The sequence below is a fragment of the Lampris incognitus genome, chromosome 8 (genome assembly GCF_029633865.1).
Source record: "Lampris incognitus isolate fLamInc1 chromosome 8, fLamInc1.hap2, whole genome shotgun sequence".
In the NCBI taxonomy this organism is placed as follows: Eukaryota; Metazoa; Chordata; class Actinopteri; order Lampriformes; family Lampridae; genus Lampris; species Lampris incognitus.
The window spans coordinates 10,174,207-10,285,521 of record NC_079218.1 but is presented as its reverse complement, the minus strand read 5'-3'; the positions used below and the strand labels follow the sequence as shown (position 1 = coordinate 10,285,521).

Sequence of the window (111,315 nt, the reverse complement as noted above, 5' to 3'; positions counted from 1 at the left end):
CAGTCAACTGAAGGGTCCAACTCCGACCCGTTAGCTAAGGGCTAGCGAGTCCCATCATCCGTGGTCGTAACACCACCACCCCCCCCCACTTCAGGAGGCGCGTCCCCGCGCTTCAGCATATCAGCTCCCTCACGCGCTTCCGATGGTCTTCCGTCCCACTTCTGACACCAATGTTGTGAATTCAGGGGGCAGCCGGGAAGCGGACCCGGGTTCCCCGCACCACGGGCGACTACGGTAACCAGTCAGCTAAAGGGTCCGACCCGTTTGCCAAGGGCTAGCGAGCCTAGTCATCCGTGGTCGTTGCACTAGCGCGAGGTCATAGCTGAGACCGTGCGCATGATGACGCGATATTATTCTGCTTGGTAAAAATGTACCGCGCCCAGATCACGTGCAGAGTAGACCCAGAATATCCATGTGCGTGTGACCGTGATTCCTGCGCACGCAGGTCAATGAGCAGGGGCTCGCCCCCCCCCCCCCCACGACGGTCCTGCTCACGAGTATAGAAAAACAAGAGTGTGTGTGTGTGTATTTTCAGTTGAGATTTGACACTGAAGTCCTCCTCAAGGTATTTTGCCACCTCCTCCTGGACCATAACCAGACACTTAACAGCTTTCGCCCACTGAGATTGTCTGGTTGCTGGGTGTTGCACTGTCAAGTCTGCAGAGCCGGTATAACAGGCCCTTAATGTCAGAGAGCAAAGGGAAATATACATTTATCCAGGAGCTAGACGGGGCCTTCCCTCTGTGAAGGACGTGCAGGAACTCATTAGAACATTAGAGCTGCATCGGCGAAGCTCATACCAAAGCTCAGAGGAGTTTCTTCCTTTCTCTTTTTTGGATCCCACCCCACCCCCTTTTCTCCCCCGTTGTACGTGGCCAATTACCCCACTCTTCCGCGTCGTCCCAGTCGCTGCTCCACCCCCTCTGCTGATCCGGGGAGGCCTGCAGACTACCACATGCCTCCTCCCATACATGTGGAGTCGCCAGCCGCTTCTTTTCACCTGACGCGTGTGGGGGGGATCACGCTATTCCCCCCCCCCCACGAACAGGTGCCCCGACCGACCAGAGGAGGCGCTAGTGCAGCGACCAGAATACATACCCACATCCGGCTTCCCACCCGCAGATGCAGCCAATTGTGTCTGCAGGGGTGCCCGACCAAGCCGGAGGCAACACGGGGATTCGAACCGGCGGTCCCCGTGTTGGTAGGCAACGGAATAGACCGCTACGCCACCCAGACGCCCTCAGAGGGGATTGTTATGTTCAGGAATATGTTGGTTATGTTTTATCCCCACCCGTCAATATTACACCCCGACTTCGTTTTGAACTATCGAGCTGGTTTGCATTTCATCGAAACAGAAAGCTGTTAGTAAAAACTAGACATTATTTCGCACAATTATTCCGGGCAAAATGGATAAATTGGCTTCTTTTTACAGACCTGAGAAACTTGATAAAGGACAAACAGGCCACTTCCCTGCCCTTCAGGAATGGTGGGCAGGGTGACTGTCACCATCCAATATTTCTTAGAGTGTTTTGAACTCCTTTTCACGTCCTGTTCCCTTAAAATCCTGTCGTTTCACGAGTGGTGTGGTCAGAACTGAAGATCCTACCTGGTAGTCTCTCATGTAGTCCTGGACTATTCAGCCTTTCCAGGGCCTATCTCATGCTGCCTTTGTCTCTTTTGTCCCGTTGTTTTCAGGTCTACGTTCCCTGCCGGACGGCGCTGGTCTTGGCCAACGAGGATTACGCCAACTAATGAAGAAGTAGTGCTGCTGCTTGAAGAGGCCCTTCCCAACCCGGCGACCCGATTTTTTTAACAGGGCGGAGGATCTGCAACCCAAGCTCCCAAATCCTCTGCACTATTTGTGAACGTGTGACAACACACAACCTGTGTATTCAGAGACAAACAGGCGGGAAGGTTTCAAAAAGCTCCTTCTCCACCTCTGCTGTGTGTAGAAGTGCTACACTGAAGATGAGGACGGTAGACGTTAGACCTAGTCTACTACTGTCATTAAAAAGGAGATAGTTATCGCCCATTATCATTTTCCTGGCAAGGTGTCATCCCCAATACTAATTAATCACAACATATCACACAAACGTCACTCGCCGTGACACTTTAATTTCGGTAAGAGTTATTATCACCGCCGCCGCATAGACTTGGCCGTGTCAAGTAATGGCCCTGCAATTAGCAGCCCACATCTCTGTCATTAATTAAAGTAACTGGGGTGTTATTAAAGTACGGAATACATTTTATCTGTTTCTGTCGGGAGAGAGTATATTAGTTTCACAAGTCGTTCATGGTTCGGTGAGTAATTCACGCTCACCTACACTCGGCGGCCTGCTGATGCCACATCAGCAGGCGTGTGTTTGGACGCTTCGTCTTCTGGATGTCCTCCATAGAGCTCAGATCACATAGGCCGCTGACCTGGGTGTGAGGAAGTAGGAGCACCGGGGCAAACGATGGAGGACTGAAATGAAAGGAGACATTTTTTTGGGGGGGGGGGGGCAAGATTGTGAGAGAAAGATTCGAAATGAGGAGCAAAATATGAAAAGCTGTAGCCGTTTATACAGGGCCATAATGTGCAGAGGAGAGGTTCTCTAATAGACCATGAACATTGTTTGCTTGCCTCAATTTGTTTGTCATCGTGGACTGAGAGGTTGGCCTCTCTCTCTCTCTCTCTCTCTCTCTCTCTCTCTCTCTCTCTCTCTCTCTCTCTCTCTCTCTCACTCTCTCTCTCTGCATAAAGCTGACAAAGGAAACCCAACATAAAGGGTGTTAGTAAGGTGTTGGGCCACCACGAGCCTCCAGAACATCTTCAATGGTCCTTGTCTCTGAGCTCTACTAGAGGGATGGACCACCATTCTTCCAGAAGATATTCCCTCACTTCCTGTTTTGATGATGGTGGTGGAGAGCGCTGTCTAACACGTCGGTTCAAAATCTCCCATAGGTGTTCAGTTGAGACGAGATCTGGTGACTGTGAAGGCCATGGCATGTGACTTACATCATTTTCATCCTCATCAAACCATCCAGTGACCCCTCGTGTCCTGTAGATGGGGGCATTGTCATCCTGGAAGAGACCACTCCCATCAGGACAGAAATGTCTCATCATAGGATGAAGCTGATCACTCAGAATAACTTTGTATTGACTTGCAGTGACCCTTCCCTCTAAGGGGACAAGTGGACCCAAACCATGCCAGGAAAATGCCCCCCACAGCATAACAGAGACCCCAGACCCCCTCACTGTAAGGGTCAAGCATTCAGATTTTCCCCTTTATTTTGTGTCCTTAAAGGAATATCCAGTTCTTTTGTTTTCCAGGCAGGGTGTGAATTGGGCAGCAGTGTCGGTGGGCGGTTTGATTTTCTTTGCTGTATAACTGGACTTGACCAAGGACGTCTCAGTCTCTTTCGAGTGTTTCACTCTCTACCAAGTCGTGCAGTGCATTAGTGTGTGTGGTGGACTGCTAGCGTGCTCCAGTGCTACTGGGACACACCGGATGTTCAGTGACAACGCACTTACATATTGTGCAGCAGTGCTCAGCAATTACACCAGAACATTGTGAAATTTGTAATACTATGAGACGTTATTTGCTCCTCAACCATTTTATAAACCAATTAAGCAACAAAAAAAAGTTTGTGGCTCTGAACAGCCAAGTTACAACTGTATTAAGCTTTTTTCAAAAGGGTTTTGTCACCACCACCCCCCCATACTGTATGAGTTGCAAATGGGAACAATCAAAAATTTGTGGGAAAATTGAGTCCAATGTGGGGGGGATGTCCGCTATTCCGTTACCTACCAACACAGGGATCACCGGTTCGAATCCCCGTCGTGTTACCTCCGGCTTGGTCGGGCGTCCCTGCAGACACAATTGGCCGTGTCTGCGGGACAGGTGGGAAGCCTGGTGTGGGTATGTGTCCTGGTCGCTGCACTAGCGCCTCCTCTGATCAGTTGGGGGCGCCTGTTCGGGGGGGAATAGCGTGATCCTCCCACGCGCTACCTCCCCCTGGTGAAACTCCTCACTGTCAGGTGAAAAGAAGCGGCTGGCGACTCCACATGTATGGGAGGAGGCATGTGGTAGTCTGCAGGCCTCCCCGGATCGGTAGAGGGGGTGGAGCAGCGACCGGGACGGCTCAGAAGAGTGGGGGGGGGGGGTAATTGACCTTTCGCAAAGTACCGAGCCAGAACGGTGCTGGTCCAATCCTACCTTAGCAACGGTCCGTCAAGCTGGCAAACACACAGCAAAATGCTGAAACGGTCGTGGGCCCATGGGATCTGCAGACCGGACACTAGATATGTGAAAGGTTTGGAGGGGGGGTCATTCTCTTCCCCTTCCCGAAACCCAGAAGCGCAATGTGGGCAATAGATGTGGCAGTATAGCAGACCCCATGGCCAGCTTAATCCATCCAGAATCAACACAAATACCTGTCTGCTCCAAGCTAAGCTAGCTACTAGCTATTACTGATAGCTAATACAGCTAACGTATTATTACTGTTACTTTTACCCACACAATGCGCTGATTTCTTCCTTGGTGTTTTGGTGTTTTCCGGCTACTTCCTGGCTAGTTCTGGAACGCTTGACGGGCATAGCAACAGTAACTAAGGGGGGCGGGACTCTGCGAAAGGTCAATTGGCCGGATACAATCGGGGAGGAAAAGTTTAAAAATAAACAAAAGCTTGTTTTTTGTGAGTCCAATGTGTGTTGAATGTGAGACTAAAACATTTGATGACACAAGGCTGTGTAGGCCCCAACATGGGCCCATGTTCTGGAATGTACCGTGGCACGTGAACGACTCTGATGTCGTTTTCGGAACTTGGTGTTCACACGTGTCTGAGCTTCGTAGCCTGACCGTAGCCAGCGGGTGTGAGTCCGGTCAGTTATGCAGCGCAAGCAATTCAGTGCATGTTGTTTGAGACTCGATTCATATTAAAACAGAAAATGATTTGTTCAAACGTGATTCATTTGTTCATCTAGCTGGCCGCCAGTGGCTGCAGGCAGCCGGAGGGGGGCGCAGTTTGCCTTGTTTGGATTTTCTCTTTTCCTATTTCCAGTTAAGCCCTAAAAATCCTACTTTGTCTCACGCAGATGCAATCCCCTGGTTTAACGTCCGTTACAACAATTCACTTGTTAGCAGTGGTGGATCTAGAGATTTTTTCCTGGGGTGGCAAAGGGGTGGCAAGACTGTGTCCCAGAGGTGGCAGCTGCCACCCCTGTTGCCACCCTGTAGATCCGCGCCTGTGAGGGGGAGGGGGGATTCTAAATCGGCGACTTCTGTTTGAGATGAGTTTGGCGCGGGTCTCATTGACCTTCACCATGCATGTACATAAAATATACTTTAAAAACATATTATCTGATTTATAAATGGGGTGGCAAGACTGTGTCCCAGAGGTGGCAGCTGCCACCCCTTGCCACCCTGTAGATCCGCCCCTGCTTGTTAGGGACTCGTAATTAAAATGGGAGCTCTTGGGTAGACATGGGGGGAGAGGATGTATGTAATTATACACGCGGGTGCTTCTGGAATCTTCGTCCAGACCTTTGACACAAATCAAAGATCGTTTCCACGTATATTTGGCCAGCTTTAACTAATCCCAGTGTAACCAGGTATCACTGCTGAAATTATTCTGCGGGGTCTGGGATCATAATAGTCAGGAAATATACTGTAACATGCACGGATAAGTCGACACGCTGGCCGCTGGTTGGTGGGTCTGAGCCTTTAGTCCAGCGGTTAGCGATGTCTCCCGTGGTGCGGGCGACACGGGTTCGCCTCCCGGCCGCGGCGGTTCCAGTGGTTGCGTTGTCCCCCGAATTCGCTACAATGCATAAAGCTTATTTGTAGGCTGTGGGGTATTTGGTTCAAGTCAGACACAGACACAAGGTTTTATAACACAGTTATTATTAATAGAGATGAGATTTTTTTGTTTGTCAATCAATTTGCATAAATCATAGGGCGAACAGTTACATTCAGTGCAGGCCTAGTTCTAAATGAGATGGCCACTCGTAAATACCTAGCTGCAGCAAAAGTCCCCAAACAAATTTGTTGGTTGTGCACAACACTCAAAATAATAACGCTGTGTGTCCCAAGGAGGTCCCAGGCGCTAAGGGAGACCTTGCTCTGGGATGTCCCATCCGAGAAGGTGCAAGACGAATATGGACGTCCTCACGTGACAGCAGTCCCGCGCACATTTCACGTCCCGTTCTCCAGCGCAGGTCACGTGATCCACACATGCTATTTCACAAAATAATATTTCGGACAGGTGTGGGCTTGGCAAATCCCAACACCGAAGTGCAGCAGACAGTATATTTCTCCCCCAACAATCGCACTCTGCAAACCGTCACCCGTCAAAGGTTTTCTGAACAAGTGCGCACATGCACCGTCAATGAGCTCTAGGGGGCGCCAACGTCAAGGAGATTTCCTTATATAGAACATGCATGAGCGCTGTCTAGTAATTGTCTGCAATGTTTGTGTGTATCTTTGTATAGTGGTGACGCATTTGAAACTAAACCACTATTTTATGGGTGGGTTGCACCAGCAGAGCTAATCCCAGAACAGAAGTCATGTCCTCATTTTAAATAAAATGAAACAAAATAGTCCACGGTACGTACGTTTATGATTCTGACGTAGAGAATATCCCGGAGGACAGGGGTTGTGATAAAGCGAGTAGAAAGCCTCTGCATATAGAAATTTTAAGGCAAATTTTAAGAAGTGCTGATCTGCGAATGATGTGAACAACGTGTGGTGCAATGGATCTGCATGAAGAGCCTGTGATGAGGGTCTGTGAATACTGTACCGGAAGTACACGAATACAGGAATTACAATTTAAGATGAATACTTCATATAACCATACCCAACAATGCGTCATCAAGAGCCATGTGCAAGCAAGTGTACTAATGTAACTTGTGGTGTTTACACAGTGCCAAGTTAGGCTTCCATAATGTAGCATTATTATTCAAGGGAACTATTTAACCACAAGGGGGGAGGGGGGGTGAACTGTGTTGAAATAAAAGTAGCTGGGTTACTGACATAGTTCAGGGACCTATTCATAAAGTGAACCGGTTTAATAAATGAGAGTACTCATGAGGTCAGGGAAGTACTGACACGTGCTGCTGAAAGCATACCTGCAGACACAGAGCAAGTCAGCCAGAGTGTGCTGCAGGGGTTTAATGGCGGAGGTACATGAGAAGCAGGAAAGTAAAGGGAAAATCTCCCGTGAGCAGGAGTCAGACGAGTCTAAACTAAAACAAAGTCATATTAGGCTAATATGGCAACGGTATTAGTGTTATAGTCATGAAGTCTATATGTGGACAGTTTTGGACAATTAGCTTTCACAGCACTTTGATGGCTGTGGGGACAGAAGAAGAAGAAGGCAGAGAATATTTTCTACATTTTGGAAGAACTTTATTTGATGGAATGAAAATCCCTGGCTATGTGCAATGGTCATGTTAAGTTAGCTCCGAGGTCTGTCTGTCTCCCCAGATGACAAGCGCTATACAAACTCTATTATCATTATTATTATTATTGTAACCGGTTATTTTCTTGCCCGGTGCGGGATTCGATACGAGGTGTACTGCACCACAAGGCGACATCACTAACCGCTCGGCTAAAGGGTCAGACCCGTTAGCAAGGGACTAACGTGTCTTATTAGTAGTTTACATTATTATTATTAGTAATAGTAGTAGTAGTAGTAGTATTCGTGTTACGTGACCCTGTGACGTCTGTAAATATGGAAAAACAAGGCGAAGTGGCGTGAGTCCTCCGTACCAGCAGAGGGCAGTAGTACTTACGGCCGACCGGTCTGTCGCGAACTCGCGTGAAAAAGAGGGCAGTCCTCTGCGTCGGCGCTTGACAGAAAATGGCTGACGGCGAGAGTGTGGACTGTTTTGCGCGAGTCCGAAAATAGTTTCAGCCAGTTCTACGTCGATGAATACGGTGGGTTTCGCGTGTAAGTAAGAGGCAGGATGTTTAAAAAGGCCAAACGAGCTAACCTAAGACGGCGGAATGAGTCCGACGAGGACGAACAGGAGGAGGGCCAGCAGCAGCAGCAGCAGCGGGCGCCGCAAGCAGGAGGGGCCGCGGCGGAGGAGATCCCGTTTATGGAGACTACCGGCGGCGGCGGTTTCCCCCCCGGAGTCCGCATTACAGACGTCCATCATGGCAACGGCTTTCTTTCCAGTGCTGTAAAGGCGGCGAAGAGAGAAACCAAAAATAAAAACAAGGACAAAGAGAAGGATGCGGCGCCAACGGCTCCGAAAGCCAGCCTGCTCAGTTTCGTCGACGACGAAGGTAAACTGAGTCCGGCGCCTGTCAGGGGCTCATGCCGGCGTCTGCCGTTATTTAAGCCCAACTGGCCTTTTGAAGGGTTTACCGCAAATCGCCTGGACTCCGCATTACTCTCGACTGGTTCCCCACAGCACACCGCAGTGCCCTGGGGTTTGCTGTTGTGTTTAGCGCGTTTCTCCCACCGACCTGTTTCCAATAGTTGCTAGTTCAGTTCGGTATATATACCCAACTGAACTAGCAACCTCCACTTATTATATCTATCTATCTATCTATCTATCTATCTATAGATATATAGATATATATAGATATATAATACCACTTATATATATATATACATATATAAAATACTTACCACTTATATATATATTATACTTACCACTTATTATATATATATATATATATATATATATAAATAAAATATTATAAGTGGAGGTTGCTAGTTCAGTTCTGAGCCACCCCCTCTGTTGATCCAGGGAGGGCTGCGGACTACCACGTCTCCTCCGATACATGTGGAGTAGCCATATATATATATAGATAGATAGATATTATAAGTGGAGGTTGCTAGTTCAGTTCGATACCGAACTGAACTAGCAACCTCCACTTATATATATATTATAAGCGAAAGTACTGGAATTCTTCTCAAATCAACCCGCGTTCTCAACTGCTCAATTCCGACACGATAACCACATTTAAATAAACGTGTCCCCTTTAATGGATTACCCATCTCGGGCAAGTCACAATCTGTTGATGTTTAGACCAGTGTTTCTCAACCCAGTCCTCAAGGAGCCCCTATCCTGCATATTTTCTTTGCAACCCTGAATAGGTACCTGTTTGTAGTTATTCAACCAGTCAGCAATGAATTATTTCAGACGTTGCACACCTTGCATAATTAAGTGCTGCGAGATGATTGGTCGAGTAAGTACAAGCAGGACTACCTATGCAGGGTTACAATGAACATCTGCAGGATAGGGGGTCCTTGAGGACTGGGTTAAGAAACACTGGTTTAGACCATACTGAAATGAATGGGAACCCATTATTTCGCATTCCAAAAAAAAATCTGTAACACTATTGTACTTTAGAATAGTCGAGGATAAGGTAAGATACATGCAATTTGCAGTAAATGAGCAAAACATCGGTATGTCATTTAATTTATGTATTTAGCACTTATGTAAACAAGGTTACCAAATACTTGTCATGACAAAATAAAGTGATAGGTGGCCTACCTAACAAAACATTACTGTATAGTGTAAAGTATAAGGATTAAAGAACGTTGAATCGGTCCGCGGTGGCGTAGCGGTCTAAGCATCGGCTTGGTGTCGATGCAGTTGCCCACTGGGGACTGGGGTTCGCGCCCCGGTCTCGTCAGATCCGACTATGGCCGGACTCGATGAAGCAGCAATCATTGGCAACGCTGTCTTCGGGAGGGGGGCGGAGTCGGCTTGTGTTCGTCATGTGAATGCGTCTCTGTGTGTGTCGGAAAAACAGTGGTTCGGCTTGGATTCGCCTTGTCACGAAAGTGGGGAGGCGCTTTCCTTCGAGACTGCCGGCCGGAGAGATGCAGTTGGCGAACGCATGCAATACGAGGGTGGGTGTTTGAATTCAAATAGGGATCAATTGGCCACTAAATTGGGAGAAAAAAGGGAAAAATCAGAAATAAATTTATAAAAAAAAGAACGTTGAATCAGTTCATCTGGATACGGCGTTTATTGTGAGAGAAACGTTTCATTACTCATCGAAGTGAAGTGACCTCTTCAGTCTAAACTCACTGCAGGTATCCCCACCCTTATAAACAATACAGTTGCATAATGACCGAAGGCGTGACCATTAACTAGAATTTCAGTGGCCATGTGTACTGTTCACAGAGGATTTGGGACTGTTTGCGATCACAGCATTGTAAAATGGTGGCAGATGTACTCTTAGCCCCCCTCGGCTTAGGGATGGTCGTTCCCTCTTCACATAGATGGCCTCTTTTTGTCTCCCTGTTCAAACCAGCTTTCCTCTCTATCAAGGATGCACACATCCTCATCTTTGAAAGAGTGGCCGCTGCCCTGTAGATGGGTGTAGTCTGCGGAGTCCTGGCCAGACACGTTAGCTCTTCTGTATTATGCTGTCCTCTTGGCCAGCATCTGTTTAGTTTCCTCTATGTACAAGTCACGACAATCCTCCCGGCACTTAACAGCATACACTGCTCTGTTTGTGCCGGAGGACCCGATCCTTGGGGTGGACCAATTTCTGGCACGGTGTGTTTTGGGGTTTGAAGTTGAGACGCGATGTTTTGAAATGCGCCTCAACTTTTCTGACTCACCCACCACATACGGAATCACCATTGGTTTATGTTTAGGCAGCTGTTGTCCTCCTCTCTTTGATCAGCTGGTGCACTGTATGGGCATCTTCCTGGCTTTGACAAACACCCAGTTAGGATAACCACACTTGACCAGGGCCTGTTTAATGTGGGATTTCTCCCCTTCCCCGGCCGCTGTGTCGGTGAGGATGTTGTCAGCTCGGTGGTACAGCGTCCTGGTGACTCCTAGTTTGTGCTCCAGTGGATGATGAGAGTCAAACCTTAAGTACTGATCAGTATGTGTAGGTTTGCAGTTAACGTCAACAATCAAGTGTCCCCTATCACCAATTGCAAGTTCACAGTCTAAGAAGACTAACCTGTCATTTTCCACATCCTCCCTTGTCAACTTGATGTGGTTGTCCACAGAGTTAATGTGGTCGGTGAAACTTGGTACATCCTGAGATTTAATTTTAAGTCGGGTGTCGTTCATAGATCTGAACCAATGGCTTGGTGGTGTCCCTGGATAGGACATCAGAGCCCTCTTTTCCACTTCCTCCATATACAAGTTGGCCACTATAGGTGAGACTGGGGAACTCATCACAAACCCATGCTTCTGCCTATAGTACTGCTCCCTGTATGTGAAGTACATGGACTGAAGACAACGTCATGAGCAAACACACTTGGTCAGTGTTAAGGGGGTCCTATTGCTAAGGGCGGGGTTGTGGACTACCTGCACTGCTTCATCAACAGGAACACACGTGAAGGGACACTTGACATCACAAGAGACCATTGTTTCATCCCCCTCCATAATGATGTCCCTCAGCTTATCCACAAAATCCATAGTGTTCTGAATGTGATGTTCATTACTACCTGCCAACGGGTTAAGAATCGATGCAAGAAACAGAGATGTTAAAGGTCACTGAGTTAATCATTCAAACAAAAGGCTGTAATGGCACATCCTGTTTATGTATCTTAGGTCAACCATACAGACTAGGTGTAGCTTCCCCTGGGTATAAGCTGTGGTACAAAATTCTGTCAGTAGCGTTGCCTTGTTCCAACAGTTTAAGACAATTTATCACCTTTTTCTTGTAACCGCTGCCTGGATCTCGTTTCAGGGGCTCATAAGTATTCATGCCGCTAAGTAACGTCATCATTTTCTCATGATAGTTTGTCTGCTTTAATACAAGAGCGCATCTTGCTTTGTCTGCCGGAAGGATGATGATGTTATTGCCCTTATGAGAGTCATGAGAGCATTCCTCTCATCTCTACTGATGTTCGATGGCGGCGCCTTTCTATTGATGAGGCAGGCTGAAACTTTCGTCCGCAGTTGCTCCGCTTCCAGTTCTGCGGTGCTGTTGTTACGGATCGCTGATTCCGTGGCTGTGGTCAGGAATCAGGAACAATTTATTTGTCATTTCATATTATGTACTACGTACACAAAAGTGAAGAAATTCCGTTTCCCCCAGCCCACAGAAGTGCAACACAAAAACACATGTCCAAAAACCTCCATAAACAACACTACCAAAAACATATAAAACGGAAAGAACAAAGCAAAAAAAAAAAACGCAGCCAACAACACAGTCCAAAAACTCCGCTGTCCAGGAGAACGAACGCCAGCCAGGACAACTGTCGGGACTGCCGGTGTGCATGGGCTAGCAGTTAGCCTAGCCTGCCCCGCCTCCGCGTCCCGTCAGACTGCCCTCGGTGTTTCACCCTCAGGTGCAGCTCCAGGCAGCGCCGTGGTCCCTGGGCCTATCAGATGCAGCAGGCAAGGCTCCCCCAGCCGATCCAATGCCAACTCTCCAGCCAGACACCTTTGACACACCTCCCCGCACCCCACACAGCGACAAAAACGCAGACAAAAACACCACACAGTCGACGCTAGGCGAGGCCGCCGCCAGACCACCTCGGTGTTTTCTCTCGGGCAGGGCCGTGGGCTAGCAGGTAGCTTAGCCTGCCCCGCAGCAGACCAGCTCTCAGCCGATCCAGCGCTAGCTCTCCCGGCCAAACGAAATCGACGATCAAAATAAAAACAACACGATGACAAAAATTTAGAAGCTGATGTAGACGTGGACAAAGACACTGCATAATCGGCACTGGGTGAGGCTGCCGCAAATGCGAGTCTGCGCCGCCATCTTCCCACACCAGTGTGGGATGATCAACTCATCCGATCAAGGTTACAGCAAAATTCCACCCCTTAGCAAGGATGTCTTTCTCCATCTGGGTGAGTTCTCTGTCGGATAGATTCTCCACCCAGTATATAAGGTATATATCATAATATAAAGTATAAGGAATTTTTTAAAGTTATAAATAGGAAAATCAGTCACCCAACCAAATCAGTAAAAGCAAGCTTAGTGAAATTAATTCTTAAAATGAATTTAAAGGAAGATAAAGAGTCTGATCAGCCTGATCTCTTCTGGGAGGTTGTGGGGGCCCTGACAGAAAAAAAGGTCTTTCACTCTTGGTCTTTAAGGGTCTTCTAGTGTAGCCCACAGAATTGTCAAAAGGATCATTCGGAGCATTCAGACTCATATGGGGTCAAAAGATCTGCAGCCTTAACTAGGTACAAGTCCAAAGCGTGCTTTTAAAAGTATAGCCCTTAAGCATCTCAAAGACTCGTCCCTGTTATAGGTTCAACATCCATGTTCAACTTCTTTGGTTTCTCTTTGTTTTGTTTACGAATGTTTGAAAACGACATGTGATAACTTCCAGTGACTGTGATTGTTTGCCGGTGTCCAAACGTGTTGTGTATTATGGACCAAGACTGATTGTTTTATCCCCCCTCTTGCTTTGCTGGTGAAGCAGATGGATCGGAGGTGTTCCGAGTGAAGAAATCCAACCACAGCAAGAAGATTGTCAAACAGCTCAAAAAAGAATACAAAGAAGATCTGGAGAGGACTGGAACTGTCAAACAGGAGTCAAATTCAGGTGGGATAGCCTCCCCACACAAGCTTTAAGAGTTTACCTCTGGTTGATCAACACTGCAGTTGTTTCCCTTTTTAATTGTAAACAGCACAGCTGGGGTGTTCATACATAACAATGTCGCATTGCATTTTGTACTAATCAACCAAAGTTGGTCAACAAAGTACTTTTCCCTTTTGTTGTAAAAATGAACTTGGCTGTGCCTGTTCACTTTTCCTTCCCCTGGAATAATTCTTGTGGGGTTGTGGTGCAGTGTTATATTTGTGCACCAGAGGGAAATATTCTCAGTCATTTGCCATGGAGGTCTGTGTTTATGCACGTTTTCTTTTCAGACCAACACTAATACATCAGCCGATTTCACTTAATTCAGACGTTTTTAACCAGACGGGGACAGTGATAAGTGAAACCAGCTGACATGGAAAGTAAACCTGCGTACACGTATCCCCCCCATGGCATATAATTGAGGAACACTAAATGCCTAAAAATGTAAGACATTGTAAAAATAAAAAGGCTTACAGTGTGGATAGGTGGTTAGGTTCTTGTGTTGGAAGGGTCACAACCAATAACCCCTGCAATGGGGCATCCATTCAAATGGCTAAAATCATAAATTTATTTCAGTGTAGACCGAGGTGATTGCCTATACTTACTATGCTCTAACACTAGTGGTTATGGGATAGATTCAGGTTTTGGTATCGTTGGTCCATCTTACCATCATTGTGTGCACTTACATGCACAACCCAATAAAAAACAAACAATGGGATTAATCCAACTTTAGAAAATTCATGTGCATGGCTTTATTATCGCGGTAAGCCTAATTTTAGCTCATGGTTTCAGTTTACAAACCCATAAATTGCATAGTTGGCTTATGATCCATCCATTCATTATCCAATCCGCTTATCCCAATTGGGGTCACGGGATGCTGGAGCCTATCCCAGCAGTCATTGGGCAGCAGGCGGGGAGACACCCTGGACAGGCTGCCAGTCAATCACAGTTGAATTTCAGTTGAATTTCTGCTTTAATTTACTCAGCTAAATAAACATAATTAACTACATTTGCACTTGGCTTATGATTGGCTTTTTAAAATTGCATATATGTTGATTACACAAACGTGGCAAAAAGCTGTTTTTTTTTCTTCAAACAAGGTTTATTTTCAAACACAAATCAATCAAACAATGAACACAACTACAACACCCCCCCCCCCCCCCACTGTCCACCCACCCTCCACACAGACCCATACAAAATCCCCCACCACCTTCTCACCCCACCTGGCATGCCACCTGAAATGACATGAATTAAATTAAAGCATAACAAAAACTTAAAGTAAATGAGTAACAATCATAAATTGACGAAAAAGAAAAGAAAAGGGGAAAATGAACTAAAAAAAATAAGTACGCAACGTGGCAAAGGAGAATAGAAGAAAGAAGGTTCAGATTTAGACTGTAAACTCATCAACCCCAGCCACCAACTGAGCATCTAACTCCTCCACAAAGTCTGAAAAGGGCTTCCATGTTAAGTGGAATTTGGATATAGATCCTCTCAATGTCTCCTCGCCTGCCGCCCAGTGACTGCTGGGATAGGCTCCAGCGTCCCGCGACCCCGATTGGGATAAGCGGCTCGGATAGCGGATGGATGGATGGATCCTCTCATGGTATATCTGATCTTTTCTCATTTCAATGACTGCATAACCTCTGCAATCCAATGTGCGAAGTAGGTGGGCAAGCCTCCTTCCATTTGAACAGTATCAGCTAACAGAGTGGTGTAGGCCATCAGGTTTGATAGTCTCTCCCTGACTATGGAGATTTTTAAATCAGGCCTCAAAACCCTTCTTTATCAGCAGGCCTTCTTTTAAGCCTTTTCTAGTGGCCCACCCTTGTTTTAATGCTCTTATCTTTTTACTTTTTATTTTATTATTTTTATATATGTATGTATTTTTTTTCCTATGGACTTTTGTTGAAGTGCTTTGAGATCTGTGTCCGTAGATGAGAAGCACTATACAAACTCAATTTATTATTATTATTATGTTACTTTGGATTTGATTAGATTAAACACCAAAGGAAATATCAGGTGTCACAGCAGCACAGGCATACTTAAGAGTTGGGCTAACTCTAGGCTTGGGCAATTGGATGAATATATCAGCGATTGGCTGAATCCAAAAAGCTGCTATTTTTTTTCTTCCCCTGCGATTTTTGTCCTTTTGCTAATTTAACAGTCTGCATCCTTGAGAATTCAACTCAGTAAAAATTAACCTGTAAAGCACTATTCAAAGTGTGTGCGAATAAGAACTGGCAGTTGGAGATGGGCCATGCACGTTCTTGTTGCACTGATTTCTGAAAAGTCTTTCGCAAAACAATGCAGTGCTGAAAGTCAATGCCAATTCCTAAATCATATTTGAGAACGAGACCAAAAAATGAATGTGCACTTGTGCACCCTGAACATCCTTTGTCTGACGCCATTAGACCCCCCCCCCCACCACCACAAATTGTGTCGGACAGCTGTGCAGCCTGTCTTTACAGCTTTTTGCTTAGCAAAGAGCCCAAGGAGATTTATTTTGTTTAATTGGAGAAGCGTAACGTATAGGCTTTGATGTTTCAATAAAATGAGATTTTCACAATAATGCTCGTGCAAATCGGTAGCGTTAGAATCTTTTGTCTTTTGCCAGCACTACTCGTTTGCAAAGATGGCAAATTACTTCATTTAGGTCCTTCTGCTTGCTGGTTGTGTCCCGTTAACAACCAAAATAATCCCAAATGGGAGATTTTATATTCTTTTTCGCAACAAGCTCTTCCCTGATTCCATTCGCTTAAAATGGCTGGGGAGGGTATCGGCAATCGCCGATTGTTGGGCTGAAGGCGGCCAGTAGGAAAATGTTGACATATCGCCGAACGCTAGCTAACACTATCTCAGAAGGTTCAACGCATCAGTTAGATATTTCAGTATACCTCTTTATTTGTCTTAATTGTTCCTTTTTTCATTTATACAGATGCTCCAACCCAGCTTGCAGTGGTCATCAAAGAGGAAGCCAGTAGCAGGGCAGGCAGTGAACAGGGGGAGGAGGAGATGGAGGTGGACAGTGCTGATGACCAAGAGGAGGAGCAGAGGGGTCATGGTGTGCAGGCACACGGTCAAGCCTGCAAGGGCAACAACACTGCTGGAACCTTCAACTCCGTGTCCTCCCTCAGCAGCCTCAGACCTGGTATCGCACCTTCACAAGCTAGCCACTTTGTTAAATGATTCCTCATGTAAAACTGAGCCAATTGTCTTTCACGCTGTCAGTCAAACCTCACATGAACTGCACTTCATAGAACAATTTTCTCCTCAAGGTTATTTTCATTGTACTTTGATGCACCGCTTTTCTCATTTGAGTTTTGCCTGAGATTAATATTTTCCATTGTAAGTGGTTTAACTGAATTGGTAGGAATGTGACATATTAGTCTTATCATTGTTGGAGGAACAGCTTTTATCCTTTCAGTCAAAGTTTACTTTTTGAAAATTTAAGCCCCATGCAGGAAGATAACTTTTATTAAGAAAGGAAAAAATATCTGTCAAATGGTGACTGCTGTATTGTGAGGGTTTATAAACTTTTGGCACATGTACCTAAAGTGTGTGTGTGTGCACGCGCAATTTGTCAAAGTATGGTGTGCATGCAGTGCTTAAATGATTTTCCATTTCCTTCCTGGCCTAGGGGAGATCCCTGACGCTGCATTCATCCATGCTGCCAGAAAGCGGCGGCAATTGGCAAGGGAACTCGGGGGTGATGCCCCCCTGGTGGAGACGGAGACCCCCAAGAAAAGATTAATTCGAGAGGAAGAGCAGGATGCTAGTGATGATGAAGACGAAGAAGAGAAGAGGATCAGCTTCAGTGGCGTCAAGAACAAGAGCCAGAGGCAGAAAATCGCTGAGGAGATAGGTAGGGCTCATATTGACAGCAAATACAAATCTAAGCTTTTTCCTCTGCTCTCTGTCGATTTTGGAGTTCAGAGTTATAGCTTTTGCAGTGCAGTTTAGTCTTTTCAGTTTCTTATTCTTTATGAGGGGATGAGAATGTCAAGCCTGTTTTGAATCATCTGTGCCCAAGGTATTGAGGGCAGCGATGATGAGGGATTGGATGCCGGTCATGATGAGGAGGTGAGCCGCTGGGAGCAGGAGCAGATAAGAAAGGGAATCAGCATACCCCAGGTGAGCCAGCTGAACATTTGGTGTTTCACTTGCAACTATGAAATTACCTTTTCTTTAACACCTTTGCTGCACTGTATACTGTTGTGACTGTTAACCCACTGGCAGAGGCTGGTATTCTGTACCGTAAAAGTTGAATATTTGGGCTTGTTGTTTTCATCCAGGTCCAGAGCAGCCAGCCAGAAGAGAGCACTGTATACTACCAGAATAGCTACGAGACTCAGCCCTACGGCTCGTCTTACAACATGCCCTTCACTTACAGCTCTGTGGCCTCACAGGGTGGCAAGCCACCCGGCCAAACAGACGAAGGCTCAGTCCCCTATAGGGCCCCCAGTGGTGACCTGACCCCAGTCTCCTCTGATCTGGTAAAGAAACGTCTACGGGACAGGTAGGTACAGTGGCACCCTGCGCCAACCCTGCTCTCTGTCCTCAGCCCCACTGATCTGTATGTGCTGCGGTCCTGGCGATCCAAGCCAAGCCACCTGCAGATCCAGACCACAGTCACTATGGGTTAGAGAAGGGAATTGGACCAGTATATCTCCTAAGTGTTACTGTGCTGGTTGTACCATCTCCAATTGTGTACAACACAGTTCTTTTGTCCTTTCATTTCCCGTCTGTGTCAGTATATCACTTTACCCATCTCTATAAGAAGACACAGCCCTCTCAGTCTATACGTCAGTCATTTAGACATGACTTTCTCTATTAGTCTGTCCACAACCCTCCTCGATACCTTACTCATTCCCAGTGTCCTCTCCTGTATGCCGTGTGTCCGTAGGCTCAGCCAAATGCGCACGAGCCATGAAGCGAACACCAAACGCTACGAACAGATCTTGGAAGAGCTAGCCACCTCTGAGAGCACCATACATCGGCTAGAGGGCTCTTCCGATGATAATGCAGATCAATATAAATTCTTGCAAGAGATGCGAGGGTATGTTGGAGACTTGCTTGAGTGTTTCGGGGAAAAGGTAAGGGAGAAATTATCTGCTGTTTTTGTTTCTTGTTTTGTCTGTTGTGTTACTTCTGGCCACAAATTTTCAGTTTCAAAGAGATAGTTCAGGATTTTAGAATGCCCGTCTAACTGGTCATGAACTAAAAGTCTTTAGTTGTCAGCAATTGTACTGGAAGCCACTAAGCATAAAGAAACCAGAAGAGTATATTCCGCACGTTCTAGTTTTCCTTCTTTTTCCTGTATTGTTGTACAGAATTAAATGAATTTCACTTTAATGCAGTTAAATGTTACTAGAAATTTCAACTACCTCTGCTTATAATATCTCACAAACGAGAAACACTGTCAGATATATTTGTGACAGGACTGAAAAGGCTTGGTTCTTTGTACATAAATACATCAGGCTTTACAGAGGCATATCCCTCAAGCTGTTTTTTCCACAGTTATACATAAATGTGGCTTTTCTACTAAAAAAAAAAAAAAAAAAAAAAAGTCAAAATGACCATGTTTGGCTCAAGTGGAGCTACCAAAGAAACTAATGCAGTGGCACCACCAAGTGCATTTAAAAGGGTGCTCTCCTACAGAATGGAATTTGTCTAGTTTTCACAAGGAAGGAGCTGTAAACTATTAAATGTAATTTATCTGCCGGTGTAACATGTACCTATACTAATGGTATTAGTACTACTTGAAGTTTTATCGGTATGGTGTGTGACATTAAAAAAATCATTGCCATAAACAAGCCCGTCAGAATTGGCCCCATTGATGACATCATTCATGGACTCCGGACTCCAGTGAAACAACCAATCGTTTTTGATCTGTCATTTTCATAAGCCCATCCCTGGACAGTTCTTACTTTTGTGAGTCAGGTACAGGTCCCCTCTCAGGCAGGCAGCTCACCAGGGTAGCGAATAGTTTTTATGTTAAGAAAATGTGCTTTACCTGCTGAAAGCGGCTGGTTTCTTTCAGGTGGAGAAAGAGGTGCAAAAATATGTTTATGTGTAATGTATATAACCTATATACCTTTGTGTATAACTACTTATATGAAATTATTAGGGGGGATGTAGCACATTTTAGGTTTGAATTATGGGATAGAACAGAGTATTGGTCAAATGAGAGTCTAAGACCACAATTTATGAGTAAAATTTCAAATTATGTCTTAAACTATCTTAACAGTATTTTTGTCCACCCTCAATAAATGCTGAATGCATGTATTCATAAACACAACCAACTACAACAATACTCCTGCTATTTGTCAGTACTTCAGAGACTCTAATCCTGATAGGGTCATTTTATTCTTGGTCCTCAAGCAGTTGAGTCACGATAAACGAGAGTGAAGCGCCTGCCAGCAGCCAACTCATGTGGCCTTCACCTCACTAATAACTATTTTTACCCTTTCAGGAGACCAGAAATGAAACATGCATGGTTGTCAACAAGAGTTTGTTGGTGTTCAGGTCACACAGCAACCATGTAATCATTTGTTATCGCCGTGTGTTTGTGTGGAGGCCAGTTATGATACAAAGACAAAATGACCAAGCCATCCATGCCCCTTCAACCAATAAGAACCTCCTCTGTGACTTCGGTTTCCTGGCCGTGTTGTGCTCAGAGGTCACAGAAGTCATCGTATCTTTCAGGTGCCAGCTGTCCTGGAGCTGGAGGCTGCCATGCACCAGTTACTAAGGCAACGGGCCTCGCGACTCGTCCAAAGAAGACAGGATGATATTAAAGATGAATCGGCGGAGTTTGCAAGCCTTTCAAGTCAGTCCATCTTGAAGGTTTTTATAATTTATTTGAACGGCCTTGTCAGTTCTGTGTGCGTGTGTTTGCGTGCGTGCGAGGCGAAACCATTCGAGTACCTGTTTACCTATCGCGTATGCTTCCCCCATAAGTGTGACGTAAACGTGCCAGAGGGATGGTTTCTGAGTCCGGATGTTTGTGTGAGAGTGTGTTTGGGTGGTCGTATACATGCGAGATGTGTTTTTGAAGGATCTGTCTCTGCTGCTCCCTTCCTCGTGGCTGAGTCACACACTCAGTTGGGTGGCTGTAGCTCAGAGCAGTCTAGTGGCACACAGCCACAATGTAAAGATGACAAAAGAATTATGTGTTGGTGACATGACATCACTATCACAATCACGCTAATGTGTAGAATGCCCCAAGCAGGTAAGTGACCTGGAACTGGACAGTACCTCATATACAACAATTTTCTTGTGTAACGCAGATTGTATAGTATCACTTTACTGCACACGGGCACTTTCAAAATTACCAATTGGTGTTCTGTTGACTGTACATTAATGTGTTTCATAGGTTGAGAGTGATTCATTAGTCCAGCCCTGGCAAAGACAGTTTGATGGAAATCCTTTTGATTTATCCTTAAGAACTAAGTGCTCATGAATCTGTTCACCAGTTTTGTGAGATGTTGTGCTCCCAGAGTGGGCATGTGGATGTGCGCTGTCTACATCTTTTCTCACCGATTGTAACATAGCTCCTGTCTCTTCCAGACAAGGCTGTCATGGCTCCCAGTCTGGATTCATTTGGTCGAGACCGCACAGCCTACCAGGAGCATGCTCGCCAGCGGAGGATAGCCGAGAGAGAGGCACGACGGTAGGGAGCTCACTGAGATTCACATGTGGTTATACTTCCATCAGAATATTTGTCAACCTTTTCTAACTGACTCCGTTATTTTGGGGGCCTGGGAGTAGAACTCGCCGGCGTCAGGCCAGAGAGCAGAATGGAAAGAGGGCAGAGCACAGAGAAGGCCTGTCATCTGATGATGAGGAGACCTCCACTGACATCACCAGCTTCAACATGGAAAAAGGTACACAGCATCTTTACAAATAGCAGTGGCAATCTTGATGCTTTGGAGGCCAATTTGATTGAGCAGCAGATGCTACTGTTGTGTTTGTTTTGATGTGCACCAGTCACAGTGAAAACTCTTGTTCCTCAAAGCTTTTCCTCAAACCAACACGCGCTATGTTGATTGAACAGTAATTGCGTCAGTCATGTGGAATTATGTCTCCTCTTCTTTGCAGATCGGATCATTAGGGAGTGTAAGAAGGTATTTGAGGACGTGGTAGAGGATTTCCATTCTCTAGACTGCATCAAATCTCGCTTTGAGCTGTGGAGGAGATACTACAATGACTGCTACAAAGACGCTTACATTGGCCTTTGTCTGCCCAAGCTCTTCAACCCGCTCGTTCGTTTGCAGCTCATCCCGTGGAACCCACTGGAGGTGGGGATGTGTTTTTTTGCTTACAAACATGTTTCCTGTGTTTCGGTTATTCTGGTTTTAAGAACGATTCTTCAGATCTCTCATGCTCTATGTCCCTGACCAGGCGGAGTGTGCTAACTTTGAGTACATGCTCTGGTTTGAATCGCTACTGTTCTACGGCTGTGAAGAGCACAGCACATTGCAGAAAGGAGACGTGGATGTCAACCTGCTGCCCGCCATCGTAGAGAAGGTCATCCTCTCGAAACTGGCAGGTAAAAGACTTAAACATATGCACTGCACAGAATAAGTTGAAGAGACTCCCAATGAAAGATGAGCTTGCCATAAGAATAAAAGTCATCAATAAAGCCCCTCAATTGTCATATGTTTACAGTCTTGACAGAGCAAGTCTGGGACCCACTGTCCAGCAGCCAGACAGCCAGGCTGGTGAGCTTCATCTGTAAATTAATGAAGGGTTACCCCACAGTGCTGCATGGGGACAACAGCTACACACAGGTATTAAATGCTTTCCTTTCACATCATGCACTGCACCATTACAAAAACTGCTGACTGGTGTGCAAATTAGATTTGCTTTTCATGACTTGGTGTCGAAATAAAGTTGTCTTTAGAGCTGCTATGAGCAGTTTTGGATTTTTATTTATTTATTTATTTATTTATTTTATGGCTATGCGTGCCCCATGGACAAGTATTTTACAGAGGGACGACTTATTTAGTATAACATCTATCTAAAAATATCTCTGTTCAGCCTCTGCTATTTTGAAGAGTGAGAGATGTAGTGGTGTTTTGGAAAAAACTAAGATATACAGTCATGGGATGTTCTCTCATTGTCTATGTATCCCCCCTTCTGTGTGTCATAAATCATCTTGTCAGATTTCACTGGGAATCTGACCCGGAGAGACGCATTTGATATCATTAAATAGTAATACGAACCCCAATTCCAATGAAGTTGGAACGTTGTGTTAAACATGAATAAAAACAGAATACAATGATTTGCAAACCCTTTTCGACCTCTATTCAATTGAATACACTACAAAGACAAGATATTCAATGTTCAGACTGATAAACTTTGTTGTTTTTTGCAAATATTCACTCATTTTGAATTTGATGCCTGCAACACATTCCAAAGAAGCTGGGACAGGGGCAACAAAAGACTGGGAAAGTTGAGGAATGCTCAAAAAACACTTGGTTGGAACATTCCACAGGTGAACAGGTTAATTGGAAACAGGTGAGTGTCATGTTTGGTTATAAAAGGAGCATCCCCGAAAGGTTCAGTCGTTCACAAGCAAGGATAGGCGAGGTGAACAACTGCGTGAGCAAATAGTCCAACAGTTTAAGAACAACGTTTCTCAGTGTAAAATTACAAGGAATTTAGGGATTTCATCATCTACAGCCCATAATATCATCAAAAGATTTAGAGAATCCGGAGAAATCTCTGCACATAAGCGGCAAGGCCGCAAACCAACATTGAATGCCCATGACCTTCGATCCCTCAGGCGGCACTGCATTAAAAACCGACATCATTCTATAAAGGATATTACCACGTGGGCTCAGAACACTTCAAAAAACCATTCTCAGTTAACACAGTTCGTCGCTACATCTACAAGTGCAAGTTAAAACTCTACCAGGCAAAGCGAAAGCCAGATATCAACAACACCCAGAAACACTGCCGGCTTCTCTTGGCCCGAGCTCATCTGAGATGGACTGATGCAAAGTGGAAAAGTGTGCTGTGGTCTGACGAGTCCACATTTCAAATTGTTTTTGGAAGTCATGGACGTGGTGTCCTCCGGGCTAAAGAGGAAAAGGACCATCCAGATTGTTATCAGCGCAAAGTTCAAAAGCCAGCATCTGTGATGGTATGGGGGGTGTTAGTGCCCATGGCATCATAGGTAACTTGCACATCTGTGAAGGCACCATTAATGCTGAAAGGTACATACAGGTTTTGGAGCAACATATGCTGCCATCCAAGCGATGACTTTTTCAGGGACGTCCCTGCTTATTTCAGCAAGACAATGCCAAGCCACATTCTGCACGTGTTACAACGGCTTGGCTTCGTAGTAAAAGAGTGCGGGTACTAGACTGGCCTGCCTGCTGTCCAGACTTGTCTCCCATTGAAAATGTGTGGCGCATTATGAAGCGCAAAATACGACAAAAGAGACCCCGGACTGTTGAGCAACTGAAGTCGTACATCAAGCAAAAATGGGAAAGAATTCCACCTACAAAGCTTCAACAAGTAGTGTCCTCAGTTCCCAAACATTTATTGAGTGTTGTTTAAAGGAAAGGTGATGTCACACAGTGGTGAACATGCCCCTGTCCCAGCTTTTTTGGAACGTGTTGCAGGCATCAAATTCCAAATAAGTGAATATTTGCAAAAAAACAAAGTTTATCAGTTTGAACATTAAATATCTTGTCTTTGTAGTGTATTCAATTGAATATAGGTCGAAAAGGATTTGCAAATCATTGTATTCTGTTTTTATTTATGTTTTACACAACGTCTCAACTTCATTGGAATTGGGGTTTGTAGCTAATCTTCTTGCTACTACTACTTTCGGCTGGTCCCGTTAGGGGTCGCCACAGCAGATCATCCATTTCCAACTCTTCCTGTCCCCTGCATCTTCCTCTGTTACACCAGTCACCTGCATGTCCTCCCTCACCACATCCATAAACTTCCTCTTTGGCCTTCCTCTTTTCCTCTTCCCTGGCAGCTCCATATTCAGCATCCTGCTCCCAGTATACCCAGCATCTCTCCTCCACACATGTCCAAGCCATCTCTATCTTGCCTCTCTTGCTTTGTCTCCAAACCGTCCAATGAGCTGTCCCTCTAGTATACTCATTCTTAATACTGTCCGTCTTTGTCACTCCCAACAAAATATCTAATCTTCTCGCTAATGGTCTCATTTGATGTCGGTCATATAGAGGCATCATAATTAAATTGAGATGGTTAAATAATCTGTGAAAACTCCTCTTAGCAGTTTTGACAAGAGATGACAAGAATACTATTTAATTGGTGGATTGATTGTTCTAACCAGGAACTGTTGAAGACTATCGTATTGCGGACCAGGCGGACCCTTGATGAAGATGTCTTCCTGCCACTCTATCCCAAAAAGTAAGCAGTACATTTGAGAAGTGATTGGATGAAAATGTCATCCCTCTCTTGAAAGAAAGGTGTTTTTTTAACACTAGAATGGCCAGGATTTCACTCCTACCTAAAACGACCATGGGCAGTCAAAATGACCGCCGGTTGTTAAACTCTCTATATTCTTTCAAGCTAAATACCCAGTTGAGATATTAATGCATTACATATGTTAGTATGTTAAGAAACAACTGACACCAAAATTAAAATTTTAACAACTTTAATACTATTTTTCAAACAATTTAAAATGGCCGCTGTCCAACGCCTGTAAATACTGCAACGGCTCGGTGGTAGTCACAGTGCGTGTGAAACGGCGTCTGTAACCAGACATGTTGGAAATAATCAAAAATCAAGTTTAGACTATTTCTCTGCACTGGAGGGCGCTAGTGTGTTTCTAGGACAGAGCAATGAACTTCACGAAGGAAATGACGCGACCAACACGTGTCATAAATAGTGACATGACGCGCAAATTACATGCGGTCATTTTGACTGCTCATGGCCGTTATAGGTAGATCTCGTCATCACTTTTTTTTTCAGTGCAATTGATCTGAAACTCATTTTAATGCAAATTATGCAATTTTAGGCCCATTCAGTGAGCGGCAGGTCTGTACCCCCCCCCCCCCCCCAAAATGTATTAAACTTTGAAAATCCAAAACGGTCAAAATGACCGGCTTGCTCGTTCCAGTGTTAAAAATCTGTCAGAGCTCCTTTCTTTATGACTTACTGTGACCAGTCAAGTTGATCCAGTGTCTCTTGTGTCTAATCTTTACAACTGTGGCAAATCTGTCACTGGCAGATTGTCTTAACAAATGCAGGTTACTGCCTTTCTAAGGTAGTTTGCTGTGAATTAGCAGTCTAAATGAATGGCAGTAGATCAGGAGGTATTTTTCACTGTGGTGTAACTGCATCAGCAGCTACCAACACCATGTCATAGAGAGCCATGAAAAAAGAGGGATGGAAATGGTATGATTCAGTTGATAGTCTAGACCAGGGGTTCCCAGATTTTTTCATGCCATGACCTACCTGAGAAGATAATTTGTGGCCGGTACCCATCAAATATTTTGTGCAGTAAAATAAGTAATGAGAATCCATAGTTTGTCAAAAAGCAGCATACTTAACAATCCTCTGTATAATTGTTCATCAGGCCAGTACTCCCCTGTTCAGTCTTCTCTTATGGCCTACTCTGTTCAAATGAAACGGACAAGGCGTGTCAACATTGAACATTATTTTAGTGATATTTTGGAATACAGTTAAATCATTGCATTGTTTGCGTTGACTCAAAAAGTCAATCCTTTTCGCAACGTGCTAATCAGGAGCTCCCTCAGCAAATGTAGTCCAGTTAAAAAGCCTCTGTAATGGCTGATTGTAAGCTGTATCTATGCCTGTGTTCCCAGTGTGCTCGAGAACAAGAACAGCAGTGCGTACTTATTCTACCAGAGACAGTTCTGGTCCTGTGTCAAGGTAAAGATCAATCCTTATAGTCTATACACCAACATTTCTCTTTAGATGTGGTCTTCACAGTGTTTCTACATCTGCTTTCCCCTGAACCTGCATTGTAGGCTACTGACTCTTGTTCCCTGTGTGTGTATGTCTGTGTGTAGCTCTTGGGCAACATCCTGCAGTGGGAGGGTATCCTTTCTGGCTCCTGTCTGAGGGAACTGGCCCTGGACAGCACGCTGAATAGATACATCCTGTCTGCGTTGCAGACCACAGAGATGAGCGTTGACAGCATTCAGAAGTGCCAGCAGGTAGGAGATGCAAGCAATGCCACATTGGACATATATGTATTTTAAATGTTTAGCTTTTTTTTTTTTTGCATTAGCAACTGAAGTAATGTCCATAATTTTAACATGTGATCATATACCTGTAACTTTTTAGTAAAATCTGCTTGAGTGTTCTTTTAAACATGACTTCACAAGACATCATATTATTTATAGTGCATGTCTCTGATGCTATGAAGGGACAACTACCTGATGTTGAATGTTATCAGTTTTGGTACTGATTTTTTTTTTTCTTTCTGTGCAGTACTATTTAGCAGGGCACCGTGGACTTGTAGCTGCTGTTGAGTGCATTTCCTGCTTGTGTGTTAACATTTAGCTGTGTCTTTTTGTAGGTGGTGGAGTGCTTCCCAATGACATGGTTCTCTGGACTGAAGGGTCAGCAGACTTTGCCGCAGTTAGAGCCATTCTGCCGCTACCTCACCCACCTGGCCAACTCGCTGCACCGCTGCAGCCTCGGCGGGAACGATGTCGAACGGCGTACTGCCAAGTCAGTGGTTTTACTGCACTCTGAACAGACAGCTTCAGAAAAGTGTGAATGTAAAAGTAGTGGGTTTTTAGACCATGAGAGAAGGGTGTTTTTCTCTGTGCACCTTCACGTTGGTTTAGGTGCTGGAAAAATACAGGAGAAATTCGAATTGTATCGTATGAAGTCATATGTTTGCTCCACACCAAGATTTTGCTTTTGGACTAACTTTGCAGAAATTGTGTTTAAAAAAGAAAAAAAACTTGATGCTAAACTTCTCCTTACATACATGCTTCTTTATGGGTTCTCAATTTTGAGATCATATCTCTCACCCTCTGGTGGGAAATTGCAGGAAGTGGTGTGAGAAGAGTGCCTAACCACATACAGAGCTTTCCGTTATGAGTTGGGATGTTCACAATTAACCGTTAACCGATAATAAGAATTTTGACCGATTAATACTATCACTTAAACTAAAAAAAAATAAAAAAAAATATATATATACACTACCGTTCAAAAGTTTGGGATCACCCAAACAATTTTGTGTTTTCCATGAAAAGTCACACTTATTCACCACCATATGTTGTGAAATGAATAGAAAATAGAGTCAAGACATTGACAAGGTTAGAAATAATGATTTGTATTTGAAATAAGATTTTTTTTACATCAAACTTTGCTTTCGTCAAAGAATCCTCCATTTGCAGCAATTACAGCATTGCAGACCTTTGGCATTCTAGCTGTTAATTTGTTGAGGTAATCTGGAGAAATTGCACCCCACGCTTCCAGAAGCAGCTCCCACAAGTTGGATTGGTTGGATGGGCACTTCTTTGAGCAGATTGAGTTTCTGGAGCATCACATTTGTGGGGTCAATTAAACGCTCAAAATGGCCAGAAAAAGAGAACTTTCATCTGAAACTCGACAGTCTATTCTTGTTCTTAGAAATGAAGGCTATTCCATGCGAGAAATTGCTAAGAAATTGAAGATTTCCTACACCGGTGTGTACTACTCCCTTCAGAGGACAGCACAAACAGGCTCTAACAGGTACTATTTAATGAAGATGCCAGTTGGGGACCTGTGAGGCGTCTGTTTCTCAAACTAGAGACTCTAATGTACTTATCTTCTTGCTCAGTTGTGCAACGCGGCCTCCCACTTCTTTTTCTACTCTGGTTAGAGCCTGTTTGTGCTGTCCTCTGAAGGGAGTAGTACACACCGGTGTAGGAAATCTTCAATTTCTTAGCAATTTCTCCCATGGAATAGCCTTCATTTCTAAGAACAAGAATAGACTGTCGAGTTTCAGATGAAAGTTCTCTTTTTCTGGCCATTTTGAGCGTTTAATTGACCCCACAAATGTGATGCTCCAGAAACTCAATCTGCTCAAAGAAGTGCCCATCCAACCAATCCAACTTGTGGGAGCTGCTTCTGGAAGCGTGGGGTGCAATTTCTCCAGATTACCTCAACAAATTAACAGCTAGAATGCCAAAGGTCTGCAATGCTGTAATTGCTGCAAATGGAGGATTCTTTGACGAAAGCAAAGTTTGATGTAAAAAAAATCTTATTTCAAATACAAATCATTATTTCTAACCTTGTCAATGTCTTGACTCTATTTTCTATTCATTTCACAACATATGGTGGTGAATAAGTGTGACTTTTCATGGAAAACACAAAATTGTTTGGGTGATCCCAAACTTTTGAACGGTAGTGTATATATATATATTTTTTTACGTAATTAAGAAAAGTTTGCTGCATAGTAAAAGAAAGATGGGCTATACATATCAATCAACTCATGGGGGCATGTCGATACATGCAACCAACTACACATGCCTACAATCGTATTTCGCTGTGCCTGAGCAAAATGAAGCAAGCAAAAATTATGTGGGACCATTTCGAACAAGAGGACGACGAGGTTATTTGTAAAATATGCAATGCAGTACTGAAATAAAGCAGTACTACAAGCACAATGCAATACCACTTGCATCGGGTGATGGAGGACAACAAGCTTTGGCCTCCATGTTAGCAGGGAGAAGGTGTGAGGAGATAACTCAGAGAATCTGTTCAATGGTGGAGAAAGACATTTTGCCCATCAGTGTGGTCTGTAGCGAGGGTTTTCAAGAGCTACTGGGCTATATCAAGCCTAAATGCCAAATCCCATCAAGACTATTACCCGTCGAATTGAAGCCTGTTTTGCAGAGAAAAAATAAGAGCTTAAAACACAGCACCAAGTTTGTGGCTCTTAGGATCGACTGCTGGATGGCATTCACAGCAGAGAGCTATGTGATGGTTACATGCCATTATATGGATGAGGATTGGCAGGTTAAACCCGCCATCCTGTTAACACAGAGTATGGCAGGCAGATACACAGCTAACAACCTCACAGCTAAACTAATTGATTCGGTGAATACTTGTGGACTTACTGGAAAGTGTCTGCATGTGTCCATGACAATGCACGTAACATCGTTGCTTCTAACGCTCCCGGACGGGTGAACTGGGACTCAGTTGCCTGTTTTGCACATACACTGCAACTGGTAGTAAATGATGGATTTAACATGTGTATGCATTGGATTATCATTGGAGCCAGGCGGCTTGTCGGGCACTTCAACCACAGCCCCCCAGGATGCAAGGCACTGGAGGCCGAACATGAAACTTCCGAAACACCAGCTCATCCAGTCATCCAAAACTAGATGGAGTTCAGTGTGTGACATGTTTGCAAGACTTCTTGAACAACGGTGGGCAGTTACAGCTGTTCTGTCCGACCAAACAGTAACAAAGCTACAAGAAGCCAGAAGCCTCGAGGTCCTGGACAAATACTGGCAGATAATGGAGGAGATTGGGCCTGCGTTGGAGACTTTAAAATGTGCGACCACAGAAAAGGTGTCAATTTCCAACATTTACCCCATCACCTTCAGCCTCCTAAACACACACCTGATGAGAGCTGAGGATGACGGACAAAGAGTGACAGTTCAAGACGGTTCGCACCCCTTGAGTGACTGCATGAAGGTAACCTATTTCATTTACCTATAGGGTTAATATATGCCTGTGTATTTTTAAAATAGCCTCGGCACTATTCAAATATTATTATTATTATTAGACCAAACATATTACTATCCCTAGCGTGTATTGTTACTGTTAGCCTATTAATATCATTATCATTGACATAATAGTCTGTTATGAATTAAGAGGGCGTTAATTGGTCTATATTGTTCACCACAGGTTGACACAGATGAGTTGGTGGCCAAACCAATGCCGATCGCCTCTGTCCTGGACCCTCACCATAAACATCTCCCTTTTTTTGCACCAGGGGAGAGAAAAGCCGCAAAAGCAAAACTTGTGGAAATCTGTGCTACTGTGGAAGTGGCCACTGAAGATGATGAAAATGAGCCTGGCGCTGGCGCTGTGGGGTGAAATGATGAGGCAGCTGGCGCTATGGGGGGAGATGACGAGACAGCGGTGCCTGCTGCTCAGGCTGGAGTCGTACAACCACCGCCAGGGCAATGCCATGATGTTGCTCCTGGGAGACGACTGCAGCACCTCTCAACAAGCTAATGACCCAGTGACAGGTGGACACCTATGGGAAACAATCCCCCCTCATTGGATATGAATCCTCTTGACTGGTGGAAAGTTGATCAGATGCGCTTCCTAAGGCTGGCCACTCTAGCGAGGCGCTGTGTGCATCCCTGGGACATCTGTACCATCTGAGCGGGTATTCTCCACTGCAGGTCTCGCAGTCAACAGACTGCGCTCCAGAATAGCCCCACAGCATGTCGACATGTTGCTATTTCTGAATAAAAACAAGCTGTCCACTATGCTGAGGACTGGGTTAGGCTTGGCCTGATTATTTTATTTTCATTCATTCATCTTCAGCTGGTTCTCCGGGGTCGGGTTGCGGTGGCAGCAAGCTATGTAGGGCACTCCAGACGTTCCTCTCCCCAGCAACGCCCTCCAGCGCCTCCTGAGGGATCCCAAGATGTTCCCAGGCCAGATTGGACATGTAGTCCCTCCAGCGAGTTCTGGGTCTACCCTGGGGTCTCCTCCCAGTTGGCCGTGCCCGGTAAACCTCCAAAGGAAGGCGCCCAGGAGGCATCCTAATCAGATGCCCGAACCACCTCAACTGGCTCCTTTCAATGCGAAGGAGCAGCGGCTCTACTCCAAGCTCCCTCCGGATGTCTGAGCTCCTCACCCTATTTTGTTTTGAGGTCTGAAAAATGTGACTACAAGTTTGCGTTTTGTTAATCTGTTGGCTTTTTTTGATAATTAATAAGCCAGAGGACTCAATGTGTGTTTTCGTTTTGTTAATCATTTTTTGTTCTTTAGAAAGTCTGGCTACTGTTTGGAATTTACTTAAAACTTTTATTTAAGTTAGATATTTTTCACGTAAGCCTGTTGGTCTGTTTTGTTCAGTCTGCTTTATTTTGTTCACAGCAGCACTGCAGATGTGTGACAATGTGACGACTTTCTCATTTTCTGTTGTTGTTGTTGTTTATGCTGCTATTTGCACAAGTAAAAATAAAACCCTTTTGTATGAAAAAAACATTTGTTGTGTTGGTATTTTTTTATTTCACAGACACTCGTCCATTGTAAATAGTACATTTTAATCTTGTCGGTTAACGGTTAATGATCGGTTAATGAACGTTAGTTATCGGTCAAGAAAATTTTTCAAAATGAGCATCCCTAATGATGAGTGTTCTTTTCTGTTTGTGTTTTGGGGAATTTATAGCAAATACAATTTAACAGCCTTATTCAGGTCGATAATTTTCTGAATCGGTAGCTTGAACCAGATTGGGAGACCTTTGAGGAGCCTGAGTCCGAGCTGCTTGTAATTCTGTTGTTACCCGTTTCTACAGGGAGCAGATCAAAGAGCTGGTGAGGCTGCTGGGCAACATGAACGCCCTGGACCACATCATCGCGGTGGCGGCGGAGCACGGCATTAAGGAAGTCACGCCGCTCCTCGAAGCCCAGTGATTGGAGACCGCCCAACATCGATGTCTTAACTCTGCCAACGGGCAAATCGCTTTGGACGGCATGGGAATGTGTTGTGTGTGTTCATGAACGGGGGGGGGGCAGTTCTTATGCTTAGTAAAGCAGGAGGGCAAACGAGCCTTTGTGTAAATATTGTGAATAATGTATATTTTCTGAAATGGGACTGTGGAGGCATGTTCACTCACCTGATACTAGTAGGTGTTGTATCCGGTCTGTTCTTCAGCGGCTGTTCTTCGAAGGGATCGGTATTAAATTGGCACTAACCGAACTCTGCACGGCAAACTCTTCCATCGTATGAAGCGGAAGATTCGCCATGTTTACTTTTTACTTGGAAGTTGATATTTGTTTGCATTTTGATTATCAGCACCTGTCTTTGAACAAGTTACACCTGTACACCAGACTCAAATGACCAGGCTTAATGGCTAAAAGCAGCCAAAATGATAATAATCATCATTACAATGATATCGCGCCTTTCTAGACACCCGAAGCACGTCATTGAAGGGGGCAACTCGCCTCAATAACCCGTTTCTCACCCACTTACCCGTTTCTGTATGTGCCAAAAGACTTCCGTTTTGCTCAAAGGTAGATATTGCCCTTACAGCCTATGCAGGAGAACATTTGTACCCGTACTTGATCCTACTTCTTCCCCCGTCAGCGGTTCTGTTAACGATGCAGGCGAGCCCACAGGGTTTTACCGCTGTGTTCTAATTTGTCACCCCTGTTTCAGCATTTGGTTGTTAATAAAATCTGGATCTGGAAGATCACGGAACGCTCTGGATGTCAGGTTTACTGTAGCTGCGGCTAACGAGGTGCCCCTGGTTTGGGTTCGTCTTCTGCACTGGGACGGGGATCTTCTCACACCTCGACAGCAGGAATCTGTTTTACATTTGAGTTTTTTGATTTTGATTGGCCGTGTCTGCGGGTGGGAAGCCGGATGTGGGTGTGTGTCCTGGTCGCTGCACTAGCGCCTCCTCTGGTCGGTCGGGGCACCTGCTCAGGGAGGAGGGGGAATGGCGAATAGCGTGATCCTCTCACGCGCTACGTCCCCCTGGCGAAACTCCTCACTGTCAGGTGAAAAGAAGCGGCTGGCGACTCCACATGTATGGGAGGAGGCATGTGGTCTGCAACCCTCCCCGGATCGGCAGAGGGGGTGGAGCAGCGACCGGGACGGCTCGGAAGAGTGGGGTGATTGGCCAAGTACAGTTGGGGAGAAAAGGGGAGGGGGCCCAAAAAAAGTATATCTATAGAGCAGTGTCAAGCCTGTGATAAGACATCTTCATACAGACGAAAGGAAATCGTTTATTTTCAATGCAAGCAATGCCATGGTTCAACTTGGCTGCAAAAGATAACCGCAATGCTTCGTGTTCATGTGCTTGTGTGTTTCTGATTTGCTCAGTGGGCCATGGCTGAAGTGGGCCATGATTGCTTCGGTAAACCGGATTAGGACGGGCCAAGAGTTTCATGTTGCTTGTCCCTTGGTGGTAGTGAATGGGGTGACGTTTGGGTATTGTGACGCCGCGTTTTGTTGAAATGATGAATCCGTTACCTAAAAAGTTGTGTATCGTTGCCTGCTGGTGGATGCTGGGCCGTTACGGTGCGTACCGTGTCGACTCATCCGTCATCACAGCCTCGTTACATCATGAGGCTGCAATGTAATGTAAGGAAATGTAACCATGACGTCACCGTGACGTCATGAGGCTGCAATGTAACGAATGTAACGTAACCGTGACGTCATGAGGCTGTAATGTAACGAATGTAGCGTAGCCGTGACGTCACCGTGACGTCATGAGGATGTGATGTGCCTTAGTCGTCACTAGGCTGCAATCATGACGTCACCGTGACGTCACGAGGCTGAAATGTGGCGTCACCATTTCGTGGACGTCATGGTTTGTAAAGCACCCGTGGTGTGAAAGGCAGCGGACCGAGGCACCGTGGGAGCGGAAGTGGACCCCGAAGGAAACCCGAGACCTCTTCTAAGCGAGCTCCCGAGGAAACTCCTGTTGCGGTCGGTACACGATTTCGTCCGCTCGAGGACTTCATTCATTCAAACGGAGCGGAGGTGAACGCGCCCCGAGAGGACATTTGCCCAACTGCAGCCGCGATGGGCCGACCAGGTGACGAGACTCCCGCGCCGCGCTTTGACCCCCCACGTCCCCCAGCGCCGAGGCGACGTCCCGTATGTTGAAGCCAAATGAAGGCGCGTCTCTCCACATTTCAACCGTGCCCTCCGATCGGCATATCCGGTCGTCTCTTGGGATTCGCCACCTCCGCTTCTCCGCTTTCTCCAAACACAAGATCGAGTCAGGACGCAAAAGAAGTGTGCTTTTAATTTTGATTTGTGTTTTTGTGTTTTGCTGACTGTTACTGTTGTTTCGTATTGCGTGTTGGATCTAAATTGTGTATAAATAAAGACCGCTCGTTGCCGCCCGTCTCTCCAGTAGTACAGATTCGTTAGTTATTCAAGCATGTTGGGCGCCGGCTAGTGGACAAGAGTGGAAGTGCAGGCAGGATATCAACGTCTAATTATTCCCCATGTGCATTTTACATGGTATTACTTTTTTTCACGTTGGCAACCTTCAACCTGTCCTTATAGATTTGTCCCGCAAAAGCTTATTTTTCACGACAACCTACGGCTAAGTTCTTGTGTGTGTGTGTGTGTGTGTGTTTTGTTTTTGTTTTGTATATTTTCACATTTGTATATTGTGCTCCAATTCCTGTAGACATGATGTGCATATTTACTTCCTACATTTGTACTTTTAAGACTTTGGACTTTATTGTCATTTTACGTAAAGCACATTGTGTATGAAATGTGCTGTATAAATAAAGTGTGTTGCTTGTTCTGCATGTGGACTGTTTGTTGTATTTGGTCACTTATAACGGAGATGGATTGGGGCATGGACCAGTGGCGGGTGGCCAGTAGAGGACGCTGTGGCGCCGCCCCCTTCAAACATCAAGAGTCGAAAATCTACTTAAACGTGTTAAATATAATTTAGTTGTGTAATGCAAATAATTATAAAATGAAAGTGTTTTTCAGTCCGTGAGCGCCTGTCAGCCGCCATTAAATATTGGTTCCAAACGGTATTTGGTTGATTTCTGTCTGAATACATATGTGACACCTGTCAAACGATCCCTTATGTAAGCCCTCAAACTTCTGAGGAGCAGGTGACCTGAGGCTGCTGTCTGATCGGTTTCTTCAGATGTTCCACACTCCCACTTTAATTGGCAGCGAATTGGTATCGCTTTCATGTTTTGGTATTGCTTTCATGTTTTTTGATCTAATGTGATTGGACAATTCACGTGGCCGTCGATCATGTTCGCACCCACTGCGACGCCTCCTCTTGACTGTCAATCATCCACCGTCTACGAACCCTGATGTAGCTGTGGCCGGAAAAGTGCTCCTTTCTTAATATCTTTTTAAAGAAAAAAACTTTCCAGAGGAAGTAGTTTGTTTGGTATTATAAGTGTTGTTGCGTAATCATATTGTAAATAATATTTGTAAATACAACTTTTGCTTTCACAGTGTTTTGGGTAATAATGACACCTACTGGTCAGATAAGCGAGCTACACTGACTAGGCACGGTATTGGTCATGTGATCAGGTTGCCTAATCTAAGCGGAAATGCGCACATTGCCGGAACCATCTGATGAAGCTACACGCGGAGTAAAGCGTCTTTGCAAAAGAAGAGCATCGCTACGACATTAAAGACTCCTACATTTCTGGCCAGAAGGCGCACACGGTATGTGATTGTTTGTTAATCATTCCACCCGAGTTTGATTAATTTATTGTTTCACAAGTTAATGTGAATGCAAGGGCATTGAAGCTAGTTTTAGTTGGTAAGCTACATCGCTAATTAAATCCTCGTGGACACAAAAAGGTACTGTAAACTACTAATAAGACACGTTAGCCCCTAGCTAACGGGTCTGACCCTTTAGCCGAGCGGTTAGTGATGTCGCCTTGTGGTGTAATACACGCCGTATCGAATCCCGCACCGGGCAAGAAAATAACCAGTTCCAGTACTTTGCTAAGAAATTGTAACGTGAACGCATAAAGAGACTCGCTGTCCGTTGGCTGACGGGTCGGACCCTTTAGACTCGACTGGTTAACGTTGTCGCCCGCGGTGCGAGAGATCCGGGTTCGCGTCCCGGCTGTGGTGGTTCCCGGACTGCCCCCCGAATTCGCTACAATACCGTAACGATCACGGATGAATAGGCTCGGTAGCCTCGGCAAACGGGTCGGAGCCGGTAGTCGACTGGTTAACGTTGTCGCACGCGGTGCGGGAAATCCGAGTTCGCATCCTGGCTCTGTAAAGCTTGTTTTATGGTCGTCCGCGGTGATCACGTGATGGCCACGTAAGAACCACGCCGTTAATTGGACCCCGTCATGAGACCGTGATGGTTCTGCGTGGGGTTTACGTGTCGAGATGTAATTCAATACCACACCGGTAGAGGGCGCTGTGGTTTTTGGAAAGACTGACCGACCGACCGAGATTCTTGTTATGTATGTCGTCGTCAGCCTCGTAGCCTATTTGTTGATCTCCCGACTATTGTCCTAGTCACAGTGAACGATGGCGACCGAGGCCGGACGCTCTTCCAAGTTGTTCATTCTACACTCTGGATTCTGTCGACTTGATAGCCGAATGAAAGAATGTGCTACAAATGCAGAAGATACCTCTACACTGAATACAACTCAAACAATGTGCTACAAAACCAACCAGCTGACTCGAAGAGGTTTAAAATGGCGGCGTTTCTCGAGCAGAAACCGGAAATAGCGGCCTCCAGCGGATGTGCTTAGTGGACCAATCACAACCAATGCTGCTGCGCTCGGGCTACGTCGCCTCGACGTGCGTCTAGGATTTCGGGGAGGCACACGTCCGGCCCTTGCGGTGGACGTAAGGGGGGGCCGCAAGGACGTAATGGGTGAACGCTCGGGTATAAATGCTCTACAAACCGTTAGCCAAGGGCTACCGACCGAGCCTATTGATCCGTGATCGTTACGTTGCCCTCTTCCTTCGGGATTCGCCACAGCCGGGACGCGAACCTGGGGCTCCCGCACCGCAGGCGACTACGTTAACCAGTCGACTAAAGGGTCCGACCGGGTCGGGGGTCCAAGCGCGGATCTTTACAATATTGTAACGTGCATGGATAAGGAGACACGCCGGCCGCTGGCTGGCGGGTCTGATCCTTTAGTCTAGCGGTTAGCGATGCCTCCTGCGGTGCGGGCGATACGGGTTCGCTTCCCGGCCGCGGCACTTCCTGTGGTTGCGTTGTCCCCCGAATTCGCTACAATATGACAAGGTGTAATTATTGCATTTCAGTTTTTCACGGTGTTTAAAGCTGTGAAAGAAGACATTAGGTGGGCTTCCACAGGGTTTTAATGCGCATTCAGGACGCATCGCATTACAAAAGGTTAATGGAAAGGGGAGATGTCGAATTAAAGTTGGTACGCTCGCTTGCGGTGGTTTTAGCCTGATTGGGTTTTAGTCTGATTTGGGATCAGAGTTAATGCGCAACATGGAGACGCCTTTGTCGAATTAATTCTCACGTAGCGAATCTTTACCTCACGTGACCAGCTGATTCCGCTGCATCGCCCTTGCCGCGTGCATTCAAATCCATGCATTTCCCCGTCTTCGTCTAGGGGTAGCACGATGCATGGCCAATACCAGCTGACACGAAAGAGGAATAACAATTTTCCCAATCGAAACCGATTCCTGACGATGTCTCTCCATTTTTCTCACGACCAAGGCCTGTTTACGCGACGTGATTTTTCCGTACCCGTTTTCCGGGAACTCTGCCTCTGATTGGCTAGTACTCGTTGCCTCCGTTGATTAGGTTGGTTAAGGTTAGGGTTAGGGTGGGGTTAATCAGAGATAGAGTAGGGGCGGGTCTTCCCGGGATCCAGGTGAACGCTCTCTCAACGAGTGCTAGCCAATCAGAGGCAGAGTTCCCGGAAAACGGGTACGGAAAAATCACGCGTTTAGCGCGCGTTATTATGAAACCCACTGCTTTTCTGGGCACTGTCTCTGATTGGTCAGTACTCGTACCCGTTTTCCGCGAACTCTGCCTCTGATTGGCTAGTACTCGTTGGTTAGGGTTAGGGTGGGGTTATGGATAGGGTTAGCCGATCAGAGATAGAGTAGGGGCGGGTCTTCCTAGTCTTGCCCAGAAAAGCAGTGGGATCCATAATAACGCGCGAGGTAGTCTTCTTCCTGTCCATGCGTGACGTAACGCGTCATCCTCTGACGAAACTACGCCGTGCGTAGTAGCCTCGTTGATTTGCCACCAACCAGTTCATGGAAACGCGCATAATTTATTTTCTTTTTGCGAATTTTCGACAGTTCGCTTAAAATTCGCTTGACGTTTCACGGGAGCCCCACTAATAAAACACCTGTACGTCGTTTTGTGTGTACCAGAGGAAAAGGAGAGCTTGGCTTTGCTCTCCGGCTGCCTCCAAATGATGAAGATGAGGAGCAGGCACACCGTGAAGATGGCGCAAAGAGCCGCTACGCGCCACGCCGCCAAGCCTCCCTTTACGGCCAGTATACTGAACACCAGGATCAGCAGTCCTGAACAGGAGATAGGAGGAGAGAGGGGTTTAGGAGGATGCAGACTTCACTTCTCTACTCAGCAGGTCAGTGAAAAGCAGTGACATCTGGACACCAGGGGAAGAGAGGGATGCTGCTAAGCTGACCAGACTTGTGGGCTGAACATCTCATAGGAAAACATCCAGATGGGTTATGTGATCGTCCCGAGAAAGTCCAACATGTCCTAATCCACTGTGTGAAGTATGATGCAGTGTTTCTCAACCGGGGGTCCGCGGACCCCTAGTGGTCCGTGGTGTAATTGCAAGGGGTCGGTGAAAATAAAATATCTTTAAAAAAAGGTCCTATGACATTTATAGAAATAGGATTATTTTACTCAAATGTGACTGAGACCTTTATCTACCTAAACTATAAAGGGTAACAGGACTTTTTTTGTCTAATTACATCTGTTTCACAAGTGTAATTTATTGTATTTTAATAAGAGATCTCGCTCCCGTTTGCATTGTTAAAAGTTACTGCATAAAAGTTCTGTTGTTACATATATCTGAAAGTTACTGAATACATATTCTGTTCTGTTACATATATCTGAAAGTTACTGCATAAGACTTCTGTTTTGTTACATATATCTGAAAGTTACTGAATACATATTCTGTTTTGTTACATATATCTGAAAGTTACTGAATACATATTCTGTTTTGTTACATATATCTGAAAGTTACTGAATACATATTCTGTTTTGTTACATATATCTGAAAGTTACTGAATACATATTCTGTTTTGTTACATATATCTGAAAGTTACTGAATACATATTCTGTTTTGTTACATATATCTGAAAGTTACTGAATACATATTCTGTTTTGTTACACATATCTGAAAGTTACTGCATAAGAATTCTGTTTTGTTAACTATATCTAAGTTACAACTGAAAGCTCTTATTTTTGCCCCAAAGAGTGAATAAATGCTATAATGCAATTTAAAATGCAGTTTCTACTGTTTCTATCAAATTGCAACCCCCCTCCCCCAAGATCAGGTGGAGGGGTCCTCAGGGTAGATCAAAAATACGCAGGGGGTCCAGGACCCCAAAAAGGTTGAGAACCACTGTGATAGAGGAAAGGGGCACATTAGTTAAAGAAGTGTTTAAGCTAGGAATCTCTTCCTTTCCTTCCCCAACTCTACTCGGCTCGAGCATGGCTCATCGAAGGACTGCACGGTACAGGACTGTACTCTTTTGAATATGCTGGTGTTTTTGTTTGATTCTTTATTTGCTTTTCTAATGATCATTTGGCAGCAGTAATGTGCCTAGATGTGCCTAAAATACTTTACATTTTACAAGAAGAAGAAGAGGAGGAAAGACAGACACAGAATTGGTTTCTCAGAGTCACGTGTAAAGGAAACATCAGCTGTCGCCCAAACTAGCTAGATTACATAACTACAGCTCATTTCTTTCTTCTTATTATTATTATTTTTTTTCTTTTGGACCCACCCCCCCTTTTTTCCTCCCCAATTGTATCCGGCCAATTACCCCACTCTTCCGAGCTGTCGCGATCTCTGCTCCACCCCCTCTGTCGATCCGGGGAGGGCTGCAGACTACCACATGTCTCCTCCCATACATGTGGAGTCGCCAGCCGCTTCTTTTCACCTGACAGTGAGGAGTTTCGACAGGGGGGAGTAGCGCGTGGGAGGATCATGCTATTCCCCCCCACCCCGAACCGGCGCCCCGACCGACCAGAGGAGGCATTAGTGCAGGACCAGGTCACACACCCGCATCCAGCTTCTCACCCGCAGACACGGCCAGTTGTGTCTATAGGGACGCCCGACCAAGCCAGAGGTAACGTGGGGATTCAAACCGGCGATCCCCATGTAGGTAGGCAACGGAATAGACCGTCACGCCTCCCGGACGCCAAACTACAGCTCATTTCTATGCTATTCTCCACACAAATGAAATCAAATAGGAGACAGAGGGCTACATTTGCAGAAAGGGGACAAAAGTGAATTATAAAATATATTTGTAAATAAATTTAAAGAATTAGATACCACATTGAATTCCATTTGCGTATTTTCAGAAAAACAGTACCGTATCACCTGACATTACCTGCACAGTTACGGTCATGCCCCAAGTACTGAACATTTGTTTCAACCTGTCAGACTGATGTGATTTGCATATATACCTACTAACTGAGCCGGGTCTTTCACAAGCACACGACTGCCTACCCAGGACACTAGCACAGATGTTGACGGTGAACCCTGACAGTGTGGATGGCTCGGGGTTATCCGGGAAAAGGACTGTTTTGAGGCTGAAGCTCTCCTCCATGCCAGGCAGGATGCCCATACTGGGAATGCTGATGCCGTCGCCCAGCTCCACCTCCTCCTGTGTACTGGCCATCTGGTAGGCCACGCTGGGCTGCTCAGGCTGGTACCTGGCATGTACACACACACACACACACACACACACACACACACACAAAATTCTGTATTTCTGAGGATTCCACAGTGTCTACACTCATTCCCTAGCCCTTAAAGGGAACAGTCACAGATTTTCAAACTTATCTCTGTATCTGCAACAGAGACTACATGTATAACGACCATGAATGACTAGACTCGCTAGCTGGTTAGTTAACAGGTCGGACCCTTGAGTCGACTGGTTAAGGTAGTCGCCCGTGGTGCGGGAGACGCGGGTTCACATCCCGGCTGTGGCCGTTCCAAGCTGCTCCCCAAATTCGCTGCATTTTTTAAACTGTCCATCCATTATCTGAACCCCTTATCCTGCTCTCAGGGTCACGGGGATGCTGGAGCCTATCCCAGCAGTCATTGGGCGGCAGGCGGGGAGACACCCTGGACAGACCGCCAGGCCAATTTAATCACTTCTAACACCAAATGTAGCAAATTCAGGGGGCAGCTAGGAATCCGCCACAGCCGCATCCCGGCTGTGGCGCGGGTTTCCCACACCACGGGCGACTACGTTAACCAGTCGACTATAGGGTCCGACCTGTCAGCGAGTCTACTCATTCATGGTCATTACACTACCCCGCTCCTTCGGAGAGGGCGTCCCAGCGCTTCAGCATATCAGCTCCCTCACGTCTCTGGGTGCACGTGCTTCCGATGGCCTCACGGTCTTACTGTGACAGATGGAATAATGTTCATCACCAGCATTTTCATGTCATATTTTATCTTATGTTTAAACTGTTTGTTGTCAGCTGCAACAGTTTGAGAACAGTAATTTCTGTGTTTCCATATATTTTGTGTTGATAATATCACCCCAACACCAGCAGCACTGAGTCGTTGTAGTTTCCAGAGAGCTCCAGCAGGGGGAGTGTAGAGCTGTTGAGCTACGTTGAGGGTCACCTCGCTTCCTCCCCTCAGTCATTACAGACGTGACCAGAGGGAAGCTGGTGTCCGTGTATCTGTAATACAAATACTCCCTTTTCATGGCTTTTACATTACCACCCCGCTTCTGACACCAAACGTAGCGAATTCAGGGGCAGCCGGGAACCGCCGCAGCCGGGATGCGAACCCGCGTCTCCCACACGACGTTAACCAGTGGACTAAAGGGTCCGACCCGTTAGCCAACGGGCTAGCGAGTCTGGGCATTCGTGGTCGTTACACACATGAAAACAAATGCAGTTGTTCTTGATCGTTTCTGCGTCCCTGGAGCGGCAGGAAAAAGTACAGCCTAGCAGGGTTTCTAATACTCTACTCTACTCTTACACTCTACTCTAATATTATACTCTACTCTAATACTCTACTCTAATACTCTACTCTACTACGCCACCCTGCCGCCGCGGGTATTTATGTTATGTTATATGTTGCAGTTAGCCAAGGGCTAGTGAGCCTATTTATCCGTGATCGTTATAATATGTTATTATGTTCTATATGGGGCGGCACGGTGGTTAGCGCGGTCGCCTCACAGCAAGAAGGTCCTGGGTTCGAGCCCCGGGGTAGTCTGACCTTGCGGGTCGTCCCGGGTCGTCCTCTGTGTGGAGTTTGCATGTTCTCCCCGTGTCTGCGTGAGTTTCCTCCCACAGTCCAAAGACATGTAAGTCAGGTGAATCGTCCGTACTAAATTGTGTGTGTGTGTGTGTGTGTGTGTGTGTGTGTGGGCCCTGTGATGGTCTGACAGCCTGTTCAGGGTGTCTTCCGCCTGCTGCCCAGTGACTGCTGGGACAGGCTCCAGCATCCCTGAGAGCAGGATAAGCGGTTCGGATAATGGATTAATGAATGATATGTTATGTATGTTGCGTTATATATGTTATATATGTTGTGTTACAGTAGCGAACCGTGGGGTCTGGCAGTGGGCCTTCAACAGCACATTGATATTGTAATCAGACAAATTTTGGGGGTATTTTTTTAATATGTGAACAGCTCTGACACAAACACACACACACACACACACACACACACACACACACACACACACACACACACACACACACAAAGTACACCCATCGCAGCACCACAGGTGAAAACCTCCGACACACACAGCTCTCCTACACACACACACACACACACACACACACACACACACACACACACACACACACACACACACACACACACACACAGTGCCAGTAACCCAGAGCCTCAAGATCCACCAAAATCAACTCCACTGGATATCAAACAGCCTTTGTCTCTCTCCATACTTGGAAAACAATGAGAAGTCACATGACATGGCCTCCGCCTCTGGCCTACACCACCGCCCTGGACAGCGCTAGCATGCAGCATCATAAACCTCTTCTGTACAAACTGACCAGACCCAGTCAAAGCAATTCATGAGCAAAGAAGAGAAATAACAATAAAATCATCCTTCACATGCAGAATATGCCATGAGCAAAGCCGCAATACAATCATACGCCAACTATGCCAGACCTTAGGCCGTGATATTGAGTACAGTAGGCCTAACGCTGCATGAGCAAAGTGTGGTATTAACCAGCTGGGAAGCGCCATCATGATATGTATAACGATACACCAGCTTTGATTTGGAGTAAAATAAAATTGGGCAGCTGACCTTATTAGGCTACTTGAATATAAAGTCCATCCGTCGGTCCTTCTTTGTGAAGTGGGCAGTGGCAGCATCGTGCGGTGTGTCCTTGGATTTAAGTTCCATCAGAAGGCCTTTATCTGTGGACACCACTGCCAAAGCTAACCAGTCGATGCTGTCCCATTGTGTTTCTGGTGTGTGTCTTGATGCGCTTCAGGGCCGAGAAAGACCGCTCAACTGAAGGGGTGGGTACGGGGGTGGTCAACACCAGACAGGCGAGCTGATGAAGCATAGGCCAGACAAGAGCGGGAGTTGGCCTTCCACTTCCAATCACTTGTTGCTTTTCCCCGAAAGCACGTCTTGAGAAGGGTGACGCTAACAAGCTAGCTGCAATGGCGCTCTCATCTCCTCCTGTAGCCATGCTTCGTCTTTAACTTCTTTCTCTAGCTAAACTAAACTTGGTTGCACTCGTCTGACACACAAACCAATGTTAGTGGTGTGCGGTTCGATTGGTTTAAGTGAACCAGTAGATTTGGATCGCCTATGTGAAAGAGCCGGTCAATCCCAAGTAACGACTCCTCCGCAACCCCACATCATTCTGAGTCCGCGTCTTGATAGGTCTGGACTTCTAGAAGTCCTAGGGCGATATTTTTTTTTTCCCACCCACTACAACAGCAAAATATGATTGGCTGATTCACCTGTCACTTTCTAAATAAACACACAAGCACAGGACTTCTAGCAGTCCTAACCAATGAGGGAGCCAGCCAGCTAACCCTTTCTCTGCCAAGAGACACCAACAACAAAATCTGATTGGATAACTCGATTTTCATGGTTTCAGGACTGTAACCCTTTCATTACTGAAGCAAACGATAGAAACTAGGGCTGAAATTAGAATTAGAAGAGAGAATTATTATTATTATTAAATGAAAGATTTTAAATATAGGATTTAAAATGCTGATATGTTGGGCTGTCTCTGAAGTCCTAGAAGTCCCTAAGGGTTCCCCTCTGTTGTGTTATATATGTTGTGTTATATCCATCCATCCATTATCCAAACCGCTTATCCTGCTCTCAGGGTCGCGGGGATGCTGGAGCCTATCCCAGCAGTCACTGGGCAGCAGGCGGGGAGACACCCTGGACAGGCCACTTCACCTGACCTACATGTCTTTGGACTTGGGAGGAAACTGGAGCCCCCTGAGGAAGCCCACGCAGACACGGGGAGAACATGCAAACGCCACACAGAGGACGACCCGGGACGACCCCCAAGGTTGGACTACCCCGAGGTTTGAACCCAGGACCTTTTTGGTGTGAGGCAACTGCACTAACCACTGCGCCGCCTTCTGGGAGAACAGACCATACATTAACCAGTACACACACACACACACACACACATACACACACACACACACACACACACACACACACACACACACACACACACACACACACACACACACACACTATTCAGTATTTTGGCATACTGAATGCACATCATGGCTATCTTGTATGAAAATCCATGAAGGACAAAATATCCACACACTGACCAAACGCTCCCCAATGTAATTATTACACAACACATTTGCAATGTGTCGACTGTCACTGATGAAGGCTAGCGACAGTTGAAATGTTGCAAATGTATTATTAATGTACACATTATTTTCTCTATGTTCCTGTCTTGTGTCAAAGGCCAGAAAGGAGGAAGGTGGAGTGCAGATGAAGCGGGTGCTCCATGTGCGTTATGTGTTAAAGCTGTTGCCGATATGATCGAGTGAAATGAGGTTCAGCTAATCTGTAGTGCAAACCCACTGCGATGAACCCTCCGTTTGTCCTGTGATTCATGTTGCGTTATATATGTTCTGTTATATATTTTATGTTATGTATTGTAGCGAATTCGAGGGGGGGGGCAGCCTGGGAACCGCCGCAGCCGGGACGCGAACCCGGATCTCCCGCGCCACGGGCGACAACGTTAACCAGACGACTACTAAAGGGTCCGACCCGTTAGCCAAGGACTAGCGAGTCTAGTTATCCGTGCACGTTACAATATTTTATGTTATATGTGTTGTTTTATGTTATGTCATACATGTGTTATATATGTTTGTATGTTATTTTATATATATTGTGCTATATATTTTGTTATATGTTTTGTGTTATACATGTTGTGTTATATGTTATGTTATATGTGTTGTTATATTATACATGTTGTGTTGTATATGTTGTGTTATACATGTTCTGTTATATATGTTATGGTATATAGTGTTCTGTATATGTTATAAGTTGTTATGTTATATATTTTGTGTTATATATGTTGTTATGTTACATGTTGTGTTATATATTTTGTTATATATGCTGTGTTATATATGTTGTGTTATATATTTTATGTTATATATGTTGTGTTATATATGTTGGTATGTTATATATGCTGTGTTATACGCCCTCAGCCCACAGCCCTGCTGGGTGGGAGGCACAGCCCCCAGTCCGCCACAGTGTTACATATTGTAACGAGCATGGATAAGTAGACACGTTGGAGTCCGGCAGCCTGGCATGCTCAGGGACATTTTTGGAAACAACATTTGAAGAAGAATCAGTTGTTGCAGCTAACGAGCAGAAACCGATACCAATACCTAAAACCCGGTTTCATCTGAGGTTGTTGTTTGTTTCTTTTTTTAAATGTAATATTTTTTATCTCCAATTGGGACGGTGCGGGCACGGTAGCTGCTGGTGACTCATTTCAAATGGCTCTCTGGGACTCGGAGCCCTCCAACACCGGTGCAATCCCCAGTTTCTCCAAAGATGTCTGCAACAAAATAATGACGGTCCTCAGGATGACCCTTCTATGAGGATGATATGAAAAGCACATCTTTCATGCAGCTTAACGGTTATGCAACGTGTTTTTCACAAGTCACACACACCAAGTGTTGCATGGGAATGAGTGTGTAACATGACTAATTCATGATGTGACTAGTTGACTAGATCCAAATCTCAAGATGTTGTTTGATCCGTGACAAGTTGACAGTGCTGCATAATGCATGAAATACATTTCTGGACTCGCAATTCCGCCTGATTTTGAGAATTACATAATAACAAGAAGAGGTGTGGACTTGTTACACCTCTTCGTCCTTACTGTGCAGACTTGGCATGAAAGGCTGAGCCCCCCCTCCCTCCCTCCCTCCCCCCCAGCCCCCCTAAATTTAGCTGGTCTGAAAGTAGGTCACCTGTGTGACGAATTTAAGCCGCTGGCGGCGGGAGTGGAGGGGGACAGATGGAGGTCTGCCACGTCCACTGAGACGTCGCTGCTGGTTTGGCAGGCAGCGTGCTGGGGGCTCTTATTTCCCTGCCCCACTTCCCGGGCCCCAAAGTTGGATGGCTGCGTGCTCGGTGACGCAGGCTCGAACCAGTGTCTCCAAACTGTTGGGAGAGACGGGCTTTTTATCTGGCCCGCTGAAGTCTGGACTGGTGAGGGTCGCGGGGTTTTGGTCGCCGACGCACCTGAAGGTAATGCGCTGTTGTGCAGTACGATGACGTCACATGCAGATTCACGTGTGAAGCGAACTTTAGTCTTGAAACGCGCTTGACACCAGACGGCGGCTGGTCAGTACAGGGCGCTGGGGCGCCGCCCCCTTCAGACATCAAGCGATGGAAATCAACTTAAACATGTTATAATTTAGTTGTGTAGTGTCAATAATCGTGAAATAAAGGTGTTTTTCAGTCTGTGAGCGCCTGTCAGCTGCCGTTAAATATTGGTTCAAATGGTATTTGGGTGGTTTCTGTCTGAATACATACACTTCCGGGGTGAGGGGCGCCGGCCAAACGATCCCTTATGTAAGCCCTCAAACGTGTGGCGAGCAGGTGACCTGAGGCTGCTGTCTGATTGGTTTCTCCAGATTTCCCAGGGGGCCGCGGTTCTGTGCGCCCCAGACACGCCCACTTTTCTTGGCGGTGGATTGGTATTGTTTTAATGTTGTTTTTTGATCTAATGTGATTGGACAATTCTCGCGGCTGTCAGACATGTTCACACCCACCACGACGCCTCGTCTCGACTGTCAATCATCCAACGTCGAACCCTGATAAAATCTGTAGGCTACATTGTGCTTGTTAATATACCTCTGTGATTGTGTGGACATTAAAGCAGCTGTCAGGTGTGCTGCGCCAAGGTGAATTGCGCCCCCCCCCCAACATTTTTTAGCACCAGCCGCCACTGAATGTAAAGGCGTTTTCCACCCAGGCCAGACGTGATGTTGAGCGGTACCCAAAGCTTATGGTAGCAGTACGTTTGGACGATAAATGTAGGAGGTGTCCTCCTCCTCCTTTGCACCCATTGTATTTGGAGGAGCGGGCAGGTAACAACAATCTGTGATGATAATGGAAAAATTAACTTATCACACTCCTTTAACTTCAGTCAACAGTTTCTCACAGGAGAACCCCCCCCCGCTTTTCCCCCCAATTGTATCCAGCCAATTACCCCACTCTTCCGAGCCGTCCGGGTCTCTGCTCCACCCCCGCCGCCAACCCGGGGAGGGCTGCAGACTAGTCAAGTCAAATCAGTTTTATTTGTATAGCCCAATACCACAAATTACAAATTTGCCTCCAGTGGCTTTACAGCAACACAACATCCTGCCTCCTCCGATACACGTGGAGTCGCCAGCCGCTTCTTTTCACCTGACAGTGAGGAGTTTCACCGGGGGGACGTAGCGTGTGGGAGGATCACGCTATTCCCCCCAGTCCCCCCCCCCCGACCAACCAGAGGAGGCGCTAGTTCAGCGACCAGGACACATACCCACATCCGGCTTCCCACCCACAGACACCGTCAACTGGGTCTGTAGGGACGCCCGACCAAGCCGCAGGTAACACGGGGATTCCAACCGGCGATCCCCGTGTTGGCAGCAACGGAGTAGACCACCACGCCACCCAGATGCCCGGAGAACATCTTCTTAATAACGCAGTCGTGTTTCTTTAAAAGCCTGACGTCTGTGGTCTTGGTGGTCTGGCACGGGTGGTAAGCGTGATGATGAGGACGAGGCCCCTGTGGTCCACAAATGATGACGTGACAGACCGGAACTGTGTATGCGGCTGTGGCATCAAAAGGCATTTAGATCCTCCACCACGTATCCATCAAGCACTATAAACACTTGGTCATAATGGCCACCCACCATTACTCCCACAGGTCAGCTGGCCGTAATACAGACTCACTGACCGAAAAGCTCCGCTCACCACCAAAACACTTCTTTGAACTCTGAGGAGTCATAAAAGCCCCCCAGGTTCAAAATAGTGCGTATTTACAAGTACCAAAATCCAGAATTAGTTTTAATATTGTAACGTGCATAGATAGTTGAACCTTCTGTCGGTCGAGCGGTTAGCGATGTCGTCAGCGGTGCGGGGGATACGGGTTCGCGTCCCGACTGTGGCGGTTCCCTCCATCGGATGCCCTTCCCGAAGGAGGGGGTTAGTGTAACGTGCATGGATAAGTAGACACGTTAGCCCTTGGCTAACGGATCGGACCCTTCAGTCGAGCGGTTAGCGACGTCGTCCGCGGTGCGACAGATACGGGTTCGCGTCCCGGCTGCGGCAGTTCCTGTGGTTGCCCCCCCGAATTCGCTACATTGGTGTCAGCAGTGGGATGCGCGCGGACGCGCTTCCCGAAGGAGGAGGAGGGGGGTAGTGTAACGTGCATGGATTAGATAGACATGTTAGCCCTTGGCTAACGGGTCGGACCCTTTAGTCGACTGGTTAACGTTGTCGCTTGCAGTGCGGGAGACACGGGTTCGTGTCACGGCTGTGGCGATTCCCGAGTGCCCCCCCCCCGAGTTCACTACAATATGGATGTCGAAGGATGGGTGGCACGGTGGTGCAGTGGTTAGCGGGGTCGCCTCACAGCAAGAAGGTCCTGGGTTCGAGCCCCAGGGTAGTCCAACCTTTCGCCCTCTGTGTGGAGTTTACATGTTCTCCCCTAGTCTGTGTGCGCTTCCTCCGGGTGCTCCGGTTTCCTCCCACAGCCCATGTAGGTCAGGTGAATCGGCCATACTAAATTGTCCGGGGGGGTGGGGGCCCTGTGATGGTCTGGCAGCCTGTTCAGGATGTCACCCCGCCCGCCGCCCAATGACTGCTGGGATAGGCTCCAGCATCCCCGCGACCCTGAGAGCAGGATAAGCGGTTTGGATGGTGGATGGATGGATGGTGAAGGATAGATAAGTGGCTTAAACGATGTGCGTTTGGTAAGCGGCCTGCATCGCCTCTTGTCGGTGCGTATTCTAACATTTACAGTCTAGAAGACTTGGATTCCATCACACTCCCCAGCTTGTGCAGCTTGTCCGTCATCTTTTGGTGGTTTTTACTGTTGTGACAAGAAGCAGAGACAGAGAACAATCTTCGATGTCGCTCTCCAACCATGTAAATATAGAAAATGAGGAAGTGGAGAAACAGAAACGAGAAGGTTCTTCACCTAACAACGAAACCGTGAGGAGAACAGAAGTCTAGGTGGTCTCCATGAACGGATGAGGGCCCAGACTGCAGGAACGCTGCTTATTCGAGTCCCTCTTAAGGCTTAGTAGTTAACCCGGGCTTTTTGGCTGTGAAAGCTTTTACATCGTCTTGGTCCAAATGCAAATATGGACCAAAAGACTGACAAGAGTGCTGATGTAGTCACCCAGGTCACTGACACAATCTCCTAAAATCTACCTGCGGTTTTCACCCAGATAGCTAAATTGCTGTGGCCCGGACCCGGCCCACACCCGACGCATACCCACATACCGCGTGGAATGATGGACCTTGGGCGGTCCGCTCCTGTTTGCCAGATCTGGCCCAGAACCAAGCCATTTGCCAAAGGTGGCCCATATTTGTTTTGTGATATTTGGGCCATATTCACCATTCACCACACGGGCCACTTCAGGGTCACATCCAGACCACATGTTGCCCTGAGCACCACATCTTTGCCAAAGATGTGATTTGGCATATTTGGGCCATATTTGCTATTATACATGTGGGCCACTTCAGGCTCACATCCATTTTGTAAGGGCCAGAAGAAGGCCATCAGAGCCGGATCACTGCCTGAAGTGGCCCACATCTGGATGCCGTCCGGAGGAAACTGTCAGCAGCACAACACCACAGACTAGAAGGTCCTTGCGATGGCACGAACAGCAGCCGTGTGGAAGGCGGATCGGACTTGACAAAACGTGGGCATGGCTGAGAATGCCAAACCCTGCCATGTAATGGCAGGTGATGGTCCTGATGGCGGGAGGCCCTGTGGCGCACGTCATAAATGGCGTGCTTGCAGAGAAACCCTGCACCGGTCAGCGCCGCGACGTCGGCGTTCAAGGTGACGTGCAAGCGGAAAGTTGCCATCAGTGCAGGCCGACAGACGTTTATTACTTATTTATTTATTTATTTATTTATTTATTTGGTAACTTACATCACGCTTTACTTCACCCGCGGCTCTGCTCCGTTCTGATAGCTGGTTAAGAGTCAGCTGATACATTTCTCCCGCCAATTATGTAAAAATCCAACCAACTTTTAACTTTTTCCCCAGTTTTGCCCCTCAAAAAGGTTTAGACCGCGGGTCTCGCGTCGCTGCAACCCGTCTTACACCCCTGATCCGCTATGATTGGTGTCTGGGTACCGCACCCCCGTCTGACTGACTCCACCCCTCCCCCAACACCACCGCCACCACCACCCCCTTCCACCCCCCGACCCCCTTGGGACATTCTGAGAAGGGTTGCCCCCGCTCGCTATACACTCCATTAAAAGTTGAATTACTGGTTTATTTTATGATGACAACCTGCAAAGTTTATTATTCTGCAAACTGTAATATAATTAAGTGCTTACATGGAAAGCACTTATTTGTGTGTGTGTGTGTGTGTCTGGGGGGGGGGGTTGGGCATGCGGATTGTGTGTGTGTGTGTGTGTGTGTGTGGATCGGGCATGCGGATTGTGTGTGTGTGAATTAAATTTGTAATTCAAACCTCCACAAAAGCCTTTTTGGAATGTGCCCAGCAGCTAAAGTCATGCTTGTTACAGCTTGCTTTAACAGCCTGCGGTGCTCCCGGCTCGGAAAGCTGCAGCGTGTGTGTGTGTGTTGTGTGTGTGTGTCTGTGTGTGTGTGTCTGTGTGTGTGTGCGTGTGCGTGCGAATGGAAATCAAAAGAGCCGGAGGAAGACGGATGATTTCCACTGCCTGTCAAACCAAATTCTGATAGCGCTCGTGCACAACTCTGCGCGCGCGCGTGCGCGCGGGGCAGCATAAGTAGCGCGCGGCGGGGAGAGGGGCTGCTTGGAATAGCTGAGCCATGTGATTCTTCCCGGTTCTATTTCAGAACGGCGGGTCGTCGGACGGGATGCATTTAAACACAGCAGTCGGAAGTGCAGCGGACCAGCGAGGCGTTTAATCCTCCCATGTTCCGATCAAACCTCGCGTCCTCCCCCCGCAGAAGAGACCCGCGAGAGTCCTGCGCCGCTGCCCCGGGCGTCGCTGAGTGAGTAGCGTGTGTTTACTGCCCCCCCCCTCCCCTGCGTGGGGGGTTGTTATTAATGCCGTGCTGGGTTTTGTGCAGCGCAGGTGAACGCAGCGCGTTGTCAGTCGCGCGTTTAGCTTTTCGGGGTGGGGGGGTGGGGGGGGGGGGCGCCTCGAGCTCAGCGCGCAGCGGCGTCTGTGCCGTCCGACCGTGCGGACCGCGTGGCCCGCGCCTGCCTGTTGCGTAACCCGCAGCGCGCGCCTGAAGGCGCTCCTGCGAAGGGAAGGTGTCAGCGAGGGGTCGTGCGGTTCAGAGAGGCTAGCGAGTTAGCCCCCCCGTGCGGGGGGGGGAGGGGAGGGGGAGAGGGGGGGGGGCTGAATAGGAAAGGAAGGAATACCGTCGCTGTCACAGTGGCGAGGTGTGTAACACTGCAAATTCTAAAAGTGAAGTTTATTTTAAGAAAATTAGGAATTACCTCGGGGAAAGTGAGTAGATGAACTGAATTGTGTCAAGTTATGTGAACTCAAGAAGTTCCTTCCACGTAACTTGACCCCACTGAGTTCCTTTACTCACTTTCCCCAGGTAATCGGTTATTTTCTATTTCTGAGTAAACTTCACTTTTAGTGCCCCCACCTCTTCTTCTGTCAGTTTCCGGCATTAAAAGCCATTGAAATGTATAGGAGGGCATGCTCACTTTCTGCTGGGGGGGGGGTCTGTCGTCCCATCTGGGTCGCAGTATGTCCCCCCCCCCCAACGACCCTTCACTTGTCTGAAGGGGACAGTTGAGCTGGGACATTCAAGTGTCTTTGTGGTTCGTGTAGCCCAGCTACACCACGTATTGTGTGACAGGAATTTCTGCTGTTTCCCCCCTGTTGTGTGTGTGTGTGTGTGTGTGTGTGTCTCCTTAAGAGCTGTATAATCACCCATTGATATTCAGGCGGCCTTTTCCCTCTAATGGGTTTTTAATGACCTCGACGGGGTTTCAGAGTAGGCTCGGCGGCCCGGCTACTCCCCGTTCAGCTGGAGGGATTGTTTACCTGTATACTAGTTGTTGTTTTTATGTATTTTCTGGCAAATCTGTGTGACGCAGATGTGCTCGCCTACCTCTTTACTTCGTCCGTTTAACAAAAACCCTCACGCTTGTTGACTTTTTACTCCGTTTTCTGCATTGTCCAGCTTGTCCTTCTCTCGTATCCGTGTCCTAATCCAGAATAATATGTCGGATGGATGCCAACGTGTGGAATCTGCCTGGATTTACCCCCCCCCTCTCTCTGTTGGGAAAACTGGATGTCAAATACCTTGCTCTAGGGCACCGCGGTGGAAAATATTTAGGGGTGGGGGCTTTGTTCCCTCTCTTTCCTCCGGTCTGTTTTTATTTACATCCATCGCATCAGGGAATTCCGACAGGCGACCTTCCGGTGACAAGCCCACGTTTTCCAGCCTTTGTATTGGCCGGAGACGACGTGATCCGATGACCGTCTGCCGTCGCCAAGCTATGCTAGTTTTGTTTAGCTGTGCCATAGGAATTGTGCAACGCGATAGCCTCAACGCCGCCAGGGTCCGAATGAAAGGTCAGCGGCCATGTGCAACTTTCCGTGAGAGGTGTGTGTGTGTGTGTGTGTGTGTGTGTGTGTGTGTGTGTGTTGATTGGCTCTTGTCTTGTTCCACTGGCACCTTTTGAGTCCATGTCCTCGTTGCTGGTAATAGGTTCTTGGAGCTGTGCCATGTCCTGAAGTGGGTCACGGTGACACTCCCTCAGTCAAGGCCCGTAACTCCTGACAAGTCACCAAGCCACCACAACAGTTTATTTCCGTGCACGGCCACGGTTTTTCCACCTGTCTACCTCCGTTCCTTTCTTCCCTCCATCTCTCCAAGAAAGACGTGAGCCTGCACATGAACAAAGATGACCAGTTGCCCTTTCATGCGATGTGCAAGGGGGAGAACAGGCTTCCATTACTCACTGGAAAGCCACCTTTGCCCATGCCCAGGCTCATTTGCTGGCTTCATAATACTCAAAAGACGTGATTCAGTGTTTTAGGGGTTTTTTTGGCTTTTGCATTTGCAAAATGTGGGTTGCATGACGTCAGGGTCAGCTTATTGGTATTGGCCAATAATTGCTGAATAAGGTGTTGTCAGTATCAGCAGGGATAAGAGAATTGCGCCTGATATGCCGCACCAATGTGGTGACATGGTAATTGTGTGCTGACGGCCTTGACCTGCGTCAATGGAAAGAAATGTGGCGCTGCAGCCCACAAAGCGACGTAGACCCTTACACTGGCAAAAGGACTTGGCTCGAGGCGGCAGTGGGGTGGTTGCATTTCACAGGGACGCTTTCAGCGGTCAGGACAAATGTAAGGGCGAATATGTTTGAAAAGGTTCTGCCAAAATAAACATCACGTTGCGTTTTCTGCGTTGAAGTTGGAGTGATTTGTGCTCATCGACCTTGTGGATGCCGACACTTGGGAACAGGGTGGTGTCTGGTCATAAATCAGGACAGGTAGTAATAAAGATGTATATTTTTAGACGTCTGCATCTGCACCAAGCGTCACGGTCAGTTTCATGAAGTCCACTGGTGGAGACTAAGACACGGTGGGATTGCAGTGAAATGGCAAATATCAGATATCGGCGAAGGTTTGGGTGTCACGAGCGGTGTAAATCCTAAAAGTTGTTTACTTAAACAACAATCAGGGAACCGGTTCCACTTGGGAAAAGTAAGTCAGTGAACTTAATGGTGTCGAGTTGCGTGAAATCATTTCACAAAAAAAAATCATTTCACATAACTTGACACAAGTTCATTGACTTACTTGTCCCAAGTGCAACCGGTTTCCTGATTTACACCATATCCTTATGACAAATCTGTTTTCATTTTACGACTTGCAACCGCCTGCCAAAAGACTTAAAAATTAAGTGTCTTATAGCCTGATCCATGAGGCCTGAGCTGTTGTGCTGCAGCAACATGCGTTGGCTCGGACTCCGCTGTCTTTCTGCTCATCTCCTAGTTCTGCTACGTATCTCTACATTATGACTTGTCGTCATGCTTTAACTGTGTTGTTCGTAACACTCTTGTGTGCCGCCGTCTCGGCCGGCTCCCCATTGCAGAAGATGTTCTGAATCTGCAGTGGACTGAAAAAAAAGGTCACATAGAATGAGCATCCCACCTCTCTCGCTCCCTTTCCACCAGTCCTAATCTCATGCGTGGCTGTGTGTGAACTCATCATTGAAGAATGTGTGTTGGATGTTTTTTCAGACGATCCTCTGGACAGCCACTTGTAAAAGAAGACTTACAGTTTGCGTTTGGCCTGCCAGAGGGGTCCGAGCTGTTTTGGCAGCTATTATAACCCCCCCCCCCTCCGCCTCTTTTATTTTGCTCAGTAGTACACTATGTCCTGTTTGGTCTGTGCGGATGGTCAGAGGAGTGTGGCTGAATTGAAAAATAATCTCCTGCCAAAGACAAACCCGTTTGAACTGGATGGGGTAAAACTTTGAGCCACTTCCAAACAGGTTTTATTACCAAACCACCAGGTCTTGTGCGAATGCTTCATGACGTTGGCACAGGGTTTAATTTTAAAGCAATCTTTCTTCTCTTTTTTTTTCCCCCAAACGATGCCTTAAAATTTGGAGAAGGCTGGCCATTTACACACATCTTTTGTCATTCAGCTTTTCGGTAAAACTGCCTTTTTGTCTTCTCTTTTGCACTGCCTTGTACTTGATTGTCTGTTTTTCACAACATGTTATTTTATACAAACGCGAATGCCCCTGACTGACTGAGTGATCGATCATGTTTGACATGATTGGGTCACTGGGTCAGGTGACCAATGACGTCACTGATGTTACACAATTGGTCGGCCGAGAGGCACGAGGGAGGGCGCACGGTTATAGCACCCCAAATAACTGTCACTCTGACAAAACACTCACTGGTGAAGTTACGAAAGGGTTGGGCGGCTTTTGTGGCCTCTAAACCTGCACAAATGAGACAACTGTGCTGCCAAGCAAATTTTGCACTAATTTATGTTAGCCAATATGGATACATTTGGTTCAAAATTGGCCCCTTTCTATGCAAATGAGCCTCATTCCAAAACAACAGTGCTAATGGCTACGTGCAGTTAGGGCGGAAATCAGTGGCGGCTGGTGCTAACAAACTGTGGGTTTGTTATTAAGAAGGGCAATGTAGCCTATAAATTTGATCAGGAAGAGGCTACATTGTCCTTCTTACTAACTGTGACTGTGTGGACATTAAAGCAGCTGTCAGGTGTGCTGCGCCAAGGTAAATTGCGCGTCCCCCCACCCAAAAATTGTTAGCACCAGCCGCCACTGGATCATTAGCATCTTCAGAGAGTTGGTAGGAGCTGACGCCCAGACTTTCCAGTGGTCATGACAGCAGTGATTGTAGATAGGGGGAACTTGGGGGGTGGGGGGGGGAATAGGGTGATCCTCCCATGCGCTACGTCCCCCCTGGTGAAACTCCTCACCATCAGGGGAAAAGAAGCGGCCGATGACTCCGCATGTATGGGAGGAGGCATGTGGTAGTCTGCAGCCCTCCCCGGATCAGCAGAGGGGGGTGGAGCAGCGACCGGGACGGCTCAGAAAATAGGGTAATTGGCCAAGTGCAATTGGGGAGAAAAAGGAGGGGGGGGGGATGGTAACACTTTAGTATGGGGAATGTAGTCACCATTAATTAGGTGCTTATTAGCATGCAAATTAGCAACATATTGGCTCTTAATTGGTCATTATTACGTACTCATTAATGCCTTATTCTGCATGGCCTTATTATACAACCAGTAAGCCATTAACTATGAGTTTTCCCTCTATAACCTCAGAAGTATTGCTTATTAGTAGTACCATCTCAATATGCTTTGCTTAGTATGGCCTTTATAAGGTGGTAGTACCACAAGAAGAGTTATTCTCCCTTACTAACACTTAATGAATATGCTCTGTTCTTACATAACAACACACAAAACTACAAGTGTTCATAGTGTTACATTACTCTAAATTAAGTTTTTGTTACTTAGAATATGTTCCCCATACTAAAGTGACATCCTGATCATTACTAATTCACTAGTAATTAAGTTTTTTCATGTTCCCCATACTAAAGTGTTACCGAAGAAATTGAACCTGCTTTCTTGGTACAAAGCCACCATTTATACTTCGCCACATGGATGATCGCACTCAGCTGCAAAACCTTACGACCGTGTTTGCGCTGTAATATTTACTAGTAGCGCAATATCCTTGGTGAATCAGACCTGAGAGCGCTTGCAAGTGATGCGCAATTCCTGTTGGCCGCAGTCCGTGGCCTGTGAATCCGCCTGTCAGTACCGAGTGAGTCTTACTAAAACGAGACACGCCCACAGCAGATGGCAACGGATGAAAGAGGAGGGGGGAGTTATAGTTAACAGATACTTACAATAACTTATAATCACGGCTAAATTATCTTCTCTGTCAAATCAAACATCTCAAGAGACGACTGGGGAATATTGTTCCTGGAACTGGATTTGCAATTTATTGATTCATTTATTTGTACTTGAACGTAGCCTAAACCAGTGGTTCTCAACCTTTTTGGGGTCCTGGACCCCCTGCGTATTTTTGATCTACCCTGAGGACCCCTCCACCTGATCTTGGGGGAGGGGGGTTGCAATTTGATAGAAACAGTAGAAACTGCATTTTAAATTGCATTATAGCATTTATTCACTCTTTGGGGCAAAAATAAGAGCTTTCAGTTGTAACTTAGATTAGTTAACAAAACAGAATTCTTATGCAGTAACTTTCAGATATATGTAACAAAACAGAATATGTATTCAGTAACTTTCAGATATATGTAACAAAACAGAATATGTATTCAGTAACTTTCAGATATATGTAACAAAACAGAATATGTATTCAGTAACTTTCAGATATATGTAACAAAACAGAATATGTATTCAGTAACTTTCAGATATATGTAACAAAACAGAATATTATTCAGTGACTTTTAACAATGCAAACGGGAGCGAGATCTCTTATTAAAATACATTAAATTACACCTGTGAAACAGATGTAATTAGAGAAAAAAGTCCCGTTACCCTTTATAGTTTAGGTAGATAAAGGTCTCAGTCACATTTGAGTAAAATAATCCTATTTCTATAAATGTCGTAGGATCTTTTTTTTTAAAGATATTTTATTTTCACGGACCCCTCGCAAATACACCACGGACCACTAGGGGTCCGCGGACCCCCGGTTGAGAAACACTGGAAACTATACAAATACGATTGACTTGACTTGACTTAACCGTGTCATGTGATGTGCTTCTTCGGCACACTTTAACACCTAACATGAGTGGAACCACTGCACATGAACCTTCCATATCCAGGAATTCACACCACAGACACCACCACCGACTGTCCCTGTAACAAGCTGGCCACGGACGGCTTCCAACACCGAGCAGACCCGGTCCAGCCACAGACTAGGTTCTGACCCGCTCTTGCTCACCTTCATCTCTCTGTCGTTATGATTTACTTGTACCCTCTTCTACACTCTTCAGTTGTTTTCCTAATATTCTCACCCGTGATTGTAAATCACTTCCAAGCTGACTGTTGTGTATTTTCAGCTTTTTTCCTGTTTCAATGTGCTTATTTCTGATGTAAAGCGCTCTGAGCTGCGTTTCGTGTGTGAAAGACGTCACACACGTAAAGTTTATTATTATTGTTACTCGTATTTCTCTTTAAAATTCAGACTTTCTTGTTTTGCCTATTTGCATAGAGAGATCTTAATGGAAAACAAAATGTCAATGTAGTATTTTGTAATATAATCTCCTACGTTCCCTTCCGTTAAGTCCAAGTATAATGAAAAACAAGCGTAAGCTCCCGAGTTGATTTACGTCCTCCACTGACTGCCTCCGTTGTTACCTAACTTCTGCCCCCAGCCGCCATTCACTCCACTTATTCTCAACACACAAACTAAACCAAGTTGTCTTTCTACTTTTACTCTAACTGGAGGTTTGCTGTTTCATCATGAGCCGTCTAATCAGACTGTTTTTGTGTCTTCTGCCACAGGGGGCGCTATTAAGAGGCCAAGGGAAGTTTAGTTTCCCCAAAATTATCACTGAAATTTGTATCTATCTATCTGTCTGTCTATCTATCTATCTATCTATCTATCTATCTATCTATCTATCTATCTATCTATCTATCTATCTGTCTATCTGTCTGTCTGTCTGTCTGTCTGTCTGTCTGTCTGTCTGTCTGTCTGTCTATCTATCTATCTATCTATCTATCTATCTATCTATCTATCTATCTGTCTATCTGTCTATCTGTCTGTCTGTCTGTCTGTCTGTCTATCTGTCTGTCTGTCTGTCTGTCTGTCTATGTCTGTCTGTCTGTCCGTCTATCTTTCTATCTGTGATTAAAAGAATCATCCAACATGTAAATGGACCGCTGACATCCATATGCGGTCAATTATTTATGGGTGACTTAGGGAGTTTTTCTGTCCCCAGGGTAGATTTTCAAGAAGAAAAAAAAACACTTTTTTTTAAACAATCATTGTATTTGTTAGAGTTGGGTTGTGTTAGCTATGAAAAAAGATTTGTGTCTCAATGGTGCAATTATGACATTTTAATACTTTTTCAGTATGTTGAAAATTCGGACGGGCCGGATTCTCACTGTTTTGGCCTTGTCCCCAACCCAGACTTTTTAACTTCCCCTCTTTATTAAAATGATAAAAATGCTTGAATTCATTAAAGCTTTACTTTGCACTTTCCCTTAATAAGTTAAAACGATATTTCAAATTCATGTGGTTTATGTATGTGCAATTTGCACATTTTCATCGTTAAATGTCGCTGTCCCTCATACGCCTGTCATTACGTCACACCCAGCATTTTAGAGCGATAAAATTTGTTCAAACAGCGACGATGTGGTCGGTTGCCATGGAAACGGAAAGCGCAGAGGCGCATGACCGGCCGTGGCAGAAGCGTGACTTTTTCGTGTCCACAACTGTAAGTAATGTGAAGCTTTATAAGTCCTGATCTGACAGCGTGGTTATTAGGCGTCATTACCAAACAAGTTACTAATCTGGTATTTTAGTTCAGAAATAAGACATTTCACTTTATTCGCGTATATTCGTTGTACATTGTATGCTAATGTAAACTACCAATACGACACGTTAGCCCCTAGCTAACGGGTCTGATCCTTTAGCCGAGCGGTTAGTGGCGTCGCCTTGTGGTGCAATACACTTCGTATCGAATCCCGCACCGGGCAAGAAAATAACCGGTTACACTAGCTAACAAGTTAGGTTAGCAAGTTAAAGACTTGGCCAACGTTTTTCTCCAAAAAGAGAAAATTGTCATGACCATCAGGTGTTATTGCCATCGCATTTTGCTGTTACGACTTTGGGGGGGAGAAAAAGCATCATATCAAACTTATTTTGCGGGACGATCAAAAAGCTACGCGAAGCTATTTGTTCGAGACCACTCAATAGAGCTTTCGAAAAAGAAAACAAAAAACAGATTTCAAAGAAAAAATTTTTTTCAAAATTTCAAGAGCCAAAAGTGCCGCAAATTGAAGAATCGCCCTTTTACTTTTATCTCTTTTTTTTTAGCGATCGCGACAGTAATTTAACTCCCCTGAGATTCCCGTTCAGTTTAGCTAACATTCTTCACTGAGCGACTTGAAAGGATGGAGTATGTTGAAGTAGGAGTGACGTCATGATAACGAAAGAAAAAAAAAACTCTCAAATAATTTGGGGTCAAAGGAGTAAAAAGTCAGTCGAGGTGGCGTTGTAAAATGACCTAAATTGGTCTTAAGCTGCAAGACTGGTGAACAGACTGGTGAACAGAGTGGTGATCAGACTGGTGATCAGACTGGTGATCAGACTGGTGAACAGACTGGTGAACAGACTGGTGATCAGACTGGGGATCAGACTGGTGAACAGACTGGTGAACAGACTGGTGAACAGACTGGTGAACAGACTGGTGAACAGACTGGGGATCAGACTGGTGAACAGACTGGTGATCAGACTGGTGATCAGACTGGTGAACAGACTGGTGAACAGACTGGTGAACAGACTGGTGAACAGACTGGGGAACAGACTGGTGATCAGACTGGGGATCAGACTGGTGAACAGACTGGTGATCAGACTGGTGAACAGAGTGGTGAACGGACTGGTGAACAGACTGGTGAACAGACTGGTGATAAGACTGGTGAACAGAGTGGTGAACAGACTGGTGAACAGACTGGGGATCAGACTGGTGATCAGACTGGGGATCAGACTGGTGAACAGACTGGGGATCAGAATTGTGAACAGACTGGGGATCAGAATTGTGAACAGACTGGTGATCAGAGTGGTGAACAGACTGGTGAACAGACTGGTGATCAGACTGGGGAACAGACTGGTGATCAGACTGGTGATCAGACTGGGGATCAGACTGGTGATCAGACTGGGGAACAGACTGGTGATCAGACTGGTGATCAGACTGGTGAACAGACTGGTGAACAGACTGGGGATCAGAATTGTGAACAGACTGGTGATCAGAGTGGTGAACAGACTGGTGAACAGACTGGTGATCAGACTGGGGAACAGACTGGTGATCAGACTGGTGATCAGACTGGGGAACAGACTGGGGAACAGATTGGTGAACAGACTGGTGAACAGAATGGTGAACAGACTGGTGTTTTGAGGTGCGCACTTTGCAGAGGAAAAAAAATGCAACGACAAAAAAAAGATTTAATTTGCGCTCAGAGACAGCGCCACAACAAACCTATCAAAGACACGTCATTCTGTCATTGCCCAATAAGAGCAGAAAGGGGTACCACTTCTTTCAGAATTGAGTTGCTATCCCAACAGAGTAAATACCCCCCCCCCCCCGTGAAGAGGCGCCTAAATGGGTCACGATTCAGCACCAAAGATTCAAACGGCGATAGGTCGGTTTGCAGAGCATTTCAAACGAGATATAAACAGTTTGTCTTAATTTAGCTTATTTGGTTTAAAACGATGGGGTTATTTTTTTACTTTTACTGTAATATTTCACAAGTTTAGCTGATGCCCTAGCGCCGCCTGTGTCTTCTGCTATGCGTAGGAGTAAACCAGTGTTTTCAGTGTCCTGATTTATTCAGCTCCTTTCCTTTCGTTGTGTGGGGCAGTATGTTGGAGGGACCGTCCCCCGCCCCCCCTCCGTCGTGGGGTTTTTGGTTCTGTTATGTAACACACATCTGTAGTGTATCCACCAATAAGTTGGATTATCCCTATAGGCCTCTAGTTCCTCTGGACGGCACTTAAACACGGTGGACCCCCCCCCCTGTGTTATGCAACAAGTCAAGAAAAGGGGAAGTGCCTTGAAATAGTTTGTTAGGTACAACCACTGAACGCATGCCTGCTGACTAACACTTAAACCTCTGTGTGGCCTGCCTTTACTGATGTGTTTGTCCATCCATGTGCACTCTCTCACATGAACACGCACTTAAAAGTGTCGTTGATTCCAGGCAGGGAATGGGGAAGTGGTGTATATAGTATATATATGGTGCTGAGGAGGATGATTACATTAGATTAGATGAGATTCGCGCTACGTCCCCCTAGCGAAACTCCTGAATGTCAGGTGAAAAGAAGCGGCTGGCAACTCCACATGTATCGGAGGAGGCATGTGTTGGTCTGCAGCCTTCCCCGGATCGGCAGAGGGGGTGGAGCAGTGTTGGAAGAGTGGGGTAATTGCCGGATACAGCTGGGGAGAAAAAGGGGGGAAAAATCCACAAAAAAAATTTTTTTTTTTTTTTTTTAGATGAGATTAGATTGGATAGCGACAGGCATGAGCGCAAGTCCATGAATACCGGGATGGCATCCAGGGCTTTACCTGTGCCCCGTCCATAGGGTTAGTGGTTGTGTCAGGGAGGGCATCCGGCATAACATTTTGCCAAATCATTATGTGGATTGACAAGACCATACCAGATCAATCGAGGCTCCATATGGGATTGTCTGAGGCCCGGGTTAACAACGGCCACCGTTGGTACCGTGCCCTCACAGGGTACTGATGAAAACTGTACAATCCGCTGTGGCGACCCCTGAAAAACAGGGAACAAGTTGAAAGAGAAGAAGAAGATCAAATTAGATTAGATTAGATTAGATTTGATTAGACAGTTTTATTAATTCCCCAGTGGGGAAACTCATTTGCCACCAGAGCAACTCATACAGTAAACAAACAATATAGAAATGAAATTCGCAGTACACAACAAATAAATAACACCATAAAATGCTATTTGAGATATGATTAACAGTTGAAAAGTGCTATGGATTTCCACCACATCTAAAAGTGTTCAGTAAAAAAAATCTGACCACTGCTGGAACAAAAGCCGTTCTGAGTCATTCAGTGGAACACTGAGGCACCACTAGTCGCTCGCTGAATGAGCTTCTGAGTCCATTAAAAGCACTGTATAATGGATGGCCTTCAAAAAACAGAGCTGTTCTTAGTTTGGTCCTTGTTTTCTTCTCTACAGTGACCTCAAGTGTGTCTGGAGTAAGGTGAATCACTGAGCCAGCCTTTCTGATCATCTCATTGATCCTGGTTTTGCCATCTGCATTGATGCTGCCCCCCCCCCAGCAAAGAGGACACTAGCTAAAATTCCCTGATAAGAACACATGAATAAGCTTCTTGCTGATGTCAAAGGATCTAAACTTCCTCTTGGCTGAACCTACTTGAATAAAATATCAGTGTTCTTTTTCCAGTTTAATTTACTGCCCAGGCAGTACTGACCCTTAATTGTCACTGGGAAGACCTCCTCCTTTTTCCTTCTGAAATCAATAATCAATGCTGTGGTCTTCTCAACATTCAAGTTTTTTAAAAATTGCATCACACCGGCTGACAAATGATCCAACCTCTCTTTTATGGGCCAGGTCATTACATTGGTTAAGTAGACCCACTAGGGCAGTGTCATCCGAAAACTTTTGGATTTGACCAGAAACCTGACTGTGGTTATAGTCAGCGGTATAGCGTGTGAATAAAAAGGGGGATAAAACCATGCCTTGTGGGGCTCCAGTTTTAGTTTAAATATTGTCAGGCAGTTTGTTATCGAGCCTGACAAACCAAGGTCGAGACAAGATAATCTAAGACCCTTTGCGATAGTTGTGTTGTGCAAGGTCAACTGTTCGCTCCATTAGTATTATTATGGGCAATCTGTCATTCAGTTAAGTCTTTTCTCAGCATTGTCAGGTTTACAGTTTATCTAATTTCCCCGCGTGAGCATTATTTGTTATTCACTTTATCAAAAATTGCAATGAAAATTGTGCAATTTTGCATTTTGAAAGAAAATCACAAAAAAATCACAAAAATTATGTTTGTTTTTTTTAACATCAAAATTTAATCACCTTAACTTCCCCTACAACAGCCAAGTTTTTGTGGTAGCGTCACCAAGTCCCAGCAGGCGGATGAGCAACAGTCACATCAATAATGTTATCACATGTTTTGCACCGTCCAATCAAATCACATCCCTCCCTATGTTTTGTCCTGCGGTAATATCCCCGTTCACTTGGAATTTGTCACATTACAGAAGCAAGATATCCTCTGAATGCCATTTCTATGTCGTGCTCAATCAATGTCAAATACATGATTGTGAAAATCCCAAATGGATTACTTGGAATGTCTTTAACAAGGAGAAGCTAGAACAGGTAGTGGCCATTATTTAAAATTTAAAAAAAAGTTATAAAAATGTCTTCACTGACACCATGGGCAAGACATTTGACGTGTCACATTCAAGTTATTCATCTACCTAACTGCCTGTTTTTCTTTTCTGTCCCCTTCAAGGTCTGAGTGAGCTCTCCCTCTCTCCCCTGTGACCTCTAACCTCAGATTGCCCCCCCGCCCCCACCCTGCCCCCTCCCCTGCATTGAGGTCTCAGTAACCCATGGCGCTGGAGAAGCTGCTGGGATTTGGGAAGCAGCTACTACGGGTGAAGGTGGTGAACTGTAACTCAGAGGAGTCGCGTCTGTGCAGATGTCTCAACACGTTCGACCTGGTGGCCCTGGGCGTGGGCAGCACGCTGGGCGCTGGCGTCTATGTGCTGGCCGGTGCAGTTGCACGTGAAAATGCAGGTGAGATACACTGCAAAGAAGTTAGACAGTTGGTGCACTCTAACTACCAGATTACCTTAAATGCGCCCTGATTTAAGCCACTTTTAAGCCACTCTGACTTTGTTTCATTTCTCAGGTGATGCACTCCACTGCACTTTCATTTTCCTTTAACTCTTAAGTCAGTGGTTCCCAAACTTTTTCATTTGGGCGCCCCTTTGGGTAAATGGAAATATTTTGCACGCCCCGCTCCCCGGCTAGCTTGGTGACAATACAGTTGTGACAAAATGTCATTCCGTTCTTTACTAAATAATATAATCCACTCCAAGGTGCACGATAACACACACTGCGGAGCCAAAGAACCCCCCAATGCGTCGAAGGGTGGTTACATAAGCTAACATAGATCTCTTATGACTTGATCCCCCACCCCCCAGGTCCTGGCATCGTTCTGTCCTTCCTGATAGCAGCTTTAGCCTCCGTCCTGGCCGGCCTGTGCTATGCTGAGTTTGGCGCCCGTGTTCCCAAGACTGGCTCGGCCTATCTGTACTCCTATGTCACCGTGGGGGAGCTCTGGGCCTTCATTACAGGATGGAATCTCATCCTCTCCTACATCATTGGTAACAACAAACACACACTTCATGTTTTGTCTCTAATCTGTTTTTTTTTCTTTGTTTTCTTAAACTGGTCATCTCAAGCTTTTTTAATACAAACAAATGTCCGTGTCATTACTATCAATCACCGACTATGGTAAAACAACGACTCCGCTCGCTCTTAATACATGAAAACGTTTGCCTCTCTGAAAGCGATTGCATTTTAAAAAACAGTGTCGGTTCAATGCAAAAAATCTCAAGCTGCGCATATGAACTGGCGTGTTTTAATTCAGTCAGTAGTGATTGGTCCACCAGAGAGGAAGAATGGAACTTCCTCTCTCATGGACCAATCAAAAGGAAGCTCTGCTGGGGCGTCCGGGTGGTGTGGCGGTCTATTCCATTACCTACCAACACGGGGATCGCCGGTTTGAAACCCCGTGTTACCTCCAGCTTGGTCGGGCATCCCCACAGACACAGTTGGCCATGTCTGCGGGTGGGAAGCTGGATGTGGATATGTGTCCTAGTCACTGCACTAGCGCCTACTCTGGTTGGACGGAGCGCCTGTTTGGGGGGCAGGGGGGAATAGCGTGATTCTCCCACGTGTTACTTCCCCCTGGTGAAACTCCTCACTGTCAGGTGAGAAGAAGCGGCTGGCGACTCCACATGTATCAGAGGAGGCATGTGGTAGTCTGCAGCCCTCCCTGGATCGACAGGGCATGTGGAGCAGCGACTTGGACTGCTCAAAGAAGTGGGGTGATTGGCCCGGTACAACTGGGGAGAAAAATCCACACACAAAAAAAAGAAAGAAAGAAGTTCTGCTTTTTACAACAAAGATGGTAAATTAACACAAGATAACTGACATTTATTTAGCTTGCAAGCAGTGATTGGTCCATCAGAGAGGATAAGGGAGAAACTTCCTCTCTGCTGGAGATCAGACTCATGTAAAGATTCATATGAATGGGAGTGCAGTGAAAATGAAGAGGGCACAAGAATTCTGGACATGACCAAGAGTGATATTTTGTTTATTTATTTTTCTATTTATTTTTGTTTATTTGCAGCAACAATACAGGTAAGCATTGTTTAAGGTTAAAACGAAATCTCGCAAATTTTATACCTTATTTCCGTGTATTAATTGTAGCTGTGGCATCTCAATTACATACACAATACCTGTCAATGTTGTCTGTGTCACCGTAGCCCGCTATAGCAAACAGACTAGCATGCATTGTGTGAGAGCTCAGCCAGTCTGTCTGGTAGATCTTCCTCCATCCATCGGTGTCTTTTTTTTTCCCTTCCACCATCCACTGATGTCATTGGGTGGTGGAAGGCAAAAAAAACACATCGATGAATGGAGGAAGATCTACCAGACAGATCGGCTGAGCTCTCGCACAATGCATGCTTGTACATGCTTTAGGGCTAGGCTAAGCGCTTAAAAGCACTATATAAATGTAATGATGATGATGATGATGATGATGATGATTATTGTTATTATTATTATTATGTAGGCAATGCAATGTAGAACAGCTCTCTTGTTAGGAGAATGTCAGTTTCTCAGTCAAGCTGAATTACACCGACGGGGCTGTGGTTTTAAAAGACTAGCTAGACCACCAGCACTCACTGGACATTCGGATTATTAGTGGCAAATTGCCCTTCAAGGGCTTCTAGCCAGAGGTAATTCGGCTCATTTAAACCGCTGTCCGTGGTTAGGCTCGGAGTTTTCAAATCAAAAATTACAGAACAAAGAAGGCTATTCAAAGGAAAAGAGTGAAGAAAAACAAAAAACAGTATATACATTTTACAAGTAAATATGAATGAACGCATGTGTTATGTGTTATCTCTCTCACTCTCTCTCTCTCTCTCTCTCTCTCTCTCTCTCTCTCTCTCTCTCTCAGGTACCTCCAGTGTGGCCCGTGCATGGAGTGCTACCTTTGATGAGTTGATAGGAAGGCAAATAGAGCATTTCTGTAGACAGCACATGTCCATTAATGCCCCAGGGGTGTTGGCAGAATACCCCGACATGTTTGCTGTCGTTATCATCATCACCCTTACAGGTATGGGAAAGAACAATCTCTCTCTCTCTCTCTCTCTCTCTCTCTCTCTCTCTCTCTCTCTCTCTCTCTCTCTCTCTCTCTCTCTCTCTCTCTCTCTCTCTCTCTCTCTCTCTCTCTCTCTCTCTCTCTCCCGCCCATATGAAGCTCATGACCCTTTCGTCTTGTCACTGTGACAAAATGCAATTTCCACAAGCTGTAAACGCCATTCCTTTCCACTGCTGTTCCCATTTGAAAACACAATTCTGTTACTGTAAGCACATACATACTGAGCATACTATAACCACTGGCGATGTGTGGGTCGACCCGCAACCCACGGGTCGGGCGGGTTAGGGTAAGCTTGGAAAATATCACGGGATCGGGTGAGCAGGTCAAAAAGAGACAACGCAGTGTTCAGAGTAAGTTATAAATAACTTCCAGAAACACTGTGTGCGATAGGCTTGGCTGTGCGATAGGCTTGGCTGTGCGTTACGAGTCCACCTTCTCTTCCACTCTCTCTGTTTCTCCCCCTCTCTGTCACTTTCTCTCTCTCTCTCTCTCTCTCTCTCTCTCTCTCTCTCTCTCTCTGTCACTCTCTCTTGCTCTCTCTGTCACTCTCTCGCGCTCTCAAGGCGTGTGTGTGTGTGTGTGTGTGTGTGTGTGTGTGTGTGTGTGTGTGTGTGTGTGTGTGTGTGAGCGAGAGGGACAGAGTTTATGTCTTCAATGATAGATTACTTGTTTTGCTGCTATGCAACAATAAAGAACACAGTTTGGAACAATTCGTCTGTTTATTTAGTTGCCTAGACCCAGATGCTATTAGGCTGAGGTACAATAGCCTATGCCTTGTAATCAGTGTGTTATGCTGGGCAAGCGGCCTAAAAATGAACCAGTGCAACACTTTTCATTTTGCTGTGGCCAAAACTAAATTTGGAGGTTTGTGGCTAGGGTCATGTTCGGGTTATGAATTAATGCATGTTTTAGTGGGTCAGGCGATGTGGAAGGGCTCTCATAATGGGTTGGGTGGGTCAGGGGGTTAAAAAAAAACCTGACCCCGGGTATCCGGGTAGCGTAGCAGTCTATTCCGTTGTCTACCAACCTGGGGATCGCCAGTTCGAATCCCTGTGTTACCTCCGGCTTGGTCGGACGTCCCTACAGACACAATTGGCCGTGTCTGCGGGTGGGAAGCCGGATGTGGGTATGTGTCCTGGTCGCTGCACTAGCGCCTCCTCTGGTCGGTTGGGGCGCTTGTTCAGGGGGAAGAGGGAACTGGGGGGAATAGCGTGATCCTCCTAAGCGCTCCGTCCCCCTGGTGAAACTCCTCACTGTCAGGTGAAAAGAAGCGGCTGGTGACTCCACATGTATCGGAGGAGGCATGTGGTAGTCTGCAGCCCTCCCCGGATCAGCAGAGGAGGTGGAGCAGCGACCAGGATGGCTCAGAAGAGTGGAGTAATTGGCCAAGTACAATTGGGGAGAAAAAAATGGGAAAATTAAAAAAAAAAAACCCTGACTTTTGCGTCACCAACCAGTGTTCCACCTTCACCTGGCGGCATGGTGACACAGTGGCTAGCACAGTCGCCTCACAGCAAGAACATCCTGGGTTCGAGTCCTGAGGTTGTCCAACCTTGGCGGCCATCTCGGGTCATCCTCTGTGTGGACTTTGGATGTTCTCCCTGTGTCTGCGTGGGTTTCGTCCCGGTGCTCCGGATTTGCCAAAGACATGTAGGTCAGATGAATCGGCCATACTAAATTGTCCCTAGGTGTGAATGTGTGTGTCTGTGTGTGTGTTGGCCTTGTGATTGTCTGGCGGCCTGTCCAGGGTGTCTCCCCACCTGCCGCCCAATGACTGCTGGGATAGGCTCCAGCATGCCCGCAACCCTGAGAGCAGGATAAGCGGGTTTTATAATGGATGGATGGATGGATGGATGGCTGGATGGCTGGAATGACACCTTCACCCCCAAACACAAACAGACACAACAGTTCACATCACCAAATGACAGAGCAGCCACTGTAGTAACCTACCATGCAAGTTTACGTGTACAGTTCATTCATTCGCTTTCTATCCACGTCTCTCTCCCTCCCCCCCAGGCCTGCTGGCATTCGGAGTGAAAGAGTCAGCGATGGTGAACAAGGTCTTCACATGCATCAACATCCTCGTCCTGTTGTTCGTGTTGGTCTCGGGTTTTGTGAAAGGGACTCTGAAGAACTGGCACATAGACCCTGCAGTCATCCTTAACGCTAACATCACCAACAGCTCCAGCTTCAAGTAAGCACTGACGCTACAGGAGCGGACGTTATATCAGATGTTTTATCGGTTGATGAATCGATTAGTCCACTGATTGAACCATTAAAATAGTTGTTGGTTGCAGCCATCCTTTCTCACTTTCAAAGGTCAAAGTCAAATCTGTATATTTGTATAAACCTAAATCACAGTTATGGGCTTTACATTTGCATTACATTGACTTTCTTACAAGTAAATGGAATATGGCGCACGTTATTTTTACACCTCCACTTTGGATAAGGAGTAAAAACTTGGCGAGAATGTCTTCAGGCGAAAATTAATGGGAGTAACCTCAGGAAGTGCATAAGAGGAGGGATCCCTTTCTCAGACAGATAGGCGTAGGAGTAGTAATGTTTTTTTTCTTGCATATTTTTTTTTTCAGTGCAACAGTTTCGATGCCAACCAAGGACAGTATAGGAGTGGGTGGGTTCATGCCGTTCGGCTTCACAGGAGTCCTGTCGGGCGCCGCCACCTGTTTCTACGCCTTTGTGGGCTTTGATTGCATTGCCACTACAGGTCAGTGTGGGAGGGCCTCAAAAAACGATGCTGTTTAGCCCCTTTTTCTTCTCTTTTCTGCACCCCTCTCTCTCTCCTCTCTCTCTCTCTCTCTCTCTCTCTCTCTCTCTCTCTCTCTCTCTCTCTCTCTCTCTCTCTCTCTCTCTCTCTCTCTCTCTCTCTCTCTCTCTCTCTCTCTCTCTCTCTCTCACACACACACACACACACACACACACACACAGAGTATGTAAAGTAGATTTGTGGGTAGTGTAATTGGATCTTGGTTTGAGGTCATTTCTACCTCAGGGCTGTCTGAATATCTCAGAAGGTTACATAAGAGTGAAATTGTGCAGAGTAAAGCAGCGGTTTGGCTTGTTTGGCCTAAATCTGTGACCCAGGTCAGCGCTGTAAATAATCATGTGGGTGTGAGGTACAAGTTGCTCCATTTGTGTCTATACGGTCCCCCATGTGCGTGTGTGTGTGTGTTTGCATCCATGCATGGATGTTAGTGCGCTGAACAAGAGGTTTGAAGCAGTCTCTGAATTGTTTCGACAGCTCAAGGCCTTTTGTGTTTAGATAGAGAGAACGTTTATAGTTGGGGGGGTTTTTCTGCAGCATTCCTGCTCTCTGCTTCTCTGTCCTGCCACTCTCGCCTTTTCCCACCCCTCCATTTCCTGAATTCTAATTGGCTGAGGGTCGGTCCTCACCCCCAGCAATTGCCAGTGCCTGTGGAGGCATGCTTGATATATCACTCATGTACATGTGTGTGTATGTGTGTGTTATGTTTGCATGCATGCTGGCCCAAATAAAGTATTCATTTAAGTCTCAATTCCCTTCTTGAACCTGTTGTTCACATATTGATGGTTTATAACAAAAACCCCAAACCACAAGCAACAAAGTAGCTGAGGTTTCCCTCTTTCTGTTCTCCTAACCCCCCCCTTCCTTCTTTCACTCTTTTTCCACTCGCACACCCCTTTCTCAATGTTATCCTCATGACCCTTGACCTATCAACGTACATTTTCCTTCAGGCGGTCGGTTATGTATAGTGGAGCAGGACGGGATCCGGACGGACAAGTTTAAATCGACTTCATTATCGCTCTGTGCATTCGGTGCAGAACAAGAGCTCAGTGTTCCTGTAAGGAGCGCCGTTGCGTAATCCCCTGCAGCGGAATAATTGGCTGGTTCAGTTTTCTGGGAGTGCAGGAAAATAAGCTCCTTGTTGAATTGGTTGAAAAAAATTCCACAAAAAAAAAGAAGAAAAAAAGATGTATACTAACGCAACTATGTACACAGTTTCCACATCTTTAGAAATTCCTCCAGCAGCACCAAACAATCAGAACAACGTTCAAGTTCAAGTTTCACGTAACTGTCACATACATATAAAAAGTTCCATGTGCCTCCAGTTGCAATGAAATGCATATACCCTGGCTTTCTCATATCAGGAAACAATAAATAAGAAATTAGGAATCCCAAATCACTGAAGTTATGTAAGGTTCCTGCTGTTCGTTATTCTGACGGCCTGGGGGTAAAAACTGGCTTTGAGGCATCTGGTCTGAGCTCTGATGCTCTGTAAGCATTGCCCTGACAGAAGGAGTGGGAACAGACCGTGTGCTGGGTGGATGGTGTCCTCCATGACACTCCAACAGGGCCGTCCTTCTGCAGTCAGGTTGCCAAACCACACCAGAATACTTCCAGTAAGGATGCTCTCTATGGTAATCTGATAGAAATTGACCAGGGGCTTTTGTGGACAGGGGGTTAGGGTCAGGGTTAGGGTTAGCCAACCCTAGCCCTGACCGACCAGAGGAGGCACTAGTGCAGCGACCAGGACACATGCCCACATCCGGCTTCCCCACCCGTAGACACGGCCAATTGTGTCTGTAGGGACGCCCAACCAAGCCGGAGGTGACACGGGGATTTGAACCGGCGACTTCTGTGTTGGTAGGCAACAGAATAGACAGCTACGCTACCCGGATGCCCCTACACATTTATTTTAAAGTTTTTTTGGGGGGGTTTTTTTGCAGTTACTCCCAGTGCATCAAGGTTAAGCAATTTTTGCTCACAACCAAACTGGTGTCAGCAGTCTGGGGTTCACCTGGACTCCATTTGTCCTGATGAGCTTCACATGTGCATTGATGCAACGCACAGAAAACTGCTGGAACCTCTACCGTGTCTGAAACCCCGAGCCAGAGGCCTGTTTACAGTATCTAAATTACCAACGTGCAGGTCTCAGCCCAAACCCACAAACTCTGCTTTCACTGTGTATTTTTACTTATCCAGATCTGTGGTTTACAAGACCGCTGACGTGTGTTTGTGTGTTTTTGTGCAGCTGCTATATTTGTGTGGACCAATTTGAGTTTCTTAAACTAGAACGAGCGGGATTTCACCCCTTCCTAAAACGAGCGTGGAGGTCAAAATGACCGCTGGCTTTTAAACTCTATTCTGTCAAGATGAATACCCAGTTGAGATATTAATGCATTGCATGTGTTAGTATGTCTGTTAGGAAACAACTGACACCAAAATTAAAATTTTAACAACTTTAATACTATTTTTCAAACAATTTAAAATGGCCGCTGTCCAATGCCTGTAAATACTGCAGCACCTCGGTGGTAGTCATGGTGCGTCTATAACCAGACATGTTGGCAATAATCAAAAATGAAGTTTAGACTGTTTCTCTGCGCTGGAGGGCGCTAGTGTGTTTCTGGGACAGAGCAACGAACTTCGCGAAGGAAATGACACGACCAACGCGCGTCATAAGTAGTGTCATGACGCGCAGGATGACGCGCAAATTATGCGCGGTCATTTTGACCGCTCATGGTCGTTTTAGGTAGAGCTTATCATAACCTTTTTTGTGCAATTGATCTAAAACTCATTTTAATGCAAATGTCTGCAATTTTAGGAGCATTCAGGGAGCGGAGGGTCTGTATCCCCCCCCCCCCCAAAGTTATTGAACTTTGACAATCCAAAACGGTCAAAATGACGACCTTGTTAACAGGAAGAGTGACATGTTGGCTGGTCCTCACTTTAAGGGTCTAGTTCAGGGTTAGGACTTGGGTTTAGGCAATAGGTTAAAGTTTGGGTAAGGGTTAAGGTCAGACATTTAGTTCTAATGGTTAAAAGCTAGGGAATGAATGTAGGCCAATTAGGGACCTTTCAGGTATAGAAAACCCCACATATTGTCAGGATATGTGATAGGAATTTTGCCGCTTTCCATTTGTGTGTGTGTGTGTGTGTTTAGTAACTTAATGACTTCCTTAACACCGCTGTCACGGCACTGCTGATGTCCCAGGTGAGGAGGTGAAGAACCCGCAGAGAGCCATCCCCATTGGCATCGTCTCCTCTCTGCTCATTTGCTTCGTGGCTTACTTTGGAGTGTCGGCTGCCCTCACCCTCATGATGCCCTATTACCTGCTGGACAGCAACAGCCCCCTTCCTGTAGCCTTCAAATATGTTGGCTGGGAGGGAGCCACATATGCTGTGGCAGTAGGGTCGCTTTGCGCCCTGTCCACGAGGTGAGGGCTAACACACATCTCTCTCTCTCTCTCTCTCTCTCTCTCTCTCTCTCTCTCTCTCTCTCTCTCTCTCTCTCTCTCTCTCTCTCTCTCTCTCTCTCTCTCCCTCTCTCACACACACACACACACACTCTCACACACACACAGGTCATCCAGTTACCGTTTTCATTGGTCACATCTTTGTGTGTGTGTATGTGCTTGCGTGCGTGCGTTACTATATTGAGCGTACACACCTAACTCGAGGGCATTTGATCCTCTAGCTAAAAATATAAGTACACATTTGTCCAAATATATTACGCCATCAATCTCTGCCATTGTTATGTAACACCGAGGTCGATATCATCAAGAGGAAACACTCTAGGTTTTCTTTTTATTACTGCTTTGACGACATTTTAAATGTATTTGTGTAGCCCTACATGTAAATTGACTGCATTTATATAGCCCTTTTCTGGTCTACTGAGCGTTGTACAGTGTATGCCTCACAGTCATCCATACACACACACACACACACACACACACACACACACACACACACACACACACACACACACACACACACACACATTCATACACTGATGGAGGAGGCTTCCATGCAAGGTGCCCACCTGCTCATCAGGAGCAGTTAGGGGTTCAGTGTCTTGCTCAAGGACAATATGACATGCTCTCTGGAGGAGCCGGGGTATCGAACCAGGAACCCTCTGATTGCTAGATGACCCGCCCTACCTCCTGAGCCATGCCGGCCCTTGTAAATCCCAATTACACTCTCTTTAGAGGTCTTTAGATGCACACAGTGGAAAAAAGGTCGATACAATTGGTGACAACAGACAACTCTCTGTCCTTAAAACCACAATTCAGTTAATGTGCAGCTGTTTTAATGTGAGATCAGTACATGGAAAACATTGCAAAACAGAATTTTGTGTCACATTTGAATTTATGAACTGTGTAATTTGCATATACAATCCTGAATGATGCCTTTGTTTGATGGAAACTCGCATGTGTATGTCAACCCCTCCTATATAACCCCTTCCACTAAGCGTCATTGTGCAGTTAAAGGGTACATCACGTTGTCTCTGGCTTCAATGTCAGTTTAGTTAAACTATTATATCACAGCAGATGCAAACTCAACTTGCAGTACATTAACCTGGTGGATGGGTGACAGGAAGGGTAACTGATATGTTGAAACCACTCCTGCATGACAGCATTTTACTAACTTGTGTATGCTATATCCCCATGTACTGTATCTTATTTTCATGTGTGTATACGATGTGTGCTGGGTGCATGTTTCCGGCGTGCTATGTGTGTTTACATGTTTTGTGTGTATGCTACATGTCTTTGCTGGTGTCTGTGTTTGTACGTTGGTGGATCCTCTGTCCTGGTCCTCCCCCGCCGGTAGCCTGCTGGGTGCTATGTTCCCAATGCCCCGTGTGATCTGGGCTATGGCCGACGACGGGCTGCTATTCAAGTTCATGGCTACAGTCAGTCCCCGCAACAAAACGCCGCTAACCGCCACCCTCACCTCTGGCGTAGTGGCAGGTGAGACACTAACACGCATGTTTGAAGAAAAAAAAAAGCATCCATATCACAATACAAGGCTTCTTCTCACTGGACCAGGCTTGCAACGGGCTGCACCATTGTGGTCTCTGGGCTGTGTTTTGAAAACACTTCCCAGAAATAGTCTCTCTAAATGTGCAGAGCTGCCAAGCAGTCCCATCACGACAGACTGAAGTAGTAGTACAAAAAAAAACACAAAAAAAACAGGTTTTGATGGTGATTTGCAAAACGTTGTTTTGCAATCTGGTCCTCAATTCCCTCCCTCCTGTTCTAACCCTGCAGATTTTCATTGCAACCCTGCACGGGTGTGGCCTGCTCGGTCAACAAATTATATTGTAATAGTAAATTATGTCAGGTGTGCCAAAGCCAACATAACCTAGTTGAGTAAATCCAATTGGTTGAGTAATTACAAGCAGGCCTTCCTATGCAAGATTATGAAGAAAATCTCCAGGACAAGGGGGATACTTAATGACTGGGTTTGGAAACACAGGTGTAATGTGTAATTTGCAACCCATTTCACATCAGGGTCCCACATGTCCCAGAAACATTGTTGAAGTCATGGAAAAATTGTGAAGTTAGGTTATAACATTTTTACCCATTGAGATGGTATATATATATATATATATATATATATATATATATATATATATATATATATATATATATATATATATATATATATTAGCTGAGATCGTACATTTCTTATCCATATTTTTAGCTGCTGCGATATCACATCAGTATTTGACTGTCGAGGTTTGCACCGATAGTTCATACTGAATTATATGACCTCCTGTGAGCAACAGCTGTGACATATATATCCAAGCAAAAGTCCTGGAAAATATCCTTGAAAAGTCCTGGAAAATAATTTTTCCCAAAAAACTGGGAAGCCTGCACTTAGATTACACATTGAATTCTCATTTCACTGGGCCGAGTCATGGCGGCCCTGGGAACCTTAGTAGGTCCCCTTCTGTTTTGATTCAGTGGCTGTTGAATTTTCAGCGTTTCTGTAGTCATGGTAACCAAACATGACAGAGTTGCACTTTTCACCAGAATGCCGCTGCTTTGGTAACACAATGTACTGAGACTAACAACAGCTCGCAGGGCACCAGATTTGCCGTTGAAGGGAAGGGTGTGCTGTGAATTTTTGCATGCTGGCTCTGGAGAGTCCTAACACGGTTTTCCTTCTATACCCCTTCTCACTTTACCGTACCATCAACCAGACATCTGCCTTCACTTTCTCAACCCACCTTTCAAAGCTTATATTTCTTATCCCCTATACATCCTCTTTTCTAATTTTCCTTTTTCCTCTCCTACTCACTCTTTTTCCCTTCCCCTCTATTTTCAAACTCCTCCCCCTTCACTTACCTTCCTCCTACGGTCCCTCCCCCAATACCTGACATCCTCTCCCCCATGGCTCCCGCCCCCTCCTCAGTCTGTTGGGGTCCATGTTCCCCCTGCCCCGTATCATCTTTGCCATGGCACGCGATGGCTTGCTCTTCTCCTTCCTGGCCCACGTCAGCGAGAGGAAAGCCCCCATAACCTCCACGTTGGCTGCCGGGGTCATGTCCGGTAAGATGGACAGAGAAAGCGGGGGAGTTGGGAGGAGGGGGGGGGCACTCTATGACACAAGATGGAGCCTTTTTTCATTGTTTTATACTAGTAAATAATATGAATTATAGGCTTTTCCATGATATATAAAATGTCTTCTGTAAACATTTTTCACATTAATGGTTTTTTGATTTCAGCCATGGTAGAACAAACACATGCATCATATTTCTGTCTCTCTGTCTCTCTCTCTCCTTCAAAGCCATCATGGCCTTCCTGTTTGACCTTAAGGACCTGGTGGACTTGATGTCTATTGGGACTCTGCTGGCCTATACACTGGTGGCTGCCTGTGTTTTGGTGCTCAGGTCAGTATGAAAATACACACACGAGGCTGCTGGATGTGTGTGAGTTGCTAGAAAGAGATCTTGTATTTGGAGGGTCGGTCAATGGTGCTGGGCGATATGGAAACTATTAAGAATATTACGATAATCATGAGGAATTTTACACTATATATATATATATATATATACATACATATACACACACATATATATACATATATATATGTGTGTGTGTGTGTGTGTGTATATTTCGCCTTCTCACCCTCTTTTGGGTGGTGTGTGTCTTCCTCAAGCTCGGGTCCTCTACCAGAGGCCTGGGAGTGTGAGGGTTCTGCGCAGTATCTTAGCTGTTCCTAGGACTGCACTCTTCTGGACAGAGACCTCAGATGTTGTTCCTGGAATCTGCTGGAGCCAATCTCCCAGTTTGGGGGTCACAGCCCCTAGTGCTGCTATTACCATTGGGACTACTGTGGATGTCGCCTTCCACATCCCATCTAGTTTTTCGCTCAGCCTTTGGTATGTCTCTAGCTTCTCATGCTCTTTCTTCCTGATGTTGCTTGGGATTGCTACATCGATCTCTACTGCTGTCTTCTGTTCCTTGTCGACCACCACAATATCTGGTTAGTTAGCCAGCACCTGCTTGTCAGTCTGGAACTGGACGTCCCACAGGATCTTAGCTCTGCCATTCTCAACCAGCTTTGGTGGTGTCTCCCATTTGGACTTGGGGACTCCCAGTCTGTTTTCAGTACAGATATTCCTGTACACTATCCCAGCCACTTGGTTATGCCTTTCTTTGTATGCTTTCCCAGCTAGCATCTTACACCCTGCTCGTAAGTGCTGGACTGTCTCAAGGGCATCTTTACATAGCCTGCATTTTGGGTCTTGTCTGGTGTGGTCGACCCCTGCCTCAACCAATCTGGTACTGAGGACCTGTTCTTTTGCTGCTATGATCAGATTAGAGATACTATGTGTACTATCCACAGAGGACTGGGGAATAGCTGAAATCACAGCATTGTAATATGGCGACAGGTGTACTCTTAGCCCCCCTCCTAGGTTCGAGGATGGTCATTCCCTCTTCACATAGATGGCCTCTTTGTCTCCCCATTCAAACCAGCGTTCCTCCCTATCAAGGATGTGCACATCCTCATCTTTGAAAGAGTGGCCACTGGCTTGTAGATGGTGTAGACTGCAGAGTCCTGGCCTGACACGTTAGCTCTTCTGTGTTGTGCCATCCTCTTGGCCAGCATCTGCTTGGTTTCCCTGATGTACAAGTCACGGCAATCCTCCTGGCACTTAACAGCGTACACTATATTGCTCTGTTTGTGCTGTGGGACCCGATCCTTTGGGTGGATCAATTTCTGGCACAACGTGTTTTGGGGTTTTAGAGCAACTGAGACACAGTGTTTTGAAAATGGAAAACACACATCTCAGCTTTTCCGACACTCCACCACTGGTTTACACTCAGACAACTGTTGTCCTTCTCCTCTCTTCGATCAGCTGGTGCACTGTTTGGGTGTCTTCCTGGCTTTGACAAACGCTCAGTTAGGATAACCAAACTTAACCAGGAACTGTTTAATGTGGGATTTTTCGCCTTCCTTGTATAGATAGATAGATGTAAGAGTACATCTGTCGCCTTCTTACAATGCTGTGATTGCAGCTATTCCCCAATCCTCTGAATAGTACATGTGGCCATTGAAACTCTAGTTAATGGTCACGGCAATTTGCATATGAAACCAATCGCCAGTTTCGGTCATTATACAACTGTGCTGTTTATAAGGGTGGGGATACCTGCAGTCAGCTGAGACTGACTGCAGGGTGAGTGATGAGTGATGAAACGTTTCTCCCACCAAACTTTGTGTCCAGATCTACTAATTCACCTTTCTGGGACTTCCTTATCTGTATTATTGACCATGCATCAAGACACGGTTACACATGCATATATTGTGATGTCGATTCCGAAATGATATTCTGTGTGTGTGTGTGTGTGTGTGTGTGTGTGTGTGTGTGTGTGTGTGTGTGTGTGTGTGTGTGTGTGTGTGTACATGCCAGGTACCAGCCTGAGCAGCCCAGCGTGGCCTACCAGATGGCCAGTACACAGGAGGAGGTGGAGCTGGGCGACGGCATCAGCGTTCCCAGTATGGGCATCCTGCCTGGCATGGAGGAGAGCTTCAGCCTCAAAACAGTCCTTTTCCCGGATAACCCCGAGCCATCCACACTGTCAGGGTTCACCGTCAACATCTGTGCTAGTGTCCTGGGTAGGCAATCGTGTGCTTTTGAAAGACCCGGCTCAGTTAGTAGGTATATATGCAAATCACATCAGTCTGACAGGTTGAAACAAATGTTCAGTACTTGGGGCATGACCGTAACTGTGCAGGTAATGTCAGGTGATATGGTACTGTTTTTCTGAAAATACGCAAATGGTTTTCAAGGTGGTATCTAATTCTTTAAATATATTTAAAAATCTATTTTATAATTCACTTTTGTCCCCTTTCTGCAAATGTAGCCCTCTCTCTCCTATGTAATTTCATTTGTATGGGGAATAGCATAGAAATGAGCTGTAGTTGGGCGTCCAGGAGGCGTGACGGTCTATTCCATTGCCTACCTACATGGGGATCAGCAGTTCGAATCCCCATGTTACCTCCGGCTTGGTCGGGCATCCCTACAGACACAACTGGCTGTGTCTGTGGGTGGGAAGCCGGATATGGGTGTGCGTCCTGGTTGCTGCACTAGCACCTCCTCTGGTCGGTTGGGGCGCCGGTTCGGGGGGGGGGACTGGGGGGAATAGCATGATCCTCCAACGCGCTACATCCCCTTGGCGAAACTCCTCACTGTCAGGTGAAAAGAAGCGGCTGGCGACTCCACATGTATCGGAGGAGACTTGTGGTAGTCTGCACCCCTCTTTTCCCCTGGTGTCCAGATGTCACTCCTTTTCACTGACCTTTTGAATAGAGAAGTAAAGTCTGCATCCTCCTAAATCCCTCTCTCCTTGTATCTCCTGTTAAGGAGTGTTGATCCTGGTGTTCAGTATACTGGCCGTACAGGGAGGCTTGGCAGTGTGGAGCGTAGCGGCTCTTTGCATCATCTTCATGGTGTGCCTGCTCCTCATCTTCATCATCTGGAGACAGCCGGAGAGCAAAGCCAAGCTGTCCTTTAAGGTCTGGTCTCTTTTGTTAACAGAAAAACCTATTTAGGTAGAAGAGTATGGATAAGCATAGTGGTTACTGGGTGGTTTTCAGGGTAATTACTGGTATTTATAAAGGTACAATCCACAACTGATGCACACAGCGGCTGTCTGTCCCACTTCTGCCGTTGGTTTGGCTGGATTTTGTAGACGATGTTCACTTTTCTTACTTGTGAATGACCAGTTGATGCCATATTGCTTTCAATTTCCTTTGAGGGTTTCAGTTGTACAATACAATACAAACAACTTTATTAACCCCGCTAGGGGCAATTTGTTTGGAGAAGCTTGTGAACATAAAACACAGTAACATGCAAACAAACAAATAACACAAATAATAAATAATAACACCCCAGGGGGCTAAATGTGGAATAAAATCTATAGAAGTACAAAATAAGAAACACAATAAGAGAAACATGATAAAGACAATAAATCAATCTGATAAAAAAAAACGTTATGGAGCATTTAGTAGTCAAGTTGCAACAGGTATGAGTGATTTAGAACAACGATTAGTTTTACAAGCAGGTAAAACATGACGATGCCCTGATGGCAACAGAAAATCCACTTGCTAGAACATGTCCAGAAGAAGCCAAAACACTTGCTGCTTTCTGGAGGATTTGTTGGTTGCAAAAAGAATTCAGATCTCTTTGTTTCCCTCCGGCGATCTTAGAGCAGATTTTAACAATGTTGTTCAGGCTTGTTTGTCTTTTACCGCGGGGCTGTGAAACCAGCAGATAAAAGAAAATCTTAGAAGACTCTCAGTAAAAGATTGATAAAAGTGACAGAGGATGACAGGACTGACAGAAGAGGAATTTCATTCACGGAGAAGGTGAATTCTCTGTTGCCCCCGTTTCACAAGAGCCTCCGGGTTCACATCAAATTTAAGGTGATCGTGGATGATAGCACCCAAATATTTGCATGATGTAACCATTTCCACATTTTCATTATGTATGATGCACTTTTTGATTGCATCTCTGTTATGTCTAAAATCAATAATCAGTTCCTCGGTTTTAGAACATTTAAGCCCAAGAAGTTGTTTTCACACCAAGAAATAAAATCAGTGAGAGCATTCCCATGGACTGATTCTGACCAAATAGCTGCCCTGCCGAGTGCTCCTGCATCCATCAGTTTACATAATAAAAAGTAAGGGGGAAAGAACACATCCTTGTGGTGAGCCTGTGGATATAGCTACAGAGTCTGAGAGACAGCTATTTACAGACACCTGCTCCCTGTCAGTCAAGAAATCCAAGATCAACAACACAAGCTGATGAGGCAAATTAAAATCACATAGCAACCTATCTATTAAAAAATGTGGCTGCATCGTATCGAATGCCGAAAAGTCAGCAATCAAAAGCCTGGCATGGGCTTGTGGCTTTTCCAAGTGCTTATACAGGTTATTAAGTAACGTTTTGCATCCTCCATACCCCTCCCTGCTTGGTAAGCAAATTGCAGTGGATCAAGTTTTCTATCCACAGTTAACAAAACAAGGTTTTTAACAAATTTCTCAAGGATTTTCATCACTAATGATGTTAGCGCAACTGGTCTAAAATCATTAAGTTGCCAGTTGTCTCCATTTCTCAAGGAAATTCACAATTTTGACCCGATTGCAAGATATGTCATGTTTCTTGTTGTCAGTAGGGTGCTCGTGTTGTCACCGTGCTCCAAATAGCCATGGTGGCACACGATGTTATGGATTATACCTTTAAGTGTTAAAAGTATGAACAAGTGATCTCTAAAGCTTCTATCTGCCATGACAGGGGGAAGGTTTGCTTTATCTATAGCTGCCTACTCAGTCTCTGTTTCTGTGGCCTTTCAGGTCCCCCTGTTGCCCTTCATTCCAGTGATCAGCATGTTTGTCAATGTCTACTTGATGATGCAGCTGGATAGGGGAACATGGATACGATTCGCTGTCTGGATGGCTATTGGTAAGTATACTCTGCCAATTTGTGGCTCTCACACACCGAATCTACACCGGATGCGTTTTAAGGCCTACGCAAAACTCGTATCTGAAGGAGCTGAGGAATTTCCATTACAGTCAATGCTGCAGTCATTGACTGTAATGGAAATTCATGCAATCATAAACCTGACACGCTAGTGGCGTGTTAGGTGTCAGTCATTTATTTACAGCTCCATTAAATGTGCACTTCAGGTCTGTGTTTTTTCTTCACTGCAAGTGTGAGTGAAACATGTAAATGCAGTTTTGGATGTAGAATGCAGTCAAAATATAAACATGCTGGGGGTGTCCGGGTAGCGTGGCGGTCTATACCGTTGCCTACTAATGTGGGGATCACCGGTTCAAATCCCCGTGTTACCTCCGGCTTGGTCGGGAGTCCCTACAGACACAATTGGCCATGTCTGCAGGTGGGAAGCCGGACATGGGTATGTATCCTGTGGTCTGCAGCCCTCCCCGGATCGGCCGAGGGGGTGGAGCAGCGACCGGGACGGCTCTGAATAGTGAGGTAATTGGCTGGATACAATTGGGGAGAAAAGGGGGGGGGATACAGACATGATAACAGTGTAGATTGAGAGTTATATCTTAATTCTGACTGCATGGCTGACAATACATTCTCATCCCCCCGCGTCCTATAACGACACTTTTGCCAGAGCATGGATATATGATGTGCAAGGTACCCCTCGGCATCTGTATAGAGATGCACTGGGGGTTCAGCAGACTCCGATGTTGAATGTTCTGTAGCAGTGTTGCATACCTACAGCTGTTTTATTCAGCACCAACAGTTTCTCTCCTAGAATGGTCCAGCCTAATAGGAAATACAGGTTCGGTCGTGGTTAAGTTTCGGGTTATGGTAAAGTAAGTAAGTCAGTGTTGCTACCCAGTACATCTCTTTACAGCTGTATAAGGGTACCTTGTGTGTCCTATATCAACACTTTGGCAAAGGTGTCGTTATAGGATACAGTGGGATGAGAATGGTCTCTGGATATGAACCATATTATGGCCTGGGTATCTCCAACTGAATGTCTCCACTTTAGGAGTAGGTCCAAAGTCAGAAAGTCTGGCTACAGCCTAAAGTGTAAAGATACCGTTTTTGATTGTAAATAAATCCTTTATATTGTGGAAATACTTCACTTTGCATGCCATTTTGTAACAATCACATGACATACCAACTGATAACCGGGTGATGTCAGTGAAACTGTCCGTTGGATGTCATATATGGCGGACTGTTTTCACACCAGTACTGAATATTCACATTTATCTTAAGGTACTTTGATAGGTATAGAAATGTCTGCTTTGCTGGATGATCAGTCAAAATTCACACCCAGCTATAGCAAGCCATGGTTAAGCCACCACAAGGCCAAACATAATTAAATGCAGCTGAAAATTGGACTCGTCCTCATGCAGGTTGTCTCATCTCCTTAATATTCGATAAACTCCATAGTACCTAAGTAACAGATTCTTTCTTTTTTCAAAATCATCATCACACAAATGATGACGTGTTCTCCGTTTCTGTGTTCTACAGGATTTGTGATCTACTTTTGCTACGGTATTCATCACAGTGCTGAAGCAGCTCTGGTCCGCTCCTCTATGGACACGTACACGGAGATGAACGGCTTCAAGCCCTCCCATAACCAGAACGGAGAGGATACGTTGCCAGAGAAGGAGGCCTTTCTCCATCATAGCCTGGAGGCCAAAGGAGATGATGACGAAGACTTTTAAGGACCCAGGAGATTTCAATCCGACCTGACTGCTGTCTGTCAGTATGAAATTATTTTTAACGGATGTTTTCCCAGTCATTCTGAGTTACAGAAAATAACTTTGGCCTGAAAATTCACAAACTCTTGGACCCACCCCACCCCCCTACCTCCTGCTTTAAAGTTCAGGATACCAGGAGGACAACTGGGACTTAAATCATTCGTATGCAAAGATCAATAAGATGTGAAATGAAAATCAGCATATTGCTGTTGTGTTTTCAATAAGTTTCACATCCCTTGTTTAGCTTTACTGAGCTCTACTGGGATAAGGGGTCATGTTGAAGATGTGTGAAACATGACAATTTGTATTAATTTCTGCAAAACTGGGACGTGGTGTTGAACTTTTCCTTTTCCATCCTGGTTCTTAGCTGCCATGTTGTATTTTACTGGGTTGTTTGACGGAGGTAGTGAAGACGTGTGCGCGCGGCTTGTCAGCTTCTGTCTGTTTGCGCCGCAAGGAAATCAAGAGTTCACAAACTACAATAGGATGCAAACATGTATTTTTCCCGCAGCGTTATCGCTACCTAAAAATCTCACTGCCTCTTTTCTTTTCTCTTGTTTAGATATGACATAGTCACTTAATAAATCTGAGAACTACGTAATCCATTCAGCAGCAGTTCAGGTTGGTACCAGCCACTACGGTACAAGCTAAGCTGTTATTGTGAGCTGAATCCTTGTCAGCAGTTGTGTAACATAGTCTTAAATGCTGCACTAACAGTCCTCTATTACTCAGGATACAGTAGCTTGCGCAACACATCCTTAGCCTTTCTATAGTGCGCCTCATATTGTTCTCACCACTAGGGGCAGCTGACTTGTAAGGGTCCCTACATATGCCTGACATGCTTTTTTATTTCCCCACCCGTATTCCGACAAATCCTGCCTCCCGTGTTAGGATGCAGTCTGCGTATTGGACGGTTGAGAAAAAGTTAAATCAAGGTTATCTGCCCTGAATGGGCGAAGATAAAGTAAGGAGAAGAGACGGGGGAAAGGCATTATGGGTAGGACTTGCTGGAATATGGATTGGTAAAAAATAAACCAAAGAACATCTGAGATTCAGTCTGAGGTGTTACTTCAGTGAAAGGTGAGTTTATTTTTATAGCACATTTAATACACGGTGGCGCAGTGGTTAGCGCGGTCGCCTCACAGCAAGAAGGTCCTGGGTTCGAGCCCCGGGGTAGTCCAACCTTGGGGGTCGTCCTCTGTGTGGAGTTTGCATGTTCTCTCCGTGTCTGTGTGGGTTTCCTCTGGGTGCTCTGGTTTCTTCCCACAGTCTAAAGACATGTAGGTCAGGTGAATCGGCCGTACTAAGTTGTCCCTAGGTGTGAATGTGTGGGCCCTGTGATGGCCTGGCGGCCTGTCCAGGGTGTCTCCCCACCTGCCGCCCAGTGACTGCTGGGATAGGCTCCAGTATCCCCGTGACCCTGAGAGCAGGATAAGCGGTTTGGATAATGGATAGATTGATGGATTTAATACTCAAAGGCAAATCAAACTGCTTGGTATAATGGATAAAAACACAAAATACAGAAAAAGAGAAAAAGACATTTTAAAAAAGAAGTTAAAATATAAAAATGTAGATGGATAAATTTGCCAGAACTGGTCAAACAATGACATTTATTGCTATTTGGATGGAGGCAGAAAACCTGAAATTCAGTCCATAAGTACAACTACAGGGACAACTCACAGGAACAGGACTTGTGGGATAAAAAAAATAAAGTAAAACTTGTGCCTTCATTTGTTGTAGATTGTCGGTCTGCATAACAATAAGCACTCAGTCAAGTAATGTGGGTTCCCAGACCTCTGGGCCCTTTAGATGTGGCTTCTTGTAGCCAGACAATTCCAGATTGTGTCTGAGACAGAACACTTTCACACCTGGTGTCAACATGTATTTCCAGTGGCCACTTGTGACTGGGTTTTGCTTTCTTGCTAAATTTGCAGACAGCCGTGTACATCACTTCCGCAATTTCCTCGTTTAAACACCGGGTTCAATAGGAATCCGCAAGTTTATTTTGGATGGACTCTAACCACCAGACAGGAAGTAGACACCTGATGTCACGGCTGCTCTTATAAGCGAGTATCCGTTGTTTTAACTGTTTTGGTCTAGAGATGACGATGACTTGTCGTTTTAATGATGTCAGTGATGTGTGAAGGTGTAATTCCACTTGTGCAGGTGATGACTGCAGTCCACAGTAGTTACGAGATGCATATGCATTCACGCTACACTAATGCGGTCGCGTGTCTCCAAACACCTCCGAATGTGGTTTAGGTGGTTGAATTCTCAACCTGTCTTGGATGTGGTCTGTCTTAGCTGTCTGGTTATGACCCGAACACCCGAAATATATCTCGATGTCGGAGACGAACGGGGGCTTAGACGCCAAAGAGCAAGCTTGTAAGTCTTACAAGAGTTAGAAAACACCAATATGTCCTTGTTGATTTGTTAACATCTGTGAACACAAGAGACAGAAAAGTTCATCAGGTCAACTCAAGGAGAAGAATATGGTGGGAAACTCTGAAACAACCCTGTTATAGAATTTGTTACGCACAACAGGTTTCTTGTTAAAAAATGCCTTTCAATTACCATCAACAGCCAGGGGCTCAGAACAAGTGATTAGACTGAAAGCCTTCCGGGAAAACATTAACGAATCCTGTTGACGGCTTTTTATGTGAGCCGCTTGTTTAAGCACCAAGAAGCCTAATAAGTCCTTTTATGAATACAAGCCTAACCAATATCTGATGATATCAACATGAACAATGGTGTCATCCCGATAGAGGAATGTTAAGAGATACTATGTACACCTTATCAGATGCTACTCGGCACAATAGGCTGAAATCTGATCTGTGAATCTCTCTCTCTCTCTCTCTCTCTCTCTCTCTCTCTCTCTCTCTCTCTCTCTCTCTCTCCATATATATATATATATATATATACACACACACACACACACATACTAATCAGCCAAACCATTTAAACTACCTTCCTAATATTGTGTAGGTGCCCCTCGTGCCACCAAAACAGCTCTGACCCATGGACTCCACAAGACCTCTGAAGGTGTCCTTTTGTATCTGGCACCAAGATGTTGGCAGCAAATTCTTTAAGTTCTGTAAGTTATGAGGTGGGGCCTCCATGGATCAGACTTGTTTTTCCAGCACATCCCACAGATGCTCGATCGGATTGAGATCTGGGAATTTGGAGGCCAAAGCAACACCTTGAACTCTTTGTCATGTTCTTCAAACCATTCCTGAACAGTTTTTGCTGAAAGAGGCCACTGCCATCAGGGAATGCCATTGCTTTGACGGGGTTTACCTGGTCTGCAACAATGTTTAGGTAGGTGGTACGTGTCAAAGTAACATCCACATCCCAAAGTTTCACAGCAGAATATTGCCCAGTGCATCACACTGCCTCCGCTGGCTTGCCTTGTTCCCATGGTGCATCCTGGTGTCCTCTCTTCCCCAGGTAAACAATGCACACGCACCCAGCCGTCCACATGATGTAAAAGAGGTGATTCATCAGACCAGGCGACCTTCTTCCATTGCTCCATGGTCCACTTCTGACCCTCACGTGCCCATTGTAGGTGCTTTTGGTGGTGGACAGGGGTCATCATGGGCACTCTGACCGGTCTGCGGCTTATATAGTCCCATACACAGCAAGGTGTGATGCACTGTGTTCTGACACCTGATCATAGCCAGCATTAACTTTTTCAGTAATTTGAGCTACAGTAGCTCTTCTGTGGGATCGGACCAGACGGGCTAGCCTTCGCTCCCCATGCGCATCAGTGAGCCTTGGTCACCCATGACCCTGTCGCCGGTTCAGCGGTTGTCCTTCCTTGGACCACTTTTGGTAGTTTCTGACCACTTCATACCAGGAACACCCCACAAGACCTGCCGTTTTGGCAATGTTCTGACCGAGCCGCCTAGCCGTCACAGTCCGGCCCTTGTCAAAGTCCCTCAGATCCCCACGCTTGCCCATTTTCCCTGCTTCCAACACATCAAGTTCAAGAACTGACTGTTTACTTGCTACCTAACATATCCCATCCCTTGACAGGTACCCTTGTAACGAGATAGTCAGTGTTATTCACTTACCTGTCAGTGGTTTTAGTGTTTTGGCTGATCGGTGCTTATGTCTATATAAATTCAACATCAGGTGAAAATAATGACAGTTGAATGTCTACTCATATCATTTTAAGGCCGGTATTAACGGTCAGTTGGTTTTCACATTATCGGCTGCTGTATCTCGCTGCTTCTGTGGTTTCCTCGGGTCCGTCTATTGCTGCTCAATTGTACAACTTTTCTCAGATTAGATTTGTTTTTCTTTTTTGTATTTTTGCCTTTTATTGTATTTACTTCGTGTAATGTTTCTGTGGGCGTGTTGGGCTTGGTGTCTTCTCGTGTCAGGTTTTTCGTTGGGCCTACTTACTGCCGGACTCCACCATGGAAAACACAGTCGGCTTGGTTTTCCTCACACTCTCCCTCTCCAAGTGGAGTTGCATGAAAGCTCACACAGGTTTACTCTGGTGGACTTGACCCATTCTGCCAACACACAAACCGCAGTGCATTTAGTTTTCAAGTACTTCAATTGTAAAACACCAAACAGTTATAGCTCACTCTTTACACAAGTTTCATGAATTCAAATAAGAGCAAACTGACAAATATCTTTTAAAGGTCAAGTGTAAAAAATGTATTTTCTGTTGAAGTTAAGATAACGCTCACTTTGTCTGGTTAAGGTGAAACCAGCTGATTGTAGATAATTTTAAACAAATATTTCTTTTGAATTTTTTGGGGGAAAATATATTTAGCCACCCATTCATACATTCACTGTAGTTTTAAAATGTCAAATGTTTTGAGCTAAAATAGCTTTGTATAATTACCATTATCAACAATCACCTTTCTGTAAATAAGATATTGTTTATATTTCTCACAGTAAATTATTTGTAAATTGCCGAAAAGTTTTTTCCCCCTTTATTTTCCTTTTAATTTAGGGTGCCTTGTTTTGTGCGTTGTTAGGGTCATTATTGATCCGTCCGGGGGGCTAAAACACATTTGACGCGTGAGAGTTTAAAGAAGTCTTTGTGTTTGTCTGCTGTTCAGTTGTTTTGTCTCGGTGGGATCTTGTGGCAAGAACATGAGAAATACCATCATGATACTCATGAAAGAGTTCTGCTTACGTACGCATAACGTACCATGTGTAAGAATCCAGCTGAGGTCCACCTCGCTGAACTGCTTGGTAACGCAAAGTATAATATCAAACCAAAACTAGTTTGCGACCACTTTATTTATTTATTTTTTTGCCACCCTTTTTCTCCCCAATTGTACCTGGCCAATTACCCCACCCTTCCGAGCCGTCCCGGTCACTGCTCCACCCCTTCTGCCGATCCGGGGAGGGCTGCAGACTACCACATGCCTCCTCCGATACATGTGGAGTTGCCAGCCGCTTCTTTTGACCTGACAGTGAGGAGTTTCACCAGGGGGACGTAGTGCTTGGGAGGATCACACTATTCCCCCCAGTCCCTCCCCCCCCAAACAGGTGCCCGGACTGACCAGAGGAGGCTCTAGTGCAGCGACCAGGACACATACCCACATCCGGCTTCCCACCCTGCAGACACGGCCAATTGTGTCAGCAGGGACGCCCGACCAAGCCAGAGGTAACACGGGGATTCGAACCAGCGATCCCCATGTTGGTAGGCAACAGAATAGACCGCCACGCTACCCGGATGCTGCGACCACTTTTTTTTTTTTGTTTAAAAGTTAAGGTAATAGATTCTTGTCACTATTTAAGACACCGAGGTATCCATATTTACATCCTGATACAATACAAGCAAAGCTGTTCATTATCGCAATATGTGAACGTAATGGATAAGCTTTATATTATCTACCACGTTTACAAACTTTAAAAAAAATGGTCTGAGAAACCAATATTTAGCATTTCAAGAATGAAAAAAAGCCCATATAGACGGCCTAAATATGAATTACTGAAATTGATGGTGTTCATTGTCACATCATTCATCCTAAAACTCTCAGTGGACTATAAAGCCTGAAGCAGTGTTTCCGATTCAAAACCAGAGAGAGAGGTCACAAGTGGCAGTTCTGTGTTGTAACTTGTTGTACAATAATATTACCAAATGTTCTATGTAGCCTTGGTGGGGGGGTTTTTCTTCATTTCTTTTGTTTTTGTTAAAGTGAAATTTCCCTGTATCATGTTGCTGTAAATAAAGCTTTTCAAAACTGATGCTGAATGGGACCTCTTTTCACATTTCTCTTTTGAAGGTACATTTTTAATTCTAATGACTGCAATGACAATGAAGCAATAACATTGTTTATTATTAATAAATGTATGTATTCATATACGTATAGGTAGTCGTTTGATACACCATGTGGTGCAACCTGGACACATCATCAGTAATGAACCCGGGGTCATCAGGTGTTTCGGGTCTCAACATCAGACACCCTCGCCCAAGCAACCCAGCCGGGAGTGATCAAGCCCTGACTTGTATCCAGGTAGCGCATTACACCACGTGTCACCCCTCTTCACCCAGAGCCAACAGGAAGAAGCCTTTTCAGCGGCTTTCAAGATGTTCCTAATGGCTCTTCTTCATTGCAGCCCACAAATCGAGTCCCAGGACCTGGTGTAGAGACTGGCCTGCAAAGCCCCTGTAGCCCACTTCAACCGGCTCTCAGTAGGTCTTCCACCCAGTCCAACACTCAGCTACCAGATCTGCATACCTGGCTCTCTTCTTTTCTTGCGCCCCCTCCCATCTGATCTTCCCAGGGGACAGTTAGCTCTTGCCACAGACATCTGGACCATGTCTGGCCTTAGTGTAGTAGCTGCGATGGTGTCCACGAGCCTCGGTTGTCTCTCTAGGTCGACCAGGCCAGTCCCTTGCTGTTGTGAGCAGCCCACCCTGGGCCTTTGGCTGGGGCTTCTCCCCTGCTCAAGCAAAGGCGATGGTGCATTTTGTTGGGTATTGCTGCTTGCTGTAGTTGATCCCAGTGAAGATGGTGTCTGCTACTGCCTGCAGAACTTGGTCATGGCACCAATGATACCGCCCCTCTCCCAAGGCCTTTGGACAGCAGCTCAGCATGTGCTCCAATGATCCCCTTTTCTGGCAGAGCTGACAAGCGGGTGAGTCCGCCAGGCCCCAGCTGAACAGGTTGGAAGGGGTCGGGAGGACATCATAGACTGACTGGACCAAAAACTTGAATCGGTGCGATTCCACCTTCCACAGTTCTGCCCAGGTGAACTTTCGGCTGGTTGTATGCTCCCACTTGGTCCAGGCCCCCTGCTTGCACATACCCACCCTTCTGCTGTAGTGAGCTTCCTCCACCTCTGTGTGTACCTCCTCCTGGATCACCTTTAGCTTCTTCTTTCCTCGGACTTTACCGTAGCAAGCTCTTGAGTTGCTCCCAAGCCCGGCCCAACCAGTTGCCATAGTGCCCATCAGGATACCTTGCCTCAGCCCGCTCAACTGCCTCCTGTGCATGCCACTTCCTTCCTGTTCTGACATTGATAACCACAGAGGAGACCTTGGTGTCAGCGGTCTCTCGGTAGGGCAGGACTTCTGAAGCACTTCTCGGGTGACCTTGAACTCCTCTGCTAGACTCCTGAGAGGAACCTGTAGCTTGGTGTTATGCCCATAAAGGGCGATGCTGCTTAGGCTCCGCGGCAGGCCCAGCCACCTGCACAGGAACTTAACCAAAAATTACAACAAAAATAGGTATGGTGTATGAGTGTGTAGGTGTATGGGTGAGGGTGAGTTTTTCCTGCCAAGCCTAGATTTTGTTCCATTGCCAGGTAACAGCCCCTGCCTCTTGAGTTAAATTACTTTATAACCATTTCCCTTTGTTGCTTATCACTCTGACTGGGATTGGTAGACATAGGAAGGGCTGCTTGCTCCATGGCAGAATCCTGTCTCCAGGGATGAGAGTATTGTTAGGCCCCTCTTGGTCAATAATGCCTCTGAAATAACAATCCCCACATTCATCTCTCAGGTACTTGTGAAGACTCTTGATGCAAGCACAGCATGGGGGTCAAGGTGAATGGTGTCTAAAAAGACCAAATCTATTTGCCCAAATTCCAAATGTGTTTTCCACAATCCTGCAGGCACGGGGCATCTGTAATTAAACACACTCTGTTCTACAGAAGGCCCTCTCCTTGCAAAAAGCTTCATTAAGTAGGATTTTAGAGGAAAGGCCTCATCTGCCAAGATACTAAATGGCAATGTAATATTGTTCTCTGGCACTGGAGCTGGCGAAGGAATGTTTGCCGTCTTCTGCTCTTGGGACTCCTGCAGAGGCAAACCACACCACCATCTGACACTCATCCATTACAGCCGACATCAGCAAGTAGTGATTTGTACTGTCTACTAATGCTATTAAAACTATTGGGTTAAAATGTTTATGTGGCATGGCTTGTGCCACGGGAGGGTTCACAGATTGAGGATGGACAGATTAGCGAACGCATAGCGTTTCTTATTTAACCTATACACAATACAGTGTATCCAGTACAGTTCATCCGAGGATACGCGATGTGATGATGATGATGATGATGACAGTGTATATAATATTGTAGCGAATTTGGGGGGGGGGGCAGTCCGCGAACCCGTGTCTCCCACTCCGCAAGCGACAACGTTAACCAGTCGACTAAAGAGTCTGACCCGTTAATCAAGGACCAACGTGTCTACTTATCCTTGCACGTTACAATACAGTGTTGCTGGAGCCTTGTCTGTTCGTTTTTGGCTTGCTTCTTCCTGCTCCGCTGTATTTGCACATGTTGTACCAGTGAGTCAGGGCAGGACCCAGGCTCAGGGCAGGTTGTTAGGCTGTCTCACCTCGCTATTGCGTCTGCTCCCCTGCGACCAACTCCCCTCTCTGTTTGCAGCCTACTCCCACAGTTTATCGTTATAAAACCACGCTCCAGTACGAGGTGGGGGTTTAATCTTAATGGGTTTGTCAGCCAAAGCTCCTAAACAGTTTGGAAATTCGGTGACCTGTTGAAACCTGTTGAGCAACCTATTGCCACTCCTGTTAAGCCAAGTCAGCTTTATTTTTATAGCCTAATATCACAAATTACAAATTTGTTTCAGGAGGCTTTACAGCAACACATCTTGTCCTTAGATGCTCGAACTGGATAAGGAACAACTCCCTAAAAAAAAAACCTTTAACAGGGAGAAAAAAAGAAAAGGAAACTTCGCATAGGCGGTTTTGGGGAGGGCCCAGCAGGGGCCAGTGCCCCTGTACCACTGAGCTTGGACACCCGCTGTGCAGCCCCCGAACGAAGGATCTACAACGATAATAAAATTATCGATTTCTTGCGATGATGTGGCGCTGACGCGTAAGGCGGAACAAATGCGGCTCAACATTTCAGTCGGATCCCTTAGAGCGGTACACCGCCACCGGCTGGCTGAAGCGCGTGATTTATTTTCGTACCTGTTTTCCGGAAACCCTGCCTCTGATTGGCTAGTACTCGTTGCCTCCGTTGATTAGGTTGGTTAAGGTTAGGGATAGGGTTAGCCAATCAGAGATAGAGTAGGGGCGGGTCTTCCCGGAATCCAGGTGAACGCTCTCTCAACGAGTACTAGCCAATCAGAGGCAGAGTTCCCGGAAAACGGGTACGGGAAAAAAAAACGCGGCTGAAGCGCGGACGAAAGTAGGCTACCAGGCTCTAACCAGACGCAGGGAGCAAGGCTGAAAGTTACGAGACTACCACGACGAATTGGAGGCGAGCAAAAGTATTTTATTTGCGCAGTTGTTACAAGGTAAGCCTTCCGGTCAGGACATGTCGTTGACGAGTTAATTTAACAGCAGCCAGCGTAAACAGCTACAGCTAACCGTTAGCTTGCTGTAATCTACTAATAAGACACGTTAGCCCCTAGCTAACGGGTCTGACCCTTTAGCCGAGCGGTTAGCGACGTCGCCTTGTGGTGCAGTACACCCCGTATCGAATCCCGCACCGGGCAAGAAAATAGCCGGTTACACTGGTGGCAGCGGCGGGATCCGGAAGTGTGCAGGTCCTCAGAAGTCTCTTCGGAGTGCGGGAATAACAAAGCGCGAGGGCGCGCTTCCGGGAGAGGGTGACGACTGTAAACTACGAATAAGGCACGTTAGCCCCTAGCTAACGGGTCTGACCCTTTAGCCGAGCGGTTAGTGAAAATAACCGGAACCGGTTACATGACGTTAATGTAACCGGTTATTTTCTTGCCCGGTGCGGGATTCGATACGAGGTGTACCGCACCTCAAGGCGACATCGCTAACCGCTCGGCTTATTAGCTAACCGCTCGGCTTATTAGCAGTTTACATTGCGTTAACCCTTTCGCGCGTACGGTCACACCCGCGGGATGAGCCGTTTAGCGCGTATGCAAAAGCCGCTGCCATTAGAAAACTACATTACAGAATTTCTAGCTAATTTTAGCTTTGGGGGAAGCAACGGTTTAACATTAGAAATATAGCAAATGCTAACTGAAAGCTATGAGAGGCTTCTGCGATAGACGCCAGCATCCCCGCCATGTACGGGTTTAGGCGGCACGGTGGTGCAGTGGTTAGCGCGGCCGCCTCACAGCAAGAAGGTTCTGGGTTCGAGCCCCGCGGTAGTCCAACCTTGGGGGTCATCCCGGGTTGTCCTCTGTGTGGAGTTTGCATGCTGTCTGCGTGGGTTTCCTCCGGTTTCCTCCCACAGTCCAAAGACATGTAGGTCAGCTGAATCGGCCATGCTGAATTGTGTGAGTGAGTGAGTGATGGCCTGGCGGCCTGTCCAGGGTGTCTCCCCGCCTGCCGCCCAGTGCCTGCTGGGACAGGCTGCAGCGACCCTGAGGGCAGGATAAGCGGTTTGGATGGATGGATGGATGGAAAAGATAACGAACCCTGTAACGCAATGCGTGGTTCATAACATAACAATGAGTTACATATGAAAGGGTTAATACTTGTCAGCTTTGCAGTAGTGTTTGAAAGAAAATATCTCCCTTCATGAATGGTTAGCCTGAGTTGATGGCATGCTATACAGTTGTCTCCATCGTTTTTATGCTATTTAGCTGTGAAATGTAAGCGCAAAGGCTACCACAGCACAAGTTCCTTCGAGCAAGCCAGCAACAGCATATCAATATTCTGGGTTCCTGGAGTGTTGTGCATTCTTCTCCATTATTTTTGCTCTGTAGTTATCATCAAAATGAAGAGGAAAAAAGGGACATTATGTACTATTTCTCTGCCCCCAAAAATGAAAACGACAATGACGAGGCAGACATTGAGACAGAGCCAGATGATCCAGGTGTTGAGAGACCTGAAGAGAAACAGCAGGAAGTGGCGAGTGCCACAGAGAGAAATCCAGAGGACTTGTTAGTTGGAGAGACTGGTTTTCAAAATGAGGGCACAGAGCAGGAAGGAGAGGCTGATGAAGATACCGAGAGTGACATACAAGATGAGTGTGAGACACAGACAGAGGATACATGTGCATCCACAAGCAGTGCACCATCAGGTTTGTGATGTTGAAAAAAATATTTTCCTGCTTATAAAGCGGTGTAATTACAGTTCATATGGTGTGTCCATGTAGAAGTGTGTAGTCTTATGACGTTATGGTGTTTCTTGATTACTATAGTATATGTGCCTTATATATATGTGTGTGTGTGTGTGTGTGTGTGTGTGTGTGTGTGTGTGTGTGTGTGTGTATTTCTCTACAGATATCAGCAAACGTAAAGACCCACCGATGCAGCTGAACTTGAAATTGTTTCCCAGGACCTTGATGGGGGACAGGAGGAGGAGCTTCAAGACGGCCGGGTACAACATTCACCCCTGGCTTGAGTACTCTAAACTATCAGACTCTGAATATTGTTATGCCTGCAGACATTTTCCAAGTATTGATTTTTTGTTTGGAGGAAATTACGATTAATCATCTGTCCACTAAATTGGACATCATGCATCACTGGCCATATTTCAACTACAATTCATGCCATTACTGCGACTTAGTTGTTCTTGAAAATATTCCATCTGCAGTAACCTTTTGGCTGTAAACCAATTGATTTATGTTATTATAATGTAACTTGTAGTTTTTGTAACAAAACCAATATTTTGTGCAGGATAAGCGGTACAGATAATGGATGGATGGATGGCTCCATTATGTGAGTAGCAAGTAGTGTCTTTATACAAACCCCAATTCCAATGAAGTTGGGACGTTGTGTAAAACGTAAATAAAAACAGAATACAATGATTTGCAAATCCCTTTCGACCTATATTCCATTGAATACACTACAAAGACAAGATATTTAATGTTCAAACTGATAAACGTTATTGTTTTTTTGCAAATTTTCACTCATTTTAAATTTGATGCTTGCAACACGTTCCAAAAAAGCTGGGACAGGGGCATGTTTACCACTGTGTTACATCACCTTTCCTTTTAACAACACTCAATAAGCGTTTGGGAACTGAGGACACTAATTGTTGAAGCTTTGTAGGTGGAATTCTTTCCCATTCTTGCTTGATGTACAACTACAGTTGCTCAACAGTCTGGGGTCTCCGTTGTCGTATTTTGTGCTTCATAATGCACCACGCATTTTCAACGGGAGACAGGTCTGGACAGCAGGCAGGCCAGTCTAGTACCCGCACTCTTTTACTACGAAGCCACGCTGTTGTAACACGTGCAGAATGTGGCTTGGCATTGTCTTGCTGAAATAAGCAGGGACATCCCTGAAAATGACGTCGCTTGGATGGCAGCACATGTTGCTCCAAAACCTATATGTACCTTCCAGCATTAACGGTGCCTTCACAGATGTGCAAGCTACCCATGATGCCATGGGCACTAACACCCCCCCATACCATCACACATGCTGGCTTTTGAACTTTGCACTGATAACAATCTGGATGGTACTTTTCCTCTTTAGCCAAAAACAATTTGAAACGTGGACTCGTCAGACCACAGCACACTTTTCCACTTTGCGTCAGTCCATCTCAGATGAGCTTGGGCCAAGAGAAGCCGGCGGCGTTTCTTGGTGTTGTTGATATCTGGCTTTCGCTTTGCATGGTAGAGTTTTAACTGGCACTTGTAGATGTAGTGACGAACTGTGTTAACTGACAATGGTTTTCCGAAGTGTTCCCAAGCCCACGTGGTAATATCCTTTACAGAATGATGTCGGTTTTTAATGCAGTGCCGCCTGAGGGATCGAAGGTCACGGGCATTCAGTGTTGGTTTTCAGCCTTGCCACTTACGTGCAGAGATTTCTCCGGATTCTCTGAATCTTTTGATGATATTATGGACTATAGATGATGAAATCCCTAAATTCCTTACAATTGTAAGTTGAGAAACGTTGTTCTTAAACTGTTGGACTATTTGCTCACGCAGTTCACAAAGTGGTGAACCTCGCCCCATCCTTGCTTGTGAACGACTGAGCCTGTCGGGGATGCTCCTTTTATACCCAGTCATGACACTCACCTGTTTCCAGTTAACCTGTTCACCTGTGGAATGTTCCAAACAGGTGTTTTTTTGAGCATTCCTCAACTTTCCCAGTCTTTTGTTGCCCCTGTCCCAGCTTCTTTGGAACGTGTTGCAGGCATCAAATTCAAAATGAGTGAATATTTGCAAAACAATAAAGTTTATCAGTTTGAACATTAAATATCTTGTCTTTGTAGTGTCTTCAATTGAATATAGGTTGAAAAGGATTTGCAAATCTTTGTATTCTGTTTTTATTTACGTTTTACACAACTTCCCAACTTTATTGGAATTGGGGTTTGTATTTTGTAGAGCTCAAGTGCAGTGCGTGATAGAAAGGCCTACAGGATATTGGAGCAAATACCATCTGAGTCAAGTGAGGATGATGCTAGTAGCAGTGATGATGAATGGCTGCCAGAAAACGAAGGATTAACAAATGCTAACAGTAGTGACAATGGAGCTGAGGATGCTGGGGGAGCTGAGGATATGCCACCTGATAGAGCTAAAGGACAGAAAAAAAGGCAGAATTATCTGGAAAACCAAAGACAACCAGTTTGAGGGAGATGCCTCCCATTTTAGGACAATGGAAAGTAAATGTTGAGGGAGCAGAGCCAATCGATTTCTTTATGCATCTGTTTCCCGAAGATCTGATAAATGAAATAGTGCACAATACAAACCTGTATGCACCCCAAAAAGAAAATCTGGCCTTGACAAAAGACAAAATGAAGAAATTTCTAGGAATTAATTTGGTCATGTCATACCTCAGATAGCCAAGATCAAGAATGTACTGGTCATCAGAGGAAGGGCTTTGTCTTGATTTGATAGCAAATGCCATGCCAGTGAACAGATTTGAGCAGATTCTGAGATACATTCACTTCGTTGAGAATTACTCACAGGAGCCAGGAAATGCTGATAAGCTCTTCAAAATCAGACCAGTGTTCGGTGCACTCAAGAAAACCTTCCATTCAGCAGTTGATCCTGAAGGATTCCAGTCAATTGATGAGCAGATTATTCCCTTCAAGGGCCACTTGTCTCTCAAGCAGTACATCCCCAAAATAAACCAACCCTGTAGTGTGAATGTGTGGGTGGGAGCAGGGACCTCTGGATACATGTGCAGATTTGAAGCGTATCAGGGTTTAGCTGGGCGTGGTCAGGTCAGTTGATTGGGAATGGCTGCAGATGTAGTCATGTACCTCTGTGATGACATACAGCAAAAGAATCACAAGGTGTTTTTTGACCACTTCTTTTGCACCATTCCACTCATTCGGGCATTGCAACAACAGGGCATCTATGGCACTGGCACATGCAGAATCAACAGGCTCCAGGGAGCACAACTGAAACTGAAGCGTGAAAAGCAGCTCAATAAAGAAGGAAGAGGACCTTGCTCTGTTGTCAGCAATACTGAAAACATCACTGTCACACGTTGGTTAGATAGTTCAGTGATCCACATGGCCTCTTCCTGCGTTGGCCAGTCCCCACTAGATTTGGCCCAGAGATGGAGCAAGAAAGAAAAAAAGATGCTCAACATCCAAAGGCCATTTTCCATGAAGCTGCACAACCAGCATATGGGAGGAGTAGATTTCATGGATCAATGTGTCACAATGTATCGCCACAGACACAAAAACAAACGGTGGTACATCCGAGTTTTCTTTCACTTCATGGACGTGACCACTGTGAATGCCTGGCACCTCTGCAGAATATCTGGGTCGGAAAAGAAGGATCTTCTACATTTCAAGGCATCTGTAGCTCATGGGCTAATAAATGCAGGTTCCATCCAGACACACACACAAGAGGGAGACCAGTGCCACCCCACCTCCCTTGAAGCACAGAGCAGTGTCCAAGGCACCAACTGAGATCAGGTTTGGCCCTGGACACTACTGGCCCTAGCTCACAGAAGCAAAAACTGCAAACAAACCAAGTACATCTGCATGCAGTGCCTTGTGGCTTTGTGCCCTGGGTGCTTTGCCAATTTTCATAGAAGATAGACTTGGTGAATGATGTACAAGTCAGTAAAACTGAAGAGACTATACTGCTGATTTACATCTAAAAGAGAGTGTTTGGAGAGCCATGGACAATATTTGTCTGTTATTTTTATAGAAAATGTTCATTGAAAAAAAAATACACTTCAACAGGGAGAGGTAGGGGAGGGGCTGAAGAGTGAGGAGCTGAATGAGGAGGGAGAGAGGAGATAGGCACGAGGAGTAGAAAGAGGGGAGAGGCTGAGGAGTTAGGAGCGAGGTTCAACATTTATGCATTGCAATGAGTATAATATGTCAAAATATGTGAGCCCATTAGTTTAACAGTCCTAAAGATAATTATTATTTTGTAGTTTTCACATAATATATAATTTTATTCACTGTTTTTTTTAAATGCATATTTCTTCAGTTGAAAACTGAAATGAATGCTGTCCACCCAAAAACTCCTTGAAAAATGGGTGTTTGAAAAAAATGAAGTTAATTTTTTTCTTCATGCCTAAAGAGGAATAAAAACACTAAGAAAAGAAATCCTGACTGAGGTTGCCATAATGCATGCATGAAAGGTCTAGAGACACTTGCTAACCGTGACAAAGCTGTTGACTTCCATTCATAATGCAAAGTACACAAGCAAAATCATTCAGAATGAGGTTCTGGGTTGTTTGGCAAACATGATTCGAACCAAAATTACAGAAGAAGTGAAAAACAGTGAAGCCTTAAGCATCATGGCAGATGAAACAAAAGATGTTTAAAAATTAAAACCCCACACATTTCTCTACTACTCGGGTACTATTTCAATGGAGCTACCCAGGAGAGTTTTCTCCATTTTGGATCTGCTGAAAGGCTAGATGCAGCAGGGCTCACTGAAAAAACAATCCACATATTGGAAAGTCATGGTCTAGAATACAAAAGCAACCTTGTAGGCCTAGTGTATATGACGGTGCTGCCATCATGAGTGGTAAACATTCTGGGGTCCAGGCTAGAATCAAAGAGCAAGCGAAATATGCCTTTTACACCCATTGCAATGCCCACTGTCTAAATTTAGTTTTAGTAGATAACAGTCAAAGCTGTCCCAGAGACAGAGGACTTCTTCTCCTTGCTAGAAAAACTACTTTGTTCACATTTGAGTCATATGTCCATCCTAAATGGCTAACTATACAGAGACTTATTACGGTGCACCAAGAGAACTCCAGCGATAAAGTGACACTCGATGGGCATGTCGATTTATAGCGCTACATAACATTATGGGTAGATTGCCGGCCCTTAAGAGAGTACTGCAGGAGATAGCCCAAGAATGCAGTGGTGAAATATTTACTGAGGCTCGAGGTCTGCTGGGACAGATAGATCTTGAATTCATTGTGCATCTTGCAACACTCCGCAAAGTGTTTGGAGAAACAAAACTTCTCACTGATATGCTACAGGCTTCATCACTTGACTTTTCAAAAGTTGTTGATTTAGGTGACGCTTTAGTTCAGACGTTGAATGACTGCAGACAGGAGTCTTTTTTTTTTCTTTTTTTTTTGGATAACTTGTGGGATGACGTGTTGAACATTTCTGAGCAATGTGATACTGCAATACAGCCAGCTGCAGAACGACAAGAAAGGCCAAGCTCTAAACTCGGTGAACACTGTGTACTGATGACTGTTGGTCAGAGAGAGTCAGAACCAGATAAAGACGGGTTTCGTAAGCCTTTTTCTGCCCCATCATTGATCAGATGCTCAATGAGCTGAACAGATGGTTTTCAAAAGATAAACTGACATAATGAATAGCATCCAGGCGCTAAACCCCAAAAGTGATGCATTCCTGAAAGAAACAGTTCTGTTTCCATTTGCTCGATTGTATGATTCAATATTGGGGCACGAACTACATCAGTTTGGCCAAATTTTAGAAAGGAAAATACAGACTGGGATGCAGAGACCTTCTCGTAAAGTAGTACTGGTACTGTTCATTGAGCCATATAAAGAAGCATTTTTTGAGCTCTTCAGACTCTGCAAGATAACAGTCGCGATCCCTGCTCAGCGAAGTTTTTTTACGCTGAAGGTGGTGAAAACTCACCTCAGGTCCACCATAACCGATGAGAGGTTGAGCAATCTGGGTGTACTATAGGAGGGCAAAGGCTTTGAATCTTGATTCAATTGTTGATCGGTTTGCCAAAAATCACAAAACCCGCAGAATACAGTTGCCGTAATGTGAAATTCTAGAAAGGAAAATACAGACTGGAATGCAGAGACTCTCTAGTACAGTAGAGCTTGTACTGTTCATTGGGCCTTATAAAAAGTGTTGCAGCGAATAATGTGCTGTATCTTGAGCTGAAGCTAAAGGGAATGTGTTTTGTTTTGTGTTCAATATTGTTATTTACTAAAATTGTAATCATAAGTTACTGAAACAACTACCAATCATGGTATTTTGTTGGGGGGGGGGTGTTGTGCTATTTATATACTGAACTAAAAATTTTGAAAGCTTTAACACTCTTTGTCTCGGGTTGAATGTGCCCCTCTGACAACACAACTGCCCCCCCCGTACCTCAGGAAGAGCAACAGAGGGAAGATCTCTCTCCCAAGACGGACAACGTGCAATGGATGTTGTGTTTACACAATTTACAATACAACATTGAAATCAGATAACAGAATTATAATGGAATTATAAAATATATGAAGAATATGATGAGGAGGATGCCAAGCAGTGTCCAAACGCCACCGGAACAGCCTAGTGTCACAGCTGCGCCCTCCCAGGACTCACCCTCTTCATCGTGGTCCCCCTAATTGTTTCCCTTATCTTGGCCACTCCCCCTGCTCTAGTTTCTCTCTCCTGTTTGTGTGTGTAGTGTCTTCAGGATTGGAGGCATGTATGCGGCAGGCAGAGCAGAGGTCCACCTCCTTCATCTCATCTACTGCAATCAACCCTACTCCTTTTCCTAATTTAGACGCCTGCTTGGCTGCTGTGAAAAATTGGATGTCACTAAATTTTCTGCTTTTAAATTCGGATAAAACCGAGATGCTGGTCATTGGCCCGCTAGACACACACATTAATTTGATCAAGTAACAACAAGCGGGCATCTGGGTGGTGTAGCGGTCTATTCCGTTGCCTACCAGCACAGGGATCACCGGTTCGAATCCTCGTGTTACCTCTGGCTTGGTCGGGCATCCCTACAGACACAATTGGCCGTGTCTGCGGGTGGGAAGCCAGATGTGGGTATGTGTCCTGGTCGCTGCACTAATGCCTCCTCTGGTCAGTCGGGGCACCTGTTGGGGAGGGAGGGAAATAGTGTGATCCTCCCACGCGCTACGTCCCCCTGGCGAAATTCCTCACTTTCAGGTGAAAAGAAGCGGCTGGCTACTCCACGTGGATCGGAGGAGGCATGTGGTAGTCTGCAGCCCTTTCTGGATCGGCAGAGGGGTTGGAGCAGCGACCGGGACGGCTCAGAAGAGTGGGATAATTGGCCAAGTACAATTGGAGAGAAAAAAGCGGGGGGGAGTAGCAACAAGTGACAACTCTGCAAATTCACAAGTTTGGCAGCCAAAAATCTTGGTGTTAGTTTGATCCTAGCCTTTCCTTTAATAATCACATTAAAAGAAACCACCAAGACTGCCTTTTTTCACTTACATAACATAACTAAAATTCAGTCTTTCATGTCCGTTGCTGATGCAGCTACTCTAGTACATGCATTTGTTTGATCCAGACTTGATTACTGTAATATTCTGTTTTCAGGTCTGCCATATGCTAGTACTAAAAGTCTTCAGATGGTTCAGTTTGCTGCAGTAAGAACTAAAACTAGAAAATTTGACCATATTACACCAATCCTTGCCTCCCTATCCATGTTGGATCAGACTTCAAGGTGCTTCTCCTGACTTATAAAATCCTAAATGGGCTTGCCCCATCATGGCAGCAAGCTAAGTAGGGCACTCCAGACGTCCCTCTCCCCAGCAATGCCCTCCAGCTCCTCCTGGGGGATACCAAGGTGTTCCCAGGCCAGATTGGACATGTACTCCCTCCAGCGAGCTCTGGGTTTACCCCAGGGTCTCCTCCCGGTTGGACGTGCCCAGAAAACCTCCAAAGGAAGGCACCCAGGAGAAACCCTAATCAGATGCCCGAACCACCTCAACTGGCTCCTTTCGACGCAAAAGGGCAGTGGCTCTACTCCGAGCTCCTTCCGGATGTCTGAGCTTCTCACCTTATCTCTAAGGCTGAGCCCAGACACCCTACGGAGGAAACTCATTTCAGCCGCTTGTATCCGCAATCTCACCCTTTCGCTCACTTGGAACGAAGATTGACTGGTGTATATTCAGAGCTTTGCCTTCCAGCTCAGCTCCCTCTTCACTACAATCGCATCATTGCTGATGTTGCACCAATCCGCCTGTCAATTTCCCACTCCATCTTACCCTCACTCGTGAACAAGACCCTGAGATACTTGAACTCCTTAACTTGAGTCAACAACTCATCTCCAACCCGAAGGGAACAAGCCAACATTTTCTGGTAGAGAACCATGGTCTCAGACTTGGAGGTGCTGACTCTCATCCCGGCCATTTCACACTCAGCTGCAAACCGCCCCAGTGCACGCTAGAGGTCGTGTTGTGATGAAGCCAACAAAACCACGTCATCTGCGAAGAGCAGAGATGCAATTCTGAGGTTCCCAAAATGGACACACTCCTCACCTTGGCTGTGCCTTAAGATCCTGTCCATGAATATCACAAACAGAATCGGAGACAAGGGACAACCTTGGCGGAGTCAGACACCCACCGAAAACGTGTATGACTTTGTGCCGAGAATATGGACACAGCTCTCACTTTGGTTATACAAGGACCAGATGGCTTATAGCAATTGCCCCGGTACCCCATACTCCCGCAGTACGCCCCACAGAGCGCCCTGGGTACATGGTCATAAGCATTCTCCAAGTCCACAAAACACATGTAAACTGGCTGGTCAAAGTTCCATGCCTTCCTCAGCACTTCCATAAGGGTAAAGAGTTGGTCTATTGTTCCTCCTGGATCCGAGGTTCGACAGTCAGTCGGAGCCTCCTTTCCAGCACCCTCCCAGGGAGGCTGAGCAGTGTGATGCCCCGATAATTGGAGCACACCCTCCGATCCCCTTATTTTCCTTTTTTCATTCTTTCAATGTTGTATTCTGTAAATTGTGTAAACACAACATCCATTGCACGTTGTCCATCTTGAGAGAGAGATCCCTCCTCTGTTGCCCTCCCTGAGGTCTCTTCCTATTTTTTCTCCCTGTTAAAGGGTTTATTTAGGGAGTTGTTCCTTATCCGATGCAAGGGTCTAAGGACAGGATGTTGTGTTGCTGTAAAGCCCATTGTGGCAAATTTGTAATTTGTGATAATGGCCTATACAAATTAAATTGACTTGACTCCTTATATACCCAGCCTTGCCACATCCACCTTGCCAGATCATAGTGCCTGCTCAGTTCAGTCTATGCTTCAAGCCTTTACGTTGAGACAGTGCCTGTTACCTGTTTCCTTATCTAGACCTGGCTCTCTATGGTTCCCACAGTCCTGCCTGCTCTGCCCAGCCCCTGCCTCCAGTTGTTAGTCTGTTTCAGTAGGCATATTAGGTTCAGCCTTGCAGCCCCGGTTAACACCCAGGACCTGAGCCACAAGACAGGTAATAAATGATACACTAACAGCTCTGACCAAACACTACCAGCCGCAGCAGCAGGCACCACAGGCAGACAGCATATCAGTGTACTGTCATACTGTCAGTACATAGAACAAGAATTGCTCACTATTGGAAACCCAAACCACCTTAGAAATATTCACGACCACCCCTGAACAGTATTACCCAGGGTCAGTGGTGGTTCTAAATACCCCCCCCCAACCACCACCAAAAAAAATGCAGCATTTTGCACTAACTGTAATTTTTATTCACACTTGCGAAGCAACACGAATAAATAATAACATTTAAAGCTATATAAATAAGTAAATACAACGCTCAAATATCAAAAAGGAAGTAACAAAGACAAATAGAAATTGTAATATATAAATACAAATAATGGAATTTGAATTATTACACTCTTAACATATTGCTAACAAAAACACAAAACTAAATTGCACAAATCCTATATTACACAAATAGAATAACACAGTTATAAAGAAGAAAACCGGATTATTACACTATTGCACTTCAAACAAAAAACACAAAAACTAAATTGCACACCTGCCATCTATACCCTGACCTTTCTTGCCTTCCTTGATGCAAAGTCATCAGCTATATCATCATGAGAAATCTGCCCACCAACTGTATGGTTAATTAATACTGACAACAGCAAGGTCACGAAGGCGTTCCTGTGGACCTCTGGTAGGATTTGATGAGTTCAGCTTTTAAAAGCTCCTCTGTGCTTCAGCAACAGTCACTGAAACACTGGCGTGGGAATAGTCTTGTATAAACACTATTATATGGCTAGAAATGTTAGGTTTTTTTTTTCATTTGCTTCATTTTCCCTTAACCTTCAAACTATCAAATCCAATCCCATTTAAGCGGGTTTTTTTACACGCCTTTTTTTTTCTTTTTTTGACCAGGCGCGGCCCGTTCCTATGGGCAGGTGGGGCAGCACCCCATTTATAAAAAAAAATCACCCACCCCAAAACATTGTTCCTACTCATAAATTATTTTTCCGCGTTAATACATCATAATTCACATCTCAATAAATATTACCAAGTTTTTGTGCAATAAATGAATCAAACTAGTTAACAACTTTGGATCTTTGAAAGTTAAAATCGTAATTTCAGTGATTCGGTCTCAATTTAGTGCGTTGCGCAATATTGGGGCATGAGACCACAGCGCCCCCGCTTTCGCTGGCAGATTTATTATAGCACCTTGTGGTCAAGGACGGGAACTGCAATAAGTGCCAATAGAGGCTGATCGGGGCCGAAATTAGTCTGCCCTACCCCCGTACTCTGTAACCCTCCACCGTTTTCTTGAGTTAGTCCGCACGTTCAGGCCACCTACCTTACACACTCTTGTACAGTAGGTGGCGGTATGCGCCTTAAAGTCATTTGCGAGCCGCCAGTAAACAGGGAAGAAGAGTTTAGGTCGCTGCAGAAATGGCGACCGGCGTTGCTGCGCCCGCGGTGTGTAACAGTGTAGAGTTTATTTTAAAAAAAACGGTTTGAACGATTACAATTACAAGACAAGTTAGTAATTAAGCAGCTTGGCCCTGATAGACCAGGCATCAACGATAGGCAGCGAACGAAGGACAAAGGGGAAAACCCACAACAGGACATTTTCACGAACAAGGTATGAAAAACAAAACATGGCTGTGTGGTTGCTCAGCATGGAATACAGTCTTCTGTTTCCCCTGGGGACCCTCTAGAAACACGGCATTTCGCCCGGTTTGGCGTGGTTTGTGTTGGACGTTTTGCGAGCACTCACACGCATTTTAACTGTAGTGTTCCCACTCACTTTATTGTAATTTTCTTCACTTTTCTACAAACACCAATTTAACCGGTTACTTTCTTGCCCGGTGCGGGATTCGATACGGGGTGTACTGCACCACAACGCGACATCACTAACTAGTCTAGTCAGTTAAGGCAAAATGGCTGCAAAAAGTCATTCACATTTGAGCCTATGTTTTTCTGTTAATTTAGAGTCCAATAAAGAAAAAAATGCAAGGAGCCCAAAATTTTAGGTGGGGGAAGTCTCTGAAATGGCCACGCCCACTTTTTAGGCCTGGAAATCAGTATCTCGGCTCCTGAATGTCGCAGAGAGCTGATCATGGGCTCAAAAGAAGCAGAAGCACCACATTTATATAAGCATTATAACAAACATATACCCCAAAACCTTTACTTTTTCAGATATTTTAAGAAAACTAATTTTTACTGGTCACGTTTCACGTATCAGCTCCTGAAGGTTGTAAAAAGCTATATTTGACATGAATCTCATTCGCTGCCTATGTTATAAAGCATGAAGCACAATACACACACGAATCATGAGTTTAGAAAATATCTTAGTTGTCTGTGGTTCTTCTTATCACTTGGGATGTAATGCCGCCTCTGACCACAATTACAAATTGGCGCTGTTTGTTTATCAAGTGGTTGATTCTACAGGAAAGGAAGCAGAAGTGCACATGTTTCAGTAAAGCTAGTTTACTGTAAACATTTGCCAAAATATGACATGCATGCCTCATCTGGCCTTCATATCAGTGAGTTAATTTGTTCCTGACCTCGTGGATGGATGGTAAGGAACAGTGTTGTTTTATTTTTGTATGTTTACCTTGTAAAACATTATTTTCACCTTAGCTCATATGTGTAGGCCTAACTAGCCTTGCAAGCATGACTTGCTCGATACACTCGACAGCACAGTTGCACAGTTGTAGTATTTGGCTAAGGCATTACCTACTATTGGACAGTTGGTGTTTGTGTGTCTGCTTGCTCTACACATGTTGGTTAATTTTGGGCATTTTTAGTTGGCTGGTATGAAAGGGTGAAAGTATTTGTAGTAACAACACTTTTATTATGCTATATTTGGACACACTTTTATTGGACTATATTTTGTATCTATGCAGAAGAATAAATAACATTGTTTATTGCATGCTATTTTTGTGGGAGGGTGGATGTATTGTGCCATACCAGTGAAACATCACTCTGTTACAAACTTGTGTACAGAAAAATCAAGTTTAAATTAGTTCTGATTTTCCATGATCAGATGATCCCCCATCCTAACTATGGAACTAGGGAACAAGACCCTGTGCATTGTCTGCAAGGTTAGTTTTCACGTGTGTGCCTCAGTAGTATAATGTTTATGACATCAATGAGTCCAACAGTGTTAGTTTTCATGCGTATTCCTTCAGTAATGTAATGTTTATGACAGCAATGAGTCCAACATTTCATTTCTAAATTCATGACAGGAATCTGGTGGAAGGGACATAACTGCTGTCACAGCTCCTAAGCTGCTTCACCAAGTAAAACTGTTTGAGGAATCCGGACTGATCACCAATGATGCGGATATCAATCTTTCACAGAGACTGTCAGCTGTCAATGCAGAAACTTTACAGGATGGATATAAAATCCACAAGAGTTGCTATGATCGCTATAATAACAGCCATTTCAATTGTGCGAAGGATCGTAAACGGAAAAGAGAACTGGACCTTGCAGATCACCAGACTATTGGGGCAAACACACGAGCAAAGGCTGGGCCTAGTCTTGCGTTTGGAGCCGAACTTTGCTTCTATTGTGAAGAGCCAGCCATTGAGAACCCTCGGAAGAAGGACAAATCAGAACCATTGTTAGCTGCTGTGGGAAAAGAAAAGTCAGCAAAACATGTGAAGGATTTCACAGACAATCTAGAGATGATGGCCAAAGTCCTGAATGATGGCAAAATACTCAGATTACTTGAAACTGATGTTAGATCACGGGAGTTATTCTATCACAGGAAGTGCCACTCAAGATACCGTAACAGGTGAGCCAGCACAACATACCCTTTTAAGTTCAATTCTTAAGTTGAGCTATAGTCGGGCCATATATATATATTTTAATAATTTGATTATTTCTTCTTACTAGATACAGTTCAGCAAGCTGCAGGATAAAGCAAGAAAGAACTTCATCACAGAACTCCCCAGACATGATCCAGTATGCTGAATATATCGCCATGGAGGAAGTAGGGAACTTCATTGATGACAGCTCAGAAAATGTTTTTGATCTTCACAAACTCGAGAATATTTATCTGCAGAAAGTTGAAGATTTGGGCTTCGACCGGCCCAAATCTCACTCTACACGATTTGCTGAGAAACTCTCGAACAGCTGTCTGGACATAAATGTAGTGCAGAAAGAGACAGGGGCACATTACAGGGTTATTAAGAAGGGTAGTTTGGACAATGTAAAACAGCCTGCTACAACTCCCTTGTCCCCCTGTCATTGAATGGGGTTGGACTACCGAAGGAGAGGAACTCTTCGTCAAGTGGAGCACAGTTTCCACAAGAGATACATTGTCTCAAGTAACAGGGGTGTGTAGTTGCAGATCTAATAAGTGTACCTCATGTTCTTGTGCTGGCAGAGGGATGAAATGTCTCATTTATTGCAAGTGCCTCAGCAAGTGTTTGAATCCAGTCTGATGGGATGTGTGAGGTTAAAATAAAGATTTTTTTGGACCTCACATGGTTTGCTTTGTTTCTTTGGTGGTTACTGGGTTCCTCCTCTTATAACAAAGAGTCAACTTGAATACTAGCACTCCATGAGTAGATGTAACACTTTTACTCAAACAAACTGTATAGCCTTCTTGCACAGATTTGGCTAAAGTTGATTGCATGCTGCTGATCAATTCAATGGAAAAAAGAACATGTTCATGAATAGCTCAAAACGTGAAGGTTTTAGGGCATACAGTATATTTGTTCAGAGCACTAATATAAATAGTTATTTCCACATCTTTTGAGCCCAATATCAACTCGGGGCAACCTCCGAGAGCTGAGCCTGAGATATAGTCCCAGGGCTAAAAAGTGGGCGTGGCCATGTATGTGAACAGTGAAAATTAGTTTTTTGTAAATACCTGAAAAAGTAAAGGTTTTGGGGTATATGTTTGTTCATAATGCTTATATAAATGTGGTGCTTCTGCTTCTTTTAAGCCCATGATCAGCTCTCTGCGACATTCAGGAGCCGAGATACTGATTTCCAGGCCTAAAAAGTGGGCGTGGCCATTTCAGAGACTTCCCCCACCTAAAATTTTGGGCTCCTTGCATTTTTTTCTTTATTGGACCCTAAATTAACAGAAAAACATTGGCTCAAATGTGAATGACTTTTTGCAGCCTTGACCCCATATTTGCCCTTAACTGACCAGACTAAACCGCTCGGCTAAAGGGTCAGACCCGTTATTTAGGGACTAACGTGTCTTATTAGTAGTTTACACTAACATTTCTATGCATCTTTAGTTTCCTACTGGAATCATCAAAACCTTGGGACTCTGTTATTGTGAGAAATATTGTGTTGCAAAGACACTTTGTGTGGTTTATTCCAGCGTAAATACAACTATGCCTTATAGAAGTACTGCACCTATTTAGACCTGACTGTTATTGGGGACTCAAAACTTAATGCTACTAGCTAGCAATCCCATTGATTCTCTATGGGTAAGTGGTTAGCTTACGCCAAGCTAAAAAAAATCGATCTCTTAATTTTTAACTTAACCCATCAATCTACGTGCCTGTTGTTTTTTTTAATGATTTATTGAGGTAAATCGTCCGTTTAGGATTCAAAAACGTCAATTAAGCAGCGTAAAATGCTATAAATTGTCTCTCAATTTCATGACTCCAGCAACACGGCGGTGCCGCCATCTTGGTTTGAATTTTCTGATCCGACTCGCGCACGGCTACGTCCAACACAAACCACGCCCATCCGGGCGAAATGCCGTGTTTTTAGAGTCCCGTTTCCGGTGCCTATTCCGGTCAGCTGTAGCAGAGTCGGGACAAAGGGCTATATGGGTCAGGACAAGGGGCTATATGGGTCGGGACAAGGGGCTATATGGGTCGGGACAAGGGGCTATGTGGGTCAGGACAAGGGGCTATATGGGTCGGGACAAGGGGCTATATGGGTCGGGACAAGGGGCTATATGGGTCGGGACAAGGGGCTATATGGGTCGGAACAAGGGGCTATGTGGGCTAACAGGGCCG

The 111,315-nt window shown here is 45.5% G+C and overlaps 3 protein-coding genes and 1 long non-coding RNA gene across 5 annotated transcripts in view; all 4 read left to right on the top strand.

The window, feature by feature from the left end:
• The window catches only part of gbe1a (glucan (1,4-alpha-), branching enzyme 1a), a 251,284-nt gene extending 246,983 nt beyond the window's left edge, over positions 1-4,301 (top strand). Inside the window, exon 15 of the mRNA XM_056285228.1 lies at positions 1,696-4,301. Within this exon, the coding sequence (XP_056141203.1) occupies positions 1,696-1,752 (57 nt within the window). The 3' untranslated portion in view covers positions 1,753-4,301. The remainder of the gene's footprint in view (positions 1-1,695) is intronic.
• A 3,535-nt stretch (positions 4,302-7,836) lies between these two features.
• Positions 7,837-33,890, top strand: paxbp1 (PAX3 and PAX7 binding protein 1). Of its 2 annotated transcripts, none has more exons than XM_056284674.1 (18): positions 7,837-8,273; positions 13,357-13,479; positions 16,454-16,666; positions 17,156-17,380; positions 17,549-17,649; positions 17,811-18,034; positions 18,422-18,611; positions 20,224-20,347; positions 21,088-21,190; positions 21,289-21,404; positions 21,619-21,818; positions 21,922-22,069; positions 22,189-22,310; positions 24,842-24,918; positions 26,340-26,406; positions 26,547-26,693; positions 27,059-27,213; positions 32,025-33,890. In XM_056284674.1, the coding sequence occupies exons 1-18, from the start codon at positions 7,949-7,951 to the stop codon at positions 32,140-32,142; spliced, it is 2,778 nt and encodes a 925-aa protein (XP_056140649.1). In that variant the 5' UTR covers positions 7,837-7,948; the 3' UTR covers positions 32,143-33,890. The 2 variants fall into 2 exon arrangements, with proteins under 2 accessions (XP_056140649.1, XP_056140648.1); XM_056284673.1 differs by having other exon boundaries at positions 13,354-13,479.
• Positions 33,891-64,963: 31,073 nt separating this feature from the next.
• Positions 64,964-86,382, top strand: slc7a1a (solute carrier family 7 member 1a). Its single transcript, XM_056284427.1, has 12 exons — positions 64,964-65,150; positions 65,561-65,743; positions 67,606-67,764; positions 69,826-70,003; positions 70,401-70,534; positions 73,800-74,022; positions 77,006-77,142; positions 77,381-77,483; positions 79,509-79,714; positions 80,463-80,614; positions 82,454-82,562; positions 84,114-86,382. Exons 1-12 carry the CDS (start codon positions 64,964-64,966, stop codon positions 84,308-84,310), a joined length of 1,968 nt encoding a protein of 655 aa, XP_056140402.1. The 3' UTR covers positions 84,311-86,382.
• Positions 86,383-107,764: 21,382 nt separating this feature from the next.
• LOC130116753 (uncharacterized) lies at positions 107,765-108,888 on the top strand. The gene is made up of 3 exons (XR_008810601.1): positions 107,765-107,897; positions 108,366-108,423; positions 108,568-108,888. It is a non-coding gene; the product is annotated as an uncharacterized LOC130116753 (long non-coding RNA).
• The last annotated feature ends 2,427 nt before the right edge of the window (positions 108,889-111,315 follow it).

Coding starts and splice junctions, on each gene's coding strand:
- paxbp1 (XM_056284673.1), top strand. CDS start 7,949: ATGTTTAAAAAGGCCAAACGAGCTAACCTAAGACGGCGGAATGAGTCC. Junction 17,381..17,548: donor GAAAATCGCTGAGGAGATAG/GTAGGGCTCATA, acceptor TCTGTGCCCAAG/GTATTGAGGGCAGCGATGAT. Junction 22,311..24,841: donor GGGACAACAGCTACACACAG/GTATTAAATGCT, acceptor TGTTCTAACCAG/GAACTGTTGAAGACTATCGT.
- slc7a1a (XM_056284427.1), top strand. CDS start 64,964: ATGGCGCTGGAGAAGCTGCTGGGATTTGGGAAGCAGCTACTACGGGTG. Junction 70,004..70,400: donor ACCAACAGCTCCAGCTTCAA/GTAAGCACTGAC, acceptor TTTTTTTTTCAG/TGCAACAGTTTCGATGCCAA. Junction 77,484..79,508: donor GCCTGTGTTTTGGTGCTCAG/GTCAGTATGAAA, acceptor TGTACATGCCAG/GTACCAGCCTGAGCAGCCCA.